The sequence below is a fragment of the Sparus aurata genome, chromosome 7, assembly GCF_900880675.1.
Source record: "Sparus aurata chromosome 7, fSpaAur1.1, whole genome shotgun sequence".
NCBI lineage: Eukaryota > Metazoa > Chordata > Actinopteri > Spariformes > Sparidae > Sparus > Sparus aurata.
The window spans coordinates 20,443,291-20,567,820 of NC_044193.1; the positions used below are offsets into that span (position 1 = coordinate 20,443,291).

General features: G+C 41.3%; 1 protein-coding gene and 1 long non-coding RNA gene across 12 annotated transcripts; one reads left to right on the forward strand and one right to left on the reverse strand.

The window, feature by feature from the left end:
* Window positions 1-14,217: 14,217 nt before the first annotated feature.
* Window positions 14,218-73,481, forward strand: chl1a (cell adhesion molecule L1-like a). Of its 11 annotated transcripts, none has more exons than XM_030423881.1 (32): window positions 34,306-34,614; window positions 37,469-37,645; window positions 38,048-38,156; window positions 38,312-38,499; window positions 38,619-38,741; window positions 41,123-41,293; window positions 41,626-41,664; window positions 41,838-41,943; window positions 42,051-42,232; window positions 42,365-42,499; window positions 43,501-43,641; window positions 45,759-45,870; window positions 47,140-47,300; window positions 48,130-48,295; window positions 48,780-48,904; window positions 49,105-49,209; window positions 51,030-51,227; window positions 51,651-51,721; window positions 51,822-52,044; window positions 52,262-52,297; window positions 52,888-53,003; window positions 55,001-55,205; window positions 56,212-56,334; window positions 57,985-58,167; window positions 64,254-64,292; window positions 64,671-64,733; window positions 65,176-65,289; window positions 65,583-65,744; window positions 66,132-66,314; window positions 68,077-68,149; window positions 68,342-68,411; window positions 72,847-72,976. In XM_030423881.1, exons 2-31 carry the CDS (start codon window positions 37,564-37,566, stop codon window positions 68,409-68,411), a joined length of 3,804 nt encoding a protein of 1,267 aa, XP_030279741.1. In that variant the 5' UTR covers window positions 34,306-34,614; window positions 37,469-37,563; the 3' UTR covers window positions 72,847-72,976. The 11 variants fall into 11 exon arrangements, with proteins under 11 accessions (XP_030279736.1, XP_030279741.1, XP_030279742.1 ...); XM_030423882.1 differs by having other exon boundaries at window positions 66,132-66,263; XM_030423876.1 differs by lacking the exons at window positions 34,306-34,614; window positions 68,342-68,411 and adding an exon at window positions 14,218-14,554 and having other exon boundaries at window positions 72,847-73,481.
* Window positions 70,647-71,710, reverse strand: LOC115585486 (uncharacterized). Its single transcript, XR_003984715.1, has 3 exons — window positions 71,585-71,710; window positions 71,347-71,438; window positions 70,647-70,710 (listed from the first exon to the last, which is right to left on the reverse strand). It is a non-coding gene; the product is annotated as an uncharacterized LOC115585486 (long non-coding RNA).
* Window positions 73,482-124,530: the final 51,049 nt, after the last annotated feature.

A 124,530-nucleotide genomic window follows, 5' to 3' on the forward strand; every position in this document is an offset into this window, starting at 1 on the left:
CTGTTGCTCTCTCTGAGGTTTCTGTTTTTTTCATCTTCAGTTAAGTTGTTTACTCCCTCTCATGGAATCGAGGGTTCTAAAGGATAAATAGAGGGTGTTGTATGTTGTACAGATTGTAAAGCCCTCTGAGACAAATTTGTGATTTGGGGCTCTACAAAAGAAAATTTACTTCACTTGACTTGACTAACCGCCTTTGCCAACTGAAAGGAATTAGGTTGCTGCTCGTATTGAGTTGCTGAGAGCTGACGCTTCACTGTTTTTTGATAAGCATCCGCTGACAGCTTTGCTTCATGGTGAAAGGATGTATTTCCCATGACAAGACTGAAGATGAAACTGCTTTCACTTCCAACTCGCTTCTTGCCTCTCTATTTTTTTAATTCACACTCTCTCTCTCACACACACAAACACACACACACACACACACATACACACACACACACACACACACGGCTGCCCTTCATTACTTTTTTTGTCTGTCTGTCTCTTTTTATTCAGACGCAAACACTGGATCCCTCTTCTTTATTACCACAGTCATGTTACCCTTGTGTACATTCACCACCAGGTCAATATCTGCACTGGGCCTCAGTGAAGCCGAACAGCATTATCGTAGGTCCCGTAGTCCCTCAGTCTACTAGGAACCCCATTAAACCTACATTGATCATCCTCATTTCAGGCCCAGGTTCCTTTAACATGGCCAGGGCATCGTTAATAATGCTCCATACAGCAGCCATTTGACATTTCCTTTAATTATGTCTGTAATTTATTCATGCACTTGATCCTAGGAGCTTGTTGTGAAAAGCTTCCTCCAGGAATATTTTATCCTGCTCCTCTCGAGGCCTGCGGATTAACCATCTTAATAGCAAACCCCTGAAGGTATTACTTCCTTCACATTGTGTGTGTGTGTCTGCGGATGTGTGTGTGTGTGCACATATAATGGCATTGTGCCTTAAATGCGTGTGTTAAGCTGCAAAAAGTCATTAGGTCTTATTTCTCAACCATTCAGTAGACTGAATTCAAATTCTCCTGTATGACTAGCTTGTCTAATTTCGGGCCAGCACAAAGAAAAGTGCAAATGTTTGCAAGATCTGCGCTTATCGCACAATGCAGAGACCCCCATGTTTAACCCAGATTTGCAGACGAAAACATCACCGCTTAATTTTGCTCACTCTGCAGGTCGCTGAACAGACAGCGAAACACAGCAATTTCCCTCGGAGTAGCGAGGGGGGAAATCTCGAAATGCACATACTTCAAAATGGGATTTAAAGATGTTAATTATGATGTTTCTTGATCACGGAACATTGCTCAACTCCTGACTGCACACCTGACAGAAATTCTTCGGGCTGTGTGGAGGAAAATGTGCACATTCGGAGACTGGGAAGTGGAGGCTCTTATGTGCACACACACACAAACAGACGTACATGCAAACATGCACAGGTAGAAATAGTGGGCAATTTGTCACTTGTAATATGAAGTAATTTGACAATTTGTCAGGACTGGAGGAAACACGATATAGCCTACTTTACTATTTTCATGAAATATTGAACAGCTATTGCTTCAAATATGTAAACTTACATCACTTTCACTTTCCTTGTAATCATTTTTACAAAACCATAAATCCACCTCCTTTTCCCATAACCCCTTTGCTCGATTGTATAATACATCTGAACATAAAAAACATGGCCCACCTACGTGGCTGTCAATCCAAAAAAGGATATGGGTGTTGTCTGCAGTTCACTTTGATACATCACACAGATGCTCTCACTCTCTCGCGCTCATATTAGCTCAGTCAGATTCCCTGGTTGTTTTCTTTTTATAAAAATGTATCCAGTAGCCTTAGTTCATTAGCCAGGCTGTGCTCAACAGCCTTTGCATAGAAGAGTAATGGGCCAGCATACCTTTTATTGCATAGTGCAGTTCAATGGCTGTGGAGGTCCATTACTTTAGAGGATCAAGAATTTACTCTCTACGGCTGCTGATAGGGAGGCTTTGCGAGGGTCTAATGAAGGGAAAGATCCACTTTGGGATAAATCCTCCTGTAGGTCAATAAAAAATGTTTTTTGCCTGGCCACAGAAAAGACATGCAAGTAGAAAACCAGCTAGTGAGGTCTGACCTGGGTTGTGTCTAGTAAATTCAGCATGGAGACGCACAATCTATCTATCTATCTATGGAACCGCGTACAGCAGCAATACATTCATCACAGGTGGTAATGTCATATCTTTGCAGCCTATATGAATCTATTAATCATAGTAAGCATGTGTTGCATATATGATATCTTGGATTAAACCTCTATTTTCCATGAGCATGAAGAGGACTAGATGTAATAAAATTGTCAGTTCCCACAAATTAACCTTAAGGAGTAATGCTGCATTCATGAAAAAAGAAGTGTAAAATCTTGCTGTATCGATTCTTGATCATTTTGTTTTTAAACTATGCGTGGTGATGCAGCAATGTTACTGGACCCACAATGCAACATAGCCACTGAGTGACATCACTGGAGGCACTTTATCAGATTACATGCAGCTTCCTCTGAAGCCACAAAAGGTTTTATACAATTTTTTTAGTAGTAGTGGTAGCACTCCCCGTGACCTTTAAAAACACATTAATGTGTTAAATTGGTGTCTTTACCCTTTAAGGTGCTGCATGTAGAGTTTCACTATTAATTCATTTTTACTTAAAGGTGTTGTTGATAACATTCAAGCTATGACTGTTCATTTACACTTCTGTTGCATTCACGTCAAAACACTGATGGTTGTCGGTGTGCGCAGTAGCTCACATTGCTGATGTTACTTAGCCAGCAAAAGTTAGCTACTACTAACCTAGCTAGCAAATGTAAACATTGTCAACACTGGCTGATGTTAATGTTGCAAACGCTACCTAGCTAAACTAGCTAACTTTTGTTTGTTCGTTTTTCTTTCACAGGATGTGGATTTTGACGGTGGGTAAGATAAGACAAGGGGGGATTTTCTGTGTAACGGCAGCACAAAGACAGAAAAAGTAAGAATAATAAAGAAACATACAGATAAATCTTATATAGTAGAGTATAGAGTGTAGAGTATAAAACATTTAAATAAGAATAGATAAAGTAGAAACTGTAAAACAGCAATTAGAGTGAAACTTTAATAGCTCCGTTTATGGCACAGAGAATTTTGCTCTAATGCCGAACAGGAAAGACTCCTGGATACATTTCTTGCAACAACAGATGGTGGGGTGCACAAAAGACTGACTCTGTCTGTTATCAGCTCTTATCCCTCTTACTCATTTCAACAAATCTGTGCAGAGTGATGCCCAGGGGAGCAAACAGTAGCCTTCTCCTTTCCAACAGGACGGCAACATTTATTGGAAATGTGGTCATAATCTGGATCATAATTTATCAGCACTTACAATACCGGGGCTCTGCTACAAACGCTGATACTAATTATCTCTAGCACAGTTTTCATTAATTATATCAAGCTTACTCAAGTAATTTACTGTTAACAGTTGATTTCAGTGAAACGGCACACAGAGATAAACGGATTAAAATGCCACACGTGCTGTAAAGTAGCGGCTCGAAATGACATTTACACACAATGGGATGAGATTTTTGGTGAAGCTCGTAATGGTCAGTCGGGCCGGAGACTGTCAGAGGTGTTCATTCAACTCGATGGTCATTCAGAGGCTGTAGCTTGTAGTGTTATTAAGCAAATGTCCGGTTAAGTGGTTTTTAGTTGGCGTTGGCGAGGGGCTACTTGTGACCGATGGTTCTCTTTGGCTAAAGCAGTTTTCCTATCATCGGCAACTCTGCGGCGACAGCTGCTAAAACAAAAAGGCAGCTTTACATGAGTGTGACAATTCAAATACCAAGCAGCAGTGTGTGTGTGTCTGTGTGTGTCTGTGTGTGTCAGCTTTTACTGTAACAGAGGCCTGAAAATTGTGGCTTTTAACAACAAGATTTCAAGTCAACATAAGGCAACTTTAGGAGGCATGATAAGGCCAGAAAGTATCTTCCTTTTACTCTTTGCAGCCTCGCAGCAATTTGGGGTTTAGTGTCTTACTCAAGGGCTCTTTAGTCGTGTTTGTGGTCTGTAACAACAGCCACCTTGCAGTTGATAGTGTGCAAATTTAATAGCCTTCTCAACCTCACCCAGTGCCAGGAATAAACCCGAGGGACATTCTTACAGTAGTTTGTTGATAGTCAGTATCCCTGCCTCTAGGCCAACCTTGAAGTTTTGACAAGATTAAATTGCACTGACATCATCATCTCCCGATGCCTTTACAGCCCTGGTAAAAGGTCCCTAAATCCTAAAGTCGCAGTGCAGACAGAATTAGACTCACTGCCTGTAGCCTTGCACTGCTGAGCAGAAAACATTGAGAGAGGAGCAGGTGGCGGCACACATTACTGCCCACGTCCTCGCGCCAATCTAAACAGACATTTTCAGTGTCGCTCATCTGGTTATAAATTCTGCCAATGGCAACACATAAAGTGATAACCGAGTCAAAATTGCTTTAATGCTTTCGCTTCAGTCAGGACGTGCAGGAGGGGAGGCGCTAGCTGTGGTAAAGGATGGGCAGAGGAGATTGTTAAAAGAAGCAAGTTGCCCTGTGTTAGGTTTTTTCTGACAGGACGTCTTTCCTGCTGTCATTTTCAGGGATACCTTGCTTGACAGCATGAAGGAGACGCACCGATTTAAATCACGCTTCTAGACACCTGAAACTGTTTCCATAGAGACCAACCACCCTCATGTACTGTGGGCATATACTCACCTAGACATCAACAATGTTTAGGTTAAGCGGATGTTCCATTTAGTTAAGGTGGTATAAATATTTTAACTGTAAAACTGTTGAGGGGGATGATACAAAAGTACTTTCAGCTGAATATTCATTACCTATGAATATTTTATCTTTCAATTCACCAGCTCCCCATTGATTCATCTTTAGTGTGTGTGTGAGTGTGAGAGTGTGTGCAGAAGTGAGCACTGTATGTGGTTTTCAGGGTTCAATTCTGCTGCCTGATATTAGGCAGTCTGACATCTACAATCAATAAAGCCACTCAGCCTACAAGGTCAGCCTACTTCACATGGGACTGGCAATTTTTCTTAAACAAAAAAATGGCATGACTTCACACAGTCGTTAGTCGACTGCAGGATCACGTTTTCGTCTCCTTAACATTTTCTTGAGTGCAGATATGGACACAAAAGAAAAGGATACAACTGTTCATATTTACTTTACCTAATGAAAAGAAATTAATTCAGAAAATGAATGTAATAATATCTTTTTTTCCATATGAATATATATGCATGGTAATTATTTGAGTGTATATATATAACATTTTTACATTATGGTGTCTATGTACTGTGTTGTAAAGATATCTACTTAAGTTAGCATGCTAACCGGCTGTTCTGGTCCAACGCTTTTAATGTACTGTATGTTAGTGGTGTTGACATTGACACTCCCTCAGCTCTGGTTTGAGGCCGTTAGCTGTACGGCTAACCGAGCTTACTAGCTAACAGCAGCCATATTTAGCAGCAATTAGCAGTTAAACTATCAATCTGCTGCACCTTATTTGAGTATGAATTTGACAGGTGGACAATTCTTACGTACTTACTGCGGCTTTAAGTATGAGTAAAATTACAGAACTGAAGAAATACTCAAATACAAGTACCTAAAAAAACATAATTAATTACGGTTATTTGAGTAGCTGTAATGAGTTTTCCAGCCCCGATGAAAACCATCTACGAGTTAACAAATACAGTAACAGCAGAAAAGAGTGGAAAATTCTGAAGATTCACTCAAAGAGGGATGCTTGGCCCCCTGGTGTACCTCCTTAAATTAAATGTTTGCCTCCTTCATGAGAAAACAATGCAGTTGGGAATTGTGTTTACTTTCATTTTGAGAGCATTAGAAGCTTATATGTAAGTGAACCCTGCAGTATAATGGAACAAACAATGGGGATGTCACCCGAATCTTCCTCTCCAGAGAGCGCAACCTCCTTCACATAAACAGTGCTGTCATCATGGATGTTCTGCTAGCGTGCAGCCTGGGGCTGCTGGAATTTTGTTTCCACACATTATTCCAAACTGTTCAATGAAAAGATCTATCTCGGGTGAATGGAATTTAGATACATATAGGTCCAAGGTGCAGACCACAGTATGGATTTTCAATAGTCTCCTCCTAATGAATGTTTTCCCTCTTTTCCTGTCAATAATACAACGACCTCTTGTGCTTAGCATATATTAAAATCTACAAGCTTATTAGCTTTTGCAAAAAAAAAACCTAAAAATGATCTCAGATCATTTTTAAAGATGCACTTTAGTTGCAAGTAAATGCCAATGACAACACGTTGTACACAAAACGGTCACATCAGCACAGTCAAGAAAATCAAACACAATTAACCTCAAACAGCTGGTAACAAGCGACGACTTTGCAGTTCTCAAGTTTTAACTTGCACTTTCTTTTGGTGACAAATGATGCGGAAATATTGCGAAAAGGCGATGTTTTCTCATAATGACCGACATGAACAGCAGTAGATCTGCTTGGCTCTTGGATTTTCGTGGATGATCATTAGCTGGTTAAGGGTGAACACATCTGTTTCCCAAAGCATTTGCCTAGCTGAGCATACAGGATGTCAAAGACATGAATTATTCAAACAGTGTGATTAACACAAAATGCTGACTTACGAGTATACATGAAACAGATAATCTATATTACAAGTGTATGAAGACAAAACTTTGTTTATGCACTGTCGAGACAGTAATGAAACTATAGGATTGTGTTTTTTTGTTAATATGATATAATGCTTTCATTTAGTGCTGCACTATTACTGCAAAATGAAGAAAAACTAAATCAGAATGAGGAGATTTCTTGCTATCGTTGCGATTCATTTTATCTAAAATTGTTATCTTGAATGTTCTTTCAATAATCCCTGTGCTTCACAGCAGAATTTCAACTTTTATATAAAACTTTTTTCACATCATGATAACAAAGAAGTGATTCTGTTCCTTCACAACTGTCATTGTGCGAGGATTTGTTCAGTGGGCTGAAAAAAAAAAAAACAATGCACCTTTTTCTCTGTAGAAAAGGGCTTCATGTTCCAGGTTAGACGGACTAAAGTGTAGGCTGTTTGAGGTAGAACCAACTTTGCAATGTTACATCAACCTGTTCCTATTTGCATGGCAGCAAAAAACAACAACATTTTTTCAACACTGTAAATATAAAAAGTGAGGCAAGTGCACATATGATCACACATTGCACATGCTTGCTCTCTCGCTCTGCCCCACACACACATACACACACACACACACAAAAATACACATATTTCCAAAGCACAGAACAACACAACAAAGCATAAATGTACCCCTTATTCACATGTTCCCAATGTGCACGTGTATTAAAGTCATTTAACATTTCATTTTAAATTCTTCCCCTGGGCACCGATAGTCGAGCGAGCCGCCTGTATAACACGGTTAAGTGGTGATGATGTAACTTCTCGCGTTCCACTGCAACACTGATATTACACACATTCTCACACACTCACACCCCTGGGTCTTGAGTCAATAAATGGAGGCAGCTGGCTTTGATTGCACTTATCAGTCAACACATATTCCCAGTCCATCTCCATTTAGCGCCCATTGCAATGCTGTTATCTTGTTGGGCAGCAAATGTGAGATAATCGTTTGCCAGAACAACTGAAATTGAGCACGCTGTGTTTGATGTCCCCGCTGTAGTGTGCACCATACAATCAGTCATTAAAAAATGCACGCAGCGATACGAGACACGTTCTCTGAAACATTTTTCTTCTCCAGAGAGAGCCTTTTCTCAGCACAGTCACCTCATTTCTGTAAGGCTGGCCCTCTTATGGATATCAACTTCAAGGTGAGGTTGGACACCTGTATGCAGCAAGCCATGAAAATCGTACTGACGGGAATCGATGCAGTGAAAGATCCCTGACATCTTCAAGTCAACGTGCCCACTAGCTCGGTCTCAGTACAAAGATGCTCATAACTAGATGACTTCATACGGTGAGCAGTAGTTCAGACTTGCGCTGTAGATAATCCTTGAAGTGCTGCTTATACCCACAGTCTGAATGATAGCTTTGCCATGGCAAAAGGACAATCTGTCAAAAGCAGTTGGCAGTGCTGATCCCACTGAAATGTTGGGTTTAGGGTTGAAAGTCCTCTATAAGTGTAAATCATAAGGCCATTGATTCCAATGTCATCTGAACTAAATCTATTACCAAGTGCATTTAGTTTGCATTTAAGTGTGTCATCTAGTGGAGCCCACATCAATTGATTCATACACTCTCTTTGTTAATGTTTTAATTACACCAATATTGATACTGATCATATGATATTAAGTTGCGTGACTAAATCAGCCATCAACCGACATCAAATAACTTAGGAATGTTTTTAAAAGGACTGGTATCAAAACTGTTGACCCTCCTAATTGGCTTAAAGGTAAGGAAAAACAGTTGTAGTTGAGTGAGTTACAGTGGGAATGATGAGAGGGAGCTGCATTAGGGAGAACAAAGTAGAAAATCAGAGTAAGAAAACATCCGCCTGTATAGAAACACACCCACACCTCTCTGTGTGCACACTCCCCTCGTCCACTGTTTGCCTCACTGCTCTGCCTATGTGTGCATGCGTGTAGCTCGGCCCCGCCGTCAGTCAAACAGACACATACCTGTCAATTTATATACATCAATGACAGACCAAGAGAAGAGGAGAGAGACAGAAATAGAGATGTATCCTTGTCACTATATTTTTAGTGTGAGTTCCAGCCTCAGGCTGGTATTGGCTTATGCCCAAAAGTTGACACCCAATAAAAACATCCTGAACACAGCAAAATACTCAAAAGGTCTGTGCAGATATGGACACCGCCACACAGTTTTAGTAATGACTGAGAGGAATTACACAAGAGTCAGTGATAAAAGTCAGTATACACATTTTCTTTTAAGGAAAATCCTGCATTGTTTGCCTTTAAAAGTAAAAAAAAAGAAAAAAAAAATGAAAAAAGGACTATTTTCTTGTCCTCTTTTCTGGTCCATTCTCGCTTTCTCTTGCATTTGTCCCTTATTCGCCTTCTTAAAAAATTACCTGAAGGTCAATTTAGAAAAAAGACTGGCCACATTTTGCCAAAGATTTTAAATTTAAAATTAAGAGCCGAGATATTCTCCAGTCTGCCTGGAACGTAACACAGAAAAGAAAAATGTCTTTGTACTCTGTGCATTAGGCCACTATGCCAGCAGGGAGCCCCCAAATTTTGCCAGTTAACTTGCAAGACTTTAAATGAACAGTGGAATATTGTCTATTACTGTGAGGTCAGTAAACAAGATAAGATACAAAGATACTTTATTGATCCCTCACCAGGAAAATGATCTATTTACTACTTGAAATTCACCATTTGATCAAATATTTTGCAGTGGGTCGGATCTATCGACCTGCATAGCTGAAAAAACTACACAGTATAGGGAAACCACAGGGAAATGCACTTAGAAGCTCCCTCTAGTGTTTAACTCAAGATAAATAAAATATGCCCACAGCAGACGCAGCAGGAGAAACACCAGTAGAATATTACGTGTCTATCCAACTATAAAATCCACTCAGATCTACCACATTTAAACAGAAACAAAACACTGGGTGAAGCGGTTGTGGTGCACTGGTGTAGGTTTCATGCTTAGATACACCTGAGAAATGTAAATGTATCATCATCTGCTGTAACATTAAAACTGAACATAAATCTGACCTTTTAAAACATACTGCTTTGGCTTCATCAGTCAAATGACATGTCCCTGCTTTCTCTAAAATCACATGATATCAACATATAATGTTTGAATGTTTCCAGTGAATACTGAAAGTGAAAGCCTGGTTGAATTATTTCCAGCTTTCTGAGCTTGTGCAAGACTGTAGAAATACCCTTTCTGGTTTGTGTTGCTGCTCCCCGATGTGCAAGGCCATCTGAGATGTCACTAGGGGGCATTGTTATACCACAGGAGGAAATACCTGCCACCAATAAAACATACATCCATTACTATGGCAACTACATTTTCCACACTCCCTCCTCTGAGGAATATATATAGTTTTTATATGTTTTCTCAGCAGTGCAAAAACAAAGAGCAGAGGTCAGCATGAGCGACTGCACATATTGATAAGAATGAATTGCCAGGAGGAGTCAGACTCGACATTTAAATTAAATGTTTTTCAATTTGGCAGATATGTTGTTTAGAATGACTCCCACTTATACACGCTGTGGCTGAAACGTGGAGAGGAATCCACAGATCTCACTTATCGGCAACTGAAGTGCTTTGAGCCAGAGAGAAACACAACCTGAGTTCAAGATTACAGGTCAGTGTAGCACAATGGCCTTATAATGGGTAAAAATGTGTGATCTCCAAGCTGTGCCCCGGTGTCGCTCGCTCTATGGAGGGGTTATGTCAAGGTTCACGTCACAGCGTTCACTGCTGGTTCGAGTGCTAATTGGAATGTAAGCGCCTTCTCGAATGCCTTACAATTATGTTTGGACCTTGTGGGAATGGAGAGTGTCATGGACAACCTGACAGTGAAGAACTTTTTCCATGGTCTATATGCGTTGGTGGAGGCCTGAGTGTTTTTGTGTGTTCGCAATCCATTAAAAGTCCCAAATCAAAAAAATACTTCATCAATACTTTATAAGATTCCTCAGTTAAAACCTCTCAAGGCTTGTGCTGTCAAATGCCAATAGTTGCACACTTTGACCGCTGTATCAAGAGGCATATGAACTCTTAATGAAATACATAACTCGAAAATAAACCAATGAATGAACACTCCACACAAAGCACTGTTCTACTGAAAGGCCTCGCCAAGCATAACCTTGACCGCCAATGTATGCATGGAAATTAAAATCTCAAATTTATAGTCCAGCTGAGCCTATTGGTTGACAAAAGTCCATTTTCAAACAGGAGTTTACAGGAAGACGGAGAGCCTCCTTCACTGTGATTACACAGTGAGCATCAACTAAGACATATTGTACATACAATTAAATGCTTATTCTACTGTGTCAGCAGGTCCATGACCAAATAAAGTAAAGTTGATTGTGCTTGTATCTGAATCAGGAGAGAAACATCTATAAAAGTCACTGACATGGTTCTTGAATTCACCTGATACAGCACTGTGCACCAAGTTTGAGATGTACACCATGAGAATACTTTTTCAAGAGTCTTGTTTTCTCGCCTTCTGTGTACCAGAACACTCTGATAGGCCTGCCATAAATGCTGATTGTATAATGCTGATTAATAAAACAATTATTTTTTCAGATAAACCAAGTAATTGTCCCAATTAAAAGGAAATAGCAATAAAAGGTTGATCACAATTTGCAAAATCCCAGTTTGATTTAACACACAAGTAGCTTGACAAATTCATTTCTTTAGACATTTTTTTTTAAATGGATGGACTGTCTTAGTTCAGCTGACAGAGGATTCATTCTGCTGATGTGCTAAAACATTCCGGATTTGAATTATCAGATGGATCCTTGCTTGAATTTATTGAATTTATAGCCGAGAGCATCTGACCATAATTTGTTTTTATATCTGCCAAAGAGGTTATGTTTTTGCTTGTTTCCTTTTGTTTGTTTGTTTGTTTGTTTGTTGGTTTGTCAGCAGGGTTTCACAAAAACTAGTGAATAGATCTCCATGACACTTGGATCGAGGATGGGTCTTGGACCAGAATAGACCCCATTAACTTTTGGTGCAGATCCAGATGACGAGAAGAATCCAGGGTTTTTAAATTTTGGTCACTTTCTTTGACATTGTGAGGTAGGATGTTTATCAACCCTTTCATTGATGTCCCAGGGAAAAATGGCTGCAACCCAGTTTTAAGGATCGTGATGAAAAAAATCTGGCACATTTTGCTGTCTGGTATCTATGAGGGAGCAACATGAGATGCAGCTCCAGATCAAAAGCCAGATTGTTGAGATGCAGATGTGTTTCATCTGATATTGGATTAATCTTGATCGGATTAAAGGGGCATGCTCACGTTTTGTGTATGTGTGCACGTCTCTTTGTGTCGTGTCTTTGTGTGTGTCCACATACCTGCACTTCACATTCCTTTGAGAGACTTGGGTGAACCCTGCAGCTGACAGAACATTTCACCTCTGGGAAAGTGACAATATACAACATATTTTTTTAATTCTTGGTGAGTGTTAAATGTGTTTGTTCACTCAAAGATCTGATATGACTCTAGTGTGGTACTGTGGGCCAAGTGGATTCAGATGGGTGTGTCACTCTGTGCAAACACTGGCAGTATTTTCACCTACTCACTCTGAGTGTGCATGAGAGATGTAGACTAAAGTAGCACTTGTCCATTGGAATTATATGATATTGTTTAGCTGTATCACCTTTAAATTTGAGAGAGAAGCTAAGTCCACTCAGCAGCACCTATCCTTAGAGATGCAGACATGGCAATTATGTGCATGAATGAAGACTGATTGTCCATTGAAATGACCTATAACAACTGTAACTGACGTTTAGAGGGAGGCTCAGATGTGCTTATTCCATGTCTTAACAGCGCTGTGGAAAGACGGTGTCTACATGCACACAAGGATCCTATTGTTGAGCTTTATTCTGTTTTTAATCGTATTGGGGATATGGCGTTTAGATTAAACACGATAGTTATGGTCATTACAATGGTTATCTATAACCCTGTATACATGATCACAACAGTATCAGGGTTTGTGTTTGGCAGCCTGCAGATGTGTCTTGATGTCTCACCATCTCAGTCCAAGGAGGCCATGATACCACGATTTTGAACTTTGATACAATGCCAGTAAAAAAAAATCAAGTGACACTTGATACCTCTTTGATACCACAACTAAAATAAAAGAGAGTCCTTGGCATGAAATTAAATAACTGTTCTTTCACTACATTAAGAACCTGCACATGGTGCTGGTACAGAAAAAGTAACATACCAACACTTTGTAAACCTTCTTATATTTGTGCAGCCTTGGGTTAAAATGGGTTGTTTTAAGTAGAGCCATATTATTGGCCAGTACTGACCTGATCAGATTTATCAGATCGGCATATATACTGCCTGATATGTGACTAAATTAAAACATTTTTAAAGATAATAATAGAGAAAAAGATGCTTGGAATAAGGAATGATTACATTCCCAATGAAGTTTATACTGTTTCAGTGGACTGATGTCATTTTAGACAACAAAGTTTATTGCGCAATATCCTGCCTCCATTACAAATCTTTATCTGCACAGACTTATCGATCCCTCTTGCCCACAGTAGAGTATTCCTTTATATTGTATTTGTTAATTTACTCACTAACATGTGAATGGTCCTGAAAGAGGCCCTGCTGTTCTGTTTTTTTTTAATGCACTCACACTGATACTGGCGTTGGAAACATCTGTCTAAACAAAGCAGACTTTTTACTGCAAAAACAATGTGGAAAGCTTCTGCTTATATCCTGAAGGTGTTCTTACTAGTTAATGAGGCAACAAATGTAAAATTCAAAGAATAGAGTGTTTATTATTCAATTTCATATGGATAATGAGCAACTGTGATGTACTGAGACCAAGAAAATTAAATGAAAGAAAGTGTGACAAGAAGCCTACATCGGTCATATAGCCTTTTGATATCTGAATCTTTTACTCATGTAGTAATATCAGTAGTGGAATAAGCTTTAAAAAAACAGTTGGTTTTAAACGTATTGTATTGGAGGTGGCATGTTCTCCCCGTCTCTGCGTGGGTTCTCTGCAGGTAATCTGGCTTCCTCACACAATCCAATGCAGAAATTATGTTAACTGGTTAATGGGTTACTCTAAATTGCTCGTGGATTGTTGTCAGTCCTGTGCTGAACTGGCGACATATGTCACCGATGCTGTCACAGTGACCCTTCAAATAATGGATGAAGTATTTAAATCCGACACTTTAGACAATATGTTAAGACACCACACCTAGAGGTCATCCAGGTTGTAGCACATACAGGTTTCTTTCTAGTTGTTCCACGTTTTGACATTAACAAGAGCAAAACACACGCAGGATAAATCAGACATCTGGACGGTCGTGTGCACGTAAACGCACCACGGACCCGCTGGGACCTGTGACAGGCCTTTGATTGACACTCGCCCCGCGCGGGCGTGCGCTCGCGCCTGATGAGGTATTTCCCCACGTCTTGCACGCGCACATATTTGACTTAAAGCCGGTGGGTGCCTTCCGGTTATAGTACATGACAGCAGACATTCCATCCTCACGTCAATCAGTCCGTCCTCGGAGTTGCAGCTTGTCCTTTGACCTCTGCGCTGCTAAAATAGAGGAAGGACCTTGTGGAGACGGAGTCACAGCTGCAGTTGTTGAGCGCGCAGCTTTTGGCCGCCAGTCAAAGGAGAGTTTCACACTGTGGACGCCCGAGGTGAAAAGGTAGACTGTTTACGCACTCCATTCGTCTCAAAGTGTTCCTGTGGGAGCCGTGTGTGTTTGTCACTCCCTCAGCTCTGACTCACACTCGCGGACTAATAGCTGTCATCACTTTAAAGTTTTGGACTCCATGCCTCTTAAAGACAGAAGATCCCTGTCATCTCTCCAGGTGCTCGTCTTATGAGGTAAGCTCAACAACAACACGCAACTCTAGACAACTTGTTGTTTGTGACAGAAAATAAGACCAGCAGCGTACGTTTGGTAAAAGCTCGTAGTCGCCAATAAAATGCATCACGTCTTTGTTTATGAGTGGAGATCAGGGGCAGCTCTCAGATAAACGCTTCACCTGTGGGCTGTCTGATCCCCAGGGAGCTCAGAGACAAAACAGTCAGAAAACAAGTACCAATACAGATCATTGGAACCGAAGCGCCTGAACGAGTGTGACAGCGAAGACAAAGTCACGTCACATGTTTGGGTTTTTATCTTGGCTAGTCATCTTCTGTGCTGGTGACTCAAGTGTTTTCACTGTTTATTTCTCCCTCATGTGTCTTTGAACATGAATGCTGCATTTCTTATCATCCTGACATTAGTGTAGGTGCACACACAATTGTGCATACCATTCCCAATCGTGTATTTATTTAAAGCCACGTCGCGGCTCTGTTTATTAATCTGTCGTCTCTTTCATGGATTTGACATTTGGCAATCTTTTTCTTTATAACCAGCAGAGTGAAGCTAAACCTGGTGCCAGCATTGACGTCAAAGTTATCTAGGATCACTCAAGTGAATAACTCGTGTCCATGCCCCTGTCAGTGATTCGAACATGAGTGGAGCAGGCTGATTCCAGTCAGGGCAGGGAAATATACTGATACAGTGATATAGTGATTTTGGACTTGCCTGTTGTTTTTTCCTGCCTTTGAAGGCAGCGTGACAGTGAAGTGATTTGATTTTCTGAACTTACCAGACTGTGCTAGGTGTTCTCATACTTGCCTTAACCCATATTACCGGTAATTATTTATCAAAAATCACATTGCGTTAATGTTTTGTTAAAGCACCCCACAATATTGTGCCAATATCCATATGAAGGTATTTGGTCAAACATATCATGATTTTTTTGTTGCCTGGTATTTGTGAAGGAGATATTAAGATACCGAGATATGTATGTGTATCATGATATTACAAAAAAATTTTGATTATTGAAGGCCGTAACAGCTAGCTCTAATTAGCAGGAGTGTTGCGATTCTCCAAATTTGTTTACAATTTTTATTCAGTTTTTTAAAGCACTGATTTCTGTGCTGCTATTAGACTCTCATCTAGATTTGTAAAGATCAACAAATCCTGCTGCTATGTCCCGACCTTATCAATGAAGGATCTCAAACACATCTCAGAGAACAGCTGCAGGCTAGTGGTCAGCTTTGTCGTCTTTTAACTGTTTTTTAAGTTTGTTTTCACTGTTTTGAATTTGACTCCAAATTTAAAAGGTCGTTTCGATTGATTACAACCAAAATGCTATATCTTATTACCATCCCTCATGCTGAGTAACATGTACATATACTTTTCATACAGCAGTCGTAACTAGGGTAATAATTAGAGTCAGGTTTCCAGCAACACTGTTACATTTTTCAGACTGACAGGGTGACTTATTCGTACAGTCACGTTAAACTCACTTTCTCACTGGCTTGCTGCCTCTTTCAGAAGTTAGAATTCCTTACATGAATAGAAATGGCTTAAAGTGAGTTTACTTCTCTTACTTTCTTGTTGCTCTGTCTGGTCACTCAGAGAGTGAAGAGGAGTGTCAGCGGGTGAATTGCCCAGAGCATTGGCCATGCTCAGGTCCTGTGAAGTTGGCCTATTCAAGCCTCTGCAGCTTTGTCACAGTGAAATGGGTCGAGTCTCCCTCTTTGTATGACCCAACTTGACTGAAATGTGGTAATTGGGGAATCCTGGGATCCTCGCTCCCTGTGGTGATGTTTGGGCCAAGCTTTGAATAAATTTATTTCCAGTACAGCAAGTTGTTACATGAGAAACAGGTCACCTTTTAATTTAAACTTTGAATCACATCCAGTTATATGTTCATTCAGGCGTGGTGTCGCTCTCTCAGATCCTTTCTTTGATTGATAGTTTCAGTTTGGGCTCCTCCAATGTGCAGATCTCATGATTTTCTTTGTTTGTATCATTGAAAACTGAATATGTCTGGCTGTTGGTAGGATAAAATAAGATGACTGAAGACCTTATCTTGCATTCTACAAAATTCAATGAAACAGAAAATCAGCAGGTTAATCAATAATGAACATAATCCTCAATTGTAGCCCGATAGGGACTCACAATTTTTAATCTTGGATTTGGGTCTGCAAATAAAGGCTTATTTTCATTATCAATCAATTTGCTGATGATTTTTCTCAATTATAATAGCTGTCTTTGTAAAATGTTAGAGAACAGTGAGCAACATTCATCACACATCTCGCTCATAGGTTCATTTGCACACACACACACAACCCTTCGCTAACCCTCCGTGTTGAACAAAGCTCTGTGCGGGAGCAGGTCTAAGAAGTCAGATGTAGTTTGCGTGATGCTACTCTTCAGTTTAGTTGTTGTACTCTCGCTATGTTGTATCATGTAAAGACCAAGAACCGGGCCCAATGTCCGAAGATGGCTTGCAGCCAAATATCACATCACAGCTAGCCAAGGAAGGAGAAAGTGTGACGTGTGCCGATCAGTGTATTAGGCTGCTGGACAGTGCTAGAGTCCTTTAAGCCATTTTGGCAATGCCCCCCTGCAGTTATTTCAGGCTAACAAGATCAGCCCCCTGTCTGAATGACTGAGAGGACAGACATAACTTCACTTTCTGTGGTCACCAGGACATTAGAAGTGCATGTACAGAATCATCAGTCAAATCGAGAAAAGAACCCAAGTAAAGTATAAATTGCTTTTTATTTTTTTGTTTTTTTAGCCCACAGGTTGTACTTGTTCTATGAATGCACACAGTTTCCAAACACTTCTTGGTTCTCAGTCATCCAGGTCATGGTAATTCTGTGACGTATCATAGGCGACTGGACTTGTTTCCGTTTGTTGAAGCGTTTCACCTCTCACCGAAGAGACTTCTTTAGTTCTCTCAGAACAAGAAACTGGACTTGTTTTGGTTCTTTGTAGACGTTTCACCTCTCACCCAAGAAGCTTCCTCATACACAGTTTCTTCACCGAGGAAGCCTTTGGATGAGAGGTGAAACGTCTTCAAGAAACTAAAACAAGTCCAGTTTCTTGTCCTGAGAGAACTGAAGAAGTCTCTTGGATGAGAGGTGAAACGTCTTCAACAAACTGAAACAAGTCCAGTTATCTACGTTACAGCACTTGTACTCACATTTCTTGGTAATATTGTGCTTTACGTTGACATCCTTCTCTTTCCATGCCTATTAGAAGCCCATCTGTAGCCTCACCAAATCAGTTTAATCTGTCTTGAACCTCAGCTGTGCACTTGCGTCAGTTCAGCAACACAATTGGCTGGTATGTTTCCAAGCAAACAACTGTCTTTTTAGGGGGACAGATTGGGATGTGTCATAAAACGGCCATGTCTGGTGTTACAGACTTTTCTATTCAAAATTTCTGAAGTGCTGTGTTTTGTCTCTTATAATGTCTCTGGCAGAGCTCACAAACGAAAGCTACTATGATAAATTGTCACTTAATCAATGCTGACTGGGAGATGTCAAGTCAAGTCTAAGTGCTTCTCTCTCGTGGGCCCCTCTGTCCTGCACACGTCAGACAACTGTGCCGAGAAGCTGACTAATGCTGTAAAGACATACCGTCTCAATGGCTGTGTGTTGGCTTGCATCCATACAGTCTCCTTAGACTCCCAACGAATCCTTACTTACTTGCCAGTTAATGAATGTCAGGTTATTAGAAGCAAAATTAGCTGAAACAGCCAGGTCCAACAGCCAGAAATGCCCAAATACTCAGTTTATTGTCACTTATAACAACGATAAGCATCAAATCCTCATATCTGAGAAGCTGGACCTGGCAAGTAATAGGCTTTTTTGTTAAAAACAACAACAAAAATGAAATGATCAAAATAACCCCCAGTTAATTTGCCGGTAATTGCTGCAGCTTTACTTGGATACAGTCCACTCACGGCACACACGTTTCTGGCTCTGTGTTCTAAAGTGTAAAGATTTAAATCTTTATTTAACATTGTGTAGGTTTTTTAGACTAAAGCGTTCTCCACAAAAATGGATTGAACATTCAGATGCTGTGTCTTGCCTGCATTTTCTGCTTTATCAGAGGCAGAGAAAGGATGATAAATTCTAAATGTCAGATCAGCGAGTGGTTTGTCTGAGAGCACTTCTTATTAAGCACGTGCTTGAATGCAAACTGATGGTGGATTGAGGCTGGAAATGTCACCATGATTTGACACCGTGATATGGAAATGAAACGTTTCCAAGGCTCCCCGGTTGCAGCAATGAGAGAACATACATGTAACCGGTGCCAGCAAACCACTTTATGCAACTTTAAGAGAGGTTGTACACGCCTTCACCCTGGAACAGGAATATCCAGCATGTGTTGCTACACGCCAGGCATGCTGTCTCTACATATGTAGTCTGCTTTAGATGAAAAAATTTAATGGGCTTTCAGCAATGTCTGTAATTGTATAATTGGAACCTGTCAGAGGAGTTTTCCTACAGTATGTACAGTAAGTAGTGCAGTCCTTTTTAAATCCTGGCATAACAGACGTGAAAACTAGCAAAAACACTTCTCTTGATATATCATGTAAAAAACGACATCCTTACTGTATTGCTTTGAATAATTACGTGTGGCACATTTGTACGATGACTTAAATGAGTTCTATATGCTGCCAAATGTGTCGTGACAGAAGAGAGTATGTTTAGCTGCTGTCAGCATCAGAGCAGCTCATTGTTATCCATCAGGAGCAGCCAGCGCGGCGTAAGAGCCTTACCAGGCAGGGGGGCGAATTTCTCAGCCACTTAGTAAGTGACGCGCTGGGAAGAGTAAAACTACATGCAGTCACTTAGAGTCAACAACATTTTGCTATCAACATGCCGCCACTGCATGAAAGTCTTTAACATAACCAAGTGATCCAATTTAGTGGTGGAATTAATGGTTTACATTGCAAATAACTTAACTCTTCTGTCACTTCCAGAGGGATTTCGGATGGTTCAATCAGGACGTTTGTGTTTTTTTTATCAGGTTCTGAGAACCACAAGGAATCAATCTCTGGGTTTGAACTTTATTGATGAGACAGACGCAGTTGGGGATTCCCTTAATTAGAAAGAATAGAGAGGGAGCTGAACAGACAAGATTTTGCAAGATTTTATGCCATAAAGACCAAAAATCAACTCAAAACACAAGACCACCAGTTTGCTGCTTGGCTTGAAGCATTTAAAGGTTTATCATCCCTAGCAAAATATAAAACATGTTAAACAGACGCTTAATCCTTTCACGTGCAAAGCTCTCTAATTGCAGCAGGAACAACAGCAAGTCGCAAATGATCATTTTCTAAATGAGACAATTTCACGGACAAATCGTACAAATATTGCTATAATCAGTTCAAGAAAATTGTCAAGAGAACATAACACAAAGGCTCCTGCAGATATTTTGCTGCCTGCAGATAAGGAATGAATAAAAAATAAAGAGTGATCGTGTTTGCTTTTCTAGAGAAGCACAATAATCACATACTTTACATATCAATAGGCTCAGAGAAAGCATTCCTGTGGATTAACTGTTTAAGTACTGTTTAAGAAGATAATCTGAGAATACTGCATACATGAATAAATTTAGCAGTCTGTGCACTTGAGAAGATAACAGCTGTCAGGAGCAACGTGACATAGTTGATTTTTACGTGCGAGCTGAAATTGACCAGACAGAATCTTTTTGTATAAGATACAGCCGTCAATCTCACGGTGCCATCCATCATCTGCAGTCGACGGGTTGAAAGAGTCTACAGGAGGATTTTTATGTTCGATAAAGAATGGCAGGTGGTTGTGCAATGTCGTTCCCATGCTCTTTCCTGCTGTGAGCACTCGTTTGTGCAGTAACTCCCTGCTTCTGCGCCATAAAAGGACACGCAGGACTCCCTTCCCCACTTCTCGCTCAATATTTTAATGATGCTTGGTTGGCTTTGATCAGAAGATGACCATGAAAGAGAAACTAAACGGGTTGAGCACTGATGTGTGTATTTGGTCGGGGAATTTATTGCTCTCCCCCCCCGAGGACAGCCAGTCCACATTTGGAATGCTAGTGAAATATTTACAGGAGCCACCGACACAGGAACTCACCACTGTCAACACTGCGGTTTTAAAATAGAGGGGTCACTGTCAGAAAATGATTGTGTCGTCAGCCTGTCTATCTTGTCTATTTGCTGACAGATTTGTTAGCATCATACTTCACACAGGCTCGTCCAGGGATTTGGCTTGTGTCCTGTGGAAATGTCTTGAAAATTCTTAGTAAATCTCTCCGATGTGGATACCATCAGTCTTGTTACCATGGTGCCTGGCTTTCTGCCAGCTCTGGCAGCTCCTAACAACTAGGAGCAAAGGTCATGACCGCTTCAGCCGACAACTGTTTGGTGAAATAAATGCCTCACACGGCGAGCACAAATAACATTGCACCCCTCAATTGGAGAAATTGAAGTGTCTCCAGCAAGCACAGGAGGAACACAGTGCTCTGGCTTTAAGGGTGGTCATATATGCTGTCCTTAACATCCCTCGACCCCCCGTGCTGCGCATGCAGGAGCTATTGCGCAAGTTCAGCTGACAATAGGCTGCATTCCTCCTAACAAGTGAGGAACATGGTTTGCTGGCACTTGAAATGCTCTTCACGGCATCCATCTGCTTCTGAACAGTGCCCTCACTGTTGAGACCCCTCTTTCAGGGACAAACGCTCATTTTAAGACAGAAGTACCAAAATAAGTTGTGACATGTGCAGCGCATCGCCTTGTTTACAGTGACAGCAAGTCCCAGTTGCCAGACTATGAAATAAACATCCTCTCCGCGTGTGGTCATCTCCTGCAGATTTGTCTCTGGATCACTGAAAACTCTGTTTTATTTTGGTCCTTGAACATGTAGAGGAGGGGAATGTAAGATGTAAGATATTAAAATCAGGGCATGTCACACAATCAACGCCGAATCTGATGTGAAAACATAATGATAAGTGATCTCTGTGTTTGACAGGGGTAAAGAATTTGGCTGTGACGCATGGTTTCCATGTCCATACATGTTCCTTTGCTTTAAGGCTGGGAGGATCGACATGAGTCACAACAGTTCCACACCACTTATAGCAGGCTCAAAACATGTCTACTGCGTTCCATTTCCAGTGTATTCCTCGATTTTTTCAGATGCGTGTCTTCAGGAAAAAGCCTTATACATACATTTATCTGCAGGGGAGAAGCAGAGGAGGTTGATATGGCTCATAACCAAATCTCAGTGGCATTTATGAAATCATTTTTCTAGCAGATAGCATAAAATAAAATGACATGGTGGGTTGGTTTTCCTTCTGTCCTTGCCAATTTTTTGAGTCACCAGCTGCCAATGATTATATGTTCACTGTTACTCATTCATAATGCGTAAGCAGCATTCATTAAGGGTCATTCCGATACCAGTATTGGTAATGCCTAAAACTGCTGGATCGGGTATCAGGGAATACAAGATCTCATTAAACAGGAAAGTGGTACTTTCCAGCAGCATCCCCTACACCTGTGTGCAACCTTCACTGCATAAGTAGCCAATAAACTGTATACACAGTAGGGATGAACGATATTGGAAAAAACTGACATTGCAATTTTTTTAACCCTGCGATATATATTACGATATGAATAAATACAGGAATTTTCATCAGATGACCTGAATAGCACTTTATGTTATGCTGCACTGCTGCTATCTTGTGGACAATTAACTTGCACTGATCTTACCTCTTTTTGTTGTACTGAGCTGTGTGGTACTGGCGTAAATGGTCAAACAAATTAGTTGTGTTATTTACCTCATTGTGGCAACAGATGCAAGGCACTGTCGACACAGAAAACATGTTTGGTCAATATCAACCTTCTTGTAGCCGAAATAATTCCAGATAACTGACGTTATCTGGCACCAAGTCTTTGTTTTCGCAATTTTCTCATGTTGTTGCTCATTTTTCAATGTTGTTACCACTCCATGTGCAGGGGCTGCTTCGGCACACTGAATAAGAACTAATGATTGATGGATCACTGCGCATGCAGAGTCTGTATGCACAGTGTGTGTAAGGTACCCTTGAAATTAGATGAGTTCATTTGCCTCCTACATCGCAGGTTCTGCAATGTGACTATTGCCACACGTACATCGGGATGACGATGCTCAAACGAGATATCGTGCAGCCCTAATCTACAGCATATACTCGTAACTTCAAGCAAACTTATTTGTTGATAATTTTTTTCTTTTTCAGTTATGACTGACTGTAAAACTACACAAGTGTATGTATTGGAATCAATACTAGGGGTGAAAGATTTGTATCTGACCATCTCTAATCATATTATTGTGGCTAGTTGAGATTGAGCTCATGTTAACTACATCATGCATCGTTTGATACTTGGGGTTTGTATGTAAAATCTTGATCTACAATCTAAAACAAGATGTGATTAAGTTGATATAACAAACTTGATACCAAATAGCTGCTCCAGCAGATTCAGAGCAACATTATCATTTATTTGTTGTCTCTCTGGCTATTGAATTGGTTGAATATCAGTTAAATCAATTATCAATTAAAGGGCCACAAATGTTTGGGATTTTTGACTAAATCAGTTATGTCATCATTGAAAAAGTTTGCTGATTAATTCTCTGTTCGTTCTGTCAGAGTAATTGACCAAGGTTTGCAGCTCTACTTACTGTACATCTTTTAACCAGAGATCAGAAAGGGTGGTGATGCATGAGAACACATACTGTAAGCTGAAAAACATTATCTTAGAGGCTTTGTTCATCATCATTAAAGCAGTAGCCTTTTTAATGCTGACCTGTGCTGAGCATGTTATGCAAGTGTTGTACAAGCTTGTTTGAATGCCTGTAGTGGGTAGCAGTAATATAGGTTGTTTTATCTTTATCATAATTCACCCAGGCCTCTGAAACCCTTAGCTTCGCTTTTGTAGCACACCATGGCAGTATTAACATTGACCTTTGCACTCCAAGCGCAATGATTTTGCTCATCTACTGCTGGTATTCCCAACAACAAGCTCTGAAGTAAATGCCTGTCTTTTCCTGCTGCTGGAATTTGATTCATATGCTAATGAGCTGAATTCCCATGGATCTCTCTCTCCTGTGCTGTAGATATCACCCCCAAAACTCTCCCTCGCCCCTCTCTTGCTTTCGGTCTGTTTTTGTCAGTCTTGCACTCACTCATGTTCATGCTTTCTTGAGGTCACAACCTTGCTCACACATTACTTTTTGAGTAGTCGTGTGCAGTTCTACCTTTGTTGATCTGCATCTGCATTGCCATAAGACCATGTAAAGGTCCAGGCAATTGAGCATGTATCACCCTGCTTGTCAGAAATGTTTTTTTTTTCATTGAATAGATAAATATTCACTTACTAATGAGGGTAGTCCATTTTGGCTGCTATGGGGTTTGCCGTCACTGCCGGCTCAAGCAGAATAGTTGAAGCCGACTCAGCTTTTGGAGAAACGTAGCCCAACGCGAGATCCAGTGGCTAATCACATAAGCTGGTCATCAGACTATGACTGAGGCCACAGTGGAGTGTGTCATCATGTGTTTTCACTCAGTTTGGATTTGTGCACCAGTTTGTGCACACATTTGTGGATGCAAACGATCACTGCAGGGCCGGCATGCTTAACCTACTCTGGCAGAGGCATGGCTGGGGCAGCATAGAGCGAGTCAGTAGCGGTCAGTTAGTATTTTATTGGCTGATATTCTTATAATATTTACATAAGTATACATGTTTGCAAAGATCCCTCAAATATGGTTATCAAACGCTTGTGACAAAGATGTGTACGTATATTTTTCTGTAATTTGTTCTGTAAAAGAAAGACTTTATATCCGCGCATATCGGTCAGAATGTACACAGACACTGATATATCTGGGATAGGCCAATACTGGCTGATAATATCAGCCAACCTATATATCAGTCTGGCTCTATTTAAAACAAACAAACAAAGGACTTAAGTCAGTTATTTATTTGACCCAAGGGGGCAATTTGGTAACTATAATTGTACCCTGGCCTCAGAAAAATACTTTGGATTGATTTTGGTTTTGATAGGCTTGTAGGGCTGTGTTTGTTTTATATGAGGACATGGATTACATAATAACAAAAAACACTTTCATTAATCTGTGTTTAAAGCTGAGGCAGGCATTCTAGAAAAAGTTTATTCTCAGGTGTCAGATACCTGTGCTTTGGAGTTGGCCAACCCAAAGCATCAGTATTTAACTGGTTGAAGATTATACACTTTGTAAAAGTAGAGTTTATGGCAAAGCTATTTTGTAGTAAATTGTTACCAATACAAAAATGTATGTCAGACATTGGAGCCAATGAGGCTGTCTACTCCCAGCTGTATCCAAATGTGGACACCTGACAAAAAAAATTACAAAATGCAAGAATATTATTTGTATCCTCAGTATGAACTCAGCCAGCAGCTCCATGTTGCATGTTCAGATGGTCCACCACCGACGATGCACACTGTAGTGCAGATGTTTGCCACTTACAAGGGTGTGTGTGTTTTGACAAACAACACAGATGGTTTTACAGCAATGCTGTTTAGTGACAAACAAACTACTGACCCTCTTTTTAAGAGTAAGGACGAGTAAAACTCATCCATCATTCTGAAAAAACACCTGATGTGTTGAACAATAGCAATAACGCACAGGCTATAATTCACGTGTCATCATCATTTGGAATCATTCGAAGTTTCATTTTTCATTGAGAAGCTTTACTGCAATGTCGTAAAAACTGAATGTCCTCCTTTCTCCTACAAGTGCCTTTGCGTGATAGATTGAGAAGGTATTCTAATAATTGTTAGTCAGCAGAGTTGCCACGGGGGATGTTGCAATCTTTCTGATTTACAGTAAACAAGCTTCAGATGATACTTGGCTCTGAATCTGAAACCAGCCACACTGGGTTTAATCACTGCCTGCCAACATGTTTATTGTCAGTGTTGAAACATTTATTAACCTGACGGAACCTGTCACTTGTTATGTGGCCCACCTGTTCTCAAGCTGAAAGACGTCAAACGGTGCATCATCAGCATACAGATCGATCCTTCGCCACATTTTTTTTCTTTTTTTCTGGCACGTTGCTCAATATACCAGCTCCCAACTTCCGACACAACACAGTGAAACCTCTAAAACACTCTTTAATGGACCCTTTCAATAGGGCGCACAGACCAGAACAAACGCTTTCATTCATGGTGTTCCAGAAATGCAAATGAAGCAAGGTCCTGACACTTTCACAGGGGTACCCCTGTCATGGGCTTGTGTTGGACAGCAGTGAGGCTATCCCTCTGAGGGTGATGCAAGGTACAGCTCCTATGTTTTCTGTCCAGAGAGTAATTTAGAAGCTGATGAGTCTCCTCAAGCACTGTTGGCTCTGAGCCACAGCATTGATGGAACAGATTACAGGCAATCTGGGTTAAAACAAGAGAATACAAGAAATGGTAATCGATTTCCAGAAAGAGATCTTGAAATACCTCAGCTGCTTTTAGTAACGTGATAGTTGCAAATTATGTGTCATTCTTGTATTAGGATGACAATAATTGTGTTTGTAGTAGATTCTGTCACTGATGGAGATAAGGTGACTGATACATTTTCTCAGTCTGCATTTTATTCAATTCAGTTATCAAAAATGGGTTGTACATATCTTGATTATATGTTGTGAGCCCTTGTCAGAGCTTGCTTTACAAGTAATGATTTTTGTTGAATAGCTTTGAGGGTGCATTCTGAGGTTACTCGGGAGCCTCAGTTTATTGACATGTTGCAGCAGATAGTTCAAAATGCATTGGTTGCCAGCTGATTATGAGAAGGCGTATTTATGATTTATTCATGATGAGTTCTGTCACATCGAAAGTGTAGATGTAGAATGTAGAATATTTAGCAATTACTGTCAATAATTGTCATTCTTCCTATTCATTTAATCTACAATTGTTCATAAGTACTTAAACTTTTATCTTTTTTTGTTTAATACTGCTATGCATTTGATTGTATTATTATTGCCCCATATGCTTGTGATTAAAAGGTATTATAATTTTGAAGCTGTACAGATTATACATGATACCTCTTAATGTCACACACACTTATGGGATTGCAGCCCTGGCTCAGACTCTCTTCAACCAGACAAACAGATGTTAAGGTCGAAATATTACTCCTGATCCTTTTACGTCCTGTTTGAGAAGAAACTAGGCTGCAGGAGCAAGCGGCCTGATGAAAGACCCGAAGTTACATGAAATCAACTCTTTTCTTTTCACCTTTTCTACCCAAGGCTTGACTAATGGCAACCAGTTTAAGTTGTTTACAAGGCAGGATGGGAGAGTTAGAGTGTTCACAATGGTGTGCTACAAGACCAGGCAGGTCTCACCCTGAGGTGAGCCATCATAACAATCTGTGTGTGAGCCCTTTGGAGTCGAGCGTTAATCCCCTAGGTCCTGTTATTTCTAAACTTAAGAAAGTGGCATTTATCATAACTTGTCACTGAGTGCATCAAAGTGTCTGTAGCTTCATGGGTGGCTTTTACTGTTGGTTATTTCTTTTGAATTCCTACAGTGAGAATAATAATAAGATGCGAGAATCCAGTGTGTCAGCAGGTGCTTTCACTGTCCTTTGTCTCAGTTTGACAATTTACTGCCATTTCCTTTGTAATTTGTAGTGTTGTACATGATTGTTACATAAGGCAAAATTAATACTCAGAAAGGTAGACTCATTACAACCTACTTGATCCATTAAACAAAGAAAGTGAATAAAGAATGAAAAAACACATACTTTTTGCAAATCATGTACAGAAGTTCCTCAACATTTCAAGTTCTCTTGGAGGAAGGCAATGTGTTTAAGTACTGAAACGGATCTTCTACGTAGTGTCTCGTGTCATTGGGAGCTAATCATGCACATAATTAGAAACACACACAAACACATACAGTGCCAGCACTGTAATTAAAGGTCCTCTGTCCTGTTCAAAGACCTGATCAAGGAGCTTGGCAATGACGTCTGCTGGATTTCGAGAAGGCTAAATATCTGGTTGAGTCACAGACGGGTCAGCGAGCCAGGAACGGGCTACAGCCAATGACAGCAGACTCTCCCCTCTTTCTTTCTCTATTCTCTGCTGTCATTCTACATACAAGCTTTTCAACATTTGTTACTGTGTCGTCCTTGCTGAACCGCAATATGAGCTGGCAGTTTCACGTTTTCAGAAGTGATCAGTAGTTTTCAGTAAAAAATAATCCTGGCTTTCTGCACATCCTAATCCATCATCTCATCCATATTGTTATCAATTACTTCCTTTTTTTTTTTTTTTTTTACTGTAAATCAGCACGCAAACAACTCGCACCACACGGACTGCGCCATTCATGTGTCTCACAAACACAAATTTCAAATGACACGCAATTTGTTAAAAAGAATTTTCAGATGTGCACAATGTCCAGTCGGATTAACATCACATTGATTCCATTCTTCCAGCAATCAAATGTTGATTTTTCAACAGCTGTATAAAGTCAGTATTTGCTGTATGCCTGTCACTTTTATCTTGCCTTACCCTCTATCTTATCCATGATGACCTTTTTACATTCCTCTGGCAGGAGGCCTGCTGAAGCCGCGTGTGCAGAATAATATGCAGTCAAACAAGGTTGTACACAGCAACTGCGCTGCTCTTATGTTGTGCATCAGTTACGGGTTAAGCTAGGTGAGTCGACACATTAGTTTTCATTGAAGAGTTAAGACAGTTGCCTTTTTACAAAGTCGACAAACAGCCTTCATTTTGTTTGTGACTTTGGCATCTAAGGTGCTTGTTGTTGCCCTACAATTTCCTAATGAAATATTAGCTAATTTACTGATAGGTCCACAGGGCCATGGGTCAAGCTGAAAGTTTTAGAGCGCTGCTCACGGATCAAAATACAACACACATTTCAAACGGGGTATTACGGCTCATATATGAACATTTCACCTCACATTTGAACAAATGTTAGAATTTTTTATTAAAATTGACAGACCTACATAATGATAATAATAACAAATTAAAGATGTGATGGGTATATTAACAAACCAGTCTTCACACCAGAAAAAGTCAAAACACATCAGAGGAGTTGTCTACACACAAAAGTAACACTAAAAAAACTAATGTTGAGTCATTATAAAGCTGTTATTTCATTGTAGCTTTCAATAGCAGTCATATTTGTGAACAAAGCACTACAATCCTCCAAAATGCTCATGTTTTAAGTCAGACTTTTGCAAACTGAGCTTTGGTCAAATTCTGAAGGGTTGGACCTACACAAACGGCGTTTATGAAGCAGAATTTCATTCATTTGTTGGAATTCTTCGAAAGACTTTACCAACCCGACTAAATACCACTTAAGGCCTTCAGGATTATCCCATAAACTAATTACCAGTTTAGCTCAGGCCATAGAGCACAGCACTGTTCCCTTATCAGCCTCTCTGCAACAGTGATGAACAATGTCGGGGTGAAGGAAGGTGTGAAGAGGTCTTCTCCCGGCCTCCATGTTTGAAGGGAGGAAGTTGAGTGTGACTGCTGGTCTCCACACTGTCTCTCCCTGTGCTGCTAGCTGTGGCAAACTGATTAAGCTGCTGAATGCAACTGTTTGTCACTCTTCACTTGTGCAAGGGACACGTTCCCATAGTGATTCATGTTGTTTCCTGGCCCGTGTCACTCACCAGACTTTTTTTTTTTTTTATGGAAATTCAGCCATGTCCATGTTTTCTTCGTGGGGGAATGTTTTGCCAAAAAAATCAAAAGCACTAGAGGAGAGACTATTTTGTTCATTCAGGAAATGCCCAACATTGAGGTTTGTGTTTGGTATCAGGAATTAAAGGTTGTAATGTAGCGTGCCAACTGTTTGCGTGCCAGGCTAGCTTCTGTTAGTAGAGCAATGCTTGACCTGACATTCCAGAAAGTACTATGTGCCAGCGCATGAATACTTCAAAGCTTGGTATTACTAAATTGAGCGGCACACCTCGGCAAACATCAGTACACCACATGTGCTCCGAGGAATGAAACCACTGTTCTGGCATTAATGGTATTTTAACTACCCATGAACCCATGTAAGGTTGCTGCTGCAGTGGTATGTTTTGTTCAAATGAATCACATGCTATTGGCACTGATGGATAAAAACAACGTACATTTACTCCAGAACTGTACAGTAGAATTTTGAGGTACTGCATTTTGGAAGCAAGAAATCCATAAAAATAAAAAAAAACTTCAATTATCTAAGTTACTTTGTAGATTGCAAGTCGATCAGAGCCAATGTAGCGCAATTTCAAATGATTTATTTTATTGGCAAGTGGTTGAAAAATAAACCATATTAAAATAATCAGGAAAATGTAGTACACATTTTGTATGTGTTCTTTAGCCCGCATTTAGCCCAAATTTTAAAACTTGACTTTAATTTAAAAAAGTCAGGAAACCGAGTTACCACGTACAGAAGACGATTAAATGTAGGTTGTATGAGCTAAACCGTTTCAACAACAAATTTAACAAATTGAATACTTACTAAACTTGCTTATTTTGAAGTAATTATTTTTTAATTTTGTCAGATATTGCAGTGTACGTTTACTTGTACATTTGACAGCCGAGTACATTTATTGCCAGAAAACTGCTTTTGATACTTACGTACATTAAATATCAGAGACTCAGATTTTTTTCCTGAAGTGTAATGTTCATAGTGGTGATCTTCCCTTTACCAAAGTAATATTTTAACAAGATATCTTTACTTATACTGAAATATTGCTTAGGGATAATTTTTACAATACTGGCTAGTGTGTGTGTGTGTGTGTAAGTGTAAAGTTATCTATGTATCCAATGCTAATGTTTTTAAACCTCTAGCCCTCCACGTGCATGTGCTTTTTGTTTTTGTTGGAGTGCTTAGAGGTTTAAAGACACTACATGCTTTGATCTTCAAACCTGTTGTTCCTGTGTACAATGAAAAAGCGTCAAACTTCTCCTTTACATAATACTGGAAGTGCAGGTTTAAAGGTGGATGTGTTTGATGTGTGTCAGAGAGTTGTTTGTGTGGATTTTGCGCTCAGATGATCACTAGCTTGTTATAGTACTCGATGGACTGAAGCTGAGACAGGACTAACGCCGCTGCACCAGCAAGCAATGAGAAAAAAGAAGCGTTGACCTTTTGAGGTAAGGTTAGTTTCTATTTCCTGAGCTTAACTAGCTTAAATACTGTCAAGAGTTGTTTTCCCATGGTTTTTCAAACAAGCAAACCGCATACATTTCTCTCATTATAGAGAACATCTGAATATATGTGCCCATGTCTGGTTGTTGGTTGATAGATTTTCAATTAATTAAAATCTTAATGTTGATTAATTGGTTAACAATGAATTTTTAACATCCCTCAAATGAATTCGTATCTCAAATGAGCAGTCAACTTTATCTGACACCTCACAATCTATTTGATACAATCGTTGAGACGCGCTATAGGACCTATAGCTAACTGTTGAGTGCTTCAGCTGTTTTAATCTTCAAAAATATCTGTAGATGTGTTACGTAGATATATCATTCAAAGAGTATTGTTAGTGAAGCCAAGATAGTAAAAACAGACAGATACGGCATTTGCCACACAAAGAGTAATCAGACAACATCTGCGGGTGTCAATTGCAGCTGTGACTCATATGCCAACAACACTGGAACCATATCAGTTCTATCAGTAGCAGTAATACACAAACAAACAGGTCACGATTCAGGCAAACGATCAGAAACACATTCCTCAAAGCCGCTGTTGTTTTGCATGTGATTGTTAGGTATTTGCTTCTTCCATAGATACAACAACTAATTAGTCCTGGTACATCAAAAGTAATTTGAGACTGATAGGGCCAGGCATCAGTTTGAATAGTTGTCACTAGATAACTCACAGTGTGAAAGCATGCAGTTTTTCTGAAGCAGCTAGAAAATGTGCTTGATTACACAATCTTTACTATCGCATTTGTGTTTAACTTTGTGAATTTTAAGAATGAGACGTTATGTAAGCCCAACCCATTGGGTCTCAGTCGTCTTGTGTACTATGGAAAGCAAACACGGGAAAGGTTTTGTTTGCCAGAGCACTCTAGTATTACTTCTTGAATGGAGCGTGTCTGGAGGCGAGGTTCCTCTGTTGGCCCCAGCAGATGTGTATGGATGTGTGAATCCTCCTCATCATTGCTCGTCATTGTCTATTGACAGCAAAGCTTTTCATGATGTATTTCTTTTGTGTGTGCATGCAGACATGCAGCGTCGCATATGTGAAGACTGGAATCTTTTTAATTGTTCTCAGAGAATATAATACACTCATGAATTAGTCCTGACTGTTAGCTTCTGTTGTAATAGACTTATAGTACATACTTGGGTGTGTCTCGGTGGCCTTTCCATCCTTTTTTAAAATTATACTCATTACACACACACAGACACATATTTACAGTTGGTTGACCCAGTCAGCTCATGGTGTAGTATGTCAAGCTATTTGTAAGCATGTTTGGAAGGTATTTTCTAATTGCTATGTTTGTCTGAGCTTTGCGTACAGAAAGTAGCACATGACTTGTAATTACCTGAACGCACAGGACGCAAGAACTGTTTGGGAGGAAGTGTGTCATGCCAAAGGCACGGGGCAGGGCAACCGTTTTTTGTCAGTCACCACAGGGGACTGAGGTGTTGGTGAAGATGTGATGATGGAATCCACAAATGAGGTTTCCTCTTGTTTGTTTTTCAACATTCATGTTAATTGAACAAGCACAATGAAACTGGTCATGATCAGAGACCTGTGCAATGTCCTCTTTTCAATTCACTGTGTGATGGTCACCAGTGAGCCATGAGTCATTATCAGAGCGATGATTATTTGAATCTGAAAAAGGTTTGATATACTTTAATTTATATCTTTATATTAAGACATAGCTAAACAGCACAATTAATGGAAACTGTTTTGATCCAGTCCAACGTGGTACGATGATTTTAGTTGGCCAATCTCTGGCAGTTAGGACCTGGTCTGCTCCTTGGGAATGTCATGGTTCCTCATGATTCCATTCTGATCAGGGGTCTATCATTTTCATCATCAATTAGTGATTATTATCTCTACTCACTGACATGTTGTAAAATAAAATAACAGACATTAGCAGAGATGTCAATCTCAGTTTTGTATTACGTGTTCACAAAATATTCACTTCCTGTTGATATAAAACAGAGAGAGAAGTAGATCCTGAAACTGGAGAAGGTGGAAACAGCAAATGTTTGGCAGTTTTGCTTAGAAATTACAAGTGGCTGTCTAAGGAGTTGCATATTACTTTAGATCAGTGTTTCCCAACCTGGGGTCCGAGCCCCCCCTAGAGGGGCACCAGAGATCACAGGGGTTACGCACAACTTTGTCTGCTCTGAGGTTGTAAGGTTACCAAAATAATATTTATGCACATTAAAGTGATAAAATCCCATAACACACCCAAATGGATAATCAAAACTCTGTATAATCCAAATTGAAACGTATTTTTGGTCCTTCATTAAGCTATTTATCACCAACACCCCTATGTGTGTGTGTGTGTGTGTGTGTGTGTGTGTGTGTGTGTGTGTGTGTGTTTGTGTGTGATACAACTGATGACACAAAAAGGAAGAAATGTATCTATATACATTGTAAAACAAGGAGAATAAGAGCAAAAACCTACAGCTGTTGTTTATTTTTGCAAATAAAAGTTTGTTCTTTTAGTGTATGCGGGTTGGGGTCGGGGGGGCCTGGCTTGTCTTGGATACAGGCAAGGGGGGCTTCAAGGAAAAAAGTTGGGAACCGCTGCTTTAGATCAAACGACTATGAGTGAACAGAAGTCATATATACATATCACAACTTTGATTGATCTTCTATGTTGTATTTCCAGTCTCGTTTGCCTTTGATGCCAACTTTTCTTGTCTCAGCTCCTGTAGCACGCAGCCATGTGACTGTATATATTTACATAGACAGGACATCGTGTGTTAAGTCCAACCCTGGCCTTAAAACAGCTATTGTCGCCCGATTGCCTTAATCTTTTGTGTACATACATGGTCCCATGTCTGAATAGCATGTGAAGCTTTCAGTGAACATGTTAGTCCAAGATTTTGCCTTTAAGGCTTTTTACAGAAGCTATGTTCTCCTACACATGGTCCATTTGCCAACCGATGATGGCTGTCTTAAATGAACTGTGTAATCATGTTTAGTGACAGTGTGCCTGGATCGCAAATCCCTGCTTTAGTTCTTGGAATATGAACGGGTCTTTTGAGAGTCTTAATGACAGATAACATCGGAGACCTCAAAGTGAAAATAGTTGATTGCTTGTGTAGAGTCAGGAGAAATGCAGATTGAACTAAATTTTTTTTTTTTTTATGTATCTTCAGATCAGAAAATATGATCTTATGATACAAATCTTTCCAACAGTAAAAAAGTTGAAATGAAAAGCCAAATCATGTTTTTAAAGATCCTGGTGGCCTGCTATCAACACCATCATGTCTATTTCAGGCATCTCCTCCCTTGCCTTCATCTATCAATACCCTGGAGCATTGCATGGAAATGAAAGTACACTTCCACAAAAGCTCTGAGAGAAGATGACTCCCTTCATTTTTCAATGGAGCTAAGACACATTGCATTAAAATCATTGAAATGAAGCCGGGTGTAAATGGGCGTGCATAGTTTGTGGAAGGCAGGATGGAGGGATCCTGGAAAAAGGGAGAGAGAGTGAGAGAGACATGCCTGTACTTCCTCTCCTCCCATTCTTTAATGCTCGCTGAGTAGCCCTGCAGTGCAGGCTTTGTCCCAGTCATTGTCACAGGCTTAGAGAGCCTCTTTGCCAAGTGAGAGGCTTTGGCGACATATGTCACTTGAGTGAGTCTCCTGTCGCTCCTTTAGCCGCTTGAGTGGAAGGGCGGGCAGGGAGGCGTGTCAGTGCAGCAGCAGAGGAGAAACGTGAGGTTGAGGACGAAGGACATGTCAGAGATGTTGGTTTAGAGAGTTGTGTGAATGATCCCTTGATGGTCCTGTACAGAACTTTCTCTATGGACTTGTAGTGCAGCTGCCCTTGGCCTCTTCTAGAGGTGGACTTAGGATGTGGAATGACTCAAAAACCAGTGAGTAGTCTTCATGAAAACTGCTGTTATCAGTCCATATCTATGTATTTTAATAGATTGTTTTTGTACCAATAATTTCTGTATTACTTTGCATTCTGTTCTTTGCAGTTACATGTACAGACAGTCATTTGTAGGGCTGCTGGGTTGTCTGAGGGAAGTTGTACTTAGTTTGAGTTTAAAGAGAGGGAGGGGGTCGCTGTATACAGCGTGTGTTGACAGGGATTAGTCGTGTAGTAGTCACACTTCATGCCCTGGCCAACTATTGGTTTAGGAAACACAATCCCTGTGGATTTGTGGCCATGATCTGCCATGTGTTCAGGTAATAGATCCTTTGCTCCCAAAACAAACGCTTTGTTATCTGTTTACACAGGAACTCCACCCTGTTTTTAAGGCTTTGCCTTTCAGATGGACTGTGTCAGCCTTGTGTGAGGTATTAAAGTGGTAGTATATGGTTAGAGCTCTGTAATTATCCAAATAGAAAGGTTCCTTGGGTGTGCACCAGACAGTGGATTTGCTTCACATGAATGAAAGTTGCCCGCTTGGTTGTTGCCAGGATCAACACAAATCTGGATAAAAGGTCCCACACCTCATGTCACTGGTGGAGTCTGGGCCTCCAACGCAACAGGGACTTGGCTCTGCTCTTAGCTCAGCTCTCTATGCTCTACTGGGCTGATGTGTTTTTTGTCTCTGATTTAAATCACAACACTGTCACTAATGTTTTATGACTGTATACTACTACTAGTTGGTGGTCCCAAAGCTGTATCTGAAGTACAGTATACAAAAGCATTAGACTAAGAATGACAGAGGCTTACAGCTTTATTACAACATGAAAATGTATGCTTACTTCACTGGAACAAACATGAACCGGCTTTTGTTTACCATTCAATCCGGGGGAAGATAATCACAAAAAGACCTTATTGCAAATAATACCCTTCCACAATCTCTCAATTTGTTTAATTGATTCTAATTTCAAGCAGCTTAATCCTGCGACCAGTCTACAGCAATTACCACATTAACCTTTCTCACTAAGACGGACAACGCATGAAGCTTTGTGTCCTTAGAAGAACCCCGGGTAGCACTCAGTCATTGTTAAGCAGCGTACTGTATGACTGCTGGAGCTCCCTGCCTTCATTCTCCTGATAGCAGGATTAGCTGGGGGGTGAACCCATTTGGCATAGCCAGAGCTGCCGCCACAGTCTCAGTGCTGTGAGAACTAAGCCGTGAAATACTGATGGGCTTAGACCAATTTATAGTCTGCCATCTTGGATCTAGTGATCGTCGCAGACAGCAGCTTTGTGCCAGTCGGGTTTACTGTAAGCATGCCATGCGATGCCACCAGCCAGGCTTTACAGTTCAAAGGGTAATCCTCAGACAAGTACTCTGATGTGTTGTGCTACGACATCACAACAATGAGGGGCAACTGACTTTGAATCGCTAGTAGTATCCTCAATGGGAAACCATGCATGACTTTTTTATTAGCAATAGGGTTGGGTTCCGAATGCAGAAATGATAAACTTCCATCATCAGCTCTGGAATAAATAATAATTCAGAATGATAATTCTTTTTAAAGTTTTATCGTGCTTTCTATTGTTCTAAGTTTTTCTGTCATTCATGATGATGAATATGACACACTTGCTTAAAAAAAACACATATACACTCTAACTTTGGTGTAAAAGAGGTATTGGGATTGTGAGGGGCACCAAGAACTTCATCTTCATCAGCTAGTTAAAGAAGTTGGCGATGGCTATGATTTGGCTTTTTTCACTGCCACTGATGTATATTAGGATTTTTTTTACTAAAGTAAGCCGAAGCTCGACAACTGGCTGTATCCATAATTCCTTACTGACATGCTTTTTATTAAGCTAAAACAGTGTGTGAGATGTTTTAGTGTGTGGGAAACCTTGGTGTGAAACCAATACTATGTGAACTGTACACTGTTTATGGGGAAATATTAAAGGACTGACAACAACAACAATAAAAGCAATGGCGGTGTTCCTTTGACTTTGGATTCGGCAGACTAGACGCATTGTTCCCCTCTTCTGCTTATGTTTAGTATTATTTTTGACTGCCACTTATAGTTATCATGTAGTCCAATAATACTACGATAGGCCACCATTTTCCACCAATTATAATGTCTGTCTGTATCTTGCATACTATTCAAAAATAGTAGGATTCAAACAATCTGTCTATGGACAGACAGACATAAAAGGAGTTCCTGCTACAAAAGGTGTCAACAGGAACACATTTTGCCATGTTGACACACAGACACAAGGTGAAAACATTACCAGTCAACCAGTAAGGATTAGAAATATATAATTTGAAATGATTTATTCTCCTCGCTCTGCCTTGGAGTATGAAGTCTTCAAGTTCATTCAATAAATTCCATTTAGGTAATCTAAATTTATCACAAAACATCATGAAGAGTATTATATTTTCACTCAGAGGCATGTTTGGAATGAAATTATCACAACAGAACATTCCTGAGTGCATTTAAATTGGTATTATCGTATAAAACACAGCGAAGTATGAGGGTTTCATGTGTTTTCATGGTGTCAGATCTAATTCATGCACTTGCTTTCTGGTTTTCTTTACTTTCACTTGGCAGTTGGCCACATTGTATAAAGAACCTGTTCTCAACATTGCTACTTTAAGTGTGATTATTCACAGCCCATTTAGAACTAAACAACTCTCCCCCTGTGATGTTCATTCAGCCCTACATTTCTGTGATTGGAACAGATGCTTGCAGAGCTGCTGTGTGGTCTACTGACCACCGTTAGTCAAACCGTTGTTTATTTTTTCAAGTTGAATTAGTAGACTTATGACCATGTTTTTGATCTTTTTCTGACTCTTCTAGGTCCTCTGCGCCTTTATGAATGTCAAGTGACGCCTGCTGATCTGCCTCAAAGTGTTCTCCTGATCTCTGCTGTCTCCATTAACCAGTAGAGGGTGATGAGGTTGGTGGGGACCCTGCAGCTTGCTCTGCTTTTGGCCTTGACCTCTTGGGCCACAGGCCTCAATATTCCTCTGGAAGGTACGAGTGTCATGATACTTAGTATAACTACCTGTAAGCCAAACTGGTTGCTCAATGTGTTAAAGTTCCTCTCTCTTATGTTCATACTTTTAGCTCTCCACCCTGCTTGAGTGTAAATGTTTGCAGCGTTTTAAAATTATGACTAACAAATAACAACTTGAAGTGTTGCAGCAGATGTGACTTTGTTTAGGGAAAGGCTTTGCAATGAAGTCCTGGTGTGCTATTTTAGTCTGGTGTGTATTCAAAGCACCTTATTTGTCCAGATCATGCCAGGTTGTTGACATTCCCCTGACTTCTGAGCTTCTCACAAGGAAGTTTGAAAGAAAAGGCAAGAAAATATATAAAACCTTGTAAACGTAACATTTAACATTGCTGTGATCATACTGTGTCTTTATATTACAGTGGAGCAGCTTCCAACCATAGTAACTTACACAACCGGTCCCATTATCGCCCTTCCATTTGATCCCACTGTAAAGATCAAGTGTAAAGCCAAGGGCAACCCAACCCCAGAGTAAGTGATGTCAACATAATCTCTAACACCAAACACAAATCTCTCACATTTAAGATGAACTGTGACAATACATCGAGATTCGTCAATTCACAAAAAAAACAACACTCTGTATGTCAGAGATTAACTGATGGAAACTATATATTTTGCTCCAACAGATACAGATGGACAAAAGATGGCGAAGACTTTATCCCTCCGCACATCACAACAAACAAAACAGACCCCACAGGTGGAACTGTTGTGCTTCTCAACAAGCATCTTATCAACTTTCAGGGTAAATATCGATGTTACGCTTTTAACAAGCTCGGAACTGCCATGACGGAAGAGATTGAGCTCATAGCGCCCAGTGAGTATAATTTTCAAAAGAAGCTCATCTACATATTAACTATTGATTAATTCTTTTCAAATTCACCATAAGAGAATTGTTCTGGTTTTTATCTTGTTTCACATCTGTCGTTTGATTAGGTGTCCCCAAGTTTCCGAAGGAGGGACATCCTCCCATTGCTGTTAACGAGGGAGAGCCGTTCACCCTGCACTGTAACCCTCCCGAAGGTGTAGCCCCACGCCAGATCTACTGGATGTCTCTTGGTAAGCAAGAAGCAAGACTCTTTAAAACTAACCATTTCACTTTCAGTTGTGTTTCACTTTCAGTTGCATTTCACTTTTGTTGTGTTGGATGTGCAAGGGTTGAAGGGGCCAAACACTCAAAGAATATTGCAGTCAATTAGGGGCTTGATCGGGTTTTCCAGTGAAGACTATAGCAAAGGCTCTGTGCTTAAATTAACTATGTAGTTCAGCGTCAAACAGAAATGCTGCCAAACTGCTGTAAACAAAGACTCGCCATTACAGTCCCTCCAAGATTTCATTGCACAGTTTCTTGCAACGAAAGTGAAACTGCAAAAATGTTTGTTTTTTGCTGTAGAAGTTTGTGTTCCATCACAAAGTTGCAAACACTTTACTCCTGCATTCGTGCAGTACGTCAGGGTATTGCCTTGCACACTCTTTAGCAGTCATTTTTGTCAATAAATGTGAGACAATTGTGTCATGTCAGCATCTTTACACCTAGAAACAAACTAGTAAGTTTGGTGACATACACGTATGGCTGAATGTTTTGGAACAGGGAAAGCTGTCATTTGTGAAACTCCTGGGAACTGATGATTGGTCAAATTTGCTGATAAATTGTGGAGATTTAACAATATCATTGTGTTGGCACCTTGTGTCTGCGTCACACCTTGCTGAAGTTTGGCGCAGATGAAACTTCTGGCCATCACTGAAGTTAGCAGGAACAATGAGAAGAAAGTTACACACCTTTGGCTCACAAGTTTACCTCGCATTAGGATACTTTCCCCACCACTGCCAAAGAAAATGAATCTCTGTGTAAATGTCACCACAGTTCTGTCTGAAGTGCTCTGTCAAAGGGGGTTGAGTTTTCAGTCCAGCCCCTTGAGAGCTCCTCAGCTGCCTCCAACAAAACTGACTGATGCCAGAAAAGAAAAACAATACTTTTTATAGATATGTTTTTTTAGGTGTTCAGAAAGACAGTGCCTAAAGGCATGGGACAGAGTAAATAAAAACACTTGTGCACAATTTCTTTTTTAGTTTTAAAGTTTATTTCAAGTCTTTGTTTTATACTTATAGTCTCAGTTCCACTCATGGATATTTCCTGGGACTGTTGTAGAAATCTATACATTGAACACAATTAAAGATACTTAAAAAAATACAATTGGTTGTCTGAAAATTACAAACACATTAAAAAAAACAATGAATGATGATGTGAGTCTTTGAACACTGTGATTTCTACTTCCAGTGTTAGAAATATTGTTTGCTGCGTAGTACTGACCCATCTTTGAACAATCCTGAAGGGCTGCATAAAGTGCATCAGAACAAAATATGTCCTTTTTTATGAGTTAGCCTTTGAACACTGACAAAACAATTAGTCACTCAAGGCTATGTCTTAAATGAAGCTCTTAAATACTTTGAATGGGCTGACTAAGGAGTGACACAGAGCGTCACTGACCCGTGACTTAAGTAATGGCTCCATGTAAACCAAATACGCTGTCACAGGGTATTTATGATTTCACCAGCTCTCTGAAAGGAAACTCTTAAGGGCATTTCCATTACCATTACCACAACCTGGACCCTATTTCCCCATTTTTTTGTGTTTAAGCAACTAATGGGGACAATCATTTTTGATACTGGTCCAGTGGTGCAGTGTAATCCCTGTAGGTGCACCATGGAGGACGTCCACGTAAAGAGCTTGTTTCTGCCACTGACAGGCTCAGATTGTTTCTCTAATTGTCCGACAATATTGTAGTATTGAGTATCTCCACAGGGATAGAAGTTTTTGTCAAAGAGTCAGATCCTTTCTGTTAAACCAGAAACAGCTGCTATGTTGCTCTTGCCAAAGCCACCAGACTCCATTTACAGAATCAGTGATTTTGTCATAATTTGTAAGGCACATTTATTTCACACTCAGCAGAAACTAAATAAAACTCACCAAAAGCAATGTGCTTTGTCTTTCAACTGTCCCAACAAACACCAACTCTGGTTTGCTTGAAATAACCCCTTAATCCACTACATTGAATATGAAAATATTCTGTTTTCCCTCATGGTCCTCTCACAATATTTTAACATCTAATGTGATGAATTGAACCAGTCAGTGATTGTTGAAGGATGAACTATGACTATGTTTTGGGTTTTGAGGTTTATTTTGTTTTTGTTGAGTTTAAATGTGTGTTAAAAGTGTGTTTTGTGTTCATAAAAGAAGCTTTGGGGAGACCGATGGCGGCTGTTTCTGATTAAACTTTTTTACTTTTCAACAAAAACTTGCCCCTCATGTATTTGAAAGGTTCTGCCCACTTTGCGTTTCCTCACCAGCAACAATGAATCTGGAAGACACAGCTCGACATCGTACACAGGCATTGTCTGCAGTGATTGCATATTTCTGATAGCCTTTTGTTCTTTTCCAGGTCTCCAGCACATTAAGCAGGATGACAGGGTTTCCATGGGCATTGATGGCAACCTGTACTTCTCTAATGCCTTACAGAAAGACAGTCGGAAGGACTACTGTTGCTTCGCTGCCTTCCAAAGAATACGCACCATCGTCCAGAAAGACGCCATGGCTGTCGTGGTCAAGAGCTGTAGGTTCACAAAACTATCTGCATGGCTTGACTGTACGACGGTAGCTCATGTGTTTGTTATGAGATCAAGGACAGATGTCTGAGGAGTAAGAATACAAAGAGATGATACGAATCACTACAGGCCTTTGTGCTTTTTTCAGAGGAGTTCAAAGACAGTATTTGCATGAATTTCCAGTTATTTACTGTCAATTGTGAAATACCAAGAAGCCTGGCTTGACTTGTCATGTTGAAGCTCTGGGAAACTCTTCTATGAAGCTGGATTGAGCAATAAATGTCTGTGAAGACAACCATCACTGCCACCATGAGTGTTTTTCTTTTGTTTGTCGTTCCAGTGAACCCTGGCAATGAATCTGATGACAACGCTGATGCCAGTAAGTGATATAACACAGCAAAGCCTTCACAGGAATCAAATCAAAACATGCTTCAGATTATGTGAACAGGCAAAATAGTTAATGTGCATGTTGCAAGAAGCTGAAGATAACAGACTGACTATTATGTGGTAGGGTGAAATTTACATTTAACTGAGGAGACCCTCTACGTTCAGCCCCCCCAGTGAGAAGACCCAGCCTGCTGCTGCCCTCTGGTGTTCAGACAGTGAAGGTGCTGTTGAAGGGAGAGACGCTGAAGCTCGAGTGTATACCGGAGGGATAGTATGTATACATGCTGTATCATCACAACTGCAACAACACTATTAATCATTTATCATCATTGCTGTCTTCCCCTGCGGCTCTAAAAAGGTCTCTGTTTCATATCATAGTCCCACTCCGATGGTTAAATGGATGAAAATGGGCGACAAGATGGCTCCAAGGAATAAAGTTGACCGCCATGGAAAGCTGCTGACCATATCTGCTGTGGAAGAGAGGGACGGTGGGAAATACATGTGCACAGCCGAGAACTCTGCTGGAGAGGCAGTGCACTACTTTGATGTAATAGTGGAAGGTAGGTCAACACCAGGCACCAATTGCGCATGTATTTGTTGGTGCGTTTGTTTTTGGCTCAAAGAGAGCTATTGACACAGGGATCCGAAGTGTTTTGACTCAGACCAACACTGCTCTGCTTAACATCTCCCAGAGCAGCCAAAGTGGCTGACAGAGCCTCCTCAGGGCCAGCTGACTGTGATTGGATCTGATGTTCACATCAAGTGCTCAGTCACTGGAAAACCACCACCAGACATAACGTGGAGGAGGAACGGAGAACTGTTCAGAGGTGAGTGGGAATGATTTGAGCTGTGGTTTTTCTGCATCCTTACCAATGGGAAGGAGGACAGTGCAATCAGCAGCTACACCAAATTTCATCCACACAACTCTGAATCTCACAAGTAGCTGATCCGCTAGAAGTTCTTCAAAGCTCATGAGATGGGCTCGACTCCTTGACAGGAAGGATTTGTATATTTTTAGAATTTAGAACACAGAAGAAGTGTCTTTGTTTTACAGCTTAATTAGAGGAAAGTATGAACATGTGAAAAATACTTACAGGAGAGGTCTTGAGGTTGACTGTTATGCCAGATGGCTGGCTGATGTTATGAGCTTGCTAATTATAAATATACTGGAGTTTAAATACAAATACAACTGGGACATTATGCAACTTAGCATTTTTCTTAATTTTGTTGCACATTATTATTATTATTTTTTTTCTTTTGCATTTTTAAAATCAGCTAAGTTGAATGCTCAAAATCGTGCACTGATTGTTTTGTGATACGTTTTTTGTTCGACTGTAACATTTCCTGCACGTCCTGTTCTTTTATGTTAGATATTGTATAAAATAGTTACAAAATATTTAGATGAATCTGTTGATTCTTTTCTTCCAGAATAGTACCCACTTGCCAGAAATGGTAAAGTTATTGTCTTCAAAAGTAATTTCTTCTGATATGAACATCCATATACACAAAGATTATCAGTCTACGTTGTTATAAAACAGATAAAAGCAGCAAATCTTCACATTTTAGAAACACATAAAACTAGACCGAGAGAATGTTTTTTTGAATAAAATATTCCCTTAATTGATTATCAAGGTTTTTGTCAATTTTTCTTTTGGTTGACTAATTGATTAATCATTCAACTGTATCAGGTCTCTTTTATCATTATTTTTAAACTTTCAAACACTGACATCAGTCTCTGTCTTAAACCCCATGCTGGTTGTGCTTTACTGTGGTAGTGTAAGTGTTCGCGTGAAATTTTTTTGACGTTACGTGTTTATGTTGCTGTCAGATGACCCGGACAACAACAGGCGAGTGCTCGATGACACTGTGGTGATCCATAACGCCACACCAGAGGACAGCGCTGTCTACCAGTGCGACGCCTCTAACGTTCATGGCAGCATTCTGGCCAACATCAACATCATGGTCATGAGTGAGTAATACAGCAAGATGTTATCCGTACACCGGCAGCGAGGACACGGTTATTGCCTAATAAACACAGTGGCACGTACAGCAGGATTCGGGAAATATTGTGTAGTATGTGTGGGTTCGATGGCTTTTCACAGTTCCTTCAGATTCATCAGATCTGGAGGTGGTTGATTCTCTCTACCAAACCTTTTTTTTTGTTTTTTACCTGATTAAAAAATACGTTCTCATGGCTCATTATCATCCTGGAAACATTTGCCTAAGGGTAGATTATTAAGTGGCAGGAGAGTGATCATAAGCAACGTCATGTAGATTCAAGGCTATCAGGAAAGATCATCACCAGTAAATGAGAAAAGGGAACACCTGCACACTTACTCCATGCCACAGAAGTTTAATAATGACAATGTTTTAATCCCCACAAACATTTTCTAATGTTTCTGATAAGATAAATGTTAGGTATTTTGTTCTGTTCACATTTTTAATTGTTTTTTGATGTCTATCACCCTGGACTTTTGGGATGGTTAATGGGGTTCAAACATTATTAAACATTTGTGGCACAGAGTAAAGGTGCAGGCTTTAGTATTCAAAAAATAAAAATGAAAGTAAGAGGAGAACCATGACAGACAATGCCTAGAAATGGATCCAAGGATTTATATTGATTAAACTGAATTAGCAAGATTTTTTTTCACTCTTTAATCACCCCATGTTGTGCTCACATGCCTACTCTAGCTTTATCTTCATTGTGGGTTGAAATCGTAGCTACACCACTCTAAGATGCAGCTGTAACCCTTTAGGCTGTGGATTGTACAGCCTGAGATGCAGCTCTGCATGTTGTACTGAGCTATTAGCCTCTCATCATTTGGCATCGATGAAGATATATGAATGGATCTTCTATTTATCATAGTAGAGTAAATGGCTGCATGTGCTGTATGTAGTGCTTTGATCCAGAATGCACTGGCCCTATTGGAAGCATTTTCGAGGGCTTCAGTGTCGTCAACACATGGACAAGAGAAGCTGCAAACACTGTGACTGGTGGGCGACCTGCTCTGCTACCTGAGCCACACCCTTCCAAATTACATACTGAATATACATCCTGCAACAAAAGTCCCAGGCAAACCAGTCCCCTCTGAGATTATACAGGAATGAAGTATTTTTCAATCACCTTTTCCATTCGAACACACAAGAGTAGATGGCAATTTAAATGGAAGTTTACCTAATAAAGAGGCCCTCTATGGAGAGAGTCCCACCTCGAACCTTGAAAAAAAAATCATTCTAACATGAATTAGTTTATACTATAGTAATATGAGAATTACTGTAATTTTAACACAGGTAATTAACAATAGCATCCAAAAAAACACCAAAGCTCTAATGAAACTCTGTCAACACTGCATACCCATGATACAGTTTAAATACCAACAGTTTTTACCTAGTACCTGTGTAAAACAATCACACCGCTTGGTCTCTCTCCATCCTGCTGCTTTTACCATACAGAGCAGCGATTAATGGATCTATTATCTGTAAATGTATTATTTCATTATTTTTGTGATTAATTGGTTCATTGTTTGAAGTATGAAGGGTCAGAAAATATTGATAACAAAAAACAAAAACAGAGGCCCATTGCAATTTTTCATCACAAGTTTAGATATGCAGATTTCAGATTGATGATAATGGTCTTTATTTATCTATGATAATGAATGATAATGTATTCATTAACACCGAAGACAAAGAAAACCAGCCAGTATGCACAGTATTTAGAAGATGAGAGTACGAATCTTTGGCATTTTATTGATCAGTGATCAGAATTGCTGCCAATGAATGTTCTATCAGTTGGCTAATGACAGATCATTACAGCTTCACTTCCATATTTGTCTAAGCCATGGTCACTTGACATGAATCAAAGTAAATGATATTAGATTGTTTATTAAAAAATATATACAATCCATATCCAGACAGAAATATTACATCTTGAAGTGTTACAAAGAGGTTTTGATGCTTATGCCTGCTTTTGAATTATATCTGTATTTTCAGTTATCTGTTCATCTGCTCATATTCTTTGTGAGAACATTCTCATGATCGCTTGACATTTGAGCTGCTGTAATCTCCCCTCCTTCCCCTCGCTCTTAGATATGGCTCCCCGGATACTGACAAGGGACTATCAAGACTACGCTGTAGTGCTGGGAGGAGACATCACAATGAACTGCAGTGCCTTTGGCTCTCCACTACCTGAAGTCTCTTGGTAAGCGATCACCAAGGAGATCAGGTATTAGTCTGGGTGACGTCTGTACATGTTTTGACATGTATTGTAAAAACACAATTTTTATACTTCATGTATTTATACAGTGTGCGATTTACAGGTGTCTCTGCTGTCTTATTGGCCTTTCAGGCACAGCATGGTTTTCATTGTGCTGGCTGCTCGCTTCAGTGAAATGCTGAGAGCCCAGTAGTGCCCGTTGTGTCCGAAAGAACCTTAAAGGATACGTTCACCCAAAAATGCAAATTCGGTCGTTATCTACTCACGCTCTGATGCTGGTGGAAGGTTGGGTTAAGTTTTGTGGTCAACAAAACATTTCTGGATCTTAATAGCAAAACGTTGTTAATATGAATGTGAATAGATAATGACTGAATTTTCACTGTTGGTTAAACTGATCCTTTAAAGAAAGAAGCAGAACATGTACAGTATAACCGCTGTGAGTCATGCTATTAATCCGACACTGCTTCGGGTGTCCGCATGTCACAGTCTGATGCTTGACACTTATGTCTGTGTAATGAGATAATCCTCTTCCGTTCCTTGAATTTGGGCTAATTAAATCCTATTAACTACCTCTTCAGCTCCGCTACAGTCCAACAAAAGGGAAATAGGATCTCAGACAGTTCCTGACAAAACACTCTTAACTTGACAAAGACCCTCGCAATATTAGGATGGTTCCTCTGAATCTATTAGATGTATTCAAGCAACTCTTACCAGAAGCTTTATTTCACCGTTTTTTTTTTTCAGAAAGGAGCGAGATATGTATTTTATTTCAATCAACTGAAATGCAGCCAATCTCAGAATAGTTGCAACGTGTAAAAACTAACTAAAATCAACTTCAAAATCATGCTTACTCTGAATTTGATGCCAGCAGCAGGTTGCAAACAAGTTGGGATGAGGTTTAACCACTTTTATATGATTGTATAAAGGATATTACTATAAAGAACTGTTGTCATTAAACACATTTTGTTTGCCAATGATTGCATTTAATTTGTGTTTTACACAGGGTTCGAACTTGTGTAAAGGAAAAAATGTATTTTGGCAAAATAACACACTATATACTGTGGATAATATGCTGTAAGTCTTCCTCTGAATGACATGAATATCTTGGCTCAAAACTAATCTAGACAAACTAAGAAACACAGGCTGAGATTGTTGCAAAATGGCACCTTAACTGGCAAACTATGAAGTGCACATGTGCTGTCGTATAAATAGTACACAGACTCTAAAAAAAGGTGTGAAAACTTTCTCTTCCAGGTCCAAATATGAGACTCCAGGACCCATTGAAGGGGACCGTTTTTCCCAGAATGGATCTTTGCAAATCATCATTGCAGAAAAAAGGGACAGCGGGAAATATGTGTGTGTCGCCTCTAACAGGGAGGGCAAGTCATCCATCGCTGCTATGCTGGATGTGAAAGGTATCTCAGCAGCATGATTAGTGTTGACTCTCTTAAGCAGGATTAGTACTAGTCACTGCACACGATTGTGCATTTAAGGACTAGTTCACCCAAAATGACAAGGGATGTTTTCACATGTGTCTGTCTGCTTAGACTAGGGATGGGGGATTTTTTCTTTTTGTTATTCGGGTGCACTGACCCTTTGAAATTGAAGTCAATGTGGCTGTGTTCTTATAACTACACTTGGTTAAGCACTTTTCTTCCTGACAATTTGGTTTTTGCCGGTCATTTGTTCAGTAGCGGGCTGAAAACTACTCATAAATACAAGATGTTTAAGATCTGGAAGGTAGAATTTATTTCTTTTCGACGTGCTCTGCTGTGATTGATCAAGCAGTAAAAGCGGTCTGTCTCTGTTAGCCCCTTTGAAAAATGCTTGTGCTGAGTAGCACATAAATATCTCAGCATCTGAATTTAAAATTCATCTTTCACTGATGTTGTAAAAAGATGCAGCATAAATAATAATGTGGTGGAACATATTTAGAAATATATTTTTCATGGGTTGTTTCATAAATGCAAATCACTCTGGAAATTTATTGAGCAATATCGAGACATTTCCATTTTGATTACTCGTTGCACAAATCAAAGAGGCAGGTACTGCAAGAAAGACTCATTTATAAAGTAAATAATTTGGTTCAACTTCTCATATTCACATTTTATTTGAAGCATAGAGGAATAATGAATAATTTACATCTCCAGCTCTTGTCTAACAAGACAAATATTACTGTCTTTGAGTCTTATCAGTTAAACGTACCTATGTGTTCTTGGCCCTGACTTTTTCTTTTATCTTCAGACCCAACGAAAATAGTTGGTCCACCTCAGGATGCACAGGTCATCAGTGGGACCACGGCCCAGTTGAAGTGTCAGACAGAGTACGATGAGAGCCTGCAGGGCTCCTTTGAGGTGGTTTGGAGGAGGGATGGAGAGGAGCTCCCACTTTCCTTTGAGGAAAATTCCAGGTAAGTGGCTTTGGTTTAAAAGTGTTTCCATGGGTTTTAGTAGGGTTTGTTAAAAAGATGACTTTATTCAGTGTCTTCATGTCAAGGAAGAAAAAAAACTCCCAGAAGCTTTGTTTCTTATATTGATCACTGGAGGGCTACAGATTGGGGGGATTTTTTTTGTCCTCTGTATCATACAAGGTCATATTTCTGTTCGCCTGGTCGTTGGGTAGTTTATTTGAAACCATATCAGTTTTAGCTACAGTTGTTTGAAATTTAGGCCAAAGCACAAACTGCTGTACAAAAACTGGCATGTCAGAACCATTATTGTCTTTGACTGTGTGCATTTTGATGCAGATCCAGGCTGAGACGAGCTGAAGGAAATAAAATTTTCATAGATCGTGCCACTGTTGGGGACATACTGCACATGCTCACTGAGTACTTTCTACTTGGCTGATTGATTAGTATTCCTGCTATAAAGGGACACATGTTTTGATATTTTCAGATATGTATTGGACGACGGCATGCTGCAGATCATGAATGTGAACCTGAGTGATCAGGGAATCTACACATGCATTGCCAGAACCAGCTTAGATGAGGACAATGCCACTGCATTACTCACCATACTGGGTAAGAGGGTGATGTAAATAATAAAGTAAAGAATATCATCAATTATTGATAAGATGACTTAGAATATAGACAGCGGTATCATTAAATTAAAACAGGTTGTTTGATTGTGGTTTGGATGCCATTATCAAGTTTAAGCACTCAAAACTGACATTTGCCACTGAACATCTGAAGTTGTTTTTATGTATTTTTATTTGTTGCAGACGTTCCTGATGCTCCAACATATTTAGAGATATCTGAAATTAAGAGTCCGCGGAATGTCGTCCTGTCTTGGGTGCCGGGGAGTGACCACAACAGCTCTATAACAGGTAAATGTTACTGTAGAGGAAGAAGAAAATTAGAAGGCTATGACGGCAAAGGGTGCGGGCGGTATTAGTGCCACATAATAGAACAGAGAAGAATAATTTAGTCAGAGAGAATTAGCATTTCTTTGAGATCTCTCATACAGAAATTGGCTGAACTGTATCACCTGAACACTTGATTGGGATTGTTCTATTGTTAATTCAGCCACCGCACGTCACTAAATGTTTTCATGTCTCCTCTGTTGTGAAAAAGAGAGTTAACAGATTCTGGGGCTGTGATCTGTGTTGAGATCAAACTGAAGTTTTTTTAACAAGTGATGGCTGCAAATAACTGAAGTAGTAGAGAAGCTTTAATCTTTACTCTCCCATTTATTTTTAGAATTTACTGATTTACAAACATTTATGCCAATTGATAAATGTCACCTCTTGAATGTTTATTAGCTTTGTTACATGCAATCTATGATCAGAAATTAGAGCAGACAAGCCTGAGGAAGATCTTTTGTCAGACTGAAGTCATTTTAATTGTTTAATTAAACATTATGGAGCAAGAGACATCAGTTGCTAGGCCGGCTCTTTTCCAACCGATATCTGTGGATCAGACAGCACCAGGTGGATGTGTGTAGAAATATTCATTTATTGTAATTAATTTGACATGGAAATAGCCAAAAGCTATTGCTGTGTCTGAAATCACTCCCTCATGCACACATTTATTATTCCCCACATGATAAACAGCGAGTCAGATATTCTCAGGGTGTTGTTAACTGAGACTTTGGACACATATTTTCAACACGCTTACAGGTATAGCGTTGCATTACTAATTTACACATCTGTCATTTCAGGAACAAGGATGAAGCGTTGCCCTCAGAGGCATTTGGCAAGAAGTAGCTACAGTTGAGATCTACACCCCCTGAGTTAGATGAGATTGATTTCACTCTTGTGTCTGTAAATTAAGTACAAAGCAGTAATAAGGAGCCTAGCTTTTTAACTGGTTTTAAAACAGGTCTAATATTGATGTTTCTATATGAACTACACAAGCAAACAAGACCATAAGAGAAAAGATAATCGTTTTCAGAGTAATATTGTTATTCTTAATGCCTGTCACCGGGTCAGATTTGACTTGTCTGGGTCAGATGAGTCATCATATTTGGACTAATTTATTTGGAGGAGTGATTAAGAGTCTCAGCCTGAGAAAACAGCTTCTCCATATATTGGTGGTACGGCACTATAACAATTACTTTGTTTTTCCAATGTCATTACCATCATAAGTTATTTTTACATGGCCACAAATAGATACCTTACCTCAGTGCGGTGCATCCTGCAAACAACTGTGTTTAAATCAAAGAAATATACTATTCAAAATACTTCGCCCCTTGAACCACATTCAAGACTAATGCACACGCTAGCTGGATTAAGATCTTTGCCACAGGAGACGGTGGTGTATAGAACACTTATCTAAAGGGGTCACCAAAATCAACAATAAATGAACATCTTGTTACGGCTTTAAAGACTGGATGCAGAGCGAAACAGCAAGCCTTGTTTTCTCCACAGTTAAAATATCTGCCTACTCAACACAAAGACCTGAGAGTGGTATCAATCCCCTCATCTCACTTTTAGAAAAGAGGAAAATAAAGATTGTCATCAGAATGTTAAGCTATTCCTCTGTTGGTCTAACCAAGCATGTAGTTATTTTTAAAACCATCACTAAGGTAAAACGGACTGTACAATACATTAAAAGGAGTCCAATGCATGCTTTCTGGGCTACTGTATTCATCAATTGTACAGTGATAAGTAAATGTGTATGACTCATGTCTCCTCCATGAACACAGAATTCATAGTGGAGTATGAGGAGAGCCAGTGGGAGCCTGGCAGGTGGAAGGAGCAACAGAAAGTCCCTGGTAACCAGGCAACAGCTGAGCTGGCACTACACGGACATCTTAACTACCAGTTCAGAGTGTATGCTGTTAATGCCGTTGGACCTGGACCCCCCAGTGAGCCCACTGAGGGATACAAAACACCCCCTGCTGGTGAGACTCGTTCCCTTTAATTAACATTTTCTGCCGTGGTTATCTGACCATTGTGACTGCAAAGTTTTTTTGCAATTCTTTTGAAATGTGCAAAAGGGTCTGTGTGGAGAAGCCAGCTTTTTGGACACAGGACTTTGGAACAGCAGGGGGTTTGGATATTTTTGGGCCACAGAAGCCCTTAAAGTCCCCAAATATAAGCATCCCGCAGATGTTGCTGCTTAACCGTGGCTCTCTTTTATGTGTGACATGAGAATACTTGTGCTAGACTTTTAAAACAGTCTGTTTAAGCTGAACATTATGAGTAGATATCTTTCATTTCAGGACTAAAAAGCTACAGCTGAAAAGTAGATAATAAAAAGGAGATACACCCTTCATGCTATTTCTTCATTTGTGAATATATGATTGTATAACTTCTTTTCAAAGCTCCTGATAGGAACCCAGAAAACATCAAAATTCAAGGCCATCTTCCTCATCAAATGGACATTAGCTGGGAGGTAAAAGAAAGAGCACATCTGTCTATAAGACTGCACACTAGAAACCATTATAGCACAGAAGCATTCTTCAAGGTTTCATCAGTACACTATTCTGTTACAGCCGCTGTTGCCTATTGAACACAATGGCCCTGGTCTCGAGTACAAGGTGAGCTACAGGAAACTCGGGGTGGAAGATGTCTGGACGGAGCATCTGGTCAAAAGACACTCCTTTGTCGTGAGGAACACTTCCACTTTTGTCCCCTACGAGATCAAAATACAGAGCAGGAACAGCCATGGCAAGGGCCCCGATCCTAAAGTTGTCACTGGGTACTCTGGAGAAGATGGTGCGTTTTAGACTTTATATGTTCCCTTCTGTATGTATTCATATCATTAATGTTTTTAATCCAGAGTTCCATGTTCTTATTTACACCTCTCTTTAGTTCTGCTGTTTTATTAAAACTGATATTTAGCCCTGAGGCTAAAGTAGCACATGTAGCTGTTGTTTTTTTCTTGTCACTTACTGTGAACTTTTTGTGTCATCGACTCCCACCCTGTCTTCAGTCGTCTTTTGGCATTGTCTGCGGGAAAATGTGTCAGGTTAAGTTCCTTCCTTTATTTTATTTTGCCCGTGGTTTTAACCCTGTGCCAGGTGTGCAGTAGTGACTCTTCCTCCCCTCTGAAATAAAAGAGACAAAAGAAAAAAACTCCTTTGCTGAATCCAGCAGGTGGCAGATAACCTTTGTAGCGCAGAGGGATGTCAAATTTCCATTTCTGTCTCAGAAGCTGTTGGAGATTTGACAGATCGCGATGCACTTTAGCCCAACTGATGCACATTGGCTGCCTCTCCCACTAGTATTTGCTGTGCTTCTATCCTTTCCTGCAACCAGTGCAGTGACATGTAGAGCAGAAAATGAGTAGTGTTGTATTTGTCCCTCAAAAAACTGCTTTGAACAAAGAAGCTACTTCATTTAGTGTGTGATTGTTTGTTGTTTTTATTTACCGCCGTCACTGACAACAGATCCTTTCTGCACAGCCAATACCAAGTAATATATATTCTGTCTAATAAGGCGTTTTTTTCAGTATAGGGTCTGTACTCCTTTGTACAGGCTTCATGGTAATGTTCAAGAGCCTCTGTTGTTTTCAGTGCGTGTTTATTCCTGACCTTCTATGTTCTATATGTTCCTCAGTCCCTACTGCAGCACCACGGGACGTAGCAGTGGAGGTCTTCAACACTACTGTTCTGAGAGTTAGCTGGACCCCGGCTCCACCTGCAACAGTGAGAGGTCATCTAGGGGGCTACGATGTAAGTTTTCATGGTCCTGAATCATGATTTCTATCAGACGTTTATAGTACTTCAGCCTGGCTTCTTTAGGGTTGTTTAACCAAAGACTTTCAAGGTATCAGAGGGATTACACAATGAGTATACCTACTTAGTGTTTACATAAGATCGGAACAAACAGGTAAAATGAAATGAATTACACTAATATTGACTTGTTAATCAGGTCTATACAGCAATGACTAGTTTAAGGGTTGTTGTCTAACATTAGTTACTCGATAATACAGGTTCAAAAAGATACTTTGTAATTAACTCACACGTCCTAATTGATCTGTAATTATATGTGCAAAAATACAGTTATATAGAGTCCTATAAATGAATATGCCTAGTATTCACTAGGTATTTATATTTAAGAAAGTTTAATCTCAGAACACTGGTTTCCAACCTTGGGGTTCCTGACCCCCACTAGGGGTCACCAAAGTTTCACGGGGGGGGGGGGGGGGGTCGCAAGGACTTCTTGATTTAGAGAGGTGTAAGAAACTAAAGGAAATTGTAACTTTTGAAGTTCAGATTTATTATTTAAGAAAATAAGTTAATAAAGAAGCTCATAGGATAAGGAAACAGTGAGGACCTGAACACAAGCTATTTTCACAGAGCCTTTATTGTCTGCTGTTAGAGACAGCCAAGGACGTGTAGAAGTGTCAGGGAGAAAAACACACTGGATTTGTTAAAAAGAAGCACATTAAGTATGTTTTATTGTTAAACATATATACAGAAAATGTCATGAAAAATATCAGAATCTCCGATGTAACATTCACAGGAAATAATCTACTCAGAATTGACTTCTTGCAACCTGCAAAAAGATGTTGGTTTGATGATGAAGCTGAATTTATAAGCTCAAAATCCTTTACCTGGATTATTTGGTGCGGTCAGACCTTTATTCTAACACATTCGTCTCCTTTTTATGTTAGATATACCTTTTTTTTCTACCCCTCTTCACTAATGTTCCCTCAGTGTGTCATAACCAGAGACAACTCCCTCGCAAAGTGGCACCCCCAGTTTTTAATGGGTCAGGAAACAGCTAAGACAGAGATGCAAAATAGTCATTATGTGATTTTATACCAGTGAATCTTTTTTACTATACCCTGTTAGTATCCGTAGCAAAGCTTCCACAATTGTGACAATGAATAGTACAATATGAGTGACACACTGACATTTCTTGCAAAGCATAATAACTCTACAAACAAAGTTATATGTCAGCTCAGTCTGACAATGTTTTATAGATGCGCTGTACTGTTGTAAGATTTGCTTTGGGTCTTCTTAACTTTCTGTAATTCAAACTTCACTAATTATTCTCCTCTGAACAGTCTACCTTTTCTGGTGGAATAAATTTGTCATTAGCTGGCTAAAAAAAGCCACACACCACCTGTGGTGGATCAACTCGACTGTGAGAATCGTGCGTGTTCTCTCAGAAGCAACAGTTTCGAGGGAAGTTGTTGTGGACATGTGAAATGAGCAACGAATACGTTCCCAGATTACTTTTTAGAAGACGAGTGTATGAATTTCAATCTTTAATTTGTTTATTAAAAAAATGATGTGTGATGTGTGAACTCAACTAGAATGCACTCATTAGATGTGGTAATATGATCCAATATGAAATGATGATTTTTGTCACATTTTTCATAACTGCACTCTGTCACCTGTATTGGTGTTGTTATTAAAAGTATGTAGGTGGCCGGCACAGTGGTTGACAGGATGACAATTACAACAGGATTGTGTGAATTAGCTGTTTTAACAGACACACTGTCGTCACTTGAAGTGATCTGGAGAAATCTCAGCTTCACAGTTCATATGTGATATCTGCTTTCAGATATTTGTCTCATTAAAGGGGAACTGGGGCATTATTTGCTGCTCCTCAATGTTTTGTATCTAACTGTTCTGTCTTAATCTTTTCTCCTTCTCCCTCCACTCTGTGGTCTATTCTGTCTTGTTCCTCAACACCGTCCTCAACTTCACTCTCACAGGTTCAGTGGTTTAGAAAACGGAGTCTGCTGAATCCCAATAAGGTTTTAGATGAACGCCAGTCCATGTCTTTTCCTGGAAAGAGGACTCACGCCATTGTGCCGGGCCTTAAACCTTTTTCAGAGTACAGACTCACTGTCAATGTTTTTAACAAGAAGGGCAATGGGCCCTACAGTGACCCTGTCACCTTCAACACTCCAGAGGGAGGTAAGGACCCACAAAAATACAACAAATAGGTGCTCTTCACACACTTGAAGAGTAAAAGATACACTGAAGCTCGTGGAAAAATGAATTCATGACACGGTGACTCAGACAAGAAGAAAAGGAGATTTAACAAAAGCACACATTTCGATTACTTTCAAGTATCCTGCCACTCAAAAATGTGTTATGCTTATTGTTACTTCACTTGGTTGTTTGTGCTTCACTGTGCAGAATAATAAACACACAGAGCTTGACACTAGAGGGCTGTTTTGACTGTTTTCAAATTTACCTGCCGAAGGAGGGAACGTTTCTCTGTGCTCACTCTAAAGCTGAGCATTGTACCCGCAGGCATGGCTAGTTTGGAAATCACTCACCATTCAGGATAACGTGGGCACTTTAAACCTCCACCACTGAAAAAGGACTCTTTAGTGAAGAAGACATTTTGTGCCTAGTAACTTTAGAAATGATAAAAAAACAAAAACATTTGCATATTCATTAGTTGTGCATTTTTCCCTTAGTGAGGGAGAAGGACTTTCTGTTATTTAAATGTAACCAGGTAATTAAACCTTGGAAAACAGTGGAAAAAACATATCAAATACAAATTATAATTGAGCATACGCATTCTCATATGTCTCGAAACATGTCCAGAGACCAGGAGAGAAAAATCATCAAAGGTTTCTAGTAAGTTCTTGTTTAAGGCGGCCCTGTGAAATGATAGAGCCGCTTAATACTGTCATGTGTGACATCGGTGCGGTTTTTCATCCGTTTCACAAATAAGAACCAGGTAAAGAAAGCTTTCAGAAAAAAAAACAAAAACAAAACATAAAAGAAAATATCAAGCATGCAAAGAGACTTTCCATGAGAGAAAGAAATCTTATTTGGACTGACTGTTTTGATTCAAGCATCCTAAAAATATTTGTTTCCACAGTAAAACAGACAAGCAAAGCATATAGAGCTGCTTGAGAAACACATCTATACAGTAGTAGCCTTAATATTACTGTGGTTTTCACAGTTCCTGCTCAAGTGCCTATCCTGACCGCCTCCAACGCCCAGAAAGACACCATTTTGTTGGTGTGGGGCCCGCCGCTGGAGACAAACGGCATCCTCACTGGTTATCTCCTGCAGTACCACCTCTGTATGTACACGCACGCACGCACGCACGCACGCACACACACACATACACACACATACACACACTAAGGTCTTTGAATAATTACTCATTGATTTACACAGTCTAGAACTTTGTTCCTGTGTGAACGTTTTCATGAATAGATTTGTATTTGCTGTAGCTTTTATGTGGTTTATTGTGGAGAAGTGTAGCTGCCGTGAGAGAAGGGGAGGAAAAGGCAGAGTGGAGAAAAAGGGAATGAAAAGATACTTCATTCATGATCATCATCCCCTTCTTCCCTTCCCTCTCCTCTATTGTGTTTTCATACCGGACACTAGGTTGCACTGTTTAACACCAAACCCTCCACGACGGTCTGCAGCAGCGCAATTGTGATGGCTACTTTAGATTGGGGTTTGACAGTCTCCTCAGTGTTATCTCGTATGATCCTGTACTGCAGGTGCTCTTGCAGAAAGGATCATTTAGGCCAGCGCTGTTTGCGCCTCCTCTACAAATTTCTTTATCATTTATCTCTCAGAAAAAATTGCTACAAAAAACCCCTCTCCACCTTTGTGCTTGAGAACAGTGAGGGTGAGGGGCTTTCATTACGCTTCGTCTGTTTTCAAAGCCCACGCTCTCATTGGCTGACATTTCTGAAGTCTTTTGTGCAAAATGTGAAGGCAGAGACAGCCCTTTGCCGCCTCCACCAGCACCCACGGAGTCTGGCCGGCTCTACAATACACTCTGTCCCCCTCTCCTTTCAGCTTTTTCCCATATCAGATGTCAGACGTTACACAGATATTACCACACAATGCAGGCTGTGGGTGTCGGAGTTTTTTTCAGCTGAACTGATTCACCATGAACCTCAAGGATATTTCACATTTTTCTGCAACTGCATTGAATGTGCTATAACACACGTGGTAATGTACGCACAGTCTGCACATCCAATTGAGTCATGAAACGGCTGTGTAATTAGTCAGACGGTGTTCACCAACACATGAAGTATCCAGTTCTCTGTGCTGCAAACAAACATACATTTTCTGAAGAGGCACCTGCATGTCAGCACAGCAATGACATCAACACGGGGGGGTTTGATTCTTTCCACAGTCTGTATGCACACATACTGTACTTTGATCTATAATGCAAGTTTGGTGATACATTATGCTGCTACACTGAATCCCTCCCTCTGACTTAAGTTGATGTTTTTCTTTTCTCTCTTTGTCTTCCATCTGCTTTATCCACCTGTTGTAATTCTTATCTTCCTTTTACACTACACACTTTTTCCAGCTTCTCCTTCATCATTTCCTCCTCCTCCTCCTCCTCCAGTTTTTCTTTTTCCTCCTCCTCCTCCTCTTTTCATCCATTGCCACTTGTTTACACACTTCCCTCCCTCCCTCCACATCCTCTTGAGCTCTCTATCTCCTCCTTTCATCTCCCTGTGCCTTTCTTCATAATGTATTCCTCCTCAGCTCACCTGTCACGACTTGTATCTGCTACGCTCACTTTCTGCATGAGCTAGCATGACATCTCTTCATCTCCCTCAACCGTTGACCCTCATTATTGCTGTGTTCCATTAACATACAACACAAGCCCAGAAGTGATGACTTTTTATGTGTCGATCCATCGTAGGTTCACTCACGCCTCTTGAGCTGACCTGACATCTCTCCCCTTCCTCTATAGTTGATGAGCCCACACTGGAGGTGGTTGATTCCCAGGAGATAAACATCACCAAGGCCGACACCACCCAGTGGCGGCTTCGGGGCCTGGAGGAGGGCAGGCTCTACCGCTTCCACCTCAGTGCCTGCACTCGAGCAGGTTGTGGACCTCCGCTGGCGCAGGAGAGCAGAACTGTCACTTCAGCCCGTGAGTAGATGACATCAGTGTACGTGTGGTGGCTAATAGGATACCATTCAAATTGGTTTAGGTGTGAAAAAGCTCCATTAGTGTTTTAACTAACGATTACTTTCATTGTGTTACCCCACATGACATCCGTAAATGTCTTGTTTTGTCCACAACACAAGTATTTTTAATTTACGGTCATAGAGGAGTAAATAAACCATCAAATGTTTATATTTAAAAACTGGAATTGGAGAATTTTGAAACTTTTTTTCCCACTGAAAAACATTGTTTTGATTTAGCGAGTATCCAAAATAGCTGGCGCTTCATTTAATAGTTGACATCTAATTATGTTGCAGCTCTTTAGCACACTACAGACATGGTAGTTGCAATGTAGTTGTTCATACAAAGTGGAGATATTTATAGGAATGATTGCACTGTACCAGACATTAAACTATTTTTGTAACTACGGGGCGTACTAATTAACCTTTCAAAAACAGCTAATTAGTTTTGTGACTGAACCCCTCATAATAATGATAAAACCATTTTATAAATATTGCTTCTTTCAAAACAAACTCATTAAGTGCATACTAAATTATGGATAAAGAACTTATGATATCTGTATTGTTGATACAATAAAACAGATGAAATAATTCAGGTAATTACAAAAAATTCTGTCAGTTATGAAAAAGCCGCACGATAAAAATGAGTCTTAAAGGGGCAGGCAGGTCCGTAGCATAAAGCCTGGTCCCTCTGGGTGACAAGTCCAGTTGCCAGAAGATCTCTAGTAGCGATCAGGCTCATGGAGAGAGAGCAAATCACAGATGTAGGCAGGAGCTTGATGGTCAGAAAGGCTCTATGAATAAGCGGTAAAATCGTAAAATCAATTTCGACATCTCACAGTTAACCAGTGAAGGGCAGCAAGGATCGGTGCGATGTGGTTGCTTCTCTCAATACGTGGTGAAAGCCTTGCAGCAGCGTTTTCTATCAGCGGCAGTCTCTGGATGCTTCGCCTACTGATAGAATAGAATAAAGTGCATCTCAACAGACGAGTCTGGCGGAGATAAAAGCATGGATTACCTTTTCCAAGTCTGCAGACGAGAAAAATGACCTGATCTTGGTTGGCTGTCTCAGATGGGCACAGCAGCGCTGCAACACTGTAGTCACCTGAACATCAAAGGATTCAGAATGAAAAAAATAATACCACAGGATGATGCCATTAGGGTTATCTCAGCTTTTTCACATAAAAGCCTTTAAAGTGTTGCACACTTGTGCCATGGAGTAAGAGAGGAGTGGGTGTTTATAAGGAATAGTCTTCTGAAAAAGACTCTTTTCATTGCATCGTGGGATTTGTGGGAGCCAGTGTTTTTGGTGCTCGCCCCACACTGAACAAAAGTCAGGACATTTTATCTTCTGATGCAAAGATTTTGATTTTTTGCATCAGTTCTCTGTTACAGTCTGGATTTTTCAGACTGTCAAAGCAGTTTGAGGCATTTAGAGCTTTGGATAAAAGCAAAAGGACTTTTCTTCAGGCATTTTCTAAAAGACGCTGGGAGCCAGTGTAGCTCATCTAACATGAGAGTGCTGTGCATTTAGTTGTTCATTTTTTAGTATAGCAGCAGAATTGTGAGCAATTTCTGTCCTCTAAATGCCCATTTAAAGAAGACCATTGTGTGAAGTCTGCTTGAGATAAACACATGAATTAGTCTTGCTTGAACAGACTTCAGGAGGGGGAAGCCAAAGAAACAGGCACCAGGACGAATAGAGGTGCTGCACCTCTTTCCGCTGCTACAGCAATGGACAATTTGATAAAAAATTATGTCTTTTTAGTACTCAACATGCTAAATAAAGTATGAACCCAAAAATGAGCATAAGAGACCTTTAAAAACAAATAATTGTGTATTGTGAGTGTATTTTTAGTTATTGATTGTAGAAAGACAGGATGTCAGTGAGCTTAAGGCGTTTTGTTTTGCTCTACTTAAAAGAATAATTGTGTCATCTGCATAGCTGTGAAAATTGACATTACGCACTCTGAAGGCATCACCTAAAGGAAACAGGAAAAGTGAGAGGATCACACACAAGATCAAAGCAGATTCCCAAAGCTAACAAACAAAAGATGTGTGACTTCCTGGACAACATCAATAGCTGACATGATATAAGATGTGCTCCCAGTTATGTTTGTGCGGATCAAATTAAAAACCTCATAAGCGGAGCATTTTTTTTTTTTTTAAGTTTTCCGATTTTTCTAAATCTAGATTTTGACCCATTCAATGCTTTGTCTGTCTGGAACTTCCGAATAATGATGTTCGATGTCATAAAAAGCTGGCGACTATTTCTAGAATCTTGCTTTGAAGGCGGAGACCTGTAACTAATGAGAAACCTCATTGTCCAGGTTAGGTTTTGTTGTAGGATCAATAGCATGAGATGGCACAAAAACATCTCAGTTCAATGAAAAGTGGTGATAGATTTCAGTTTATAATCTTTAAAAACTTTAAAACCACATTCAAAGCACTGAATGATGACAGCAAGTGGAGGAGTTCTTCTCAGACTTTTAGGCTCCAGGCTACTCTTTGAGGTTACTTTTGTTGAAGTGAATGCACTGATTGTCATCTTTAGCTACAGTACCAGTTTTGATAATAACTGTATTTTTAAATCATTTACAAATTCCTAATTTCTTTGCAGTGGAGTCTGACAAGCGAATGTCAGAGTTCGAGGCAGCATAAATTCATTACAGATCACAATATTTGGGAAATAGGCATTTCTTTCAAAGTTACAGGCTCTGTATAAATGAAACATGGACCTCCAGTTCAGCTCTTCTGCAGCTTTCCCTTTCAGTGGCTCTACATGGTTTCTCACGGTGACGTTCTGTCACCCACACCTGTGACCTTTTAGTGTTCATCAGGCTGTCGTGCATCCTTTTACTCACTGAGCGAATTAATGAGCAGATAAGTTCAGAGGACTTAAACTTTTCTGAACTGTGGTTTGTCTTGAGACAAACACGTATGTGACGCTGTGATCCTCCCCTCTCACTGAAGTCACATGAAACAGAATCAAGTGAGAGGGGGGCGGAGTGGCTATTCACCCTGTTCCAAGACACTGTACGATCAAAATGATATTGAAGCTGTTTAAGGTAAAAAGCCCATGTTGTTTTAAACATGAATTGATTGGATCTAGTTCAGTCAAATTGTATGTGATTTAAGCATCACTCCATTTGTCTTTTGTTTTTGTAGAGAAATTAATCTAACCCTTGTCTAAACTGAATATAAGTATCTTGGATAAAGCAAAATCGTGCAGGTTTGGTCTCTTTAAGTTTAATTATTTGCTCACACTTTACACTGGTTGTATGTTGAACTGTGTCATTTAATCCAACCCATATGGCAGCTAGTTTAACAGCATTACCTGCCACCATTTAGATTTAGCTGCATTTGACAGGTAGTCATTTCAGCTCTGATCAAACACGACAAACCCTGAAAATCAGTGCTAGAATTTCGTGATAGTTCAAAGTTCCTCCCTACTTTACTTGGCAGGCAAAAAGATGTGAACGCATGAGAGGATCTGTGTCCACTATGTTTTAATAAAAAGTTATTCATTCCTCTCCAGCTTTTATGTTTCCTTTGAGAGGCTCTTTATCTTGTAGGTGGATGTCCAGCCTGAGAGCCATTAGATGCATTGTTTGCAAATATGGTTGAGTAGAGGCTCGGCGGGAAGATAAAATGGTTCTGTTTTGCAGCGCTGTCCTCAGGGTGTGTTAGTCACAATGCAGCAGAGTAGATTTATGGATGCCCGTAGCGCGGGACAGGGGCACCATGAATTTAGAAACGTTGATGGGCAATGATGGAGTGACAGTGGAAAAAAATGAATGCATGTGCGTTCTCCAGCTCGGGCTAAAAGGTGATCCTTTTAGAGTTCACCTTTGTGACTGAAGGAGCTTTGAAATGCTTATCGCCATTAAGGTTAAACAGATGTTTAATTTAAAAATAGTCTGGACAAATTACAGATTAGCACATCAGAACAAAAAACAGCCAGTATGAGCAGATGCGCCTGCGTTGATGTGTCTTTGAGCGGCTTCTGAGGCAAACTGAGTGGCTGAAGTGAGAGACAGTAAGTAAAAAAAAAAAGAGAGGGGATGAAGTGAAACATCTGTGAGACCGAGGAGCAGGAAAAACTGAGAGCGAACAGCTAACAGCCATGGCAGACATAAAAAGAAAAAAATCTATTTTTCTCCATTAGGTCTCATGAGATAACAAAGAAGCAGAGATAAAGCGGACTGCAGACATGACAAAAAGCACAGAGTAACACAAAAATAACCAGATCCTCCAGAGGTTAAATTATTTGCTCCCTGGCACAGCATCTGAACACCCAAGTTGTCATCGCCCAACATGCTTGCGAATTGCTCGGACCTGATGTTTTAAAATATTTAGTGATAATGAATAAACTGCAGTCAGGATCCTGTCAGGATTCAGCAATCAGAGCAGGAAAGGCTGTGCGAATGTACAGCATTGTCGTTTTTTGGTTTTGTTTGTTATTTTTGTGAGTTCAAGTAGGGATTACATAACATTCAGACTAAAGGGGATGTGAGAACTAATGTGTAATTTAATAAATGTAATGGCCCAATAATGCCAATGATTGCAAATTCAGTCTATGATGTTTAATAGTGAAAGTTAGAGCATTTCCAAACACATAAAATGAAGAGAACTCAGGGGATTAGGACTAAACAGCTGTGTAGCCTTAAGAAAACCACTTATCAGTGAGGCTAATCAGAAAAGAAAGGCTTCAGTTTGATAAGGAGCATAAAGATTGGACTCTGTAGTAATGGAAAATGTGGTCTGGTGAGTCCAGATTTACCCTGTTCAAGAGTGATTGGCGCATCAGGGTAAGAAGACAGGCGGATGAAGTGATGCACCCATCATGCCTAGTGCCTTCTGTACAAGGCTGTGGGGGCAGTGTTATGATCTGCGGTTGCTTCAGTTGGTCAGGTCCGGGTTCAGCAACGTTATGTGCCCCAAAAATGAGGTCAGCTGACTGCCTGAATATATTGAAGGACCAGGTTTTTACATCAGTGGATGCACAGGCATATTCCATATTCCAAGATGACAACACCATGACTCATGGGGCTCAGATTGTGATTGTGAAAGGGTGGTTCAGGGAACATGAGCCATAATTTTTGCACATGGATTGGCGACCACAGAGTCCAGACCTTAAAGGGATATTCCGGTGTAAGTTTAATCCATGTTCTAACACACCATGACACCGAGTAGGACCCCCCCTCGAGAGATAAAGTTTGTGGACCACTAGCTTACGTAGTTTTAGCATCCTCAGAAACGACCGCACGACAACAATACGCTACAATAAATGGGTCCAAATATAAAACCGCCATCAAAAAGCCACAAATAATGCTCAGAACAGCACCAAACTTCAGAAACATTAGAAACAGGGTCCCAGCACATATTTCGAGGCATCAAACATTTGATATCGTTGCCGTATTTGTCGGAAAAGATAAACAAAACTCACCACCCGAGAAGCCTTCCTTGTTGTGGGGAAGCCCTGTGAGTTGATTACCGAGTGCAGTAGAGTCCCGCAGCTCAATGATGATCATTACTGCGGGACTCTACTGCAATGTATTGTTGTCGTGCGGTCATCAACACTACTCATTAACTTCTGGATATATAGGTAAGAAACTGTTTACTAACAAGTGAGCAAGATGTAAAGATTTTGTGATTATCTCTTTCCCTTATAAATGCTGCTTTATATCAGATATTATTGTCCATCAACTCAACAATCGAGCAAATACTTTCATACAAACACCCACTGAGCACCCTGCATTTGTCATGAAATGCATCACAGTTCTTGCTTTACAATAGGTAAGCACAGTAACCAGGACAGCGCCCTCTGGTGGTGCAGCTCTCCAGCAGCCCACTACTAACAAAGGCATGAACCTGCATGTGGTTGTGTTTGCAAGTTGTCTTTGCACTGCCGACGTATTTGCGTCTGTTGGCGTGTGTCGATATATGTGCGTGTGTATGTGTCAGTGCCTGGTCTATAAACCTCAAATCTGGCTTTCCATATATCTTTAATCTTCTGCTGTATTTCATTTTCTTTTTATCCCTCGGAAGATTTGCGACCGACTCCAGCTGTGGCCCCCGTTCAGAGCAGTACGTATTGCTGCCTGCAGCCTCTGTAGCCGGCTAACATTGTAGTGGTAGTGGTCGAGATATACGTAGGCTACAAGTGTGCTGGTGTAGTGAGTGGCTGGTCAAAGCCTCATCAAAAGTGTCTTTGTAGTTTTACAAACATAGTGCCGGTAATTCTTGAATAACACAACATTTTTTTGTAAAAATATGTTGTCAGAAAGTTGCTACAATTTCAGTTTCAGCTGAATTGTACCGGCGTAGTTTGCTGCCATTAATCCAGTTTCCCCGGTTGCTTTAACAGTCCTGCCTTCATGTAGTTTATAGAGCTCACTTGTTGCGCATTAGACCTGACAGCGTTGTAGCAGAAACCTAACATCTGAGGCTCCTCTTTCTTTTCAGGCCACAACTGCTCTCTCTCTTTCCCCAGCTCTATCCCAGACAGCTCTACTCATCCTCCTTTAGGTATATAGCTCACTCACACACATGCACAGCCAATGATATCTCTGAGATCTGCCTCAACTTTCAACTAACAATGGCATTCGAGACGTGGTGTGTTTTCAATCTATTCTGATATTCGCTCGTGGTGGGGGGGCGCCGGGAAATGCCAGCTTTGCTTAAGAGAAAAGTGAAGACTGGATGTCACTCACGCCCACGATCTCTATATCTACCCTTTATGATCCAAAATCCAGCTCCACTCAATTAAGTCTGGAGCCCAGCGTTGCCTTTTGAACTGTCGTCTTGAAGGGTTTCTGCTTGCTGCACTGTTCTCGAGCTGCGGGGGGAGGAAACCTATTTGCCTCTGCTAATCCTCTTTTCCTGCCTTCTTTCTCTTTTTCTCTGTGCCTGTCTGTGTTTTCCCTTTCCTCCCTTATTTTTCTCCCGCTATTTCTTCTCTCTTTATCAGTTCCAGCCCTGTTGAACATAAGCTCCTATGTGAGTGACACCTATGCCAAAATCAGCTGGACTGCCAGGGAAGAGCAGCAGGACTCTCAGCTTTATGTGGCTTATATGAATAACCGTAAGCTACTTTTCCTGTCCCCGCCTTGCTAAACATTTGTATGAGTTTTAGGTGCCATCATGTTTAGGTGGGAGGTTTTATATAAACATCTAAATATATATTATAAGCCGAGCGCCTGCATGGCTACTTCCATCATTTCCACGATTGCCTCAAAATGTGTTAAGATGTCTTTAAACTTATATATAGTACAACAAGATGCTACTTGGTAAACAGCTCATTCCAACTTCTTTTTTCATAGCATGGATGATAATACAGACTTGCTGCTTGTGCACTTCTTGTGCTTGGCTGTGCAGGTGATGGTATCTGGCGGATTTCAGAGGCTGTAAACACGTCTCAAAGTTTCCACATAATTGATGGGCTCAAACCCGGAGCGGTGTACACTGTGCGTCTCATGGCCAAGAGGCTGCTCGATAACGCTAGCATTTTTGAAGACGTTATCCAGACTCGAGTCAAAGGTGAGAGGAGAGAAAAGGTGTCGCAGTCGATAGAGCTTAGCGATTTGACATCTAACCTGCCGTAGCGTCAGGATATCACTGACAAATTGTTATTGACTGTGGTGGATGTGTGAGCTTATTTGTTTTTCCTGCATCTCTGTGCGTTTTTTTTTTTTTCCATCCCTATCTGATATTCTTTCAGAGGAGATAGAGTGTCATAGCTGAAGGGAATGTGAGTCAAAAAACGATGTGAGAACATCCTCTCAAACTAGAATCCATCATGTTTTTCTCTTTTCAGTCAAATATAAAGTTGTATGAGGAGTGCTGGAGGGGACTGTCATACTCAAATACACTGATGTGCAAAGTCAATGCTTAAGGTCTCTGCCTCTTTTCCATTTCTTTCCACAGCTGCGGAAGGTCAGCGGAGCGACTTTTCGACCCAGGGATGGTTCATTGGGACCATGTGTGCTGTGGCACTCCTCACCCTTGTTGTGCTCATGGCCTGCTTTGTGCGGAGAAACAAAGGTGGCAAGTATGCAGGTACGCCATCGCCGCGGCCGCAGCAACAAGACATGTTCTCCATGGGAAAAGGTCAGTTAGTCTTTGACCAGGGTTGGGTCCCTTTGCCGCTTCGCTTCAGGAAGGGAATCAAAATTCAACCCATGAAATGAGCAGCACATGTAGAAAACACTAGTCTGACTTTGTTATCATCAGAAATTTAAAGGGACAGTACACACCATAATCAGAAATACACATATTTTCTCTTCCTGTAATGCCAGTTATCCATTTTGATTGTTTTGGTTCGAGTCTGCCATCCAGACGTCTTCTCTCAAATTAAATTGAACCAGATGTCAACAATATCTCTTTCCAGATATCATAACCTAGTTACATAAGATAATCAACAGACTTTCCATGTCTCTGTGCAGAAGGGAGCTTGCATTTACTTATAGGCGATAAGCTAGCTAGCTAAGCTATCTAAGCTGACTAACGTTACAGCTCAGCTGAGGAGGCATCATTAATGTTTAAATCCCTTGCAGTCATGAACACGAGCCTCTTGGCGGGTGTAGATCAGTAGAAATAAAATAGTTCCGACATGAAACAAGATCTGTTGATTATCTTGAGCATAATTATCATGATGTCTGGTTTAAGTTTTTGGAATGATATGTCCAGAGTTTGTCAATTTGCAACATAACAATAAAGATTGGATAAATAGCACTACAAATAAGAGCAAAAATACGTAGTTTTTTTTTTTATTTCAGGGTGAATTGTCCCTTTAAATATTTTTTAAATTGTCACTAGTTTCTCAGGATGACACTTCGTTTTGACTTATGATCGGATTTTGGTTGACCTCCTGAAAGAAAGAAAATGTGCAATGGGCCTCAACCCTGCTTGGAATTGCATAATGCATGCATGTCGGACACCTCTGCATGCTAACCCTGCCAAGCCCAGTATAATTAACCCCAAATGAACTGTCCATGAGACGCTTGCAGCCTGTGTAGATTAACTGCATGCGAAATAACTCTTGTGGCCCTGTTAGTTCTGCCTGGTACCTCTGATTGCATACCTTGTCAGGCCAGACAATTGGGAACCAGCCGGCCTTCTTCCGAACCCCCCCCCCCTCACCTACGCAGACCTTCCCTTGCACCTTTTTGCTGCTTTATATCAGAACCAACCTCACTCTCACAATGGTTTGTACCTGCTGTGTCTCCTTGCTCGGTTTTTTTACCATCGTCTCCCCACCATTCCACTTTTTTTGCCCGCTGTTGCTTTTTGACATGGACCACTGAACATTTCATCAGCTACTCTGGATTCCCCCTTTTGCCCATCCAGCTCTTTTTATGAAACCCTTCTTTTGTCTCGCTTGGTTGTTTTTTTTTTTGTTTTTTTTTTTAAAGCATATCTATACAAAGAGCTGGTGTGTAGCACTTTCTGCAGACATACGGAAGGTATCCTTTCAGTGTGCACGCTTGATATAATGTTTACACAGTCATATTTAGTTTAGGTCTCAAAAGCTTTTCGGTTACTTTTCATTTCAACTCTTATATACACTCAGGAGATAAAAGTTCAGACCATTTGTTCTTGTAAAACTGCTATGCATTGATGTGTTTGCTTTTGCTCCAATTTCCAAAAATTTGACAGAAAATCACTGAGGCTGATTAGAAAGATGAATGTTTCTGTTTGAGTTATTTCTCTCTCCAAATTTTAAAGGCATGATCCTTCATAGTTGTTTGAATTTAAAGCATTACAAATGATTTTATGTCCCAACATTGTAAGTAATATTCACTTTCATCTATGGATGAGAGTGTTGCTCTTTAACAGTAGTGCTGAAATGTCTGTTTTGCCTCCTCTGCAGTGAAAGAGAAGGAAGACCTCCACCCTGACGTGGAGTCACGAGGAATGAATGATGACACATCCTGTGAATACAGGTGAGCTGTACTCCTGCACTGCAGAGGAACGCCGCGGTGCCAAAGTGTTCTGAGGAAATGACATTTTTTTATCTCCCCGAAATGCATTGTGTTGTAGCAGTATTAATCTAACAACCACGTGTTAAATATTCATTGGCTGAGGAAGTCATTTGTCATGTGTCACAGTTATGTTTTTCTCTCCCATCCCAAAAGCAAACCATGCATTCATGAGCGTTTCCAGGATGAGCCTAGAAGTCATTGCTCTCATCATTTGATGGGCTAGGTAATCGAACTGTGTAGTTAGGTGTAGTGGGTAACTAAGCCTTTGCTCCCCTTTAGTTGGAATTGTGTGCTTTTAGATTTGTTTCCAGATCCTGTGAGTGCGTGAGATCAATAAATACATATATACCCTCGACTGGGACTGAATGGAAGCATGCCGCTGTATGCTTGCTGTCTCTCCCTAATGTGATTTCACACACAGCATGTAATCCAAAAAGCCAAACTCATACGTACAAACACCTAAAGACTCCGAAGGAGCATAAAGCACTGGCAGTAGTGTGACCTCACTTTGCAACCAAGACATTTCCTAGACAACAGCTTGGCAGTATTGCAATTAATTATTTAGCTTCTAGGACCAGCTGCCTAGTGAACCTATTAAGGTTATGTGCTAGCCTCCTCTAATGTAGAAAGATGTATTTGAGGAGATGTTAGTAAAACATGAAGTGTTGCTATAGTTCTTCTGCTTCCTGCTTACCTTTAAACCCTGATGTACACTTTGTGAATTATTTGTGTAGTATTCAGTGGCATATCTTCAATACAAGTGAGATTTGAGGAAGGTGCAACTGCAGATGCAGGGATTAATTCTGGACATGCAGTGATTGCTGCTGGGAAATACTTTACATTCAATTAAACAGGCATGTACTGTAAACTCAGCATGGCAAATGAGTAGACAAACTGAGCCTTTAAGCACAAAGCAGACAGCTGTTGTGCTTTATAATAGCTGTTGGATTTCCATTGTTTGCATTGTTTAGCCGCTACGGTGACAGTTTAGGGAGAATCAACTGAATCCTATTTTGCCTGACAGCGCTACAGCGCTGCAGCGACTGCGTGACAATGGCGTGCCTGTTTGTGCACACGCAACGGAAATCACCTAAAATAGCCTCTTCTGTCTGCTTTGAACCCTCTCGTCATCATATTATTCAGAGCATGATTACTCACAATTGTGTGGTTGCTGCCAATTGCATCCCTGAGTCTCTTGCCAAGACTATAATTCTGTAATACAGGAAAGAGTGCATTGTCTACCTTCCTGTTTATAGATTACGGGTTAAATTATTGATTTTAGAGTAGCTCAAATATGTATGATTGCATGCATGTGATTGGATAGGGTCGTCAATCAATATTGCTGTACAGAAGCCGATGTGGCCTTCAAGCACCAAGTTGTTAAGGGTGATAATTCTATTTGAAGAAGAGGAAGGTCTTTATCGGTCACATGCAGTCACACAGTACAACGTAACTCCTCTGCGACTGTGCTATGGTCAGTGACTCTGAAGGGAGAATTCATCTCACACACATGACGTGCTGTTGGGGAAACTGGAGCACTCACCCAAGCACGGAGAAAATATACAGCTGGGAATCAAACCCAGGACCTCCTTGCTGTGAGGCAATCGTCCTACATTAAGGTTGTGTTCGTAAATCCAATCTGAAGTTTTAGACTAAAATGAGAGCGCGGCTGTACAGGTTGTTGGTAATGTAGGTTTAATAATCACAGCCAGTAACAGCATATTTACACGAAAGCTTCAATGTTTTGTTTGTGATCTTAACCTACAACTCGACAAAAAACAAAGCTAAATATGGCTTCTTGTCTAATTCAGTGTTAGCTAGATCTCTACATTTGGCTAGCACTAAATGTAGTCCAAGCTAAATGTACTAAATGTGCCATTTCAGCAGTTCATGAAACACCGATTTCTCTTTGATTCTCTGCTGCTCCGTCTCCTCAGACAGAGTGCCCGGAGAGTCTGAGATTGTGGTACTCCGAGTAATGATACACAGCTCTGTACATTTAAAGAACTTTCCAGTACGCTCTGACGATTGTTCATAATTAGCGAACGCGCTGAAACGCTCAGTGAAATCGTATTATGATCCCATTTGAATCAGTGTTTTCTAAAATCCTGTTGTCCAAATTAATGAAAAAAGTGAGTTTTATTCAAAAGTTAGTTTATTAGTTTATTATATCGAAGACAATCTCAATTAATTAACTGCATCAACAACAGTAAAAAGGGGCAGCTTTAGCCAACATGGCTAATATCCTGCTGTAGTCCCCGGCCAGATGACAATAGGCACCCTAAAAAAACAAAACAAAAAAACAAAAACAATATATTACAGCACACTGATTAAAAAGAGAGAATTAGGACAGCTAGGATACAAGATAAATCAATGATGATAAGATAAGATAAGATAAGATAAGATAAGAGAAACAGTGAAACATCAGTACAGTTATTGAGGTCCTCTGCGGTTCGCTGCCGGTGTCAGTACAGCAGGAGTGGAGGAGTGTTACCCAAGCTGATGTTCACGGCTGTTTCCAGCTTGAGAGACAAAGATGAAAGTAATTCATGTTGTACAGATGAACAGTATTGGGAGTTGTATTGGTGTGTGGGGCAGGAATATCTTAAATATTCACAGCTCCCTGAAGTTTGACATGTTAACACTTTTTCAGCTGTAATGCTGAAAGTAAAGCATGGTTTATTGTATTGATCTCCAGTTTTAAGATCTCATAAGTAATCATCCACACTGTTATATGGTTTTGTTGTTGTAGTATGGTTTGATACCACTTTTACGGCAGAAGAAGCCCTGGTTATACGAGTCGGTGCAGATGTTACTATCTCTTTAGAAATCCTCTCATGGTTTGTTTCACAGGGCTGCTCTGACTGCTGTCCCCCCAGAGTGCCCTTAGCCTCACTATGATGTTGTTTTCCTGGCTCTAGAGCTGGATTCACGGCTCTCTTGTGCCCTTTGAATCTCTGAAGGCAATAGACCACCCGCTGTTGTGCCACGTGTCTGGGGAGCTGACAAGTGGTAATTATGCTACAGACGATTTCTCTTCAGAGACAGCCCTCTGCTGCCTTGCCCCTCTGTCCACTACAGGAACAGCAGATGTCATAGCTGGAGTATGCTGTTAGCCAACAGTGTGAATTAATCTGTTGTTTTTGGAGCTTTTTTACCTTCATTTCTTCTTTCCTTCATCTTAGTTCTCATCTTCTTATTTGCAATTGGGGAGAAGGCATCAGGTGCTGTGTTATTTTCCTCCGGACACCTTTAAAGTAAAATAAATACAACTTCAGGTTCACAGAGTGGGGAAAACATCCTCCTTCCACCTGAAGTTTCTGTGCTGCCCCCAAACCATGTCAGCACGGGTCAACGGCAAGACAATTTTAATTACCTTTTACCTCCATCACTCACCTGTTTGTGAGGCTAAAGGTAAGCCTTTGTTCAGTAACAGCTGAGACCAAGCGGGATCCCAACCAAGGTCTTGAATGAGAGTCGGGGCTCAAAAGCACTCAGCCCCATTTTATCGCTGTATTCAAAGTCACTGTGGGCGGGCTGCAGCGGCGCTGGCATTCCCACTCCTCTTAGATAACAGCCACTTATCTTGGGCGCTCTGGAGTCGTCAGAGAGGGAAGGTTTGATAAGGGTTGAAATGTGGACCCTATGTGGCGTGCATGGTAAATGGCCTCGTGAAATGGGAGAGATAAGATTAGTTATTAAAAATCCCCATGAAGGAGAGTCGATTCGTAATCGTAGCCTGAACCACGTCTCTGAGCTAAAACATGGAGTTTGCGTTTGACACAGGTGTCAACTACAGTGCGCCTCAAATGGCACTATCATACAGCACCCACCTGAGCGTCGCCTCTGAATGCAGATGCTCTGTGTTATGAATACAAAAGCAAAGCGGGGGGATAGAGGTGTTACCAAACATTGGATGGTTTAGGGAATAAGAAAAGAAGACGGGTAGGAAAAATATCCTCAGTGTTTTGAGGTGACCCTGCCTCTTGTTGTGAGACACCTGCAGGTTGGCCGCGTGCCCAGCCTTAAATTGGCATCTAATCTCCTCGGCCTGCGTGAGGGCCCCTCGGGAATACCAGGAATGACAGGCTGTTTGTCTGGGATTGCATATGCCCCACCTCTTCATCTCCCCCTCTTCCTTCTCCCTTTCTCAATCTCCGCCGCCCAACCCTTCTCCTCTCTCTCTCTCCCCACACACACACACGCGCGCACGCCTCTCACTCGTCTTTTTTCTCACTGCACTCTGGCAATTTCCATCGCTGGTTCTAAAGAGATTTGAAATTGCCTTTGGTCCTGAAGCCTTGGCAATTAGCAATTAGTGAAGTGATTGTAGAAAAGCCCTCCCCGCCTCCCCCGTGCTCGCTTTCCTGCTGTGCAGCCGCTGCATCCACCCCTGCCTGGCGCCTGTAGTGATGTATTGAAACCATAAGAAGTTTGTGTGAGCGTGTGTGTGTGTGTTAGAGCAGGAACGCATTTGATCATCTGTATGTACTGTACAGGCTGGTGCTTGTGTTTTGCATGTGTAGCTTTTGGTTGTGCGTGACAGTTGGCCACATGTGTTGCTTCCGAGCATGTGCCTGATTGTACAGTACAGTGTGTTTGTCTGAGCACCACATCGCTGACCCTACCTCATCCCTCTCTGTTGTTGTTGATGGCAGTGACAGCGAGGAGAAACCACTGAAGGGCAGAGGCTTGTGCTCCCTGAATGACGATGACACAGTGGGGGACAGCATCAGCAGAGACAGCCTGGTTGACTACGCCGACGGTGGAGGAGAATTCGATGAGGACGGCTCATTTATCGGAGAATATTCTGAATCAAAGCACGGAGGTTCTGGTAGCGCGCCAAGTGGACCCGGCCCCGTCACCGCATAAAGCCGGGCTCCAGTTGAAACGGTCCCACTTCAAAATGCTTTCAAGATACTTTTTGAATTCAGCTTCACTGGCATTAAATAAAGCGTGAATAGCCAAATTACGGGGGCATAAAAAATGACTCAAATGTGCAGAGGTATTTTACAGCAGGCAGACTTTTTTTTTTTTTGCCCAGGGGCCGGGAAGGAGGGAGCACATCCACCACACACATCAGTGTGAATACCGTTTGAGTCTTTGTACATACTGTAAGAGAATGACCTGTACCATTTGAGTGTTTCATGGTTTTATCAGTGATTGAATAAAGTGTTTTTTGTACCTATCTATAATAATCTTCAGCAGTGTATATTAATTGTGTTCTTTCATAAAAAAAAAGCCAGTGGATCAACACTTTTATCCCACCATGTATAAAACACTGAAAACATGACTATATCATTTTTGTTTGTTTGTTTGTTTGTTTTTTCAAGCAACATCATGTAACTGTTTCACCTTAAAATAACAGCTTCAAAATCATTTTGATGAGTCTCGTTTTAGGGGTTATCACTTTTTTCCTGCACTATGTAACTTCAGTGAGAGGGTAGAATAACAGCCCTTTTTTTTGTAATGGAAGAGGAGACAACAACATAAACATAAGAACAACATGAAGGCAAACAAAGTCACGTATCAAATTAACTCACCGTGCCCCTGCTTAGTTGGAGGAATTGCTGTACGGCAGGGATTTAGTCTTCAAGTGGTTCAGCAAGAAGGTTGAAGCGATAAGTGATAAGCATGTATCTCTCTCTATTTAAGGTACTCAAAAACTAATTTGTGAATGAGGCGTTCACTTCAGGGCCTCTCCACTACCTGAAAGGTTTTCAGACCGAACACTCATGCATGACAGCCGGGCTATTTATTGTGTTGAGATTCTTAATGTCAGGGACTTCCTTCCTACTTTTTTTTTTTTTTTTAACAAGGAGCAATTATTCATCTGTTTCTATTCATTTTCATTCAGTGTATGAAGTCCCCAGTTATATGGTCAGCTCATTTTCGAGCTGTCCTTCCAACATGAATGAGAAAAAATTCTTTCTTTTCTTTTCTTTCTTCTTCGGTGCTCATCTATTTCCCAAATTCTGTGCCAAATTCTGTTCCCAAATCAAGCACAAAGCGACACTGGAAGGTTGCAAACATGGCTGAATGATGCTCGTTATCCTCAAAGGTCAAACACATTCCACATCCACCAAAATATTTTCCCGTTATCTCCGCACTACATGTGCGCAAATCTTTACATGCATAATGCACGCTGATGAAATATTCATCAAGGATACAAGTCAAATGAAGTTGAGATATGACCTATTCAACAACCTTACTTACGCAGATGTCTTAAAACTGGATGTAGCAGCGAGGCTGGCTACAAAGTGTTAAATGTTTCATTGGCTACAGGCTTATTTTTCATGTCTTAACATTCACCAGTGAGCTCCTTTAAGATGCAAAGACGTCTTTGAAAGCAAAGAAGATTCTTGAAAACCAAAGAGATCCGGTTTTGTCAGAAAATGAAGATGAGATGAGATTTTCAACTTCAAACCAAAAAAAAAAAAAAAAAAGAAAAAAGTAAAAGTGGTCATGAGGCAGAAAGTTTAGCTTTTAGTATGAGGCATTTAGAAATGTAGTTGACATCGTCGCCAGTCTCGTTGCAATCACTGGGAAATCTCTCTCCCAATATTTGGTTTAGATAAGTGGAGCCAGGTCCCACTGCTCCAATTATCTGAACCAAAGCGGTGCTTACACTCCCCCTTCAATTTCTGAGGGGAAAATATAGCACCTTTGATGAGGCAGAAATCCCAACTAATGGAGATGGTTAATGATCGACTAGTTCGGAGGGAGCCTCTTTAATTCCCTCTGATTCACTCCATTATTTGTCAGCCTTTCAATAAAAACACTCAACATTTATTATGCATTTAAAGGTGTGAGATGTAAGAATTGGCCACCAAACAAATAGGGGGCAGCATATCATCTGAGTAATCACTAACTACTGCTAACTGTGTCCTCTCTAAGCCAGTTAACTCAGCTAGCTGGCACAGGTGCTTTGAACTCAGATGGGTCGGGGTTAGCTGGTTAGCATGCAAACTGCTGTTTATTCACAAAACAAATAGGGGGCAGCATGCAGCAGTTAGCAGCAGTTATCTGTTCCTCTGGTGACATGCTGCCCCTGGGGATACAAAGAGTTACAGAATCTCTTCATCTCAAGCGAGCGCTTGTAAGAGGACAAACCACTGCACAAAGAAAAAAACGTGTTTATCGTTCTTTTATTTCAGCTTTTTACTTCTTCAAATCCTCTCACCTCTGCTTGCATATCTGTGAAACACCCCGCAGGCCCTTATCTTCCATTTGGAATTCACAGCCTCCCTGCAGCTCTATAGTCTGTCCATAGCCGGGTGATTATAAATAGGCATTGTAGCCGTAATCAAACCAGACTTAGGATAGTGGAGTTGAAAAGCACTCCATGCCTCATGGCAAGATAAAGGTCATTTAAGGAGATAATCCCTGTATTGTCGGGGATTACGCCCTCATCCGTTTTAAAATTGCTTTCTCCGCGGAACGTTAAAACCTCTAAACAACAACAAAAGATTACTCCAGTCGAAGCCCTCCTGAGTGTCACACAAGCTGCTTTTTTGCTCCACTAAATCTATTTTGAGGACATGCAGGTGACCCTTTCAAAAGTCATAATAGCCTTACTTAAGGGAAAAAAAAAAAAACAAAGGTCAGGATGTTAACACCGCCCGGATCCATGTAGAACGGAGCGGGCCTTGTTTGTTTATTGCATGGTGTCTCACTCATGTTACCGCTGATGGATTCCACCGCACGGCTCACACGCAGAGGCTCATGGATCGGTGCTCAAAGCGGATCACTCCCTTTCAGTCGATTTGATCGGAGCTGATATTTAGACTAAGTGCCCTGGAAATTGCCTGGTGGGAGGAAATCGATAGCGTGCTCACACACGCTGCGAGTTCAGGCCGGTAACCACGGGCTGTTACCAGTCAGCGTCGCATCAACTTTTTAAACCGACTGAAGACGCCGCAAGAACAGGACGCTGTGCCAGAACTGTAGCACGCCCGGGAAGATTTGCAGCTTCCTCGGGGTGCGAAATATGGAGTCAATTCCGTAACCGCCCGGTAAAGAAGGAGGTAGCGGGATGGCAACGAAGATCTCATCAATAATGAACTGCCACCTGGGTTCACCAAGAGGGGAGCCGTGGTAGGTGCTCCAGGAGATGGTCTTATTGAGGACCTTCTTCTGTTTGGCAGCTTTGGAAGGAAAGTGCATTTGGAAGATTTGCAGGAGGAATCATTGGCAGGAGTCAAACCGATGTCACGGCTCCCGTTTTTTTTAGAGGGACAAACAGCCGGTCGGGCCTGTTGAGAGCAACACACACACACACACACACTCTCTCAAGGACGAGCTGTGAGCACTTTACCAGAGAAAGGGGTTAAGGGTGGGTGGAGGAAAAAAGAGAGGGGGGTTGAGTATTGAAGGCTATTTGACTGCACACTCTTTATTCAGCCGCGTTGCAGATGAAGAGAGGGAGCTCAGAGAGCCGGCTCACGACCTTGACACAATCAGAATGACAGTGTTTGTATCTTCCATATTCCTCCGACGGCCCCTCGCTCTTTGTTGGCGTATATTTTAAGTGGCTGTGGGATGAATGCCCGGGCTTACCTTTTTATTGAAATCTGAAGAAAAAGACACAGCTGCAGGAGCAACCGGCAGCGTCTAGACGTGCGTTCGAGAGGCTGTTAGTGGAACGGTCTCAAATGCGGTTTTATCTGCCTCTGTCGATCTTGCAGCTGGTGCAAGTTTAAAAGAAACAAAAAAAATATATATGAATCTAAATGCCATCTTAAATAAAAGTCGTCCCAGTTACGATAACTTCCTGGAACTAATTAAGGTCTCAGGTGCCCCTCTCCCTTTTTTTTCCCGCTCTCGTCTTTCTGTCATCCCAACATGGTGCTGTACTCACCTTCTGCTAAAATTTAATTTGTCTCACTAGAATGCAAATGGAATGGGATGATTCTGCATACAGAGAATCCTTTTAGAGGGCTATTATTTCCCTGGTAAACTGCTTTAGATGCAAGCCCAGACACTCTCAAATGCCAGCCAGCAATTGAGTGGGTGTTTGTGCATGCGTGCGTGTGTGTGTGTGTGTGTGTGTGTGTGAGGGTATGAGTAGAGCAGGATGAGGCAGAGACACTCAGCCATGGCAGAAACTAATGAGACATGCAATGGTAATATGATTACAAAGTCAGCCTGGCTGTGTCAGAGACCAGGGGGGCGCCTCAGAGACATCTGTAGGACAAAGTGGACACTGGGTTGCTCGGCTGGGCTGTGCGGTGCCGCTGATGATGAAAATGATGCTCGTGCTGGTCTTCGCCCAGGTAATGACATCAAGAGAAAGGTGTCCCGACGAGCGGCGGCTCGGAAAACAACTCAGGCGCGCTCCAAGCGGGGGCCCTTTTAGGTCAACACGCCCTGAGTTTGATCCAGCAAAGGATTTCATCCAGACGACTGCTGGAGGATTAGATAAGAGACTTGTAAGTGCCGTGTGGGTGGTGAATAATTCTCACCTTCCTTTCTTAGCCCGGGGCTGTCAACAGCAACAACTTGGCAACCAACCACAATCTATACACAATACGTCTGCGCAACAGAGCCATGTGAAAAATGGCATCCTTTACCTCGCCACAGCCGGAGGAACACAACCAAAAATGACTTTCTCATTTGTTTGCGCTTTTGAACACTCCACCTGCTCACCCGCAGTGATGTTTCCATTGTTATTTTTAGTCCATCACAATCCTTGTTAATAACAATTCAATGGGGGCTTTTTTAAAAAATGTCAGACCTCAAAGTGTGGCGGGGTTTGTTCCTTTTTTCTTTTTTTCCCCTTTTCCTTTTGTAGGCAGTAATCTAACTCTGTTATTGTACAAACACCCCCCCCCCCCCCCCAAAAAAAAAGAAAGACAAATTGAAGTTGAAACCTCACCCTGATATCTGCTTTTAGTCTTATTAAAGTACCAAAAGCTGGCGGCGGCAGACAGAGCAGCGGAGTGGACACGGGGCCGGCGCTCCCCCTGCACTCTGCACACTAATTAAATGGGTTATTTCAGTTTGCTGACGTCTGTTAACCCTCTGGGGTCTGGGGTATAATTGGCCGTTTTTGACCATTTTTGATTTTACCATTATATTTCACCTTAAAAACAATTTACCTTGCCTTGTTTGGTGTCATTCTTTTCACCACAACCTCACATGTGTGACTGTACAGTTATATTTTCATTTTGACATACTGTATTAAGACAATGGACCTAAAATCACAAAAAAACATAAAATCCGAGTAGGAAAAAGTTAGTTTTTTTACTGTGAAAACCACAAATATGCTCAACGAACCATTTTTATTACTTATAATGCAAATATAAATTGTTGTTTGCTAAATCTGTGCATACATTTTTGAAATTTACAAAGTTATATGTAACTATTTACATTTAAATGCAGGCAACGCCTCAGGCTCAGGTCTGCCTGAGCTCCTCCAGCTCAATGAAAAGCTGCACTGCCTGCTCCACATTCGGCACTCTCCTTGTTGTTTTGACTCATTAAACAAAAAAACGACTCCACTACACACTAAACACACTACATAACACACTAACTATGCACTCCAAACACGCTAAATGTCACAAATCTCCAAACTCTCAAAACTCGCGATCTCTGTCGCTGCCTCTCTGACTGGCACTGCTGCTTTCACTTTTCCGCCCCGTCCCTTCCAAATCTTCCCCCCTCCCTTAGCAACCAAATCACGTGATTTGCCATGTAATTTTGTGATTGGCTGGTGTGGTGCCTTTTTCCACCAATAGGAACATGTTTTTTTTGCTTGCACTTCCTGCTTGCGGACACGTTCGTGAGGAAAGCCCGATCTCTTTTCCGTCTCTTCCTGCACCAAACGCGCAGCAAACGTGACGCCAACACTAGCGAAAAAGTGTGGCGTACATAATACATCGTAACTCCGGTTTTACTTGGCCTATCAACACGATTTAAAAACTGGCATATAGTTTGAAGGTTGCTCTAAGATATAGAGTCAGAACAGAGACGCACAGAGGCTCCGTCTCGCTGCTACGTCATCTGAAATTAGTCACGTGATTTTGACGCGCCGGCGCGTCAATCGACCTCAGAGGGTTAATAAGCAAATGATGAGCAGCCCTGGATATCAAACGGAAGGGAGAGATACTTGAAACGTCAATTTTTATTTTTCCAAAGCAATTCTTTCCCCCACGAATGTGTTCCTGCGGCGCATTTCTCCTCGTGGAACACCGCTCGTGAATTATTCATGACGCCTTCATTAAAAACACCTCAATTTGCATAAAGCACAGGGGCCGCACAGGACGCATTAGGGCTTTTGATCCTGGTGTACGTGTCAAATAATTTAACGGAGAAACTGGACCAGCAACACGAAAAAGAAAAAAAAAAAAAAAAAAAACTCCAAATGTCTGACAGTAAATTGATAATAAACCTTGCTGGGTTTAAAGTTTGAGATGAAAAAATCTCACGCGGAGCTGTAAGTGGGTCAGAGAGGACCCCTTTGGTGCAATAACCCACTTGAAGAAAAAGTAAATAAAGTATGATAAAGGAGTCGGGATTCTCCAGGACATTAGCGTTTCTCCGGAGAAGCCGCGGCGTTATGATTTATTATTTGTTATTAATGTTAATTATTTTGATGGAGGCCAATGACAGTTGTTTGTCAAAAGTGTTTATTTTTCTCCCAGATGTTTCTTTAACGATAGAGCAAATTCTGTTACGCTTTCGCATCAGTCAGCCCTAGAATGCAATCCTACACCCATCTCACCCCACACATATACACACACACACACATTCGTCAGTGCATCCACCATATTTAAAAAATGGCTTTTCCTGCTTGTTCCTCCCCGGTTGCAGGCTAATAATCACAGATTGAATAATAAAAGCCACATCGGAGAGGCAGGTGTAACCGCCGGCCTTTGTGTCCAAATTGCGGTTAGAGCCAAACTTCATTAACATTGGTTGCTCCGACAGGGGACATGTCAAATGTGAAATCAGTTGCCACCTGCTACGCACACACGCACACACACACACACACACAAACAAAGAGCCAGATAGATCCTGGAGCACGGCCATGTGCCATCTTTGTGCTTCTACCAGAGTCAGTACTGTGTGGTATGTGACCCTGTCTTCACATAAATATATGAATTAGTGTAGGTTCAGCGGTTCATGGGCGTCCCAGTCCTCAGCCGGTGAATGCTGCCGGTGGCTGTGTTAATGCATCGCCTGTTGGCGCCGCACAAATCCATGCACTGGTGTCTTCTGTTTGAGCATGTTAGCACTGTGACTCACTGAAACGCAACGAAGGAGGGTAACATGACGATGTCACGGTCTTTACAGGGATAAGTCGCTCATACGCCCCATGGGACCTTATTTTCATAGACACAAGTCAAGAAAGTCACAGTTTCCGTAAAAGACAGTACAGTTCCATTTTAGGTACCATTTAGTTTGATGTAAAACCGCTCAGCGAATCACAACAGATGCGATCCCACTGACAGCTGCTCTCATGCGAAAAGAGAGTCAGTTTTGTGAACTAGCTGGTGTACAGGGTGAAAAAAAAAAATCATCACATTGAGTTTAAAGTGAAGCCACCTCAAACCTTTTCTCCTGATGGATTAGGACAGAATATTCCTGTATGATTGTATAATGTCAGTTTTACACTGGAGCGGTTTTAAAAACCTGAAAATGTTCTGACACCAATGAGGTTGCGTTGCTGCGAACTATGCGTGTTACCAGATGTACATCACATGGACATCATGAAAACGGAACTGTATTTTTGTTCATCTTTTTTTCATTCATTCTTCCGAGAGCTGAATTTCGTGTAAACCGACGCCTGATCTGGGCCGCCCTCACCTGCAGTGTGTCCATATCCTCACACGTTCTGTCTGTCATCTGTCATTGGATGTGTTAACTCCTGGGTCCCTCGCGAGCTACTCACCTTTTTGCTTTTTTTTTTTGCAAAGCCACTCACATTACCAAATGTGCCTTTGTGAGGTTTTGATTCCCTCCCACCGACTTTTGTTTTCCTTTTTACATCGGAATTTGTTGTGAAGGGGGGGGGGGGCTAATGGATGGAAATGACGAGTAAAACTGGTGCAAAAAGCGTCATTTGGCCGGAGATAATCGCACGATCGACTCCTAAATCCTGCTGGAACACTGACATGAAAAGCCGGCATATTTGGTTCTTTCAATTCCACTCAACACAGACTGATTACTGTAATGGCTTTGTCCTGCGCTACGCCGTGAAAATACTTGATCCTGTTGTACGCTGTGTGCCATTACTGCTAAACAATCAACACACACACACACACACACACACACACACACACACTCTGACTGGAGCAATAGGCACAGATGGGTATTATGTGTTCACTGGGGTTTTCTATCTCTCACTGTCTTTCCTTATTACAGTCTTTATTATAATCATGTGACACCCCCTCGAGGCATGCTTAAACACTATATGTGTTAAAAAAAAAAAAGCTCCTGCTGATAGTGGCGATAATGAACAATGTGGCGCTGCTGTGTGGATGTTATTGTTTGGAAAAAACTTGTGCCATTGGCTGATTTCACTATAAAACGCTCCCGCTCCGCCAACTAATCTGGGATGACCATTTGTAATGTTTTGGAACAGACTCAATTGACTAGACTCTACAATGGCAGCGAACCGGCAACTGTTGACTGGGAGTTTGAGTCGCCATCTGAATCCTCTGGCGATTCAGAGAGGATTTGCTGTCGAGCAAAGCACTCTGGGATCTCGGGGACACAAGCCGGATGGCAAAATGTCTTATGGTTATCAAAAAAAATTCCTGCGTTTAGTTCAAATCAGTACGCTGTAGTTACACAGCTACATGTACTTAACTAAATAACAAAAACTTTTATGATGAGCCCAGGAGGTAGAGCGGGTCTTTCACTGGTCATGGGGTTGGCGGTTCAATCCCATCCCGTCAGCATGTCCTCAGGCAAGACACTGAACCTTAGGTTGCCACAGCCGCTTGGGATGCGCGAGCCGGTGCATAATTGCCGGTCCCGAGCCGGGTAAATGCTTAAGGTTGCGTCGCGAAGGGCGCTTGGCATAAAAAGCCTATGCCGAATCAAATATACGGATCGCAATGTCGGATTTCCACACCAGGCTGGGCGAAACCCGGTTCGCCTACGAGGTGAAATCCAATCATCCCTCTGGGAACAGATGGAGAGCCGGACAAAGAGTGCAGATAAAAAGAAAAAAATAACTCTCAATAAGATAATTCTAAGATACAATTAGATTATTATCTCAAAAGGTTAGGTTAAATAAGATTGGCATGATGAGCTTATTGTGCCTGGATCTGCACGGGAAGAACAGCTGAAATTAAGTTGTGGCTGGATTTAGATGTCGGTGCTTCTCAGACCAGTTGTGTCCTCTGTAGAACTAAGATTCTTCTTCTCTTTGCTTGGAAGTCATCTCCGTAAATGTGTTCCATCCATCCCTTTTTGTTCTCCGCTCAAACACGGAAAAACTGGCAAGGAAAATGTCGCGTCGCAGTAAGCAGTCTCACGGCGCTCGACTGGAGAATCATTGCCGCCACCGACGGTTTGTCTAAATTCGACTCAATTGTTAACGGTTATGGACGGAAGCACGCATTCATCTGCATTTCTTAATTCTGTTTTTCTTGGAAAATTTGACGAAAATGTGCTCGCAAGTTGTGCCTGGAGACCCGATGTCGCTCTGCCCACTTGTCCACTGAGCTGCCTGTTCTGATATCACCCACTGAGGACGAGGCGGTTGCCCCGGTGGTTTTCATCGAAGCGCATGAAAGACCTCCACCAGGACTTGAACTGTTAACTGCCTACCTTTTACCAGGCACGTTTTGGAGGCATAGACAAAGCATGACACTGGGAAACGCTTACGATACGTGTTCCGGGCTGGAGTTACAAATGACGTTTGTCATCGTTTTGTCTTTGTTTCTATTCAGAGTACTGTATCACCTTCTGCAAGCAGCCCCCATTCACTGATGCAGTCCAGATACCTGCCTCCTAAAACCTAAAAAACATTATAAAGAAGTCATATTGGACATAATGCTGAACTTCTCGTGTTGGATTCAGTGCAATGGTATTTGAATTACCATATTTTACATTTCCCCTCACTGTTGTAACCGTCTCCTCAGTCTTCATCAGCGCGATTTTCTATTTTCTGTTGCTGCCCCAGTTATGTGAGGCGCTTGCCGGGTTTATGTCTTTCCTTGTTTTTTCCCAAGGTTCTCCTCTTTTGTTTTTTTCCCCCCTTATATGCCAAGTCTTTTTTTCTGTGTGGGTCACGATCTGTTGCTGTTTCAAGCTGTAAAGCCCGCTGAGACATTTTCTGGACTCATAGAAATAAACCTGACTTGACTCCGGCATGCACTGCACACACAGGGAGACACACACAAACACACACATTCAGTGACATATTCATGGCTCACCCACCGAGCTGGCTTCCACGTCAAACGTTGCCCGTGATGTCGGATTTGACGTCTCTACTGTCCGCTGCAAGAAGTGCGGGACACAGAGTTTGACTTGTCTGGGCTCATAACTCCAAAGTTCTTATAACTCTTCACACTCCAGCGGCGGCACGCTTCCCCTCAAGGAGCCCTGTCCTCTGCATCTTTCAGTCTAAATCACCTCATTTCATTTGCCTCGATTATACTCCATCACACTTACACCTCCTGTACGACTCCGAGAGACCCGAAATGGCCCTCCATTGTCTCGGGCGACGCGAGAGTGAGAAACAAAAAAAGGGGGTGCCTCTCCCTCAATTAAGGGTCAGTCATCCTCCTCTGGAATCCATCAAGTCCTGCCCACCTCGTTTGTTCGCTCTTCACCTCTCTTCTTAAGTCCACATTCTCTGCCTGAGACGAATCTCACCTGACAGGCGTGATTACTATAAAGCCTCTCGCTGTCCTTCCCCATCATACTTATTTGGCTGTGATGGGGCCTAATTCCGCTCTTTTGAAGGCGGGGTGTGAAATTCCGTCTTTTCTATATGTCATTTGCTGCACGTGGATGGTTACATTTGCACGCCCGAGACAGCAATTTTCAGTCACCCATTCAGTTTTTTTGTTTTTTTTTTCTTTTTCACACCGTCATTATCCACTGGCGCAGAAGTAAAAAAAAAAAAAAGAGGGGGACTGAAAGTGGAATGATGAGTGTAAACATGTCGAGGTATACGTATAGTATTCTTAACCCCCCTGCCCCTCCCCCCCCCCAGCCCCTCTCACTCCACTCTCACACCTTCCTGCTGCAATCATTAATTTGTGATGATTCCTGGATGGAGGGAGCGTGTTCAGACACCATTCCAAGCTCCGCGGGGAGTGACTCGCTCGCGTCCAGCACCTCAACGGGGTCGTGTCTTTGGAAAGTAACTTCATTGTACTCTGTACACTCGACAGACATTTTCTTCTCTTCTTCTCCTTTTTTTTTTTTTTTGGTAGTTACAGTACATTAATGCGGCTTCGGTCCTCCGAGGACCAATTTTCTCCTGTCTGCTGCTGAGTGCTGTAAGGAACAAGGTGGGGATGCTGCGGTGGCACCGCTCTCCGGCACCCGCACGCTGACACAGACAAATAAGCTCAGTTAAGAAAATATATGGAAGTACCTGTTTTTATTTTATTGTGTAAGCATGTAGTATATTGGATTTATGGCACAACAGGTATATTTGTTTCACAGGAGCTTCTTTTCAGGGGATTTTGCTGTCTAAGATTTTTTTGCCACAGAGGAACTCATAAGGAGTAGATTTTATAACTCTTATCAAAGAGCGAATAAGTAGTAGCCCTGAAGCACAACTGCACAACTGCACCGTAGCATCCTATTAAATGTAATGAATTACCAGCTGCCTTACATAACCCATGTTTCCAGTAGACCTGCTGGGCTTGCGCGGCTTGTGCATTGGCTTATTCCTAGTGCAGTATCTTGAAGATGGTAATGAAGGAGATGAATGAAGATGGTAAATCTTATTGTCATTTCTATTATCTTTTATTGAAAGACCATGTGTTTCTGTCTCCCCAGACAGTCGGCAGCTCAGTGGCATATACAGTTTTTGGAAGGCGTCCATGGCACTGAGTGGAGTATGATCAGAAAACAACACAGCGGGTCATAAAACCACACGGCTATCACAGAGAAATGTGTCCTCGGCGCTGTTCGTCTGCACGTGTGCACTCTCTCCTCTGTTCTGCAGAGCGGAGGGAAAACTTTCCAGAGCTTTCGACACGGTTCCAGAACTTCATGGCTACTTTGGTCACGTGGACAACGGCAGAGCTGTAAATTGTTTTCGGAGTAGAGTTAAAGGTGCAATATGCGAGAATTGGCCACCTTTCAAAATGAGTACTCTGTGCAAATAGGGGGCAGCATGTCACCAGAGTAGCCGCTAACTGTGGCTGCCAATCGCTCAGTTAGCTCAGTTAGCCATGCAGCTAGCAGTCCAGACTGGGAGCTCAAAGCCACGGGGGGAGTGTTGATGTTGTTTAGATTGCCAGCACAGACCCTTTGGACTGTAATAAATACATTAATTTTTTATATTATTGTTATTATTATTATTATTATTATTATTATTATTATTATTATTATTATTATTATATTGCACCTTCAAAACAACAAATATGAATGTCCCAAAGCAAAGTGTTTAAAAGTGAAATGAGCTGATTATCCAGCTGAGCAGTCGGAGATCTCTCTGCTCCCTCTTGTTCCACTACCCTCTGAAATATTTAAAAACTGAACTCCAGTCAGAAATGTGCCAAAACATGACAGTTGTCTCTCTCTGTAGATGCATAATTGATTAACTATCGCTGTCAGTACTAACCTCTGTTACAAATAAATTGCTTGTCCTGAAGCCACCCGGTGCAGCCGTAGACTTTAATGGTTATTGGCAAAAACTATTATAAGGCAGCTAACGCTTTAATGTAAATACATTGAATGGTTTTTGCTGATAAATGCCGATCACGTATATTAATCAAAAACAGGGTTAAAAACAGGCTTCATTAAAATCACTAAGAATCATGACTTTATAGTTTTAAGTGTGATGGACTGACATTGTTTCTGTATGTTGAAAATTCTTTTGCAAAGGACCTTTTCAAGACTAAATTATCAGTCGTATTATTTATGCTCTCTTTCACTTTTGAAGTGCAATTCAAATATGAAATTGATAAGTCACTGTTCACATTTGACAGCTGTGTCAATAGAATACATGCTAAATGACTTGTTTATTAGGTTTACTGTTTGAAGCTGGGCATTTTTGAATCCAGGGTGGGAATAGTGGACCCCGCCATTAACCATGAAATCTCTGAAAACACACACAGCTAACCCTACACTGTGAATATATTGAGTAGCTACTGCTGATAAAATGCCGATCACATATATTATCAAACATTGGGTTATCTCTAAACATGAAAATCATACTGAAAGATATGATTGAAACTTTTGTCATTTTGGAGTGCAAATGTGAAATGAATGCATGCTAAATTACAACATCGGCTAGTTTCAAATAATACCTGTAGGTATAGGTAATTTTTTTGTGCATCTGGCTACATTTTGTCTCTGGACTCAAAGTGGTTGGTTGATCAGTCTTTAGCGAACGAGGCAAACAGCTTGGTGAAATGGAGAGAAAATGCCCTGCGGCAAAAGCATGTATGTATTCTGAGTGGTTATTTCAGGCTTTTCCAAAGGCATTATTTCTAAACCTCGCACTCTTGGAGAGTGCAATTTCCTCTTGCAGTGTGACGGCAGATAGAGGGACCTTTTTTCAAAGGGTGACAAAGCAGAATCTCTTATCGGAGTCCTCTCTGTGACACCCCACTTTTTAGACAGAGGGAATTATGGGCTGTGATCAGCTGGGGGGAGAGAGAGAGAGAGAGAGAGAGAGAGTGAAAATGCCCCGATACAACAGAGGCGGCTATCAGAGCAACTGTAATTTCGAGCATGCATTATTCAACGACGCTGTAAGATCTGCGGAGCCAAGAGATTATTTACACTTTGAAAAGCATTTGCAGGGCAATCGCAGGCATGTCCTGTATTGCCCAGAGGTAATACTTCAGCAGTTAAGAGGAGATACGAGATTTGGCACAGTGTATATATAATATTCTAGAAGCTTTTCCATCATCATCATCAGCTTAAAACCGCTGACCATCAATAAAACAAAGTGGACAAAGTGCCAATAAGATGGCGGGTTCATTGAGGAGGAATATCAGTCAGTATTGTTCTTCTTTTTCTTTTAAATTGCATCTGTGTGCCTTTGTGGCTTTTACATTCATTATGGTAATTATCCATGGCAGCCAGCGATGACTCCTGCATGCTGTGTGTCCACTGAGCTGGCGTCATAAGAAGGGCATGGCCCACGCACTGTGGCCTGCATCATCACTGTGTTGCCTCTGTGTGTGTGTGTGTGCATTTATTGGTATCCCTTATGAAGACATTCTCTAAATATAACTCCAGCTCTGTGTTCTTCTGTTTCTTCTCTCTACCTCTTGTCTGTGTCTGTGTCTGGGTGCCGGGTGTGATGTCGGGGCTCTGTAGCTGTGAGCGCAATCGTCCCTCCGTCTCCGCACGAAGACAAACAGGGGGGGCACTATCAGGCGCAGGGACAGACCCCACATTCAGTCCTCAGCCATAACATAACCCCACCGCCGTCCCCCTCATCATCATTCACGAGGTACAACACCAGCTCGCGAAAGAACAGGCGCTCTGTTTGCACTTGTTATTCGTCTCATTCGTCTAATCAAACATCGCTGCGGAGGATTTATCACAGTTTGTCACTCTCCTCGTCCCCGCCTAATGTGAGCTGATTCATATGGAACAATTCAAACCGCACCTGTTGACTAGGAGGAAGAGAACCACATGAAGACGAAAGTGGTTTGATATTTTCTTGTGAAATATGCCCGTTAGCGTTCTTGACAAGACTGAGATGAGACAATAAATATGACTGCCACGTCTTTTCACTGAATGTATAGCAATAGAGCCAGAGGCCCGTTAGCTTAGCTTAGCATGAAGACTGGCCGTGTCCCCTGGCAACAGAATCCATCTCCTGCCATTGTAGGTATGGTTACCTAGGCTGTCAATGAACAAAGCTTACTAATTCATTATCAACTAATTATGTCTTGTTTGTTTAATCAGTACAGAATGCAGACATGTTAAAGTTACACATTGTTTTGCGGGAGGCTACAGTATGTGACTGCGTCTTAGCCAGTTGTGAGAAAAGTACATTAATATCTGTCACTCTAAACTATGTAATTTTAGTAATATAAAGTCATTTTTAGCATATTCTGACATCCAGCAAGGGGGTTATATCGTCACCTGTGACCGTTTGTAGGTTGATTTGCGATCAGGATTACGCAAAAAAACTACTGAACACATTCTCACCAAACACATTTTTACACCCTTTAACATCGCATTTTCAACATTTCTATAGATTTCTCAAGTCTCTACGAGTGACTACAATTTGGACCCAAACAAAAATCTGGATGCAGCGGATTTACTGGATTCGATGATTTGATTTGAATCAAAGAGGACTGCTGGGCCTTGGCAGAGGTGTGTGCTCCACTGAATACCATCCAAGGTATACGTACATAGAAACAAGTTGCTGATTTAATGATAATTAGTGATTAGTCAGTACGACCCTGATTTCCAAAAATTCGGGACGCTGTGTTCATAAAAACAGAATGTCGGTAAGTCGGAAAGAGCGGTAAGTGTTCCCATGTAGTAAGATCCTTTCGTGGAGGGGAACCAAATTGCTTTATGCTAAACAGCTGGCAAAAAATGGTTCAGTTCTTATATGTTTTACATTTTTTGAATTAAATGCCATTTTACTGCTTGAATTCATCTTCTCATTTGTTAAAGAAAAGACGGTGTCGCTGGCAGCCTTCACTCGAAATGTATCTGTGTGGGCTGCTAAGGAGGAACGCTTAGCTGTGTGTGTGTTTGTACTGTAATTGGTGTGTTTGTTCCTCAGAGATCACAAAGAAACGCAGCAAATCAGGTAGAGTGGCAGAAGTCACACTGACGGCGTGAGGTTCATTAAAGGCTCAGTGTTTCTCTCAGCGATTGTCGCGCGAGTTTAGGCGGCATCACACTTAAGCTGATGTTACAGTTTTAATGTTTCAGATCTCGGCAGCTGTGCGTTCCAGTCATGCGCACAAGAACATTTTAGATCCGCTGCCTGTTAACCTTTGCGGACCTGACAAGTCGGAAATGTGTGATGAGGTCACGAAAAAAGCCGGGGAAAATACAAAGAACCTGAAAATATAGACATCTGCGTCACTGCATTTTTCTGTCATACACCTTATATGGTGCTTAAATTCAAACCACCCTGTTGACTGAAGCATTAATGACATTTTATCTTATCCACCCCCACCTGCTAACAAAAAAAGTTATATTTTCACCCCCCCTCCCCGAAAAAAAATCAAAGCTGTGTCGCCATGGAAACTGTGAATATCAGCGTGTGGGACTGAAAGTCTGTCTTGCAGGCATGGTGGCTCAAACATCGCTGCCGAGCTGCTCCTTATCACACTCCTCGCTTGTTAAAAGTTTGTGCTACTTTTGTGTCTGATCTCCATTCTTCCCCTCTGCTTCCAATCAATGCGCTTGACATTTTTCCTCGACACTCAGTCTCACAGGCACTTTTTAAAAAGCCTCCGAAAGATGTGTCAATTAACACCTTCTGCAGGTAACACTCACGCCGAAGATTGTACTTTACGTGCGGCTCCTGTTGTTGCTTTGCTGTCTTAGTTTTCTCCTGTTGATTAATGACGCAGCATTCGTCGTTTTCTGCCCGCTTAGCCTTTTGACACGGAGAAAACTCACTTGTCTCACTGTTGCGTTTGCTGCCAGTTGCTTCGGATAAGAGTTCTAAATGGCTAAAGAAAAGCAAGCAAAGCCTCGACCGCCGGGGCTCTAGTATTTGCCTGACAGTGCATCGAGCTACGTCGTGTTTTCTGAAGTGATGGGGTCTTTTGTTTTTTGGTATTGTTGTATATATTGTTATATATTGGTATATATCTCCGCATGAGCGTAGAGTCCTCAGTATCGGCTTAATGCCTGCATGAATCATTCAATTTTCGTCTGGCTCATGAATCCACTTCGGCGCTCTGAGAACACAAAGTCTGACCCCAAGACACGAGAAAGCCACTGCGTTCTATCATTATTAACCTCAGTTTACCCCAGAGGAGATCGCATCTCCGCGGAGCTATTGTGTTTCCAGCTAACTCCTGCTTGTAACACGATCTTCGCAATGATGAGCTGTGAAATTTGCTACTTGTGAATCCTCGGTCATGCAAAATTAATAGGGGGGTTGGAGTACTGACCTAGGTACCATCTGACTTTGCAACATGAAGAAATCATACACTAAGCAAAGATGTATTTATGCACCATATTTCTCATTTTCACCGTTTCCATGACCGTCTCTGTTGTAGTTCTCTCACAAAAATAGAAATCCTCATGAATAAGACCAAAACCATATTCTCTGTTGAATATGCATTGCATTGTATTCACTGTGAACGTTCATTTTGCCATGCAGGTTTCAAATAACTACGGAAAAATGTTCTGGAGTTGGGGAAAAAATAAAAATACAAAACCTGAATGCCGATACGAGCAAAACGCCTTTGCTCCATCTCCTTCTGAATCCAAGTCACTTTGGTCGTTTGATTTCTTCCGAGAAGCAAGGTCAGAGCGGCTGCCAGAGATTCTTGTCTCCTCTATTTATGTGTTTGTATTTTTGTCAGGTCTTTGAGAGCAGATGACTAACGACACAGAAGGATCGACAAGCCGCAGCCTCAAGCTGCGCGAGAGATATGATTTATCCCTGTGATTAACCTGTGCCATTTCCCTCCGCACTTATTCAAATTCATGACTAAATCCATCTCTTTTCCGCTGCCATTTTTTCATCAGTGTGCCTTTGCATTCCCCCTGTTTTGATCTATATTCCGGGATAAAGACTTGCTGTTTATACAAAGGGAGCCATTTAGATGGAACCCCAGTTGTGTGGGAAAGGAACAGATATGAATCTCTCATGACAATGTGTTCCATTAAAAGCAGCGTGAGGTGTGAGCTGGGGAAAGGGCTGTGCACAAAAATGCACCAACATGCACACTGTTTTCATTGTGCAGCTATGAGCTGGAACCCCAACCCCACACAAACATTGAATTAGCTCAAACAAAAGAGCTGCAGTTTTCAAAAAATTGAATCTTGATAGCTTTGACTCTCAGCAAACACATCGGCAGAAAGACTAGCAGCGCTGCTTTGACAGGTAGAGAGCAGGTCGGGATTTATTGTAGCTCTCCCAGAGAGGTGTATCAACACCTCTAACTGTCTGTCACTCCCACCATTGTTTTCCACACTATACTTTTCCTTGCTCTTAGTGATAAAATGTACAGCGCAGGAAAAAGGCAAGCCAATTTGTGTAAAGCCTTTTCGAAACGCAGAGAGAATTCAAGGTGATTCACACGAGGAGGAGAGATACATCAGGACAACCTTTCAGATTCAACAAACAAGGAGGGTAAAGGCAATTAAAATGAATCACAAACGTTTTTAAAAAATCAGACAGGCAGTTGCAACGCAGCAATACAACAAGTTTCAAATTAAGGAAATTAAAGTACAATAGTGAAATTAATCAAGGAACATTGAAAAATAAACGATGTTGCTTTGTGTGTCTGCTCTGTGTAAATCATGATTATAATCAGGACATGATTATAATGACACCTTTATCATAGCTATGACTTCATGTTTTGAAAAGTCCAAGAGAGAGCAGCGGTGGAGGGAATATTCAGATCCTACTTCAAGTACGAATACGTCACTGTATTCCAGTAGAATTTTCAGGCATCCTTACTTTACTTTTACTCCCTAAACAATATCTGTACTTTTCCCTCCGTACGTTTTCAACAGGCTTCAACAAGATGGAAACAGACATGAAAAACTGCCTGAGGGACAAAGGGCTCAGGTTCAGTTAGCTTTGCACAGAAATAGAGACGTTCTTCAGAGGGATGCTCTTACTTAGTAGATTTTACTTGTGTCCTTTTGTTATACAAGCATCTGCACTTCTACTTGGGTAAAGAATGTGCGTACTTGATGTACTGATACCACAGTGTCAAAGACTACAAGCTCTGCACTGAAAATGTGATTTTAAAAAAGTACGTACATACATCGCAAGTAAGTCTCACTGTGAATGTCATGTTATTAGATATCATCACATTATTTAACCTTATTTGTCACAAGCCTTCTACTTAGGTTTTTCATTTCAATATAGATATGGATTAACATTTTTTACAGACCGAACACTGATTTAAAAAACCTCCAGTCCAAAAACTAAAAAGGAAAGGGAGACAGAAGGAAAGCCGTAACTCCTCGTAGTTGACGAACGTGAACCTTCAAATGCAGTTTTGCGTTAGGGACGATTCAATTGATCAACTGATGAATGATTTTTCACTGGGTTCACTGCTGAACTGCTGAATCGACTCCAACAGCTCTAACTGTATATACTGCTGAAATTATAGCTGAAGCTGTCGAATAATTATAGTGGCGTGAAGATTACAATATTTCCCACGGGAAACGTCGCGAAATGGAAGAATAAAGCACCACAAGAACTTCACTTAAACACCTGTATGGATACCGTTCCATCCCACCGCTGCCGGAGACAACACATGAAAGCCTCTGGTCAGGAGAAAGAGCCATAATGTAGTCACGAGGGCGGTCGAGGGATTATAACTGACATTGAAAATACTGACGAGTGTATTTTGGTGAGTATAAAACTGATAACAAACACATTCAAGTCACACTCACCTCAACAGATTATTCAGAAAAATATATACAGCGCGAGCACAGACTGATACAGATTGTTGCAGTATATATATACTTTTTATCTGTGCCCACTCTTCAGAGAATCCGACAGGGTGTAATGTGTTTTTACAATGTCTGGGCTTCAGACAGCGCTGCTTTTTGGAGAGACAGGTTAAAAGAATCATAAATCCAGCCGTGAAACCGGCGGTGATATAAATAGTTGTTTTATGCTGTTGTAGGTCTAACAGCTCCATTTCTCATCCAGCTCTTGGCAGCTGAGGCATGTTCCTAGTGACTGTAACAGCCAGAAAAATCCATTGCAGGCATGACCTGAAAGCCAAAGCGGCGACTCGGTGCCCCTAAAAGATCTGGGAGGAACTTTACTTGCTTTTTGGACTTTATTATTTGAGTTTCGCCTCTCTGTGTGGGTTTATCTTCCACACTTTTTATAACCCTGCCTTTTTGTCTCCATCACCACAGGCTGCTCCGCTGTTTTGTGTTTCTAAACTCCAAACAGGTTTTTATAACTGATTACTGAGTTAATAATAAGTGCAGTGGGTACGAGTGCAACGCTCAGACGTCAGCTCGTGATTGTGACCTTCACTACGGTGATCCAGTTGGGGAGAAACATGCCCTTGACACAGTTAAGACTATAAATGATGCCATCTCTCACTGGAAGCCCTTTCAATGAGTGTTTTTTTTTTTTAAGTCGCTGTATACATGCAATATAAAGCATGGTCAGCGGGGGGTAAAAAGAAAAAAAAACAACTCTCTGGCTTGAATTTTTCATCAGCAGCTGATAAATTGGGTAATTGCCGCGCACCCTCTTTAATACGAGCGCCCGAGGACACAGCTGGACACCTGAGACGGAGCCCTAAGAGCAAAAGTTCACTGCAGGAGATGCTCAGCGATGAAATGCAGCTCTCGGTGGGGGGGGCTTCCTCCAAACCCATGCACGCATATCAAAACAGGAGGCTGTATATGCACCGCCACGCACGCCGTAACAACGAGCGATAAAGCATGCGTTCCCATGCTCCGTTTGTAAGCCATCACGCTGAATTCAGATTTTTTTTTATGGTTCTGTACAACAGAACATAGCGAGCCACATCTGACTGTGAGCAAAACCATTTGTAGCCCCACTTAAATTCTATTTAAAGTCATTAAAGTGATTTTAACCAAAATAAATGGCCCCTCGTGGTGCGTTTTTCACCATCAAACTGCAAGGAAGTTGATGAGAGTGACTAAAGATAACCTGAGCAAAACATTTCATTACAGTGGTGGTTCATTAACAACCCCCAGCGTTAAACTACATCTGCATGCTTGGGTTTCCAAGACAAACCCCTGAGAAATTATTTTCAAAGTCTTCAGAGTTCTGAGCTTCTGAAGGTGTTTTGACAGGCCGGGTGCATTTGCTGTGGAGGCTAATTGACTTGCGAAAAACCAATTAATTCAAAGGTTGCAAGGTTGTGATAACAGTGTAACGAGAGTAAGGAGTGTCGACACCAGTCGATATTAGTCCCACGAACTACAGATGTGATAACGTTCGACACTTTTTCCCTTGGGGAGCCGGGGATCCAGGTGTAGAGCAGATGGTGATGACACAATGCAGAGATAACAGTTATCTTAATGCCACAGCCTGTTTTACAGCTGCGGCATTGTGTTGGAATAAACACACAAAATGATGTTTCACGGGACTGTAGTGAGACAAAGAGACACAAAAAATGTGAGTGGTTACTGAGGAGCGAGTGAGGGTAAGTCAGGAATTACTTACAACAAGTTAATGAGTAATTCTTGAGTAACTGTGATCCGAGGACTTTATCGCATAATGATGAGTTACTGGAGAACAGACAGGAGATGATACAGAATATTAATGACTCATTAGGTAATGATTAGTTCATAAATATCTGTGAATCGACGTCGAGTAAAGTGTGCCAAAATAATGGGTAGTCAGCCACTAGACTCATTTAAGAATTATGACTTAATCATTAGTTCCTTTTTTTTGGTGCACCTTAAAGTAAAATGAAACATAAGGAGTAGTTACCCAATAGACTCATTAAATAATATCGCTAGTTATTCTCTTTGTGCACCTTCAAGCAAAGACAATAAAATCCTAGTAGTAGTTATCCAATAATGAGTTAATAATGTTACAGCATGTTGATGTTTACAACAATATATTGCAGACTTTGTCTTCAAATACACGTGTCAGACTTACTCTTGATGATTAAGTTCTTTTTTCAAAAATCTAAGGTAACCAACACCGACTGTCGTGTTGCTTCGTGCCTACAGGACAAACAAACAATTGCTGTGACTGTAAATTAAAAACAAGACTTCTGCTCTCTGGAACTAGTTCACTGTCACCCCAACTCGACATGCAGTGGGCGGATGTGGCTCTAAGTTTGGTAGTAATAATACCTCTCTGCACGGACTACACCTACCCATTGTAATCCAAACTGTCAGAACCCTGCCGGGCTTGTCGTGTTGAGATGGGCTTGTCTGCCTGAAAGACGGCGAGCCTTTTTAATAATCCCCTCCTACTGAAACTAAAGCTGTTCGAGCATTCCACCTGTATGAGAAAGTAGAAAAAATAGCAGGATTAACTAGGTCGGACAAAACACAATTGTTAAAATTGTCGGTGGGTCGGTGGCGATACTGCATTCATTAGGCATCGAGATATCACCTGCTTTGCTACAGAATCACTCAAAAAAAGGAGACTTTTCCCAAACATCTGCATCACCTGGCATCAGGCTTTTATAATACATCTAAAAAGATTAAAATGTAAAAGGAAAAGGAGACCACTGATTAATGGATCACTGCCTTTGGAGTCTGACAACAACAACAACAACAAAACAACAAACTGTTAAATTCTATTGGTCCTCCTCCTCCTCAGCCAAACAGGAATCAATCTGTTTTAATGGGGACGGTTGGGTTCCTCTTAGTTGATCACACAGCGAGGCTGACCTAATTGGCAAGTCAATGTCTGTTGCCAAGAAAACCACTGTTTGTCTCACTCAGGGCTGAGATGAGTCCTGAGGGGCGTGAAACATCGACATGTTTTTTTTAAAAAAGAGAGAGAGAGAGAGAGAGAAAGCTAAATAAACCAGTTGAGCAAGTGTCGAAATTAACCGCTGCTTAAAACACAATGTTGCTCGAATGTGTCTCGGAAAACAAGTCATGCTGGAAAAACAACCCTCGAGAGGCATCTTAGCTCAATCATGTTTTCCTGAGCTTGAACATATTTTCTAATTATACCCTGTCCCCTTTGGCTGACAGAAATGTTTTGTGAGCAATAAAGTTGTGACATTTTCATAAAATGAGGGACGCCAGACAATTAAGGCTTATGGTGGATTTGCCTCCTCATGTATGACCCTAACTTGCGTGATGGGAAAGGAAAGCTGCATCCGACTCGGCAATAATGCTCTTAATTCTGGCCTCACATGCTTGTTGTTGCTTGTGCAAATGTCACATCAGATGGGGGATTATTATTATTATTTATTTTTTTAATTTTTTTTTGTCAGAGAGTGCCGGGGTGAAAGTGGCACGCCGCGCGAATGTAAGGCCACTGACATCAGATGGACCCGAGGGTGTTGCTGCAAAATGTCAAGTTTCTCGGCAATTTGAAGAATAAAGCCCCGGAAATTGTGACAAAAATGGCATTAGGCGCGATTTTCACAGTGGTCAGACTTTTTTTTTCAAGTTGCCACATTTTCTTCTAAGCGGGGGTCGGTTGAGTGCCGTACAGGTGGAGTGTGAAAGCATTTTTATGCTTGTGTGGCCACCGCTGTGCCCGCGTGTGCCATCTAAAGCTTAACTCCGGCACACCAACAAAATCACAAGAAATGTCAGCAAGCAGTGTGTATTTCTTTATAATTCGTATCACGTCTCATTATTTATTACCCCATTGAAATTAATTGGAAAAAACAGACTGTTAGAGAGACTTCATGTCACTTGTAATGAAAGTTTAAAGCGCACACGCTGCCTTTGCGCATTTCAGCATGAGGTCAGTGTCGGATCATCATGGCAGAGGTGTCAAAACAAAGCTCTCTGGACGAGACTTTTTTTTTTTTTTAGACTGTGCTCCGAGAAAGAGGAACAGATAACGGCAGAGAGAAAAAAGAGCTGCCAGGGGGAAAACATCAGGAACACTCCAGCGACTCTAAACCAAAAGCTGATAGCTGATAATTGAGTGTCATTCCTCTGTTGGTCAGTCGGGCTGGCCCCCAGCCTGGAGAAGCCCAGAGCATCAGGATTTGATAAGACCTTTAACTTTGTAACAGAGTTAACTTAGATGAAGGACATAAAGTAACATTTTACAAGTTACATACATATGGTACTTATTTTGACCCAAACCGTGATCTTTCCCTCAACGTAACCAAGTAGTTTTGTTGCCTATGCTTAACCAAACTGTAAGGAAACAACAAAGTTCCTTTACGCCTGTCGCTGGTATGCTGCAACAGCCATGTTGTTCGATGGATGTCGGAGTCACTGGCAACTGATCTGATCAGTCATTTGGGTTTGAGGCTGGGTTTCCATTATCCGGTAATTACCGGACTTTGACTGGTAAAATCTGCAGAAGTCCGGTATTTTTTGACCCTGCTGGTCAAAATGTCCAGTGAAAATATTCCCTCCAGGTAATGATTCATTATCACTCCGTCTGTTCAGAGCGTCGGGAGTATATTGAATCAGCCATCCAAACCATTATTGGTCATTATTATTGGCAAATAAATTACAAATGAGGACGAGTCGGCGGCAGCTACAGCCCGGCTCACCTGCCACTTGTGCGCAACGAGACGCCATCGCTGTAATCATAGCGCTTCGCGGTTGAGGCTTGAACTTCTCAACATCCTGCGAAGTTCTCATCAGAGAAATCTACCCCAATGGACTAAATTGGCCAAGATAGCCTGCATGATCTCCGTCTCCAGTGTGCAGAACCGCATCAAAACAGCACCGCGAAGTCGCCTGGAGGAGAACGAGGTGACAAGACTGATGCGCATTGCACGTTGCGGAGAGAGACTGCACACTTCTGATTTTAATTCAGCTGCTGTTCACTTCGCTGCAGCGAAAATGCGTAAAAAGTTAAAAAACAAAACCAAAAATTAAAAAGCCTGAAACATGTCAAGGGATTTTGTGTATATGTAGAGTTTTTATTGCATATATATTTCAAAAGCATATCGTGAATGGCGTGGTTTTTTTTAATTCTAGTTGCACACCGCGTGATTAAAATGGTATGAGACAGTCTAGATATGTTTTTTTGTTTGCAAATTGTTCTATCTGTGAACAGGCCTTCAGTTTCTTTATGTTCATGTTAAAAAAGCGCATTGTGCAATATTTATAGTTTTATAGTTACGCACGTGAGTCAATTGACGGAACAAATGTTATTTTATACAGCCTATACTTTTCAATAAAAAGGATTATAAATTGCTTTGATATCATTCTTATATATCCTGCGCATCATTTATCATTTTAAGCTCAATAAATTCAGATATGTATTTGACCAGAATTTCAAACATTTGTCCGGTAAATTGAAAACCTGCCGGTCACGTTGTCCGGTGCCAATTTTTTCTAGCAGAAACCCTGGTTTGAGGATGTGTTGACTCCCTCTAAAGCGCGTCATCTAACATCAGAGTAAACATTAAACGTCACCGTAATGGACGTACCAACGAACGTGACTACTGTTAGCCCTGCTGTCAAGCTAGCGAGTCAGTATGGGGCAATTTCGGCTGCATTTTCTCTGCCATTCTCATGCGACAATCTCGCTAATAGCTTTAGCAACATGTCTTGCTAATCGTGTGGAAGGTAGGTAGGTAAAAAGACAGGTAGGCCATCCAGTCATTTCATTGGACCTGCTAGATTCGCTGTATTTTTCTTTCATTTCATTCATTTACTGCTGCTGGGATATTATGAGGATTTCATCAAATTTAACACTAATGTATCCAAAAAATATCACTTACCCCGACTCGAATGTGAAAATAAACTGCAATCTTATTATTCTGCCTTTCCCTGATGTCAAAATCTTAAAATCTGCAAAAAAAAAAACAAAACCCCTGACTATGTGGGTGAGGCCCGCGGACAAAAAAAGCGACAATCTATCATGCCATCTCGAGTCTGTGTCAGAAACTAACACCCATCCGCTGCCTCCTCTTCAGTGGCTGCATAAATAGCTGCTGAGATCGCTGATTGATAATTATCCTTATCTCCAAATGTCTCCCGTTACAAGGAAACAAAAAAGGGGGAGAGGGAAGTGGGAGCTGGCAGGCAGAGGTCAATGGGAGGACTTCTACATTTCATCCGGCACACATTGAGAGATGGAGGTGCCACGGAGTGACAGTCTCCGACCCCTAGGTGAGATCTGAAAGGGATGATAAAGGCAACTGACGGAGAGAAAATTGGCAGATAATTACAAAGGCTAGAGGGGCACATTTTGTCTCCCGCTGTCCCTTTCTCTTTGTTGTGCGACATGCGCGCGTGCACACACACACACACATAATGCAACAACAGTGGCAACTCAGTGTGAGCACTATGCAGCATCCACAGGTAGGTCCTGAAATTATCCTTAACTCCCGCTCTGCCATTACACCTGCTTGTTTTTGTTTGCTTTGGCTTGTTTTCAGGAGACATTGAACCCATTTGATCATCCCTCAGAGGAAACGTCCTCCATTAAAAGCATATATATCTGTGGTCTGTACTGTACATCTATAGACGCTGACAAATTGGCTCTCCGCCGGTTGAAATGACATCATGGATAATGGTTACATTCGGTATGTTTCTGAGGCCGCGTCGCCTCGTTTTTTTGTTTTGAAAGTGTCATCTGCTGATCGGGGAGCATGAGCTCTAATTTGTTATTTACTGAAGTAATGGAGTTAGACAGAGGTGGCACTGAGGAACAGGCAGGTGCAACACAGCAAAGCTCTGAAATGTAGTCAGCAGAGGAGAGGAATCTCCAAACCAGCCCTGTCACCGTAGGATCTAAGTCCACATGAGGTGTAGAAGGGTGTGGGCGGGTGATCCATCTGACCTGTTCGACTGGAGTCCTGCAAAAGATCAGCAATTCAAGTGAAACCACTGTTTGTCTCACTTCTGTAACCATTATCTTAGCCCAACCATCAAGTGTTTTTATTGCTCCAACCAAACCACAACGACAACATCTGCCACATTATATCTAAATGTCCCATCAGCTCTGATGCTAAATGTAGTCGATTATAGCAATGCGCTCTTATGTGTTTGTGCGATTTTCCTACAAAGAAAACCGAGTTCTCCTTCTGCAAAAATCTGCTCTCCCTCCAACACCATGTCATGTAATTGCTGTTAGGGTAGAACCACAGGCTATTTCAGCTCGGATATAGCCGCTGGATAGCCGGAGGGAGTGCTGCTACTCATAAACAAAATGTTCCCCTCGCTTGTAAACTAACTACATTTCCAACAGCACAAATGGTTTCCCAAAATATGAGCAGAGGATGTTGGTAGGTAGGTCTTGGAAGCTAAGTGGTTCAGCACGGACCTGCAGCTGGAGAACTCAGATTTCTCTGTCAGTAAGGCCGACTCACAGGAATACGTCACTTCAGTTGACCACATTTACCATCTTCTACAACACTGTCAGACATGTAGTAAGGCCCTAATAATGCCAGAGTTCAGTACATGTTTGATAATGCACTCATCCATAACAGCTTTTTAAGATGATTTCATATTGGCTTCTGGATGTCTTCTAATATTATCAATATTTGAGCAATAATGTTTTTGTTAACCTCAAGAAGCCATTGCTCTCAATTTAGATGTCGTAGCTACAAAAAGCATAGTTACCTGTAATAACGTATGTATTAATCTTAACGAACACTGTAATCTGTCAAATGTTGTCTAAATGTAAAAACAATCAAGAAAACCTTGAACTCACTTTTTACATTTTCAGTTGGTAAGGCATTTCAGCTCCTAAAACTGACATGTAATTGTTTCCTTGGTCTTTCTGAGCAACTCATTTTTTAAATGAAGATCATCTATTCCAATTTGAACTATAAAGCAAAGAAAACTTGGTAAAGGTTACCAATGACATAATCGGCGAGTACTTATTGTGTTTTAAATGTTAACATGACCAATTATAAGAAACTCAAACGCCTTTATTAGCGTTCTTAAGCAATCTATTAATGTTTAACATTCTCCTGTATTGGCTTATAAATATCTTATTTTACTTACAATATCATAGATAAACATGTTCATCATTCTGTTGTTCAAACGTATAAAGTCCTATCAATACTAATAAAGACTGAAGATTAACTCACATTTACACATTTATTACAAGGACCTGCAATATGATCTCTTTTATTCGAGACATTACTATTTCTTGGCAAACCTGGTGCCTGCATTACCCACAATGCAGTTCGGTCAAAGAAATGGGTGTGTGTTATGCTAACAGCGCTGTCTAGTCAAAAAAAATAATTTTGGTTTCAAGAGTTGACGTCACAAGACACTGAAACATGGTGCAAGTCAACGCCGGGTTGATGTTAAGAAACTTTTATCAAAGTCATGTTTTGTATACTTATTGTATTGTTTCCTTTGAGTGTCCTTGTCACTCAAATACTGGAAACAGTCCACGTGTTCTTTTAATGCGTTGAGCAATAAATGCAAAACAACATCTTTTGGACATCCATGTTGCTCCCACATTCCGACATAATGCAACACTGGAAGAACGACTTCCCAGATCTGGCCATCCCACTTCTACACCTTCACATTTTCCTTCACGACCCTGCTGCTGCTGCCACCACATTTAAATAATCCAATTCATGGAGCTCTCTTTGCATCCAGAAATACCTTTATCCGACTCATTTCGCACATACAGCGGAACTCTTCAAGACCTGACTGAATACACGCATCCAATTTTTTTTACTCATTGTCATATCTGCGCATGGCAACAGTCCAGTTAAACAAAGTGTAATTGAATAAGTTTCCGGCAGGGAAGTCTACTGAGGGAGAGTTTCCACCTGTACTGACTTTGGACCTGTTCATTGACTTCACGACCTCATTTCTAATTTTTCCTAATGCAGTGCTTTTTTTTTCTCCCTCCCTTTCTCCCATCAGCCACCTCTGTTGCCCATTAATCATGTCATGCGTCTCTCACTGGATGAACCCCGGGGAGTGCCGAGGGGATCAGAGGACTGAACTGCACTTGAACTGGAAAAAATGCACCAGAGCAGCAAGAGCAGCTGAACAAAATCATGTCTTAAGAAAATCGTGTCTGTGTGTGTGTGTGTGTGTGTATATTGTATGTGTGTTTGAAAGAGAGACAGAAAGAGATTTAAGTGTGGTGCTGCTCTATATGCTTGACTTTTAGTAATGTGACTCCTTCTGAAGTGTATTCTTAATCCCAAACATTGTTTTTTCTCCTCCACAGCCACCCTTGCTGATTCTACCTCACAGAGGCAAGGTGGGTGCAGATGTATCAGATTCTGTTTTCCAGAAGTGATGGTTTCCAACACGCAGTCGTCCCTCAGGAAGCGAGAGAATCGCAGAGAGACGTTGTTCTATTTGAAGTGACTTACAGTACATGTAGCTGAATGAGTCGGAGACATGTGATCTGTGGGGGCCCGAGCTGTAAATCTTCAAGGACTCCGGAGCCGAGATCTCTCAGTCACGGGACTGATGGGAGTTTGATTTATTGGTTTCCACACCAGAGGTTATTGTTCCATCTCTCTGTTGTTTCACTGACGGAGGCACGAAACGTACACGTTAAAGAGACAGTTCCACATTTTAGGAGATGCACTTGTTCACTATTCTTGTCACGAGTGAGAAAAGAAGACCAATACCACTCAGTCAGAATGTTTTACATCCAACATGTGTCACTCATATTGCATCATTTGATTACACTCTGATTCTCTGATTTTATTTGCCTAACACTGTAACACTATATAATAACAATCTGTAAATATGTCATTAGTTATTTTACTGTTAACAAACAATCAGTTTCTTTTTAAACATCTTTTTAAACAAAGGTTTATTGTAAAGTGGCTCCTAATGTTTCTAAAACCTGGAAATAGTCAATAAATACAGTGTAGTTCATCTTTAAACATTATTTAGAGGGCCAACATAAAGTTGCCAATGTAAAATATAAAATACATTTTAATTAGCTATATATTTACCATTTATTAATAATGGTTATGCTAAAGCATTACCCACTGCAGCAAAATAAATATAGCCACCTTATCTCAGCATAAAGCCTGGAAGCATAATCCCTTTAACAAACAAGACATTTTGCATGGTTTATCCACAGATTAAACAAAACAGATATAATGTGTTAATTAGTGAGCTTTAGATGTGCCACTGGGCGGACTCTGTCACCTTTCGGCCAGAGTCGGGCTCGTTGTTTATCGAAGGTTCCAATCTTTACGCTACGCTCAGCTAACCAGCCGCTGGCTGTCGCCTTATATTTTGTGGATTGCTATCGATTTTCTCACCTAACTCACGGCAGGGAGAGCGAATCGGCTTATTTCCCAAAATTTCTAATGATTCCTTCACATAAGTAGACGTGTGTCTCAAGTTTCAAGTAATTGTTCCGTGGACAGGTCGAAGCAAGTCGCAGGTTCTGTCAGGTCAGTTCCAGTCCTCGAGGTGCAGAAAATTAAGACCTCTTTTCCCCTAAAGATGCTGCAGCATCCCGTCTTTCGAAAGAGGAAAGACAAGGTTTTAGTAGCTGTCTGTTTATCCAACTTCTTCTCCAACAATATGATAATAAATCAAATCAACGGACATAAAATGCACACTGACAAGTCGAGAACAACTTTATGAAAGATCATTTATTTCTTAATTTCTGCCCAGTCAAAAAATACATTCCCTCCTCATCACTTTTGAAATACTGACAGCCAGAATAAGAATAAATATATAAATGGAAACATAAAGTGCACACAGACAAGTCGCTCCGCTCATCATGTCAGTCAAGCTTTAAGTTCTGGCTCAAGTCCAGAAGCATTCTCTTGCCTCTCTTAGCATCCAGGTTAGAATTATGTTTCTTATTCTATTAGTTTCATTTGACTATGAACCTTATCTACCCTCTCTAAGCTAAGTCATCACATCACGGTTAATATGCACCTCAGTAACTAGAACAGGAAGTGAATTCATCAGCGTTCATAACAGTGTGACTGGTTCTAACATAGAAAAGTAAAACTCGGTCCAAACATGCTCTAACTGTGGGTAAGTACGCATCAGCGTGCGTTATCAGTTCTGCTTGAAGATCCGCTTGTACCTGCACTGAACACCTATTGAATGTCCAATGTTTGTTTTATGTAATACACTCTGCATTGTATCACAAATCAGCATGTAGAAGATAAGCTGCTTAAGTTCGATTGGCTCTATTTCACTGCCATTATATCATTTTCTGATTTTAGGAGCTCACATTCTACTTATATTTATTCATCATTCATCAGTCTCCCAGTGATTCCTGCATTGAATGTATAAGATGCAAAAAAACCCACAACAAATGGATCAATACCTGATCCATAATTCAGGGCAATAAGACAATGATTCGACACTGATCCATTGCCGGATCGATAGCCTTGTTGACAGAAAATCCAGATGAGCCAGCGTTGTTGTAGCGATAGAGGGCTTGCTCCATTATGCTAAACCCAAGACGAGGGAGGGCAGCCCTAATTGTCTAAACAACACACACCGCATTCCTTATTTGATGCGGCATTGACATCTAACATATTGGATTCCATGCTGGAGCAATCAGCCCGGGGACTGGAGCGCTGGGGCATCTCAGACGCGACCAGGAGCCAGGATAATTAACATTTATTGATACATGACTGCTGTAAGCCTGTTTGCCCAGTGAATTAAACCAGCTCATTACAGGCTTAATGGTGGGTAGGGGAGATAAATAATAGATGCCAGTCCACTCACTGGCACTTTAGCATGCATCAGGAGACCCCCTCCGCCGCTGCTTCACCACCACCACCACCACCACCACTCCTCCTCCACCATCCCTGACATCAATTTGGCCCGCGCAAAGTCAAGACATCCTCCCCTGGAACCAACACTGACATCACCACTTCAATCCAATCAAGTGGTCTCGTGTGGGCCTCGGTTGGAGGTTTTAATGACGGTGGCTGTGGATCAAGGTTGGGCCCGAGTTCGGTGCTAATTCAGATATATGCATATGCGCAGGCACTTTTTAAATAAAGTGAAGACGTAATAATTAGCGGCATAAATATTTATGTCGCTGCTCGTGGAGGCTTTTTTTTTTTTTTTTTTTTTGCACTCCTGGGGTTTGATGATAAAAACGCAGATGTGGAGTCCGAGGAAGAGAGTTCTTTTAAAGGTGTCAACACACAAGCAACACCACTCGCTCTGTTTTGCCTCCCCTCCCTTCCTCCCTTCCTCCCTCTGCCGTTACCTCGGCTAGCAGAAATGAAAACCAGAGGAAGAACGTCGTGCCTTTTAGTGGAGCGCCATGCCAAGACAACCTGACAAACAGATGACGCTTTTTTCCTTCTTATCTTCAGTGCCTCCCCTGTCCTCTCCAAATGTTCTCCTGCCTGACAACGTAACACACTCAGGCTCCCCCTGTCCCCCCGTCCTCAAAAACACCCTTATCGAGCTCCCGCCAAAGAAGCACGGGGCCATTTACATCCGCCCGCTCCACCTTGTGAAATCCACTCGATTCAAAAGGCTTGTGAACATCCAGTTCCTCATGCAAGGCTGTAAGTTTGAACAGAACCAATCATGGCTGGAGAGTGTTCCCTCTGTTTATACACATCACTGCCAGGTGCGACCTTATCCCGACTTCAGGATATTACCAGCATTCATTCGAAGACGTTGGTTCTGAGGGAAGTTTCGTGCTACTTTCTGGCAAGTGTTGATGATAAGTGTTGTATGATTGTTAGATGTGTAGAACACGCACAAACCAAACATCTGTTTGTGCCAAATTCAGTAATGTGGGAAGAAAGAAGTTTTCAGGTTTGTAATGAAGTTCTGTTGTTTGTTCGTTATTACTTTCAATAGTCAGGCCACATTGCCTCAATTAAGAAACGACTATTTTCTTGTCTTAAAATATTGTTCAAAATCCTGGACGCCCTGGCCTGCATGTTTAAGACGTTTCTCCGGCTTCAGCGCACCTTGTTTAAATGAACGGGCACGTTGTCAGGCTTCAGCAGAGCTCCGTGACGAGCCAGTCGTTTGATTCAGGTGTTTTGGGACGGTGAAACATAAAGTAGCCCAGGAACAAACTGAGAACCACTGTCTGAGAGAACAATATAAGAGCAGAAGAAATGTGTGACTGCCCTCTCTGGTTAAGAGTTGCAAGTATGTTTCTAGTCTGAAATGGCCTACTGCCCTGTCACCACACCCAGCATGATGTCGCTGTGGACTGACGCGTCAACAACATTTCAACAGTTATGATTCCCAAGCTCAGCCAAACTGGTTGTACGCGTCCATCACAGTTCACAGACCAACGGTGGCATTCAAATTTGACCGTACCTTAATTTTACACACCCAAAATTGTCCCTTGCAATGTGTGATTATTACAAACATATCAGACAATTTTGTCACTTGGCATGCATTTAACTATGTAAAGCCATCCTTGGCAACACCAGACACTCAGAAGTTGATACAGCCTTTAATACCAGGAAATGACAACACTTATGCCATAACACAGCATAAAGATATCCCAAACCTAAGATATTACACATATATAATGATATATAAATCTAACATACTGACCAGTCCTGTCATATACTTATATTAATCAACACCATAATATTTTCCCAAACCTAATGAGGTAGTTTTGGTTCCTAAACGTAACTAAACTCCAACCATCGCACAACCTTGATAAAGCTGTTTTAATCTGACTACACTGGTGGTTTATTCACAACCTGTCTGATCATCTAACAGCTTGATCTCACCTCATTAGACTGAAATCTAACAATAATACTATGTTGATAGCTTACCCTAACCCCAACAGACACGTGAAACACTGAAAATAAAATCCAAGTTAGAATCAATTTACGGAAACATTACGTAAGTTTCCCATTTTGCCTGAATGTAAACACAAGTTAGAATGTAAAACTTCATTGCCTCCCGGCCCAGTCTAACACGATCCGGGCTAAAGATACTCTATCATGGCTTCGAATTGGTGAGTGAATCGGGATGACAGCGAAGTGCCTGTGTGGGAGAAATCTGTCTTTCCACTGAATAATCGCCTCTGATTTGACCAGGTCCCTGCTCATTGTTGCTGAGGGTCATTATTACTCCATAAATCTCAATAAAGGCCTCGTCGTTTGATTCATGCGTCGTTGCTCTTTCGCACTTTAACATTTCCAAATGTGGAGGAAGTACATTTGGAAGCGGTGCAGAGAATCTATTTTCTTCTGTCACAACCTCGAAATCCACTTGCCAGCATTGGGTTTTAAAACAACTTGGCTGGATGTTATATGCTCCAGAGTAATATGGAGCACGACTATTAACCCCTGTGAGAAAAATGAAATAAAAGAAACATTTTTTGAACCCAGAATAAAAAAACAGATGGAGACTTCACACAAGAATTCAGATTCTAATTAAATTTTACAGGCAGAATGTTTCTCCAATTATCCTCGACAGCTCAATTCAAACTTGCGAACGACAAACTACATTTCTCAAATGCTCAAAAAATCAAACAGGACAGATGTTTGGTGAGACACAAACTGGAGCCGTTCCCCAGATAATAAATGATTGAGTTTTGTTAGACTTGTGGAACATTTCGAGTTTTTTTATGAAAAAGGAGATCCCCGGTAGAGCCTTGATATAGTTGTTGTCCACACAAATAGTCGTGTAATTGGCACCGCTGCACCTCAAAGAGCTAAAGTACAATCACAGCTAACCGTCCAAAAAATCGTATATGTTCATATAACATCATCTTTAAGTGATCCGGGCCAGGATTCGATCAATACACGCATTTTGTTTTCAAGCAAAGGTCAGGGGAGGAAATCTCAACACTCCGACTGTGCCTCATGGCCACAAACGGCATGCGCATGTTCAGCTGTAAGTGAAGTGCTCTCATTGTCCTCATTATGTCACTTCTGACAATTGCAATGCTTTTCGCCGGTTTGTTTGTTCTGGTTTGTAGGAGGACTCCTCCGGTGCCACCCATGAGGGTCTATCAGTATCAAAGCAGCGCGTCAGGAACCTGACACACATCACACGGCTCTCTCCGGCGCTGCCAGAGCTGTGCTGGGAGTACGCTCAAGTCTATGTGAGGCACGCTTTTGTGAGGAATCTGAGAGCCCTCTGTAGCATGCAGTTATAGGGTGCATGTGAGCATGTGGATGTAAGGAGTTCACACGTTGTGGTGTCAGTTTTTCCGTAGAAAGAAAATCAATAAATGAAAGTACAGAAGCTAGCAGTTTGTTGGTTTGAAGTTGACATACCACACATTTTAGGAATTTCCTAGAGTATTTGAAACACATATAGGCCGGTGCATTGGATGCAACAATTGTCCATAAGTCCCCCTGAAACTAAACCCTAATTAAACCTAATGGAACATTTTCTTGTATTCTCCCTGTTTTAGATTCAGATTCCTAAAAAGAAAAAAAAGAAAAGATGAACAACATGAACAGCATCCACATTTAAGGGCAGCTAAACTTAGCATTAGCTCAACTCTGAGCTAATGGCACAGCTAAATCAATGTAAGCTCGACATGAGCTGGCTGCTAGCTAGCTTGTAGCTGGTTGACAAACAGCTCGAGTGAGGTTTGAAGCATCAGTTGCAAAATGCGAAAGGCCTGTCCAGACAAAATGTTTAAAATGCCTGTTGTGTCGATGATGTTTGTGTTTAAAACAGATAGGCTATTTCATTTTAACTGAAATACATTGTTTGTTTGTTTTTGCACACTTTTGGGAATATCACTCATGTTGTCTCAATCAGTTGTATTCAACAAATCCATGCTTTTTAATTGTTCAGTCAATAAAATAAAAAATAGATATTAATTGTTCAAAAAACGAAACAGACTGGTGTTTCTTTGATCAGCTGTTAACTCACAGAACAGAAAAAAAGACACAAAACACACAGGAAACGCTGTTTCGTTGTTGCCATGCTACAGTATCTGTAAGTGTGTTTTCTGTCCTCTTGTCCTTGCTCCTCATTAGAAAACATGGTTAGCTAAGGTGGAAAAACTGGTGTGTCGGAAAAAAGCAAAATGTGAATCCATGTAAAGCACTATCAGCGAGCAACTCAAGAGACAATAAAACATTTGTAAGGTGTAGAGGAGCTATAACCCTCCACATATTGACATTCTTGTTTGTTTGAGGTTCTGGTACTCTTTTAATCACGTAGAATTTATTAAAAGGGCTCAGTGGAACCCCTGTGTTTTGCCAGAAGCTGGTAGTTTATGTTGCCATGTCTGAACCATCGTTATTTGTTGTTTATTTCTGTTAGCGGAGCAGAGAGAGGCAAAAAGATGAGACGCGGAAAAGTTTCACAAATGAAATCCAGTCCAGGACAGGTGCATTGAACGACTTAAACAAACCGTCCACAGGCTTCTTTGGGGGAAGGTGTCATTTTTCAAGTCATGTTACAATCTGCTCACATATGGCCGATGAAAAAAGGGATTAATACATATGAATTAGCACAAATTGTAACGTAAAGCCCCCTTCACGTTTCCTAACTTCAAATTCTTTTAAAATCTGCACTAAATATGGATGGAGGCTCGTCTTTTGATGTGCAATAACAGCACAATGCCATTTGAATTGTGTCAAAACGGGAGATTTTTGTAGTTTTGTGTTCAGGCACAGCTCAAATGACACTATTACAGCCAGCACTGTAAGAGCTGGGTTAGAGTTGATTGTTCTCTCCCTTTTTAAAAGCATCTTTACTGCTTTTGAACCAGCGCTGAGTTATAACGAGCATTACACAACAGGTTGGGTTTCAACTTCCACGATTCTTAACTCTGACAGGCTGAGATAACGGAACTTGTGGCAAAGTGGTAAAACCACCATGTTTGGAACGATTTAGTCATCTTAAGCCCTGTTGAAAGCATCACTGTCTCTGTAATATCGCCTGTGAGTGCATGCCTGGCTGATTCTTCCTTTCTTTGTCTTTCTGTCAGTACTTTCTATTTTCTGACCTGCGAATGGATGTTTTTCTTGTCTCTTTTTGCCCCACCATCTGTACCAGCAAAATGAGCAGCTTCGCTGTCGCAATGGCCACTTTTAAGAAAGCGTATGGGAAGCTTGCTTCATACACCAGGCCCTCATCCACATGCAAGATGCCCCGCTCCTTCCAGACGGATTTATTTTTATGCAAAAATGCCATTAACTTAAAATGATAGGTGACGGGATTGGAGGCAATAATTACATTTCAAGAATGCAATTTTGTCTTTGTTTAATGCTTGCTTGATTATTTGCTTCTCACTGAAAAACACTAATAGCACGGTATGAAGGCGCCATCAACGGTCACTGTCAAACCCAGTGTGTTTTATGGTTTCATATTTATTGTGAAGTGAAAAGGGAAGGGTGTGACGGTCAGGGTGGTGGAGTGGCCTTGAGCCTTTGCCTTCAACACTGATATCCCACATTGTGTCTCAATTTATAAAAGCAGCCCAGGACGAAATCTTCAGTCAGACGGCAGAGGTGCAAGGACTGACTGTGGGTGGATGCCGTACGCCACATACAACGCATGCTCAGGTGCACACAATAGCCACTCCAGAGTGCTTGTGTGTGTGTGTGTGTGTGTGTGTGTGTGTGTGTGTTTATGTTGACCAAAGACACAAAGATATCCTGTTCAGCAGTTCACAGTGATACAGTTTTGTGTTGAATTGACAAATGAAAGAGAGAAATTCAGATCAACCCCGAGCACACGGCTGTTGTGTTCACTGTTACATGTAAACCAACACGAAGCAGAACGAGTTCAGTCGGTTAAAGCCGACTATTAAACGTAATTTTAAAAAATCTGCTTTCTTTCTAGCTTTTAATGGACATGACAAATGTGTTTCAAACTTGTTTCTGACGCGAAGCATTGATTAACAAAGATGTATGAAGTGGACGAGGTGAACATTACAAATATTGTCTTTGTACTGTTTTCGATTGAGTATATGTCAAAAACAATGAGCAAATGATCACATGTCTTCACGTTTTGTGATTGTGGTTGTAATATCATATGGTCATCACGTATGAAATGTGAAGCTGATGTAGACAAACTCCTTTCTACTTTAAAAAGATAATTTAAACTCGGTTTAGGGTGAGCAAAAGTTGTTAAATACAGTCTTTTTCATCCAAGCCCAGTAAGAGGTGGATATGAGGGTGACTGAGCCTCTTCAGAAGTGTTGGTGCTGCCTTGAGGATTTAGAATGTTTGTGTGGTGAGCTTCAGTGTTTTTGCGACCTAAAACTTTGGAGGCTGCACCTATCCATCCGAAGAAAAGAAAACCGGAGACACGCAATACGTCTGCAACGATAAACCTTCTTAACCACTTGACTTGGCTTAACCTCGGGAGATGCGAGAATACAAAGAGTAAAAGCTTTTGGCATTGTTTGTTACTTTCGCTTATTCGAGCCCAAAAACGCTTTGTGCCTCCGTTTCTGAAAAGAGAACATAAATAAAAGGACACCTCCTGCTCACAGGAAATTAGATAATTACAGTTATGTTGCTGTGTTTCCTCGTTTTACCCACCACATCGTTCACCTGAATTAAGAAGCAATTCATATACTGCAATGTGAATTTACAAAACAGCATGTGCACTAATTTAATAAGTGCATAGCATAAATACACTGTATAATCCAGGCAACCACATTGAAAATGCAAACCATCCATTAAACAAAAAAACAACAACACTACATGCGACAATGCACTCTGTTCCAAGGTCTACTTTCCCTCCCCGCCTGCACCGCATCTCTTTTGTGTCAGCCCAGCTCTGTTCACTGTGTTCTTTTTCTAGTCTTTCAGCTCCTTCCCTGCTCTCTTGGTTCCTCCAATCATTCACCTCCACTGTGTCCTCTCCCACACCTCATCTCCTCGTTACTTTAGTTTATATTTAAGCCCAGTCTTTCGTTCAGTCTTTGAGGCGTTATGTGTTGAGTCTCCCTCATCCCGTTGTGCCCGTACCATCCATATCCCTGCATGCTGTCTGCTGTATTTAGGTCCACCTTCTCTGCTCCGGTGTGACAAATAGTCTGATTTCTGATTACTAGCAGTTGAGTGAAAATCAGCCCGACACGCAAAGAGTTGATAATGTAGCTACAAGTGTTTGAATGTGTTTGAATGTGGCTTAAGTATGGTTAGTATTACGGGATAGGACAAATTAGTGTATGTATCTGAGATATAACAAGGAAACACTAAGACTCAGCATCAGAGTCGAACACATTGTTGCCACCTCCAGTCAGACCTGCACCCCAGAGTGCTAAGCACTCCGGTCAATATGAGTCCAATCAATTTCCTTTTATATCCACCTGATCCCAGCGTGTTGTTTTTTGTTTTGCTTTGTTTTGTTTTTTTTTTAAATCATTTTTGTTGTTTTGTCTATTTAAAACAAGGAAATGCAGCTTATTTTCGTCCTTTTCACATAGTCGCCTTTATCTACAATTGAACACTATGACGTTAACTCACTTTACCCACATCTCGGCTACATCCACAAGGACCGTTCTGCTAACTCATTCTTGATTAAGGTGATAACTAACAGACAGTCAAAGGGGACGGTCCTGGAATAAAACATCCACCTTAACAACTGAGCTCCACCACATTTAGTCAATCTTAACACCCACAATTATCGCCAGCAGGAGAACAAGTGTGAATTACAATCGCGCCCGATATTAGCTGCGCCTCGCTGATTTTAACCGCGCGGGGGAACAGACGGAAACTGGCGGCCACGTCGTATGGCGCCCGCTTCCAACTGCTGCAAAGTCATTTTCAAGAGACATTCCGGTCAGTCTCCGCTGAACACCAAAAACAACATGTGTCCAACAGCTTTTTCCATTCGGAAACTAATGGAGCCGTTGTGTCGAGATGTTCGAGACAAGTAAACCAGAATGACACCGAAACAGCTGGCGAGGTGTGATGATGATTAACCTCTGCACAGCGGGGTCACACAAAACAGGAGCGGCGCGACACACACACACACGCACGGCCTCACCCTCTCTAACCTCTCAAGGGAGCGCCTCAACAACCTCCTCTGATGTTTTTTTTTTGTTTTTTTTTATTATCATTCAGCGTTTTATCCTGCTCTCCTTCCGCTGCGCGTCTATTCTCGAGCCCCGGCCAACACAAGTGGCCAGGTGCAGCCTCTTCAGAGCGGCTGAACACAGCAGCCCCTCCAGTCACCATGTTCTCGCCAACACCGCAATCATATGCAACAAATGATTCTGTGTATACACACTCTCTCCAGACTGAAAACATCACATCCGCCATCCAATTTCTTCCGTCCTGGAGATTTTTGTGGCCGACTACGGCAGTCACGCTGACACAGAGGAGACGCGTCGCCCTCGCTTTCTCCCTCGCAAGATCTTCCACCGAGCCATTGCTTGATATGTCAGATGAGGGATGATTTCAATAAATCCCATGCACGAAAGCCGGTTACGCAGCCAGTACGCCCAGTTTAATGGTGAATAATTTCTGCACTATAAACCCGGAGCAGCTTTAATCTATATTTTTAATGATGTATCAAATGACAATGGGATGGGGAGCCTTTTGTTGGGATGAACCTGCAGAGAATTATCACCTCAATCTGAAGATCCCTTCTGCCTCAATGAACTCAAAAGTGAATTTCAGTTCTGCGTGTTTTTTCAGTTTGTTCTGCAACTTTTTTTGTTGTGGTTCATTCTCACCAACCTCGTAATGTTGTTTAATGAATTAATGGACGAGCCGGGAAACAGTGGAACATTCATTTAGCATTCATTATTTTACAGTTATCTGCGAGAATCACGCTCATTAAATATGTTGGACTGATTGAAATGCTACATTCGGAAACAGTAAGAGAAATAATTCTCGTAATGGGCAGTGGTGCGGTCTGAGCAGTTGAGTTTCCAGCCTGCAAGAGAGGATGTGAACAGTTTCCGCCGTCCTGCTGTCAAGCTCATTACCTGTTACTAGAGTGCTTGCGTGGACGAGCGAGAAAGAGGGAGTGTAAGGACACAGAACAGAGGGATACACAAACTTTCTTTGATTATGAAGTTGCTGTTCAGCTCTGTGGCTTATCAATCAAGCGTACGAACGACACTGCAGACTAGAGTCTGTGACAAACAGGCAGATCCACCTCATATATGTTTGTCTCCTCCATGAACTTTTATCCTCACTGTGCTGCATTATCAAGCAATGAGGCGATTCAAATATCTGCAGTTAACATGTATCTTTGGTGATCCGATCACAGCTGGACAGCTCATCAGTTCTGACCTGGTGTTAAGGCGTCGCAATGCAAGAACTCACAAAATCTGGCAAATCTGGGGAATTCTGCTTATCTTTTAATCTCCTTGCTGTTGTTGACAATTGATGTGATTGCTTTGACCTGTACTATGTTGGTGATCTCAAATTGTTGTTTGTAGCTATTAGATATAAGTTATCTGGGACATGTCACCATTTACAATGACGTCATTATATAGACTGATATAGCGCAGTGGATGCTTAGGCAGGACATTAGGCAAGTACCAGTGTCAAGAATCGGATTCAAGCAGCCACTGGTAGCCAAAGCAGGGTGCAGAGGAGCCGTGTCATGTGCCAGAACTTGGGTAGGTTGTAAACAAGAGCCTGTCTTTGCCTTCAGGTCCTGGTTGAAAACTGGATATATCCTCTTGATGTGGAGAACGAGTCGGTCCAGCATGTTGTTGTTGTAGTGATGTCAGCAGTGAAGGACAGCTGGTTGTGCAACACCCAGGTTCCTTGCAGTCTGAGCCAGGCACCTTACAAAGCCGCTAAAGAGCTAGACACTTCCCTCAGGAGTGTTGCCAAAAACAAACAACACTGGACTGCAGGTTTAGGTTTTAAGCCTCAAGTCTAAGGATTTTTTCAGAGGCCCCTCAAGAAGTACTGTTCACTTTGATGTTGTCAGGTCATGCCACTGACCCCACAACAATGCCTAGGGGGCTGTCCATCCCCGAGTCTGGGTTATCTTACAGTTACTGGGACTGAATGGGGTCAAATAGTGAGGTTACTGGTATACGCATCAAATCAAAGTGAAGCTACGGTCTTTGGTCAGCACTGTGGCATGACCTATAGCTTCTTTGTGACTGCATCCGAACTGAAAACATAATAGGATGCATCTGATATTTCCCACAGCTCGACGGAGGGAAGTGAGTAACAAACCAGTATGCCACAACATTGCCACAGCCTCATGTATGCACTGGCCAATGTACCATACAGTCACAAACAACATCTGGGTAATTACATACCAATAAATCATTAGCAGATATTCATGTAATAAGGTCATCAGGAGGGATTTTGCCGCCCAACACACACCTTTTCCCACCACACACCGACTCCGTAGCCAGCGCTGGCCGGCTCAGTGTAGCAACCTATATAAAGAAACCCCGCCTCCAACCCTCCCTCTCTCACCACCACCACCACCACCACCATCACCTCTCTCAGCCATTCTTCTGCTCCATTGGGTCCAAAGCCACTCGCGCCCCTCTTGTTCGCTACTCAAGCAGAATCATCGGCAGTGACAAACATCATTATAATGTTCCTCAATGAGCGCTCCACCTTTAGCTGCATGTCGTAGCCTGCGGGGGGCCTCTTCTCCTGAGTGGGATCTATGTGCTGACCCGTGTTTGCATGCTCGCTGTTTGAATGTCCACTCCAGTGAGTCACGCGCCCAAGTCACTTCCCCGTCCTCTCGACTTTCAGAATATCATGCACTGGCAGGAGGACTTTGGGGAAAAGACTGACATCATGTCGCATCTTCATTATAAGTCAGTGAGGTTTCAGTGACTGCATGACGGATTAAATAGCACTGAAATAAAGAAGGGAAGTTGTTGGGGGGCGTTCTGAGAATACAAATGACGAAAAAAGTGTATACACCAGAGTACTGCGTCTTTATTTTTAAATTTCTGGAACTACATAGTGATTTAAGCAGTAAAAACATGTGAGTGTTGGGACCCACAGTAAGGTTCAACAAGCAAGAAAAATCCTGCAGATTTACTTACCAACAGAACTATTCTCAGCTGTGTATTGATGTAAGAATGACAGCCAGATGGATCCAAATGAATGCCTCTCTCCTTCTCACCCTCTCCAAAGTAAAAATGTATTGTGAAATCCTGAGGTGCAGCTGAGAATCATATTCCACTAATACAAATTAGGCTTGATGCATTAAAAGGTACAGAACGTAAGAACTGAACACCTGTCAAATTAAAAAAACTAACAGAGGGGTGGCATATTGCGAGTGTGACCGCTAATCTCTAACTGTAACTGTAGCTGCAGTTAGCTAGTTAGCTCAGGTAGCTCAGTTAGCCGTGTAGCTAGCAGTCCTGACCGGGTGTTCGGGGGATCTGGGGTAGTATTTGTGCAGTGTATTTGTGTCGGGGCATGATAATGAGCATGCTGACTTCACTAGGTATATTTACAACACAATACACTGGCATCATAACATCAGAGCTTTCAACATTCAATGTTTTCAACTTTCAAATATTACATATTGCACCTTTAAATAAACACGTTTGGAATGTGTAAATATACATATATTTTGGGACCCTGACTCTTTCTGTGTGAAGTTTGCATTTTCTACACCATGTCTGTGTGAGTGTCCTCCAGTTGCTCCAGCTCCGACCCCTCAGTCCAGAGACATGTGGATCAATTAGTGACTCTAATTTGCCCTGTTACTGTGTGCCAGCCCTGTGATGAACTGGCGACCTGTCCTGGCTCTAAATCAATGTCAGTCGGGATTGGCTGCGACCCTTCAACCCTTCAACCACTTAAACCCCAACAGAACATGTATTGACATACGGTATACTGAAAATATGATGTAATATCTTAAAAACACATTCTAACCAGTGAAACAGTCCACATACATTTACTGCTTTTTATGCTTTTAATGCTTCAAGAACAGGTTAAAAATATAATGAATGCACATTTTAAACATATTTTGGTTAAACATACTGATAACTTTTTAAAATCTACTACTCAAATCTATTTTTCGTAAATTACAAGATACAAAGCCGTGGTTATATTCTTAAAATCCATGAAAAACAGGTATATATATATATTTTAAAATATATATTTATTGAATACATTTGAAGATGTGCATTTGTCATATGTGATAACGATGTGGATATTGTCTTAACACTGTTGAATTGACACAAAGTAATAAAAAAAACAACATTTATTGACATCATTTGCACTGGGGTGAGGAAACGCAGTTACAGACAGTGAGAAGGATTGGAATTACAGACACTTGTCAAAATATGAAAATGGAATGAAAATGGAAAAGCATTTATCCAACATCACAAACAAACATATTCTAATGTTTGAATGCAGAAGCAGTATTTATGTTCAAGTTGACCCAATAACAAGAGAATTTTGAATGTTCTCTCATATATTGGTGCTCTGCTTAATATAAATTACAGCAACTTTATAATTTAAGGATCCTAATATGCATGAAATATTAATCCATGGTCTATTAGAGACACACTGTCACTGAGTCTGTTGGGGGCTTAAGTGTTCATTACGACCAAGCTGTGCTTGGCGTAATTCTCCTGCAGACTGTTTCAAGTATTAATGCTTCGCGTCCTCTGTGAATTTTTCATAATACTGAGCTTCCAAGAAAAGTCAGACATGTCCGTGGGCAGGATTATTTTATTTTATATATATTCTACCACTGTTATTTCATGATTCATAACACATAACTACATATGTAATTCTCTTTTTGACTGCTTAGTAGATGGTGCTAAAATCCAGGATATAATATTCATATTTGGTCTTGACAACAAACAACACATAGGGCCCAGCTTCTTTTTTGTTTGTGCATCTAATGTGGCTTTTTGGAGGTACATCAGTAGTACGGCTCTGGTTTGGAAGCATGTGGTGACTTTGACCTTTCCTAACCTTGGCAAGATGACGCTGTGACCAACTGTGAGGCCGGCTGTCCGTCTCTCACTGGGCCCTTTTCTTTAAGTGACAGGCCTGTAAATGTTGCCAACACGTTCCTTTTTTTCCAATAACGTAAATCTAAAAGTAGTGAACAATGAAGTCATTAAGTTATTATAAAAACATCTTTGTTGCCAAATTCACAAACTGTCTGTATAATGAGAAGAAAGTTAAGAGCACTCTGTGACTGCATGGAAACATAATCTTGTTTATGCTGACGTTGCTCCCTGTACCCACCTTCTGTGTGCCATTGAATGAATTTCCCCTGGTCCTTTATGGAAGATATCTTAAGGAACAGATGTACCTGTTGTCAGGGATGGAAGCTCCTGCAGGGCGTTGCTAGCTCTGCGCTCTGGGATCATGTGTCCACTCTGCTACCCAGTCCAAGAGGTGTGCAACACATTTGTGACAGGTGTATTGCCAGGTGTCCCAGTTTAGTGGCCCAGCCTTCATGTGTTCAGCCTGAGATGTCACATACAGTATTTCCAAGTGAGTACTCAAAGCATGAACCCTTCCATGCATTAATTATTTAAGGTGCAATATGGAAAATTAACCAAAACTATCAATAGAATGTGAAGGAACCATGTATTGTCTAGAAGTAAGCATGCTAACCAGCTAGCACCAGGCCTGAAAACCTCTTTCTCCCAGTGGTCCCAAAGCTCCTGTGCTACAGCAGCAGTGTAAACACCAACACTCCCTGGTAGCTGCACGGCTAACTGAGCTAACAAGCTATAAGTAGCTACGGTCATGGATGTGTAAACAGAATACAGCCCCTATTTTTTGGGATGATTTCAAGGTGGTCAATTATTGTGAATTATACCTTTAAATCACAAAGTTATGAATATATATAAAAAAAATTCGTAATCAAGTGCAAATTAATGACAATATATTCCTTGTAAATATATGTTATTTTGAAGGAGTTATGTAAATATCCAATACAGAGGACAACATGCATCAATGTTACCATCACCAGTCATGTAAAAAAAAACAATGTTTTCCATTAAATAAGATGTTACAAGTACATTTGTCCAGATTTTGATCATATATATCTTTCACTCCAGTGGACATTATGCTCCAATGCCGCCCCCTAACCATCCTTACTTTATTGGGTTACCCTAATCCTAACATTTCGAGTTCTGTTCATGGCCCCAACCTTGATGTTGATGTTCGGTCGAATCATTTGCCGAAAGCATTCTCATCTTTAGGTGGGACTTTGGATGTCCTCGTGTGGACCTCTTGTTCATCCTGTCCTCGGCCGTGCTCTTCTGGTGTCAACCTTCATCCCTCATGCTCTTGAAGTCAGTAAACCCAACCCTTTTCGGTGGTGTGCTTTACAACATGAGTTTAACTTGCTTTGTTCTCCTAGCATGACAATATCTTTCCTTGCCTTTGGCTACCCAGTCATCCGCTGAGTCGTTGGTTGAGGCGGCGGGAGTCATTGAGTTAACTTCACCTTTCCTATCTCAGCTAAAATCGTTAAAAATGAATTCCAAATATATGTCCTATGTGATAGACACCACATGTGAAAGGGCTAAGGTGTCCATACAGATCTAAATGGGCCCAATAGCAAACTGGTAACAAATGCTGCATCTCTTTGTTTTTACTTCTGTGTTTAGACCCTTGAGCACGACGTGTAGGTCCATTTTGTAGCTTTTATCATATTTTGCTCATTCATTTTTACTTCATACTGTTCACAAGTATGCAAAATTATAGAAAATAGTACATATTTTTCTGCAGTTCCTGGAAGGCAACCCCATTTGAATATACAGTATACTTATTAGTGTGGTGAAAACAGCTTCTCCCTTAGTGGCATGCAAAGCAGTAAGGTGAGATGACTCCTGCAACCTAATGTTACTCTGTGTGTGTGTGTGTGTGTGTGTGTGCGTGCGTGTGTGGGTGGGTGGGTGTCAATACACCTGTAAGCCCTGCACTCACTGGAGCAGAGCCTATTAGAACAACCATAAGACATATCCCTCAGACTGTGAACTGTGAACACACACACGTGCTCACACACACACACACACACACACACACACACAAACTCATTTCAGGCAGACAAGGCGTTATACAGTGCAGGCATGAACTACCATCTTGATCACACCCACAACAGCCGCGATGTCATGCAAACTTATTGTTCTGTCTAATGCTGAGGTCACCTTCAACCAGACAACAAGTTAAAGTGTAGCGCGATGCTCTCTGCAACTCTGATGCTTTGTTTTTCCGCCACCGAATATTTTTCTCATCCCCCTGCAAATGCTTATTCATCAAGTGACAGCGAGGAATCCAGTGACTGTCAAGGGTAAACGTATTGTTCTGCTTCCTGCAAAGGTTGATGGGAGATCTGAGCCACTGCAAACACAAAGTCTGGCATTCCAAAATCCACTTAATGCAACAGAGGCACAAAGTTTATTTCTAATCCTTTCCAAAAGCTTAGTCATTCCATTGACAGCCAACCGCTGTAACTGCCCTGCATTTAGTATCTCGGGCTCTTTTTGTGCATTGTCCAATATTTGGTGCAGATTAAATATTGATTTCTATACATTTTGGAACACAGTGAAAAATGTTCCCATGAGTTGGATTATATGGGGCGTTTCTGGAGGCCACTCATCATTTCTCTGATTCCTACAATTTGACTCAAGAGGTGAGATTACACCGTATACTTTGCTAGTGTGGCCTTTCAGCGACTTGAGTATTCAGCGGGCCTGTTCTCGAACGACCCCAGCAGGGCGTAAAATTCCACTAAACTTACTTTCCAGTGTGCTAAGTCCTTAAAGCAATTAACGATGAAGAGAAAAATAGACAATCTCCAAGAGAGTATCTCGTGCTGATTTGTGCGCCACGCTTATCCAAATAGTCTGGCTCCTTATCAAATTGGATTGGTTTATTTGAATAGAAGTGAAGTCCCTTTTGGTCAGCAGAAGATTAATATTGATTTAATCTGAAATTGTTAAATATGGGACAGATGGTGACAGTAGAAAGACCTTGAATTCTGAAACCGTTGTCTACAGTATAATGCACTGTGTTCCTTTGGTGTCTGTCTTCTTCTCTGTATAGAGCCAAGCCTTCTGCAGTCTATTACAGAGTGCTCCTCAGGGGGCTGAGCAACATTTTAGACAGAAATAGCCACATAGCCTCTTTCTTGTATGTTTCTGTTAACCAAAATGTACCATATTGACATTTCTACAATACGTGTCATATCATGTTCACATAACATGTATATGAGCTGTCATGTTTCATGTCAGGAGATGTCCACTGGCAGTGGTGCGACAGCTGATTGCTGCCTAGCCAGACATCGCTTTTGACATCTGCGAGTGTGAAACCACTGGATACTTTCAATGGGACGTCGGGACAATTTCTGGCCATTTGTGAATCATCATCATTTCAGAATCAGGTAAGCCCAAACATCATCATTTCCCAACCGTAACCAAGTGTCCTAAACCAAACCAGAGCAGAAGCACGTCAAGACATGAAATTGAAAGTTGTACATGAGAAAATGTAGTTTCATTTGGTTGCAGAAATGTATCCAAAATGAATAATTCTTTAAATAAAATGCTGCACTACAACAGAAACTACAGCAAAAGATGTACCCCCCAAATTTTACCAGATCGGATTGAGCCAGACAGGAAGTCAGGGTCAGAGTGGAACAGCATAGTGCATCTAGTCAATTTTGAAAATCAGACACCCTGTGCAGACTGGTGGTCTACTATGGAAGAGGATTAGGGCCACATGTAAAAACATTTTTTTGAATTCTGACTTTTAAATTCAGGATTTTGACTTAAATCTCTGAATTCTGACTTTATTCTTTATTCTTTTTATTTATTCTTTATTCTCTGATTCTGATTCTGATGACGCCTCGTTTTGAAACTTTCCCAGTGAAATGTGAAGTGTCATGGAGGACACTTAATAGAGTCTGACCGACACCAATAATAGGAAGTAAAAAATTCCAGCATCCACATTTTTTTCAATAATCCCTCAAATGCAGTAATCAAACACCTGTGACAAAGATATGTCATGGATTCAGGGTATTTTGCAAATTGACAATACACTTTATTTTTCACTGAATGCGGGAACTTATTAGGAATTCATCACTTTAAATCCCCTCAAGCATCTTTATTCGTATAATAAGCTCTATAAAAAATTGTGTCCAATATATCTGTTGGGCTATAAGACTTAACAATTTGAAATGAATGTGCGTGTAAATACACACCGTTTCCCTGCCACTAATATTGAACAAATTAATAAACCATTGTTGCTCTCATCCTCACTAATATGCTGCTATGATTACACTAGATGTTGCATATAATTGTTTCTCTTGGGTGAGTGATGTTACTGATTGTGAAAAATGAGAATTGGTTTCAACTGCAGAACAGAGGCTGTTTCAGCATCCTTGTCCGCGGCTCATTAAAAGCTTTCTCCTTGTGCCAGAAGATAATTACAAAGGATTTACTGCGAGGCCTCACCTTGAAATTGGGGTAAGCCTCACCAGGGCCGAGCATCCGCTACCTGTTTGGTGGATGATCACAGCAAAGTTGGCGCCGCGGACCAGTTTTAACAGAATTTTTCAAACGCCACGTCGTCACAGGGACTATAATGATGTGACCTGCGCTTTCATCTGAGTGCCGGGTAGTGAACTTCAGTGAGTGTCCACGAATGCACTACAAGGGTAATGCTTGCCGTGTTGTTGGTCTTTTATCCCTTAACCCACACAGAGGAGGAGCCTTTGAGCCTCTGCAGATGCTGGTGAGAGCTAGGAAATCAATGCACTCAAACAGGGATAAGAGGGACTTGGTTTTGGATAACTCAGGATGTCTTTGTGTGCATTATTCATTAGACAGGAGAGACACAGTCACAACTGCTGCCACTGCAGAGGTGTACCGGAGACAAAGAATACGAGAGCTTAACCGTATCGTTCCTTAAATCTCGGAGCGGAGGTGCTGCAATTCCTGGTGTTTAGCTTTCTGTCGCTCCCTCTGTGTGGGGGAACGTAAAACACGCCTTCTGATGTCGTTGTAAATATTCGAAACAGAGACAAGGGCAAGGTCTTTACTGTAGCAGGCCTGCTGGGTTCTTTGTCTTGATGTGCATGATACATTACTTTCGACTGTTGCTCATGTTGTACTCAGTGCAAACTTGCCATCATAAGGAACACGCTGCTTGTCGCTGGGGCGCCAAATTTGCCTAATTTCCAAGGTCCCTTTTTGTCACCCAGGGATACATTTTTGTAACCTTAAGATACCAACTGTATCAGCACTATACATGCACCCTTGTTGAGGGGTTAAAACGGGTGGAGCTTTGAGAGGTACTGCCCAGTGACGAGCTGCTGGACCCCTAAAAATTCAAATGTATCACATATTCATAAGTGTCATCATCTGAGTATGAATATTATAGAAATGGAATTATTTTGAGGTATATTTCAACCCGGTGTATTTTCCATGAAAGTGGCTGTTTTGACTACACAGGTCATGACAATATGCACTTGCACTCTGTTGTAGAGCTATTTTTTACTGGATTCATTTGAAGCACTTGTGTCTGACTTATCCAGCCAGCCACACCGGCTTGTTGATGTGTGTGGGGTCCTGTCACTGCAGTGATACCGTCTTCTCAGCAATTAACTGGGGGGGAAAAGTACAGATGCCAGCCCAACCAAATGGTCAAGGCTCCATTTTATAAGAAAGGGGCATTTATGGTTTGGAAGTGCTACTGCAACCTTTCCTTGACCCATTGTGATTAAACATCATACTGTAAGATGCAGGAAAAAGACGGCAGATGTTAATCCCTTTGCAATCAACCAGCATGGATAAATATTTATGTGGGTGAGGAAAGTTAGCATGACCTAAGGAGCAGACTCACTTTGAGGCATTGTATTTGATATCCCCCCATAAATGGATGATGTTTTACTGAATACAGTCATTGTCACAACAAATCTTTCGATTTGCTTTGCCACTCAATTCATTTATAGAACGACTTCTTTCCAAGGTCTGAGATGAAAGCGAGGACTTCATCAAAAGCGGCATACAACCACTGTAAATAGCATATGAAAGACTGATCATCCCAACAGTAGAAGAATGTGTTGACATCATTTTTTTAAATTACCATAGCTCATTAAAGTTCGGGCTCAATACATTATTATTATTACTATAAATCGTGCTGCTTCTACACAAACAAAAAACCCGCGAGTGGGTGGCTTGCATTTGTACACTCAAAGAGACCGGCAAACATCAACAAAAAGGTAGAAATAAATATAGAATAGCAAACACATACATCCCTCCCCTATACACCTCTCACAGAAATCAGTGAAAACACCTCGAGGGTATGCATGTACACACACAGACACACACACACACACACACACACACATATTAACACACACAAACACAAACACACACAACTTTTTCTGATTTGAATGCTCAGGAAAGATTGAGTCAGTTTGTTTGAAGAGGTAGCTGTCACCTCACGTCTGAAACACTTCTTAACTACTATGGTGACTCAGAACTCAAGGAGAAACTGGTATCAGATGAATGTTTTTTGGTGCTTTCAATTCTCCTTTTAGAAGTGTGATGTGTTTCAAAAATATAAAATTGGCACACACACACTCACACACTCACTCACTCACAC

Coding starts and splice junctions, on each gene's coding strand:
- chl1a (XM_030423876.1), top strand. CDS start 37,564: ATGAGGTTGGTGGGGACCCTGCAGCTTGCTCTGCTTTTGGCCTTGACC. Junction 43,642..45,758: donor CATCAACATCATGGTCATGA/GTGAGTAATACA, acceptor CCTCGCTCTTAG/ATATGGCTCCCCGGATACTG. Junction 64,293..64,670: donor TGTGGCCCCCGTTCAGAGCA/GTACGTATTGCT, acceptor CTTTCTTTTCAG/GCCACAACTGCTCTCTCTCT.